The 144179-nt window shown below is 39.2% G+C and overlaps 4 protein-coding genes across 5 annotated transcripts; 2 read left to right on the forward strand and 2 right to left on the reverse strand.

Annotated features, from left to right (window-relative positions):
• Window positions 1-2140: 2140 nt before the first annotated feature.
• Window positions 2141-13819, reverse strand: abracl (ABRA C-terminal like). The gene is made up of 3 exons (XM_061987166.2): window positions 13721-13819; window positions 9880-9945; window positions 2141-3050 (listed from the first exon to the last, which is right to left on the reverse strand). Exons 2-3 carry the CDS (start codon window positions 9938-9940, stop codon window positions 2866-2868), a joined length of 246 nt encoding a protein of 81 aa, XP_061843150.2. The 5' UTR covers window positions 9941-9945; window positions 13721-13819; the 3' UTR covers window positions 2141-2865.
• A 10574-nt stretch (window positions 13820-24393) lies between these two features.
• On the forward strand, window positions 24394-47540 carry reps1 (RALBP1 associated Eps domain containing 1). Of its 2 annotated transcripts, XM_061987163.2 has the most exons (19): window positions 24394-25122; window positions 31704-31827; window positions 33307-33536; window positions 33672-33837; window positions 33933-34063; window positions 34916-35078; window positions 35153-35216; window positions 39034-39188; window positions 39418-39539; window positions 39898-39978; window positions 40418-40505; window positions 40704-40805; window positions 41151-41211; window positions 41436-41634; window positions 41711-41905; window positions 43530-43619; window positions 43729-43883; window positions 45183-45288; window positions 45605-47540. In XM_061987163.2, exons 1-19 carry the CDS (start codon window positions 24970-24972, stop codon window positions 45671-45673), a joined length of 2454 nt encoding a protein of 817 aa, XP_061843147.2. In that variant the 5' UTR covers window positions 24394-24969; the 3' UTR covers window positions 45674-47540. The 2 variants fall into 2 exon arrangements, with proteins under 2 accessions (XP_061843147.2, XP_061843148.2); XM_061987164.2 differs by lacking the exon at window positions 39898-39978.
• Window positions 47541-48056: 516 nt separating this feature from the next.
• On the reverse strand, window positions 48057-71722 carry clu (clusterin). The gene is made up of 10 exons (XM_061987165.2): window positions 71595-71722; window positions 58309-58467; window positions 58086-58234; window positions 57788-57958; window positions 55891-56061; window positions 55584-55800; window positions 53372-53512; window positions 52843-53069; window positions 52568-52755; window positions 48057-48456 (listed from the first exon to the last, which is right to left on the reverse strand). The coding sequence occupies exons 2-10, from the start codon at window positions 58421-58423 to the stop codon at window positions 48444-48446; spliced, it is 1392 nt and encodes a 463-aa protein (XP_061843149.1). The 5' UTR covers window positions 58424-58467; window positions 71595-71722; the 3' UTR covers window positions 48057-48443.
• Window positions 71723-110073: 38351 nt separating this feature from the next.
• scara3 (scavenger receptor class A, member 3) lies at window positions 110074-133886 on the forward strand. Its single transcript, XM_061987162.2, has 11 exons — window positions 110074-110164; window positions 110302-110346; window positions 110419-110538; window positions 123988-124068; window positions 124135-124244; window positions 126991-127235; window positions 127489-127708; window positions 127915-128003; window positions 130817-131009; window positions 131085-131262; window positions 132895-133886. The coding sequence occupies exons 1-11, from the start codon at window positions 110074-110076 to the stop codon at window positions 133383-133385; spliced, it is 1863 nt and encodes a 620-aa protein (XP_061843146.2). The 3' UTR covers window positions 133386-133886.
• Window positions 133887-144179: the final 10293 nt, after the last annotated feature.

The following is a 144179-nucleotide window of genomic DNA, read 5'->3' on the forward strand; positions in this document are numbered from 1 at the left end:
GCCACCTCATCACAGGGCCAACACAGATAGACAGACAACATTCACACTCACATCCACACACTAGGGCCAATTTAGTGTTGCCTATCAACCTATCCCCAGGTGCATCTCTTTGGAGGTGGGAGAAAGCCGGAGTACCCGGAGGGAACCCACGCAGTCACGGGGAGAACATGCAAACTCCACACAGAAAGATCCCGAGCTCGGGATTGAACTCAGGACCTTCGTATTGTGAGGCACATGCACTAACCCTTATTCCACCGTGTTGCCCATATAAATACATATATATATATATATACATGCACAGTACATAATATGGGTGCATACAGACAGCTGCATTCCTGAAAGGCCTTAAGAGAGAGAACAACCAATAAGCATATAAAAGGCTCATCAACCACCCGCATCCCAGTTGTTTCAATCAGGGTTCATTTGGAGACCAGTTTCTCGTACATATCTCAGACAGGCACCCCAGAGTTCTTGAAACCTTGTAGAACTGCCCCTGCATACTTCTTATGCGACCATTGGTGGAAGTTTGGACACTGCTGAGTTATCAGTAACAATTTTGTATTTTTCTTCGTATTGCATTCCAAATTTTTGCTGTTTTAAAAAAAAATTGTTTTATATATATATATTTTTACTATTGTTTTTCTATCCAACAAAACTGTGCTAATATGTTTTTTGCATAGTCAGATAGTTGTAAAGTTTAATGTGCAATTGTATAAAGTACATGTCATTTTTCTGTCAAAATCGAAAAAAAACGAATACATTTGGGGAAGAAAGATAAAATGCTTTATGAATGCTCATTATTTCCAGGCTTCCACGGGCCACATAAAACCATGTGGCGGGCCAGACCTAAAATAAAACATGTAGCAAAGCCAGAGTCAACTGTAAAGATACTATTTATTGGAATGCAGACATGTGTTATTGGCAATACAAAAGACAGTAATGGCACAAATACAGCAAATGCAGGCGTTGCGCACCAGTTCACGGACATGTGACAAAAGTGTAAACAGCTTGAGGTATTTGTGCCGCTCTCGCTCAGTCTGCACACGTCTTGTACGACAAAGTGATCGAAGTTACATTATCAAATGATAACCATCATTTCCTATTATCCACGCTTGTGTTGTTTCTTACTACAATACGATCCATTCACTGAAACAGTTCCAATAAACTGCGCAACTACATCTGTTTTGAAAACTAAATTACAAGGCCGGTAAATGTTTCACACAAAAATAATAATAGATCCACATGGGTTGACATGACAGCAGGAGATGTGCCTCATTGAACTTGCAGACCAGGCATAATCTATTTGTTTTTATGTTTTGTGGTATCTTAGCAAAGCAATCATGTCTGATCTGCAAGTATCATTAGGGGCTACAGTACAAAATAAACAGTGGTAAATTCAACTAATTCATTTAGCAAGTGTGGTCCTGAGAAGAAGTAAGAACTGATTTTGGCACCCCTCCCACTATCTAATAAATACCCTTACTTTACCCAAATATTGCACTACAAACTATGTCCAGTAGAAACGCTTTGTCAGATAAGATACTACAAAGACACGTTTTGGTGTTTGCTTGGCAAGAAAACCAAAAAAAGGTGTATAAAAAGATGGGATTAAAAAAAAAAAATGCATAAAAAGGTGCAAATGTCCTGTTGAACTGCGCTTGTTTTTAGAAATGTTTTGAATTGATCACTAGAAAAGTCGAGAGGTAGTGCATTGGACTCGTAAACTATAAAATAGTCGCTTGAATCCAGGTCTCACCTTGTGTACCTTCGAATAAAAAAGTCAAAGTTGGTGTGATATCATCAACAATGACCTGGGACGTTTGAGCTAGCACACCATGCTAACGCTAAAAAAAGTCACAGTCGCTCAAAAGTGTTTCGATGGAATTCAACCTGAGCGTTTTGTTTATTTTGTCAATTTAAAACTCGGCGCAATTTTGATAGCAAACCTGGCGACAGTTGACGTATTAAAAGCTTGCGAGCGTGTAGGGATGCGGCGATATGAAGATTTCATATCACGGATATCGTGACCAAAATGACCACGGCTTCATTATTACTGCGGTATTGTTGTATTTGTTTCCGAAAAGTACTTACAAACACACTGAAATCTATTGACCAAGTTTTTTATTTAGAAAAGCCACTATTTTGTGTCTTATGCTTCACTGACAGCGTTTTAGTCTTAGTATTTTATCGGTTTTAACGGCTACTCTTTTATTGTTTTGAAAATTGGTTTCAGATTTAATTAAATAAAAAGTGCGTAGCAAATACAATCCATTATTATTATTTCTGGCGGGCGTTGTGGCGTTCTACTCTCTTCAGCGGTCCTTGAATACACCGTAAAAACACCTCGGGTCTGATATTCCTCAGAGTATAGAACCATCACTCTGTCCTAACAAATTGCAGTTTCAGCGTGCACAATGGAATGTCTCAGTTGCTCAGACAGCAATGTGTTTATAAAAGTTGAGGTATGTCGTTTCTTAATGGAGAAAGACGTTAATGCCTCTTGTTTTCATGTTAGCATGTAAGCTACCAACCTGGCGCTAGTCAGTGAATTGCGTTTTTTCGCTAATTTCTATTTAAAACGGTTATCACTAATACCGTTCATTGTTAAATCCTTCAAGTTATGTCAACTAACAGTAGAGTTGGTAGTACCATTAACTCACTTCTATTAAAAACTACAGTGGTTTACTTTTAAACTTGACAGTGTGCTTTGTTCCGAGGAAAATACTTCTCAAAAATAAAACTTGATTTTGTTTGGCACTGAATTTAAACAAATCCATCATAAAGTGAATGGAAATATGACGTTATATGGCGTTAAGCTACAGTTGTTTCTATTCTGCTTGGTCCGGGTCAGCTGTAGAGGTCGCCTCATTCTTTGAGCAGAACGATGTCCACGTCGTCATGAACGCCCTGCAGAAGCAACTCATTCTGGAAGGAGACGACCTTCCTCTTCTTGGCCGCCCTCAGAGTGCCCACCAGCGCCTCAAAGATGTTGGCACAGCGGTCGTCGTTAAATAGCACTCCGAACTTCACGCTTGTTTGACCTGCAGCATCTGGAATGAATACAGAGATTTTTGAGTCGTCTAATATTCGGTTTATGCGGTAGTTATATAACTGGGTGCCTGGTATTCTCTGTAGTGAGTGGAAAACAGTGGAAAAACCTACTGCCGCTATATATGGATATAGGGCTGAAAACTGTATCACGATAATAAGTTTTTTACATTGGTCAATATCGATAATTATTAGAGATGTCCGATAATGGCTTTTTTGCCGATATTCCGATATTGTCCAACTCTTAATTACCGATACCAATATCAACCGATACCGATATATACAGTTGTGGAATTAACACATTATTATGCCTAATTTTGTTGCGATGCCCCGCTGGATGCATTAAACAATGTAACAAGGTTTTCCAAAATAAGAGAACAACTTCAACTCAAGTTATGGAAAAAAGTGCCAACATGGCACAGCCATATTTATTATTTAAGTCACAAAGTGCATTATTTTTTTTAACATGCCTCAAAACAGCAGCTTGGAATTTGGGACATGCTCTCCCTGAGAGAGTATGAGGAGGTTGAGGTGGGCGGGGTTGAGGTGAGGGGGTATGAGGCGGGGGGTGTATATTGTAGCGTCCGGGAAGAGTTAGTGCTGCAAGGGGTTCTGGGTATTTGTTCTGTTGTGTTTATGTTGTGTTACGGTGCGGATGTTCTCCCGAAATGTGTTTGTCATTCTTGTTTGGTGTGGGTTCACAGTGTGGCGCATATTTGTAACAGTGTTAAAGTTGCTTATACGGCCACCCTCAGTGTGACCTGTATGGCTGTTGATCAAGTATGCCTTGCATTCACTTGTGAGTGTGTCAAAAGCCATAAATATTATGTGACTGGGCCGGCACGCAAAGGCAGTGCCTTCAAGGTTTATTGGCGCTCTGTACTTCTTCCTACGTCCGTGTACACAGCGGCGTTTTAAAAAGTCATAAAATTCACTTTTTGAAACCGATACCAATAATTTCCGATATTACATTTTAAAGCATTTATCGACCGATAATATCGGCAGTCCAATATTATCGGACATCCCTAATAATTATTGATATTTTTTGTGACCTATGGAAATAAGGACCAGGAGAAAAATATGATAAAATGTTAACATTTTTACTTAAAATGTAACCTTCCTCTGATTATAATCCCCTCAGCTATCAAGGCAGAAAGTAAATGAAATGTCAATACAAGCATGGAAAACAATGTAACGACAAATTCTAAAATTACAATAAACACTTAACAATAACCTCTTTAAAAGGTAAAATTAAAAAAAAAGGAATTTGTAAGAAATGCCTAATATAATGTAACAAAGAAGTGCCAAGTGTGAAAATATAAACTAAGAGAAACCTGAGAAGACCAAGTATTTGCATGTTTAGTGGCATAAAGTAATGTTATGCAATGTGAAGTGAATTATATTTATATAGCGCTTTTCTCTAGTGACTCAAAGCGCTTTACATAGTGAAACCCATTATCTACCGGTAAGTTACTTTTTTTTTTAAACCAGTGTGGGTGGCACTGGGAGTAAGTGGGTGAAGTGTCTTGCCCAAGGACACAACAGCTGTGACTGGGATGGCAGAAGCGGGGATCGAATGTAGAACCCTCAGGTTGCTGGCAAGGCCGCTCTACCAACCGAGCTACGCTGCCCCAATAAATGTTACTTAAATATTATTGGGACAAATTATTATCATTATTCGTAATATTTTATTTATTATAGTTATACAGCCCTGCACTTTAGTTCCTACCTGTTTCCGTACATCCGAATAGGGAACGGACATGTGTTGATAAAAAAAGATGAGCGCAGCGAAGGACTACGGTCCGTTTGAAAATATCCCCGAAACTGCTATACTGAGGAGGTGACTTTTCCTGTTTTACCCACTATTTCTCCAATCTCTGCAGCACTCTTTTTTTAGTTTATTTTGATCTGTACAGTAAATCGACAGCGGGATGGTGCACCCAAAATTGATTGGCTGTTTAGCGTGTCCCTCCCGTTTCACGACCACTTCCTGTTTGGAAAATGCTAGTGCCTTTCTTCATACAACCAATTTTTTATTCTTTCAGTTTTTTTCAGACCAAAATATTATATACTTATCAAGCGTTTTATCAAAGGCATTTTATATTGATATGATTACATATCAATTATATATAATATAATATATTATATATATACGTATATATATATATATTATATATATATATATATATATATTACATATATATATATATAATAATATATGTATATATATTATATATTATATATATATATAATAATATATATATATATATATATAATATAATATTATATATATATATATATATATATATATATATATATATATATGTATATATATATATATATATACACGTGTGTATATATATATATATATATATATATATATATATACACCTCCTCTCTGAGCTGCCACCTTAACGTGGTAGAGGAGTTTGCGTGTCCCAATGATCCTAGGAGCTATGTTGTCCGGGGGCTTTATGCCCCTGGTAGGGTCTCCCAAGACAAACTGGTCCTAGGTGAGGGATCAGACAAAGAGCAGCTCGAAGACCTTTATGAAGAAAACAAACAAGGAACCCAGATTTCCCTTGCCCGGACGCGGGTCACCGGGGCCCCCCTCTGGAGCCAGGCCCGGAGGTGGGGCACGATGGCGAGCGCCTGGTGGCCGGGCCTGTCCCCATGGGGCCCGGCCGGGCACAGCCCGAAGAGGCAACGTGGGTCCCCCCTCCAATGGGCTCACCACCCATAGCAGGGGTCATAGAGGTCGGGTGCGATGTGAGCTGGGCGGAAGCCGAGGGCAGGGCACTTGGCGGTCCGATCCTCGGCTACAGAAGCTAGCTCTTGGGACGTGGAACGTCACCTCTCTGGGGGGGAAGGAGCCTGAGCTAGTGCGCGAGGTGGAGAAGTTCCGGCTAGATATAGTCGGACTCACTTCGACGCACAGCAAGGGCTCTGGAACCAGTTCTCTCGAGAGGGGCTGGACTCTCTTCCACTCTGGCGTTGCCGGCAGTGAAAGGCGACGGGCTGGGGTGGCAATTCTTGTTTCCCCCCGGCTCAGAGCCTGCATGTTGGAGTTCAACCCGGTGGACGAGAGGGTAGCTTCCCTCCGCCTTCGGGTGGGGGAACGGGTCCTGACTGTGGTTTGCGCTTACGCGCCAAACCGCAGCTCAGAGTACCCACCCTTTTTGGATTCACTCGAGGGAGTACTTGAGAGTGCTCCCCCGGGTGATTCCCTCGTTCTACTGGGGGACTTCAATGCTCATGTTGGCAGCGACAGTGAAACCTGGAGAGGCGTGATTGGGAAGAATGGCTGCCCGGATCTGAACCCGAGCGGTGTTTTGTTATTGGACTTTTGTGCCCGTCACAGATTGTCCATAACGAACACCATGTTCAAACATAAGGGTGTCCATATGTGCACTTGGCACCAGGACACCCTAGGCCGCAGTTCCATGATCGACTTTGTAGTTGTGTCATCGGATTTGCGGCCTCATGTTTTGGACACTCGGGTGAAGAGAGGGGCGGAGCTTTCTACCGATCACCACCTGGTGGTGAGTTGGCTGCGATGGTGGGGGAGGATGCCGGACAGACCTGGCAGGCCCAAACGCATTGTGAGGGTTTGCTGGGAACGTCTGGCAGAGTCTCCTGTCAGAGAGAGTTTCAATTCCCACCTCCGGAAGAACTTTGAACATGTCACGAGGGAGGTGCTGGACATTGAGTCCGAATGGACCATGTTCCGCGCCTCTATTGTCGAGGCGGCTGATTGGAGCTGTGGCCGCAAGGTAGTTGGTGCTTGTCGTGGCGGTAATCCTAGAACCCGTTGGTGGACACCGGCGGTGAGGGATGCCGTCAAGCTGAAGAAGGAGTCCTATCGGGTTCTTTTGGCTCATAGGACTCCTGAGGCAGCGGACAAGTACCGACAGGCCAAGCGGTGTGGGGCTTCAGCGGTCGCAGAGGCAAAAACTCGGACATGGGAGGAGTTCGGTGAGGCTCTGGATGCTGTGGGGCTGTCTTGGTTGACAAGACTCTGCAGCATCGCGTGGACATCGGGGGCGGTACCACTGGATTGGCAGACCGGGGTGGTGGTTCCTCTCTTTAAGAAGGAGGGTGTGTTCTAACTATCGTGGGATCACACTCCTCAGCCTTCCCGGTAAGGTCTATTCAGGTGTACTGGAGAGGAGGCTACGCCGGATAGTCGAACCTCGGATTCAGGAGGAACAGTGTGGTTTTCGTCCTGGTCGTGGAACTGTGGACCAGCTCTATACTCTCGGCAGGGTCCTTGAGGGTGCATGGGAGTTTGCCCAACCAGTCTACATGTGTTTTGTGGACTTGGAGAAGGCATTCGACCGTGTGCCTCGGGAAGTCTTGTGGGGAGTGCTCAGAGAGTACGGGGTATCGGACTGTCTGATTGTGGCAGTCCGCTCCCTGTATGATCAGTGCCAGAGCTTGGTCCGCATTGCCGGTAGTAAGTCGGACACGTTTCCAGTGAGGGTTGGACTCCGCCAAGGCTGCCCTTTGTCACCGATTCTGTTCATAACTTTTATGGACAGAATTTCTAGGCGCAGTCAAGGCGTTGAGGGGATCTGGTTTGGTGGCTGCAGGATTAGGTCTCTGCTTTTTGCAGATGATGTGGTCCTGATGGCTTCATCTGGCCAGGATCTTCAGCTCTCACTAGATCGGTTCGCAGCTGAGTGTGAAGCGACTGGGATGAGAATCAGCACGTCCAAGTCCGAGTCCATGGTTCTCGCCCGGAAAAGGGTGGAGTGCCATCTCCGGGTTGGGGTGGAGATCTTGCCCCAAGTGGAGGAGTTCAAGTACCTCGGAGTCTTGTTCACGAGTGAGGGAAGAGTGGATCGTGAGATCGACAGGCGGATCGGTGCGGCGTCTTCAGTAATGCGGACGCTGTATCGATCCTTTGTGGTGAAGAAGGAGCTGAGCCGGAAGGCAAAGCTCTCAATTTACCGGTCGATCTACGTTCCCATCCTCACCTATGGTCATGAGCTTTGGGTTATGACCGAAAGGACAAGATCACGGGTACAAGCGGCCGAAATGAGTTTCCTCCGCCGGGTGGCGGGGCTCTCCCTTAGAGATAGGGTGAGAAGCTCTGCCATCCTGGAGGAGCTCAAAGTAAAGCCGCTGCTCCTCCACATCGAGAGGAGCCAGATGAGGTGGTTCGGGCATCTGGTCAGGATGCCACCCGAACGCCTCCCTAGGGAGGTGTTTAGGGCACGTCCGACCGGTAGGAGGCCGCGGGGAAGACCCAGGACACGTTGGGAAGACTATGTCTCCCGGCTGGCCTGGGAACGCCTCGGGGTCCCACAGGAAGAGCTGGACGAAGTGGCTGGGGAGAGGGAAGTCTGGGCTTCCCTGCTTAGGCTGCTGCCCCCGCGACCCGACCTCGGATAAGCGGAAGAAGATAAATGGATGGATGGATATATATACACACACGTGTATATATATATATATATATATATATATATATATATATATATATATATATATGTATACATATATATATATATATACATATATATATACATATATACACACACGTGTATATATATATATATATATATATATATATATATATATCATAACAATATATTACAGTCTATCGCAATTTTTATATTTCGATATCGTTTTATCGGCCAAGCACTATAAGGATATGCATATATACGAACACATCTATTTGCTAACTTTTACATTTACAAACGTTTAGATCGAGCCAAATATGCCTCTGTGTGTGAACCATGTCTCTGTGCATTACCGCAGCATTTTTAGAGAGGCGGAGCCCTCGATGGCACTTGCTGCAAAGTACAGTAAGAGTCACTTCTCAGCACTTCAGCGCGCGTGTGCCTTTTCTTCGTTTTCACCTTTTGACAAGTTTTTTCCATTTTGCTAGCTAAGTATGAGCCCCAAAAAGACAACAAAACGGCGTGAAAAAAGGAGGTAATCGCTGTTGAAAAAAAGGACTATATGCAAGGAGTACATTAATGGCGTATGGAAGAATCGTAGAAGCAGGTGTTTTACCACAGCAGGTTTTAAGGAGATGAGCTACTCTCGTTCAGCGGCACTTCTTCCAAAGTACACACACACACACACACACACACACACACACACACACACACACACACACACACACACACACACGGCCCCTCCCCCTGTGCTCTCCCTCTGTCTGTCTGCTCCTTCTTTGCCGATGTTAATGTAAGTAGATTTGACTTCTTCAAATGTTTATTATTGGAGTAATATGGTTGTTAAAGTTAAGGATTCCTGATCGTTTGTGAGGGCACCCAAATGACTTCTATGTGTTGACAGAGCAGCATACAGGACAGTTCGCCTTGTTGTTTTGGCTTGTTGATAAAGAGATTTATAATTCATCACCTCCTTGTTATGTTTGATATACAGTACAATATAGCATCTTATATTGTGTTCAAAGTGTATAAACCTTCACTAAAATATGGAATTTTGTCAAGGCTGGAACCCATTATTCATATTTACATTGTTTCTTTTGGAGACATTTGCTTTACTATACGAACTTTTCCATTTATGAACGCCGTTCAAGAAGATCCGCAAATTTGACAGCTGGAGAGACTAAATTATTTTGAATATTTACTGATTCTCCTGTGGGAATTGGTAAACGTAACAATTGCGGAGTAGTCTGAGCAGGTTTTGTTTATGTTTTCTGTACGAGAGGCCCTTAAAAAATGTTTGGGTTTGTGGGTTATTTCGACTCATGGAATGAACTGACTTGAGAATAGAGCCAAAATGCAAAAGCAAGACCAAAACAAATGTAATCATCTCATAATGCCACAATGCACAATAGGAGACCTGACTCACTTTTGTTGCCAAGTCGCTCAATCTCCTGCACCAGCAATTCTATTTCATGATGCACATTCATTGTTCCTAAGGAAAAAAAGAGAGATCAATATGTTGATATAATTCCCCCATTTTTGTGTGGGCTGCACATTGTTAACAACCCAAGCAAGACTTCATTGGCAATATTTACATTTTAACACAGTGCTGCCTTTTACAGCGCATTAAGTAATATTTTAAGGGTGTACCCCGCCTTCCGCCCGAATGCAGCTGAGATAGGCTCCAGCACCCCCCGCCACCCCAAAAAAAGGGACAAGCGGTAGAAAATGGATGGATGGATGGATCGTGTTCAAACTGGGTTATTGTTGGAGTTTATCCTGGAATGCAGCAACACTTGAAACAAAACCTTCATTTTTCCTTGCTAGTGTCACACTGGACAAATACAAACAACAATATCTCTAATACTGTGGGGGGATCTGAGCCGAGGATGTTGTTGTGGCTTGTGCAGCCCTTTGAGACACTTGTGATTAAGAGCTATATAAATAAACTTTGATCGATTGATTGATACTAGTATTCAGGAAATGTATTATTGTTGGCGGTTTTTGGATGTTTTTTTCAGAGTGTTTCATGGGCGGAGAAGTGTACTCTCATTACCTTCATTGTTAGCCACCTCGTACTTCCCAATTTTTACGAATTAGAATGCATAAAAAAATGTTTTTAAAACATATGTGTTCTTGTCTTTCATAGGGATTGTGAAGGATAGGCAAAATTCCCAAAAATACACTTCCCTTCTAACAATAATTTGCTATCAGGGATAGCATGACAGTGTTACATTATATTATTATTGACATTTATCACAATGATACAAAAACATGGTTGGCTGATTACTATTGAGTTCATGACCAATTTATGTACAGTCGCCCCTCGTTTAGCGCTGTTAATTGGTTACAGACTCACGCAAAGTAGGAATCATTAATTATAAATCAAAAATTTGTATAGCTGGATTCGGGGTCGGGAATCTTTTTGGCTGAGAGAGCCATGAAAGCCAAATATTTTAAATTGTATTTCCGTGAGAGTCATATAATATTTTTTAATACTGAATACAACTAAATGCGTGCATTTTTAAATAAGACCAACATTTTTAGGGTATAGTAAGTCTCTTATTCTTTTTAATAACATTGTTATTCTGAAGCTAACCAATAATAAATAAAATACTTCTTACCATTAATGCGACTTCTTGAACAGGTGCGGTAGAAAACGGATGGATAGATTAAAATGCATGAGAGTGGTTTATATTTTGAACGTTATTTTTACACTGTGATTACCAGCGGAATTATTCATTACTTATCGTGTTAAGCAATGTCAGCTAAGATTTATCTGAGAGCCAGATGCAGTCATCAAAAGAGCCACATTTGGCTCGAGAGCCATAGGTTCCCCACCCCTGAGCTAGAGCATTAAAAACGTATTTACATCCTTCCAAATACATTACACTATTCAGTCATCGTTACACTATTTTAATCCCATATAGTAATGCTGGCAGAAGCTGAGCCAATCAGTGGCCACGATACTGAACAACACGCTCTGATTGGTTTGGTCTCCTCGAGTGGCTAATACTACTGCAGTGTTGATATTTTTAGTTTATATAGCTACCGTATTTTTCGGACTATAAGTCGCACCGGCTGAAAATGCATAATAAAGAAGGAAAAAAACATATATAAGTCGCACTGGAGTATAAGTCGCATTTTTTGGGGAAATGTATTTGATAAAACCCAACACCAAGAATAGACATTTGAAAGGCAATTTAAAATAAATAAAGAATAGTGAACAACAGGCTGAATAAGTGTACGTTATATGAGGCATAAATAACCAACTGAGAACGTGCCTGGTATGTTAACGTAACATATTATGGTAAGAGTCATTCAAATAACTATAACATATAGAACATGCTATACGTTTACCAAACAATCTGTCACTCCTAATCGCTAAATCCCATGAAATCTTATAAGTCTAGTCTCTTACGTGAATGAGCTAAATAATATTGTTTGATATTTTACGGTAATGTGTTAATAATTTCACACATAAGTCGCTCCTGAGTATAAGTCGCACTCCCGGCCAAACTATGAAAAAAACTGCGACTTATAGTCTGAAAAATACGGTATTATTATGCTTTAAAATACTTATTGTGTGTGTTTAACCAGAATGCAGCGCGACTCGGAACAAAACCTTTACCTTTATTTGCTGGTGTACTGGACAAACAAGGTGTTGTGTGGCGAACATGAAGATTACTATGTCGATTGACTGAAAACCGACAAGTGGGTGTTGATAAACTCCACGCCGAATTGTCTAGGACAGTGTTTTTCAACCTTTTCTGAGCCAAGGCACATTTTTTTCATTGAAAAAATCCCGAAGCACACCACCAGCAGAAAACATTAAAAAATGAAACTTAGCAGCCGATAATGACAGTAAAAAGTCGTTCTCACAATTGTTGGATACGAATTCAAACCATAACCAAGCATGCATCACTATAGCTCTTGTCTCAAAGTAGGTTTACTGTCACGACCCGTCACATCACGCCGTGACTTATTTTGAGTTTTTGGGTGTTTTCCTGTGTGTAGTGTTTTAGTTCTTGTCTTGCGCTCATATTTTGATGTTGATTGTCATGGCATGTACGGATGTACTTTGTGGACGCCGTCTGCTTTTTTGATTGATTGAGACTTTTATTTGTAGATTGCGCAGTACAGTACATATTCCGTACAATTGACCACTAAATGGTAACACCCGAATAAGTTTTTCGACTTCTTTAAGTCGGCGTCCACGTTAATCAATTCATAGTAATTCATGGCTCCACACGCTGCAAGTCTTTGCTGTCGTCCAGCATTCTGTTTTTGTTTACTTTGCAGCCAGTCCAGTTTTAGCTTCGTTTTGCATCGCCATCCCTAAGCTTCAAAGCCTTTTCTTAGCGGCACTTGCCTTTTGTTTATATTTGGTTTAAGCGTTAGATACCTTTTTACCTGCAAACCGTCGTCGTTCCCGACATCTACAAAGCAAATAGCTACCTGCTGCCACCTACTGATATGGAAGAGTATTACATGGTTACTCTGCCGAGCTCTAGACAGCACAGACACTCAAAAGCGGCACATTATTTGCGGATTATAATTACTGGTTTGCAATAAATATTTTTAACCTAATTAGGTCAAATTACATAATCTCCCACGGTACACCAAACAATATAATATTTTATAATCTTTTAAAAGAAAGACTTACTTTTATGACATTCATCTTTGTGTTGGGTGTTTAAAGAAGAACATTTAAAATGGCTTGATTGAATAGTGATATCTGGGGGGAAATGTATGTGCTTGGAAGTAAACTCAAATTGTTATAATGAAATAATTTGTATACAGTTAGCAAACTATAAGGGGGGATTTATTTCAAATATATTACATAAATATTTATTAAAGTAACAAGCTCCAACACAAACAGGGCGAACTGCAGTGAATGCGGAAGTAAACAGGGCGGACTGCAGTGAACGCGGAAGTAGGTGATTAGCGCTACCGGCTATTCGTCACCAAGCAAAGATTCTTTATTCTTTTCTCCCTCTGTGGTGAACTTTTACCTTTATTGTGTTTATGCTAATAACCCGTATCTAAAATATGTTTAATTTCGAAAATAGACAACCGCAGACTGATTACAGGGCCGTAGTACCGCGGTCTACTTAAAATGTAACTTGTGATCTGCTTGCAGTGTTAGGGTGGAGCCCTGGCTGTTCAAATGGATGGGAAGTGTGGTGCCAAAATGGTTTTCATACAAACCGATCAACATACTCACAACATGGGTGATATTTACAGAACAACTTTAATTTTCTTACCTGAAATGATGCGATGGCTGGGTTTCCCGACGAGTACAATGCGGCACCGGCAGTGTGCTACTAATAATGCAACATTTGCGGTCGTCGTAATCTGGAAGGACAGCCTATACAACGTCATGCAATGTGGAGTCAGCGATATTGAAAGTCTCTCTGGGAACACAAACAGATAGATTTATACAATCTTGTATATTTTCTTTATTGAAATATACATATTCAAGATTAAATACATGTAGCTTGTATCTATTTCCAATTCAAATTTACATGAGTTTAAGATTTCCTGAAGTTCGGAAGGCAACATCAAGCTCATGTGACGTCACATTCAATGCACTGTCGTAAGGCCTTTTCTTTAAATATAAGAACACTGTACCAATATCATACTGTGTTTAATAAGCAGCAAAATGAAACCAGGCAATGATAAAAAAGATAAAAATAGAATTAAACATTTATTTATGTTTAAATTCCAAGCTTCTTTCCCAGAGCTGTCACCATCTTGAACTCAAACTTGTAATAAATAATTCACCCCTATACCCCCCCCCCCCCATCCTCCACTGTGCAATGTCCTAATACCCTTCTGTGCAATATTATCCTTCTAGTGCAATACGTCCGACACTGATTGTTACTTTCTTAACCTGATACTCTTGTTTTGTTCTGTATATTGTACTGTATTTTGTATATTGTTTTGTATATTGTACAGGATTGTAAATGCTTATTGTTTTATTGTATAATAGTCTGTTTACTTAAATTCTTATTTTTTATCTTTATTACTACTTGTGTGATTTATTTTTATTCCATATTTGTTTCCACTACCGCACCTTAAAACCTCTAAAGGCCTTAGTGGCCACATGCGTGGACATCACCTTTTAGCTCTTATTTCCAAAATTGTGTACACTACTGAATTGGGGTCTTATGGCCGCTTATGTGGACACTTATACTGCCATATGGTGGTGTCAGAAGAGTATAACATACAATGGAATTTGGGAAAAAAAAGTGTAAAAATAAGAATTAGCATGTCACTAACCATGAAGTACATGTTTGTTACTTATGGACTAAGTACATCATATAAAAAGATGATTCTTAGTTTTTATTCTAATTAGTGTCCAATAAGCCCAAATAGCAAAGATAAATAAAAAAGCATGTAAACAAACTGCTTGGGCCTTAAGAGGTTAATTAAATTGGAGTCCTTAATCTCGTGGTATGCAAATATAATGACAATAAAGTCCATTCTATTCTATTCTATTCTATTCAATAGCATTTGTGTGCATACTTATTTTGTGCACCTTGTCATATCATATAGTTGATGTGATGTAATGTTCTTGTTTATTTAAACATAATTTCACCATATTTCCTCATCCATATAAAGAGGCAAATGGGACACATTAAATAATAACTTCTTTTTTTTTAAATACTTAAATGTGTCATTCATCAATTAAACTGCAATTGAAATTAAATACAGACATGGGTTTTTAAATGTAATCGATGTATTTAATGTTAATTAAATAATGTAATAATTTAATTAATTATTGATTGTATTATTCAATTGATTATTGGTTTCATGAGTTCATGATTTAAAGAAGTATGCGTTTGGTTGGTGGTTGTTTATTTTGAACATGTATACAGTTTCAATATGAAAAATCACATATTTTACATATTTTAATTTCTCTGTACAACATGTCCGAAAAGGAATAGGAAGAAGCAAAGCTTATTCAATCCTACTTCTTTTCCACTTTGCAGCAATTCCTAACACATCTGTTCTCCTTTTATAACACAATTTACATCAATGAACTCTAAATACAACAGTTCTCTTGATAAATATTTAAGTCAGTTGTGATTCACTTTATAAGATAAATAATACTTAATAATTGTACTTGATAATACTTTGTAAACACTTGTGATTGGAACACTTACTTAAACTGGATAATTGTACATTATTTGATTTATTTGCTTAATCCATTCCATAACATAATTCCACATACTGATATACTAAAGGTTTTAAATGTTGTACAACAAATATTTTAAGTTAGATTTTTCTCTAAGGTTATATTTTTCCTCTTTTGTTTAGAAGAATTGTTGTACATTCTTGGGTAGCAGGTTAAAGTTTGCTTTGTGCATAATGTTAGCTGTTTGCAAATGCACCACCTCAAAAGAATGTCAATATTTTGGATTTAATAAATAAAGGGTTTGTATGTTCTCTACAGCCAACTTTATGTATTATTTTAACTGATCTTTTTTGTAACACGATTAGCGAATTAATTTAGAATTTTGTAGTTATTCTCACATATTTCCACACAATAACTTAAATATGGTAACATTAGCGAGCAGTAAAGAATGTGTGGTGATTTTTGGTCTACAACATATTTTGCTTTGTTCATTATTGAAATATTTCTACCCACCTTGGGGTTGTTAGTTTTTTGTATGAAATTTACAGTTAATTGTATCTTCTATTATTACTCACAAAAATTTGGTTTCTTTTACCCTTTCAATGTCTATACCGTCTATCTGTATTTGTGTTTGACTTTCTCTTCTACTGTTACCAAATATCAATATTTTAGTTTTACTGAGATTCAAAGATATAGTCTGTTTTTGTCAAACCATCTTTTTAATCCATTAATTTCTTCTGTTATTATTTGTATTAGCTTCTGTTGTCCTCCCATGAACAAAAATCAGTTGTATCATCTGCAAATAATACTAACTTTAGGTCTGTTGTAACTTTACAAATGTTATTATTATACAGATTAGACAATTTTGGTCAAAGTATTGATCCCACAAGATCACCACAAGATATATTTAGCTCTGTAAATGTATGTTCTCTTAGCTTCACGGTATGCTTCCTTTTTGTTATAGCTTCTTGCCTGGTTCAAGACCAACCCTCTGATGCCACGCCTTTCCAATTAATTTGTTAATTAAGATATTATGGTTAATTGTGTCAAATGCTTATTATGTTAGATGCATAAATACTGCTGCTGCACATTGTTTACCATCCATTGCATTACTAATATCTTCTGTTATTTCGATTAATGCCATCGATGATTAGATATTAGCTCTGTATCCGTATTGGTTCTCTGTGAGTGTTCAACTTTTGTTCATGAATTTGTCCAAACTGCTGTTGAATAATTTTCCAAAGATTTCATAACATTGTGGAAGTAAAAAACACAGGTTTGTCATTTGTAAACTGGTGTTTGTCTCCATTCTTATAAATCTGTACGACTTTTGCTGTTTTCATTTTGTCTAGGAATTTGCCTGTTTAAATTGATAAATTGCTGATACACATTAAAGGTTCTGAAATTTCTTCAGTAACTGTTTTTATAGCTTTCATATATATTCCGTGACAGTCAGTCGAGGTTTTGGCTTTGCATTTCTTTACAATTTTCATTATTTCCTATTCGGGCACATTTTTGAGGAACATCGAGTTGAGATTTCCAGCTATGATGTCATTCAAGTCCTCAACTGATTCGGAATCCTTTGCTCTTGATTGGTTGTAATATTTACGAAGTACCGTTTTTTTCGGACTATAAGTCGCAGTTTTTTTCATAGTTTGGCCGGGGGTGCGACTTATTCTCAGGAGCGACTTATGTGTGAAATTATTAACACATTACCGTAAAATATCAAATAATATTATTTAGCTCATTCACGTAAGAGACTAGACTTATAAGATTTCATGGGATTTAGCGATTAGGAGTGACAGATTGTTTGGTAAACGTATAGCATGTTCTATATGTTATAGTTATTTGAATGACTCTTACCATAATACGTTACGTTAACATACCAGGCACGTTCTCAGTTGGTTATTTATGCCTCATATAACGTACACTTATTCAGCCTGTTGTTCACTATTCTTTATTTATTTTAAATTGTCTTTCAAATGTCTATTCTTGGTGTTGGGTTTTATCAAACAAATTTCCCCCAAAAATGCGACTTATTCTCCAGTGTGACTTATATATGTTTTTTTCCTTCTTTATTATGCATTTTCGGCAGGTGCGACTTATACTCCGGTGCGACTTATACTCCGAAAAATACGGTAGTTATTAAAGCATTCACCTACTTCGTTCATAATGTCATTGCTTACATTTCCGTCTAAAAAGTATTGAGGGTAATCCTTCTTAGTACCATTTTTAATAATACTATTGAGGATGCCCCATGTTGCTCTTGTGTTGTTTTTTTTCCTGTCTAATAATTAATTAATAATAATAATAACAATTAATACATATGTATACATACTGTATGTTATGTATATTTATTGATTTAATTAATTAAATGTATTTTTTATTGTATTTTATTCCATTTGGCCCTCCATACATCCCCACCTACTTCCAGCAATTCCTATCACCAGATGTGGAAATAGTTGTAGTCATTTTATTTCAGACCCAGAGGGATCCATCCATCCATCCATCCATTTTCTACCGCTTATTCCCTTCGGGGTCGCTGGAGCCTATCTCAGCTACAATCGGGCGGAAGTCACCCTGGACAAGTCGCCACCTCATTGCAAGGCCAACACAGATATACTAGACAACATTCACACTCACATTCACACACTAGGGCCAATTTTAGTGTTGCCAATCAACCGATCCCCAGGTGCATGTTTTTGGAGGTGGGAAAAAGCTGGAGTTTGTGTATTATTATTTTATTCTGAACTTTTGAAAAGGACCCCAGGAAGACTAGCCTGGCGTTTGTGCGTCGGCTAAATGGGGATCCACAATAAACCCCGCCTTCTGCCCGAATGCAGCTTAGATAGGCTCCAGCACCCCCCGCGACTCCAAGAGGGACAAGCGGTAGAAAAATGGATGGATGGATGGATGGATAGAGTATAGAATAGAATAGAAAGTACTTTATTGATCCCTGGGGGAAATTCAGCACGACAGTTCGCTCACAATAGACAATAAATACTTTAAAGCATTATTCACATGTGAATAATATAAATATATTATACATATATTCTACATTTAAGTGCAGTCAAGAAGGAACATATGCATTATACAGTGTGATGGCTGACGGTATGAAGGACCTCCTGTGTCGTTCCATGTTGCATTTTGGGAGTCTGAGCCTTCCACAGAACGTGCTCATTCTCTCCGCCAGGTCCGAGTGTAGTGGGTGGGATGGATTTGTGTATGTTTTGTAACTGGATTGTATATTATTATTTTTCTTTGAACTTTTGAAAAGGACCCCAGGAAGACTGGCCTGGCGTTTGTGCGTCGGCTAATGGGGATCCTCAATAAACAATAAACAATAAACCCCGCCTTCCGCCCGAATGCAGCTGAGATTGATTGATTGGAACTTTTAATAGTAGATTGCACAGTACAGTACATATTCCGTACAATTGACCACTAAATGGTAACACCCTAATAAGTTTTTCAACTTGCTTAAGTCGGGGTCCACGTTAATCAATTCATGGTACAAATATATACTATCAGCATAATACAGTCATCACACAAGTTAATCATCAGAGTATATACATTGAATTATTTACATTATTTACAATCCGGGGGGTGGGATGTGGAGGGGGTTTGGTTGATATCAGCACTTCAGTCATCAACAATTGCATCATCTGAGAAATGGACATTGAAACAGTGTAGGTCTGACTTGGTAGGATATGTACAGCGAGCAGTGAACATAGTGAGCTCAGAAAGCATAAGAACAAGTATATACATTTGATTATTTACATTTGATTATTTACAATCTGGGGAGGTGGGATGTGGAAGGGGGAGTGTGTTAGTCAAGGGTTGTAGTTCCCTGGAGGTGTTCTTTTAGTGCGGTTTTGAAGGAGGATAGAGATGCACTTTCTTTTACACCTGTTGGGAGTGCATTCCACATTGATGTGGCATAGAAGGAGAATGAGTTAAGACAGACCTGTGCAAATTAAGGCCCGGGGCCCACATGTGGCCCGTTGAACTTTTCAAACTGGCCCGCCGGACATTTCCAAATAATTTCTTTGATCTTTAAGATGTAAAGTGTAGCTGCCATCATGATGTGCAGTGATGTTTTCTAATGACCGTAAGTCTTCAACTATACAAAGTATTTCAATGCTTGGAATCTGCGCTTTGGGATGATATACCACTTACTGCGCAGTGGAAGAGTGGCCGTGCGCAACCCCAAGGTCCCTGGTTCAATCCCCACCTAGTACCAACCTCGTCATGCCCGTTGTGTCCTGAGCAAGACACTTCATCCTTGCTCCTGATGGGTGCTGGTTAGCGCCTTGCATGGCAGCTCCCTCCATCAGTGTGTGAATGTGTGTGTGAATGGGTAAATGTGGAAGTAGTGTCAAAGCGCTTTGAGTACCTTGAAGGTAGAAAAGCGCTATACAAGTACAACCCATTTATCATTTATTTATTTACTATGGTAATCTAATGAGTTACTATGGTCATCTAATTAGTTACTATGGTAATCTAATTAGTTACTATGGTTAAAGTTAAAGTTAAAGTACCAATGATTGTCACACACACACGAGGTGTGGCGAAATTTGTCCTCTGCATTTGACCCATCCCCTTGTTCACCCCCTGGGAGGTGAGGGGAGCAGTGGGCAGCAGCGGTGCTGCGCCCGGGAATCATTTTTGGTGATTTAACCCCCAATTCCAACCCTTGATGCTGAGTGCCAAGCAGGGAGGTAATGGGTCCCATTTTTATAGTCTTTGGTATGACTCGGCCGGGGTTTGAACTCACCACTAGGCCACTGAGTAGGTCATCTAATTAGTTACTATGGTAATCTAATTACCGTAATTTCCGGACTATAAGGCGCACCAGCTAAATTTAGGGGAAAATACAGATTGCTCCATATATAAGCCGCACCCGACTATAAGCCGCAGGCGTTTTGATGTGTAATTACCGTAGTATATAGGGGTTCCTGCTACCACGGAGGGGATTGTCGGGACATAGATGACTGTTTGGGAACGCAAAGCGTCCCATTTATTAACAATAAATCTTTCAATCATTCAATCAAACTTTCACATCTTTGACATGGCGAACAGCATTCGTGCAGAGTACAAATAATACAATGGTGCAAAGTAATACAAAGTGCTCGCCTGTAACACGGCAGTAAAAGTGCAGTCCCGCGGCCGTTTAGGTTATCAAAATAACCAGCCTACTACCGGTATATGAAAAGTCAGTCTTTAATCATTGTGTCATCGTCTTCCTCCTGCGTACTAAAACCACCGAAATCCTCTTTGTCGGTGTCGGAGAAGAACAGGTCCAAAATGTCGTCGTCAGCCACTCCCTCTCCTTTGTTCTCGCTCTCAAAACCTTCCTCTTCATCAGTAGAATCAACGGCTCCGGCTTAGTCAGCCGTTACGCCGTCCTCTTCATCATCACGACGCAGCAGTCCAGCTTTTCGAAAGCCGTTGATGATCGTGGATGTTTTCACACTTTTCCATGCCGTCAGGATCCACTGGCAGACTTGAGCAAAAGTTGCTTTTCGCATGCGACCAGTTAGGGTGAATGATTTCTCACCGTTAGTCATCCATGCCTCCCACTGAACTCGTAGTGCCACTTTAAAAGCACGATTCACACTGATGTCCAGTGGCTGAAAATGCTTCGTTGTGCCCCCAGGAATCACAGCTGGAATATAGTTTGTGCTCTTGATGGCTGCTTTCACAGAATCTGTTATATGGGCCCTCATGCTGTCCAAAACGAGCAGTGCTTTTTTTTTGCGAAAAAATCCCCCAGGTCGCTTGCCATAGCACTCATTCAGCCATTCCTTCATAACGCTTTCCATCATCCACCCTTTCTGGTTGACTTTTACGGAGATGTCTTTCGGGAATTTTTCATTTGGCATAGTAATCCGTTTAAAAATCACCATCGGTGGAAGCTTTAGTCCGGATGCTGTGCAGCCCAGAACACAAGTGAAATGTGTTCTCTCATGGCCAGTTGTTCTCAGTATGATGGACGATTAATCTTTTTTGTTAACAGTCCTTGTGAGAGGCAAGTCAAAGGACAGAGGCACTTCATCCATGTTTATTATCTCGTCCGGTCCGATGGAATATTCGTCTATCTTTCTTTGTGTGAATTCGCGGAAGTTTGTCATTTTCTCCTTGTGGTCGGGAGGAAGTTGCTGACTCAGAGTCGTCCGTGCCCTAATGGATAGTCCTTTTCGTCTCATAAATCTGAGACACCATGATGGTCCACCTCTAAAATCTTCAATATTCATTTCTTTGGCGGTTGTTTGGGCTTTCAGTCGGATCTGCACGGTGGAAACACCCCGGCCGTCTGCTCTCTGTGTGTTCACCCAGTCCTCAAGAAAGTTTTCAAGTTCCGGCCATCTGCTTTTATTACCTCTGAAGGATTTTTTTGTCTTTTTGCATTGAATCAGTTCTTCATGCTGCCGTCTCCAACGTCTCACCATTGATTCATTGATGTCAAGGGTACGTGCAGCAGCTCTATTTCCTTCTTTGACAGCCAGATCGATTGCCTTTAACTTAAAAGCAGCATCATATGCACTTCTCCGTTTGTTTTCCATATTGAGGGTGTTTGCATGAACACTTCCTTCGCGCAAACTGTCGCTGACGCTCTCCTACTCTTTGTTTTGCTCTCTCTCTTACCTGGCGCCAGATGTCTGCCTCGGTCTCGCGCATCCTCGGTAGTGCGCGCCCCTGGTTACCGTAAGCCGCACTGTTGTATAAGCCGCAGGGACCAGAACGAGGGAAAAAAGTAGCGGCTTATAGTCCGGAAATTACGGTAGTTACTATGGTCATCTAATTAGTTACTATGGTAATCTACGTCACAGCAGCTCAGACGAGGCACCAAGCAGTGTGGGCGGGAAGCGTTTCCACAGACGCGGAAGGAGATTTTCACAACAAAGTTCTAAAGCTTAGTGATATATCAGATTGTCGGTGGGTTTATTTTGTACTCTCCGCGTTCATTTTTCACTGTTTGTTGTATTTTTGTTGCGTTCCACTTGATTGTAAAATATGTCGATCGAAAGGGGGTGTGACGTTTATATTTTGTCAATATATATATATATAATAGAAAAATAGAACATTTTACAATTCCATTAAGTTTTTTAAGGCGGTCTGTCATAACGTTTTTAGCATTCAATCAGACATTATTGTGAGGTTTTGTATTAGTGTTCCTAAAAATAGATATACCGGCCCCCAGACACATTTTTTTCTCTAAATGTGGCCCCCCAAGTCAAAATAATTGCCCAGGCCTGAGTTAAGACCTTTGTTAGATCGGAATCTGGGTTTAACGTGGTTTGTGGAGCTCCCCCTGGTGATATGCTCCAGCACCCCCCCCCCCCCCCCCCCCCCCCCGCGACTCCAAAAGGGACAGGCGGTAGTAAAATGGTTGGATGTAACTTAGCGCCACTTGACTAGGTGTCGTCAATCAATTCCTTTATTGTCATTGTCATAATAACACTTAAGTCATACATGAACAACAAGATTTTTTTTTAGCTTTGTCCAGCAGCATAGAAACTGCATTGATGTGCAGATTGACAATAGTTCCCATTTTAGCATTTTAGCATTGTCAGGAAGATCGCGAAAAGAGGGGTGTGGGGGTGGGAACAGTCAGATGTCTGATGAGTGTTACGTTGATGTTGCAGCAATGCAATGTCCAGAGCACAATTATTGAGGTGGTGAAGAGTGAGGTAATAAGATGGTCCGGGGCAGCAAAGGGGCAGGCTGTTCATTTAGCAGTCTCACAGCCTGGGGATACAGACTGTGAGAAATTCTGGTGGTCCTGGCGCGAATCGATCTATACCTCCTTCCAGAGGGTAGCCGGTTGAAGAGGCCATGTGCTGGGTGGTATCTGTCCTTCAGGATGTTGTGTACTCGCTTTAGGCAGCGAGTTGTGTACATGGCACTCATCTCTGGGAGTATCGTCTTTGTAATTTCCCCCGACGCTTTAACCACTCGCTGGAGGGCCTGTTGGTTCGCTTTAGGGCAGCTAGCAAACCACACTAAAAATCCGTAAGTGAGGACACTGCTGATGGCACAGTTGTAAAAGTTGACCATTGATTTCTGCGGAATGTTTGCGCATTTCAGTTTCCTCAAAAAAAAAGACGTTGTTGGGCCTTTCCGACTGTAGAAGCAGTGTTAATGTCCCAGCATAGATCTTCTGTTATGTTCACCCCTAAGAATTTGAAATGCTTGACCCTTTCTACGAGATTGTTATTAATTAAAAGTGGAGGGCGTATGTTCTGCCCTTTCCTGCGGAAGTCTACAATTAGTTATTTGGTTTTGTTAGTGTTAAGAACCAAGTTATTGTTAGCACACCATGAAGCCAGCTGTTGGACCTCTGCATTGTATGCTGTCTCATCATTATTACTGATGAGTCCAAGCACCGTGGTGTCGTCGGCATATTTGACAGTGATATTGGATGTTGAAGAGGCTATGTAGTTATGTGTGAAGAGGGTGAAGAGCACAAGGCTTAATTAGCACACAACCCTGTGGGGCACCGGTGTTGATGGTGAGCGTGGCAGAAATGTGCTCGCCTATTTTCACATACTGTGTGCAATTCGTTAAAAAGTCCAAAATCCAGTTGCAGAGGAAGGTGTTCAGACCAAGGTTGTGAAGCTTAGATCTGAGTCTGTTTAGCCTTATTGTGTTAAATGCTGAGCTGAAATCGACAAAGAGCAGTCTTGCATAAGTGTCCTTAAGCTCAAGATGTTCCAAGAGTCTATGGATTACAATAGCGATGGTGTGCTATTATTGTGAAAATACGTGCGCTCAAATTGTCTCTGTTTTATTTTGAAGTCCTTTCCGGAAAAGCTCCATTTACCGGGGTCGGTTGACAGCGCTAGCAGGAATGGCGGCCATGGTCACCAAAGGAAGGAACCGAAAAAGCCCGAAACTTTACTTCTAACGGGCCCTGCAGAGAGTATTTTTTTTTTTTTTTTTTTTTTTAATCTCTGACGAAACGCAAGAACCTCTTCTTTGTCGTGACCAAAAGGGAGATAACGTGCTTTAACGTGAGATACTTGAGGTCGACTTGCTCGTTAGCCTTTATCCGTAGTGGCCGCCGACTTAGATAGAGGGTAGCTGCTAACTAGCCAGCTGTTGGCTCCTTGGCCCAACAAGTTAACTAAGTGAATAAGTGTGTTAAAGCCTTCATTATTTATCGTCAAACGCCGACCCTTCTCGTTATAAACAGTCAGTGTTCGGCGACTCGCAGGGCAGCAACTTGTCATCGCGACTTGACCACATAATTAGTGCTAATCTTCGACGCTAGCTCCTAGCTAAGTTGCGGTCCTGAACTGTCGCCCATTTTCGGATCCTGCCCCTGCTCGCAGCCCGCTTGTCCGCTCTCGAAGGTGATTTAGCAGTGCGATGGAAAGTCTAACACTCAGCGACGTCGAGCAGAAATATTACTCGGATTTGTTCGTCTACTGCGACACGGACAACACCAAAAAAGTGGCTTCTTATGGGAGAGTTATTGACCTTTTCCGGGCGGCCCAGCTACCTAGCGAAGTTGTCCTACAGGTAAGATATCTGACCCATGTTGTCACTGCTCGAACATGTCTGACAAATGTTAAATATTCGGAATAACTTGAGTGGCCGATAAAGAGGTGTGCTGTCAGAAACGTTAGCTTTAATAGTTAGCAGCGCTGCGCAGTATGAGACACACCTTCTTCTGGCTAATGTTAGCTTTTCTCGGACGGTTAGTGCACGCCAACGCTAAACTTGCTTTGTATTGTACGGCATAAACGTTTTCTGTTATGATAGTGATTGCTCTGCAGATTTGATGATCAAAAATGCACACTGAAATGAATAACTGCCCACTTTTTCCTGTTTGCATAAAGGGGAACTGCAGTTTTTCCCTTGAAATCTAGGTATGTGTGTAATATTTTTAAGAACAAATTAATTTTAATGAAACCAATATCATCAGACAGGTCTTGGTAAGACGATTTCAGTGATGTAAGTATCGTTTTCCTGTGATAAATATTAAGAAAGTTTCGATTTATAATAATTAATGATAATATATAATAATAATATAATGAATACATATGTTATGTATATTTATTGATTTAATTATTTAAATATAATTTTTAAATTTATTTTATTCCATTTGGCCCTCTATACATCCCCAACTACTTCCAGCAATTCCTATCACCAGATGTGGAAATAGCCATGCTTCCACCTACCGTACATACATAAAAGCAGCGATTTCATGTCAGTGTCAGTCCATGATAGCGTTCTCTACCAATGAACGTATAGTTTTTTAAATATTGGTACCGCAAACTGTATTTTTTTAAACGATTAGCGCACGTCAGCGCTAAACTTGCTTTGTATTGTACGTCGTAAAAGTTTTCTGTTATGATAGTGATTGCTCTGCAGATTTGACGATCAAAAATGCACACTGAAATTAATAACTGCCCACTTTTTCCTGTTTGCATAAAGGGGAACTGCAGTTTTTCCCTTGAAATCTAGGTATGTGTGTAATATTTTTAAGAACTAATTTAATTCAACGAAACCAATATCATCAGACAGGTCTTGGTAAGACGATTTCAGTGATGTAAGTATCGTTTTCCTGTGATAAATATTAAGAAAGTTATGATTTATAATCATTAATTAATGATAATATATAATGAATACATATGTATATTTATTGATTTAATTATTTAAATATATTTTTTTACATTTATTTTAGTCCATTTGGCCCTCTATATATCCCCAACTACTTCCAGCAATTCCTATCACCAGATGTGGAAATAGCCATGCTTCCACCTACCGTACATCCATAAAAGCAGCGATTTCATGTCAGTGTCAGTCCATGATAGCGTTCTATAGAAATGAACATATAGTTTTTTAAATGTTGGTACCGCAATCTGTATTTAAAAAAAATAATGTAAAGTAACGATTAGTGTACGCCAACTCTAAACTTGCTTTGTATTGTACGTCGTAAACGTTTTCTGTTATGATAGTGATTGCTCTGCAGATTTGATGATCAAAAATGCACACTGAAATGAATAACTGCCCACTTTTTCCTGTTTGCATAAAGGGGAACTGCAGTTTTTCCCTTGAAATCTAGGTATGTGTGTAATATTTTTAAGAACTAATTTAATTCAACGAAACCAATATCATCAGACAGGTCTTGGTAAGACGATTTTAGTGATGTAAGTATCGTTTTCCTGTGATAAATATTAAGAAAGTTATGATTTATAATCATTAATTAATGATAATATATAATGAATACATATGTATATTTATTGATTTAATTATTTAAATATATTTTTTTACATTTATTTTAGTCCATTTGGCCCTCTATATATCCCCAACTACTTCCAGCAATTCCTATCACCAGATGTGGAAATAGCCATGCTTCCACCTACCGTACATCCATAAAAGCAGCGATTTCATGTCAGTGTCAGTCCATGATAGCGTTCTATAGAAATGAACATATAGTTTTTTAAATGTTGGTACCGCAATCTGTATTTAAAAAAAATAATGTAAAGTAACGATTAGTGTACGCCAACTCTAAACTTGCTTTGTATTGTACGTCGTAAACGTTTTCTGTTATGATAGTGATTGCTCTGCAGATTTGACGATCAAAAATGCACACTGAAATTAATAACTGCCCACTTTTTCCTGTTTGCATAAAGGGGAACTGCAGTTTTTCCTTTGAAATCTAGGTATGTGTGTAATATTTTTAAGAACAAATTAATTTTAATGAAACCAATATCATCAGACAGGTCTTGGTAAGACGATTTCAGTGATGTAAGTATCGTTTTCCTGTGATAAATATTAAGAAAGTTATGATTTATGATAGCTAATTAATGACAATAATATACAATAATAATAACAATGAATACATAAGTTATGTACATTTATTGACTTAATTAATGAAATGTATTTTTTAAATTTATTTTATTCTATTTGGCCCTCTATACATCCCCACCTACTTCCAGCAATTCCTATCACCAGATGTGGAAATAGCCATGCTTCCACCTACCGTACATCCATCAAAGCAGCGATTTCATGTCAGTGTCAGTCCATGATAGCGTTCTGTACCAATGAACGTATCGTTTTTTAAATGTTGGTACCGCAAACTGTACTTTAAAAAAAATAATGTAATGTAATGTAACGGTTAGTGCACGCCAACGCTAAACTTGCTTTGTATTGTACGTCGTAAACGTTTTCTGTTATGATAGTGATTGCTCTGCAGATTTGATGATCAAAAATGCACACTGAAATTCATAACTGCCCACTTTTTCCTGTTTGCAAGGGGGACTGCACTTTTTCTTTGAAATCTAGGTATGTGTGTAATATTTTAAGAACTAATTAATTTATATGAAACCAATATCATCGGACAGGTCTTGGTAAGATGATTTCAGTGATATAAGTATAATTTTCCTGTGATACATATTAAGAAAGTTATGATTTTTTTTACGTGTAATTTAATAATAATAATAAACACCTGCTCAGTGGCCTTGTGGTTGGGGTGTCCGCCCTGAAATTGGTAGGTTGTAAGTTCAAACCCCGGCCGAGTCATACCGAAGACTATACAAATGGGACCCATTACTTCCCTGCTTGGCACTCGACATCAAGGGTTGGAATTGGGGGTTAAATCACCAAAAAGAAATTCAAACTATGAACATAATAAAACAATCACTTACTGTACAATGTCTACTCTCAGTGGGATGCCGACTGATGGTATGTTCATATCTCCTCGTTAGGATGAAGAATTAATCATAATCCTCACACAGGTTAAAAAAAAGTGCCGCAAACAAGCGTCTTTTCGTGTAAGTTGAATGTCAAAGTTGACCAACCTTCCGGTTTATGGCCACGTCCTACTTTCCAGGTGAGAGGCATGATTTATAATCTAGAATTAACTTTCACCAACTCTGAGGCGGTGCAGCAGCTGTAGCTCAGTATGTCAATATGGCAGCATAAGCTATTTAGCTCTCTTCGAATGCAGCGCCGCTAAAATAGTTTGTATGCGTTAATGCTTATAATAACAATATCTGCAATATTTGGTTAATATTCAGGACATGAGATGTAAATAAAGTATTGTTGGCAGTTTTTGGATGTTTTTTTACAGGGCTTTAAGGGCGGAATAGTGTACTCCCATTAGCCGCATTGTTTGCCACCTTGTACTTTCCGTATTTTACAAATTAGAATACATGAAAAAAAAAAGAAAAACCGGGATTGCGAATGATAGGAAAAAATTTAAAAAAAAAGTGCAGTACCCCTTTAAGTGGGGCCGGGCCGTGAGGATTCATAAATAAATAACTATGTCCAATAAATACGCCAAAACTATTTTTCTATTGCCAATTGAACTTAGTTACTCTCAGCGGACCAGTTGGATAGGGACTAGATGGATCACTAACAGACAGATCATCTTGTATCATAAAGGAAGTTGGGTTGAATATGTCTGGTTTAGGTAAACTCCCAAACCAGTTTTTGAAAATGTAATTTCTCAACAGAAAGTACTCTGCAGTATTCAGGAAGCATGTGATATTTACGCAGGCCAGTGCTCCCACAAAAGGCATTAAAGTACTACCTTGGCCAGCAAGAAAATAAGCTTAAAACATGACCCAATCTCCATTGAGTTCTTCCAAAATGTGAGATTTGCAGTATTAGGGAGGCTGTGGTTGCTTCCTTCAACTGACCAAGAGACTGACTCACTGCATTGACAAAAAAGCTCATTGCGGTTGTTCAAAATAAGTTTGGCTTAAATATTTTTCAAATGCTCAATAATGACTTTTTTTTCTTACTTCTTCAAAAAGAAGAATGTTGGGGGAAAACATCAGTTTGTAACTTGGGTGCATAATTCTGCTGACTAATAGTTATTCATAATAGTTGTGCACATTTGGAAAGATAAAGCTCACTTGTCGACTCAGTTTTCCGGCAAAATATTATTTTTGCATTTGCTGACATCAATTGCGACAGCAAGCATAATGTCACACTTGCTTTGCGCTGCTCCTGTTGAACTTTCTCTTCTTAAAAGCCGCCACTGTCCTCTTAATATTTTCACATTATGTAGCTTGCGGTCCACGGGTATATCTGGGATATATTTAAGTTACGTCCACATTGCAAACATGCTGACAACGCACCAGACAATGGCGAGCGTCTTGTTTACATCCGGGTGCGGCAGCACTTTTTGGTAATCAAAGTATTTTTTTGGTAGTCAAGTTTCAGATACATCACTTGTCAATAGTGCGTAAATAGGCTATATATCAATTCATACTGTTAACGACCAGCTGGTGGTAATGTTTTATGTTCCTGTGGTGTGGATGTGATGTCAGTTATTCCCATGTTTGCAAACACACCGTCTGTGCCTGAAAGGTGGGTGGTAGAGAATTAGAAAGTGTTGTTGTGTGTCTGGCGGTGAAGCACGGACTCACGGAGACGAAAGTGTGTGTACGGGAGGTAAAACCTGTTGGAATTGTGCTGTTTGTTATCATAAGATTGGTAATAAAAGTTAAAAAATAGCGTCGGACGGTGTGTAATTTATTTTGGGGGCTACAATATATTATATTATTTTGTTTTCAAGTAAAAAAAACAACTTATTTTCAAGGTGTGGCGGTAATATAAATGCCGTGGCGGTCCGCTACATTCAATTACATTAAAGTAAAACCCTGTACACATAAAGTATATACCTAAGGGCTCGGCGATATAGCTGAAAACTGTACTATGATGTAAATGGTTTATATTGGTCGATATCGATGATTATTGATATTTTTATGACCCATCAGAAATGATAACCATGGGAAAACAATATTAATTTAAATTGTAATATTCCTCATATTATAATCCCCTCAGCAAAGGAAATGTCAACACAACCAAACCATTCTAAAGTCACATAGAACACTTATCAGTTACCTCTTAAAATGAAGGTGCAAAGATAAGGAATATGTAAGAAATGCCTAACAAAATTTAACAAATAGTGCAGAGTGTAAAAATGTGAATTATAGAGAAACCTGACAACTATTTTCTGCAGGTTTAGTGTCAGACAAGGGTGAGCGCGGCTAAGGTTGTGTGGTATTACCGGTCTTGGTGGGGACGAGTGCCTTGCAAGATTTACAGACCACATTGGTCTGACTACGTTCCATTTTTAGAAAATCCAAAAAACTGCCATACTGTCGAGGTGACTTTTTTCCTGTTTTAGCACCAATTTGCTCCCTGAAGCACTCAATTCTACTTTCTTTTGTCACTCCATGCAAAAAAACAAACTTGATAGTTGATACTGTTGATTGGCTGTTAGCCGAGTGTGTCACTTCCACGGATCGGTGATGACTTCCTGCATTGCTCTGTTACCAGAGAGTGAGTGCCTTTGTGCAAACGACCTTGCTTTGCAACTTCCGCTTTCTTCCGACGAAGAAGGGGGAAAAAAATGGTTGAACGTTTCAACGCACTCTGTATTGATATTGTATTGGTATCGTTTTATCGCCCAGTCCTAATATAGCTTACATCTGGTACTTCCTGCAGTTAAGTAAATACCCCACTGGTGCAACTGTATAAAGAAATATTGGTATCTGGATTGTCCTCATAAATTCCTTGCAGCTGTATAGGGATTACTATCAAATAAATCATACTGTATTGCGGTCACATCACATATTATATCATGTGTGTTAAAGCAGCTCATTCTTGTGACTTCTTGGCTCTCAGCGGTGTTTGCACTTTGTCAGTCAGCATCCGCTTCAAGGTCAAACAGCATGGTGGACAAACTGAAGCAGTGTAGCTTTAACATGTCCACTGATTTAAAATCACACTGGCCTATGAGAACTAGAGCAGGTGTCCTGGTTGAACGAACCAACTTCAAATGACTTGTACTGTTTTTCTACACTTGCGTTGAGGAAAAAAAACAAAAACATGGACCAGTCAACTGTGGCAGGCCTGAACACTTAGGGATTCATCTTTATGAGTAAACAATAATGAACAATGAGCTTCATGCACCTGTTTTGTTTATATGTACATATATACATTTTCCTCTTTTCATCAAAACTATCTGCCCATCTGTCTTCAAACGCTCACTGTGGATCTGATCTGATGTTTACTCTGTAATGGTTCAGGTTTCAAGACAATGTTTTCATCCGTCCTTGTCTGCGTTTGTTTTACAGATCACAGAGCTGTGCGGAGCCACTCGCCTGGGTCACTTCGGGCGCAGCCAATTCTACATTGCCCTGAAGCTCATTGCCATCGCCCAGTCGGGCCTGCCTCTTAGAGTGGAAAGTCTCAACTCAGGTACATTTGTTATAGTGGTTGTAGTTTGCAGTGGTGGATGTGTTTCCAATATTTACCTTCTTTAGTTACACCAGGAGGTAGACCAAGCCAGACACTTCTCAGTGCGCTGCAAACTACTGCAACTAAAACGGCCATAAAACATTACTGCTACTACGACAGTGTCAATCCAAACTTTGCATTATCTTTGTTAATGGATGCAGCTCATGTTTTGGATAATATTAACCTTTTGAGTGTATATAGCCTCTGGTTGCAGCAGTCCAACAAGTGACGTGTAACTTAACTCCACAGATGAGCGTTATGTTACACACACATACACAGACAGTTACATCAGTTAAATGTTGAGTTTTTTGTTTGTCGTTGATGTGTCAACTTAAAAGACATTAAGTACTTGCCCTGAAATATTGCAATAGGAACATCCTAAAATGACTTGTGACCTGTGGTTTATTTGATAATGTTTTTTTAAGATACAAAAAAGGCCCAGAGGTGCCTGTATATTATGCAATGTTGCTACAGACTTCATGTGATGATGTTCCTCTTATTGTGCCTAAAGGGGCTAAATTTCACAACAGACAAAAAGAGTTATGAAGGGACTTTCAGAAAGATGCTATGGTACGCATCGTTATTATTGGACCCCTCTAAGATTGTTTTGCCTTGAGCTAAAATAATCCCCTAATTGTTGGTGCTGTAATCGAGGAGAAGGAAATCTAAATCATTCCTTATGTTTTTTTATTATCTTTATAACGTCAGAATTTCTCACATTGGCCCGATGATTATTTGTCCAGTGTTCAATGGTGCACCTCTAACGTTGCTAAACAAATCATAAAAACTGGAAAAAGGAAGGACACCCGTCTGTTTACGAATGAGTGATGGAGATGGTAAAGGAGTCAGCTTTTGGAAGACTGTCTTATAAGCAAGTAGGATGTGATACCACTTTTTAATAAAAATTGAGAAATTATTTTGAATATTTGGGAGCTGCTATTATGGGGTGATGGTAGATAAAAAATAAAAATAAATAAAAAAATCGATTCACACAGGGTTTCCCCAGCTTGCCAATAAACTGTGGCGGTGGGGGTGTGGTCAATATGATGTCAATATACATTTTGCATAATCAGCGTTGATGCATATTTAAAAAAAAAAAAAGGCTAAAAAAACAAATGTTATTTATTAGTATTAATATATTTGTTATCGTTTTGCGCTATTTTTCACATCTTGCTGCTTATTGTGCAATGTACTTTGTTGAGAATTTTTCAAGTTTCGTGAGACTTATCCAATTCTTTTAGTGCCTTTTTTTTGTTTTTAAACGTCTAGCAACAAATCTAGCATCTTTTTCTGGTGGTGTTGGAGACCAGTGGCGGCTGCTGGACTGTCGAGTACAGACATGTGAAATTTCCGCGAAAACGCGGAAATCCTTGAAAGAGCATTAGTGTCTTCTTAATATTTGCATTAAAAAAAGAGAATGACGCATGTGTTTGTTTGCAGTCAAGGACCTCCCACTACCCAGGTTTGTGGTTGGGAAGAACGAGGCAGAGGCGAGACATGTGGCGCTGTATCAAGACCCGGACAGCCAGGGTTTGTACCCTGCCTCTGCCACCGCATTAATACCTCGACCTCCAGGCAGGGGTCACCAAAACAAGAAGGTCCCCCCTTCAGCCAGCACCCATCCTGTGCATGAGACCATTCAGCAGATGGCCCCCAGCATAGAAACACAGGTGTGTTATGTGTAGCAGCTGTTTCGTCATCCTCCGCTTTGATTTTTTTTTTTTAGCCACCTGAAGTAAACAAAAGACAGAGCTACACTAAGGAATACGCTGTAATGATGTCTTCTTGTGACTTGTATCTTTTAGCAGACAGAACCGACATCCCCTGTAGTCTCCCCTCACCAGTCCCCACCTACCTCCCCTCCTTCGTGGAGAAAACACAAGCGGCAGCCCAGTGGTGGAAATGCAGACAGACCACCAGCGGTGGCAACAACAGGAGCTGTGTGGACGCAGTTCCGGGATCCACAAGCTGGTAATACAACCAAAGAATAAAATAACCTTGACAAAAAAAAAAAGGTCTGAGGTATAAATACCCCTTACTATGTGTAATGCAATTGATGTGCCCAGCTCCAGTGTCAGGTGATGGGGTATGGCCGTCAAACTCACCTCCTCTGCCAGGACAGGAAAGTTGGGTCAGTTTCACAGCTGACACGCCGCCATCCAGCACGATCCCGGCAGTGCACCCCTCCTCAGTACAGGTGGGAAAGCATTACCATGGTGTTGTCGGGATCATATAACTATTAACAAGTCAAATACAGTGGTAACTTAGTTTTTGTTAGTAATCTGTTCCAAGGGGTTAGATGAAAACTGAATGCATTTTTCCTATAAAGAATATTGCAAATCCTAGTAACACAAAACACATCTTATAGAGAAGGCAGTAATGCTATTTTATCCGTAGAAAACAATGAAGAATACGTAAAATTGTGTTGGGGAAGACAGGCGATAAACGGAGAGGAGAGAGCCACACAAATAGTCAATAGTGATTCTTATTTTGTTGAGCAAAGTCCGGAACTTGGAACTTGTACGAATGGGGGGGTTATTTTTTATAAAAAAGCACAGAAACTGTCTGAAAGTATTTTCGCTTAAGTTTGTTTGAATGCCTCATCTCAAAGGAGTGCATGGTCAGTGAAGGGAGCACAGTTCTTGTTACACCGTGCTCCAACACCTAGTAACGAGACCGGAGTTGTTCACTTTTTTTTGTGTACGTTCTATGAACAAATTAAACCATACATATACTAAGGATGATTAAACGCTTCCCTTGCCACTATCTGTGTATAATGTCCCAATTCTAAAAGAACCATTATCCATTCTTCACAGAAACTTGATTCACCAACGTGAGGAATTGTTTGTTTGAGTATGCATGAAATAAAAAGCTGACTAGTTTGTTGCGGCAATTTTGGGCCGTACGATAAATGAAATGGGCTTACGAAAACCATATCACACAAAAAATGGCGTTCACGAAAACCGAGGTGCCATTGTAAAAACGTATCACTAGAATCAAAACAAAAAGTCCAAAATGATTAAAAAACGTTTTATGTCGTGTTCTGCAGGAAAGCACAACGGTACGAACAGTGGCCTCAGCAGCAGCGACCAATGAGCTCCAGCGACAGTCAAGCGGTTACGATGATCCATGGAAGATCACGGATGAACAGAGGCAGTATTATATCAACCAGTTCAAAACCATCCAGCCCGATCTCATTGGATTTATACCTGGTAGGGAAAAAAAGGAAAGCACAAACTGCTGTAAAACATTGAAACAATTCCTCTCTGTTCCTATGTTTCCGAAGGTTCAGCAGCGAAAGAGTTCTTCACCAAATCCAAACTGCCCATTTTAGAGTTGTCACACATTTGGTGAGTCTACAATGTTTCACTGCAAATTGATTTGTACTGCCTATAATCACAGCTTACAATTACTACCAAAATAAATGATCTACTGTTCCGGTATAGTAAATAGGGAGTTAGACACGCCGCTGTCTGACAATTTGTTAACAGTGTATCGTCACAGCGAGATTGAATTGGAAAGGACACATGATGTACTTTCCTCAAACAAAGCTTTTCTTGTAGTATACAGAAAAAACTTGTCGGGTGCTCTCCGTTGCTGCAATTTGTTAAGCATATCAGATTCTTTGTTGTGGTAGTAGTCCTACACTTTTTGCTAGTATTATTTCACTCTACGCAGCTAGTGTCATTTTGACGACATATTATGGTACTGTGGAAACAAAAGCCAATAGTGATTTTACGTCATTAGAATACACCCATGTGATTTACCCATTGTTTGGACTACCTAATTGCAATTGTATCAGTAATAAGCATCTTAAAGGGGACCTACACTTTTTTTAAATTAGATGGCACCCCCCCTCTCCTCCGACGACACTGCTCCAGTCCTCAGTCCGCATGAAGTAAGACTCACCTTGCGTAACATCAACTCAAGGAAAGCAGTCGAACCTGATGGCGTTAAGGGCCGTGGGCTTAAACACTGCGCGGATGAACTGACATATGTCTTTGCTTCCATTTTCAATTTGTCACATCCTAGGTCCGTGCCTGCTTTAAAGCAGCCACAATAATTCCCATCCCCAAACGGGGCAACATCTCATGTCTAAATGATTGCAGACCTGGAGCACTCACCTCTATACCTGCCAAATGCATGGAGAGGCTGATAATGAAACACATATAAAAGGCAATACCACCATCACTTGATCTATATCAGTTTGCATACCGGGAGAACCGATCGACCGAAGACACCATTGCTTTAGTACTCCATAGACTCTTGGAACATCTTGAGCTGAAAAACACCTAGACACGGCTGCTCTTTATCGATTTCAGTTCAGCATTTAATACAATAAGGCCAAACAGACTCAGATCTAAGCTTCACAACCTTGGTCTGAACACCATCCTCTGTAACTGGATTTTGGACTTTCTAACTACTGTATTTTTCGGATTATAAATCGCTCCGGAGTATACGTCGCACTGGCCGAAAATGCATAATAAAGAAGGAAAAAAACATATATACGTCGCACTCGAGTATAAGTCGCATTTTTGGGGGAAATTTATTTGATAAAACCCAACACCAAGAATAGACATTTGAAAGGCAATTTAAAATAAATAAAGAATAGTGAACAGGCTGAATAAGTGTACGTCATGTGACGCATAAATAACCAACTGAGAATGTGCCTGTTTTGTTAACGTAACATATTATGGTAAGAGTCATTCAAATAACTATAACATATAGAACATGCTATACGTTTACCAAACAATCTGTCACTCCTGATCGCTAAATCCGATTAAATCTTCTCCCTCGTTGTCGCTCCTGGAATGCGCCGCTAGCGTCCTTTCTTTCTGCTGCTCGATCGCCGTTTTCTGCTGCGTATTTCACTACGTCCAGCTTGTAATCTGCAGTATATGATTTCCTTTTCGGTGCCATTTTTGTTCAGCCTTCTCAGTTTTTTTTTAAATGATCTATTTTAATAGCTACGGCAGTAGCATATAGCAGTTAGCATCCCATGACCCACAATGCACTTCTGCCATGACCCTCCCCCGCCAAATTCTTATTGGTTGACGTGTGTGTGACGATTGCTGACATTTGCTTCGTCTCTTCCGTGAATTAAATAAATAATATTACTTGATATTTTACGGTAATGTGTTAATAATTTCACACATAAGTCGCTCCGGAGTATATGTCGCACCCACGGCCAAACTATGAAAAAAACTGCGACTTATAATCCGAAAAATACGGTAATCGCACATAGTATGTGAAAATGAGCAAGCACATATCTGCCACGCTCACTATCAACGCCAGAGCCCCACAGAGCTGTGTGCTAAGCCCTGTGCTCTTCACCCTCCTCACATATGACTGCATAGCCTCTTCAGCATCCAACCTTACTGTCAAATATGCCGACGACACCACGGTGCTGGGGCTCATCAGCAACAACGCAGTTTCTATGCCGGTAGACTAAGCTCCAACAAAATCGTGTTGACATGTATGACTTGTGTTATTATGGTAATGACAATAAAGGAATTGATTGATTGATGCCTATCGTTTACAATCATTATGAGACATATGACGACAGATGTATTTTTTTTAATGCGTTCTAACTCGTAAATAAAAGTCCAGTTACAACAGAGCCATTGTGAGGTCCTCTATTCCGCTCATAAAACATAATAAACAACCATTCCAAAACCGGCAACAATACTCCATTTAAATTTCGTGACTAGAATATTAACCAAGTATTGGTGATATTGTTTTTATAAGTTTTAATGCACACAAACTATTTATAGCGACGCCTTTATCCCAAGCTTGTGTGCCTATGTGCCTAACAGCTACTTTCTTGCTTCCCTGCTCGTGTAAGTTTATTGTCGATTATAAATCATGCCTCTCGCTTGGATAGTAGAAGGATGATAATGTAATCCGACAACTTGTTGCACTTTGACAGGCAGTTTAGACACGGAAATGGCGAAAAACGACACAAAAAGATGCTTGGTTTCACCCCCCTTTTGCCTGTGATGATTATGAGTCATTCTTCATCTAAATGGGAATATAATAGGATTCTATTGGTATGACAGCAGATATTGTACAGTATGTGATGTTTTACGTACTCAGTGGCCTAGTGGTTAGAGTGTCCGCCCTGAAATCGGTAGGTTGTGAGTTCAAACCCCGGCCGAGTCATACCAAAGACTATAATAAATGATAAATGGGTTGTACTTGTATAGCGCTTTTCTACCTTCAAGGTACTCAATGCGCTTTGACACTACTTCCACATTTACCCATTCACACACACATTCACACACTGATGGCGGGAGCTGCCATGCAAGGCGCTAACCAGCACCCATCAGGAGCAAGGGTGAAGTGTCTTGCTCAGGACACAACGGACATGACAAGGTTGGTACTAGGTGGGGATTGAACCAGGGACCCTCAGGTCGCGCACGGCCACTCTTCCACTGCGCCACGCCAATGGGACCATTACCTCCCTGCTTGGCACTCAGCATCAAGGGTTGGAATTGGGGTTTAAATCACCAAAAATGATTCCTGGGCATGGCCACCGCTGCTGCCCACTGCTCCCCTCACCTCCCAGGGGGTGAACAAGGGGATAGGTCAAATGCAGAGGAAAAATTTCACCACACAGAGTGTGTGTGTGACAATCATTGGTACTTTAACTTTAACTTATCATACGTTTGTTGTGTATCACAAAGTCTGCAGTGAGTTTGAATCAGTGATGTAGTTGGGAAAAAAAAGCAAAAGTTGTGATGCGTTATTTAAATTAGTGCACCGCTTATTCCTATAATGATCAAAATACGAAAATATTAAAGGTTATTTTGAATGTGCTTGTTACTACATTATACATATGTCTACAGCATTTTTTTAAAACCTCAATGGAGGTGCTTGGATGTTATTTTAAGGGCTATATAAGCAGGATAGTGCGGCTCTTATAGACTCCATTGTAAGCTGAGTTTTCATCGCGTTTATTTAGTATTTGCAATGCATCAAAAACAAACATGTGTTCTTCTTTTACACAAAGATTGTGAATGATAGGCAACATTCCAAAAAAAGTGCAGTTCCCTTTTAACTTTTTAGTGAAAAGTCCATCAACACTATAGATTTTGGAATCAACCACTAGGTCAAAGAAACAAAATGTGTGTCAAATAACTTGTTTTTTTCCCGCTGTGTCTTCAGGGAGCTTTCCGACTTTGACAAAGATGGAGCGCTAACTCTTGATGAATTTTGTGCTGCCTTCCACCTGGTGGTAGCCAGGAAGAACGGCTATGACCTCCCCGAGAAGCTGCCGGAGAGCTTGATGCCAAAGCTGATTGACCTAGATGACTCAGCAGGTTGGCAAAATCATGCTTTGTACTTGAATTGTTTTCCCTCTCTTCTCGACACCAAACTTCAACTGTTCAGTTTGTGCTGTACACATTCCATTCTTTAGTATTGGCTATTTTTGATACTAATCACACAGTTATACACGTCCTCTGTGTCAGAGCCTTTTTTGTTGTAAGCTATTTGGAAAACTGATCACAGCTGTATTGAGTTAAGCCGTGTCTTATTTGTGGTCTGCAGAAGTCCCAGAGCCGAGCGATGACGTCAGTTTCTCGGCCTCCCCTGCAGAAGTGACGCCCAACAAATCTCCCTCCATGCCCTCGCTTAACCAGGCCTGGCCAGAGATGAACCAGAGCAATGAGGTTCCTACATTCACACAACACACATGAAGAAGTACATTTGAGTCACCTCATTTTTCCGGGTTCATTTTAACCTTCCATTGATTGGCATTGAATCTGGGTTGTTGGTATGATCTGTGATTATTAGGCGCTTCCTTTTCTGCTATGATTGGTGGTGGCCTGTTGTTTCTCAAAGTCAGTTGTGCCGCTATATGGTTTTGCCTCTATGCCTGCTGATGAGCTCACTTTGTGTCTGGATGACTGATGATGCCACAGCCTTGCTAGTGCCTTGGACTGATGATGATGAATGTGTGATTTCACTGCACTGGCTGACTGACTTTTTTTTTTTTCTTCTTCTCACTGTGCGTCTGTCTCCTTGCAGCAATGGGAGACGTTTAGCGAGCGCTCCTCCAGCTCACAAACTCTGACCCAATTTGACTCTAACATTGCACCAGCTGACCCTGTAAGTCGATCACTTAGCATGCATGATTTCACCATTAATGGAACAGATATTAACCCACCCTGAACATTTCTGCATTGTTCTCTGTCTCCCTTTACTTATCTGCCTATGCCTGGGCATGAGGTTCTTTCAAACGGCACTGAGCAGTGTTCGGATATTAGCTTTTATGGGAAGCCTTTTTTTCCTACTGTCACAGCCATCACTTAAGACTAACCTTTCTATACGTTAGGAATCCCACATGGTTTGGCACAACACAGAGCGAACTTGAACACAGGAAAAGTATGTAATTATATATGAAATTCAATTTAGTTCCAATTTGGAACATCACCGAATTGTATTGATAACCATCTTCTCTGAGAGGTTCATGCATTGACGTAATGATATGCCATGCGCTTCCCCCAACCCCTTTTGACAATTTTGACTCCTCTTCGTTGTACTGCAGGACACGGCTATCGTCCACCCGGTTCCCATCCGGATGACCCCCAGTAAGATCCACATGCAGGAGATGGAACTAAAGAGAACTGGCAGTGGTGAGACACTAGTTGTTAGCATTTATGCAAGATTTTCCATTGATATCTGCCTCTTTGATTCATTTAATGTGGAAAGATGTGATATTATGTCATACATTGATTTGCAACGTCCCCAAAAGGACCATAATAGTGTTTTCTGAATAATACTTGAAGCAAGCAAAATCTATTTGCCTCCATTCCTAATTTCCCAATCCATAGAACACAACCACCCAACCAGTCCACTGTTGGCCAAACCACCAGAAGTATCTGAAGAAGCCAAAGTACCCGCTACCATGAAGTTTGTACCCGCAAATGCTGTAGGTCAGTAAATAACGACATCACAGCATCCCATGATAAATATTATTTGTTGTGCAATAAAAAACATTTAAGCAATTGTGGTTCAGTAGAGTCTCTGTCTGTGGGATTCATGATAGGAGCACAGACTTCCATCCATCCATTTACTACCGCTTGTCCCGTTCGGGGTCGCGGGGGTGCTGGAGCCTATCTCAGCTTGACTATTACAAAAGATGAGGGGGTTCCTATCACAAATTCACATTAATAAAGGGTTATTCTAGTGACATGACATATTAAGTCATATTTAATGGTATGTACTGTAATATAGCCTGACCATTATTATGTGGTAAAGCTGTTTTTATTTCCATAAAGGTGATGGTTACAGCAGTTCGGACTCCTTTGCCTCAGACCAGGAGCCAACTGCAAGACAAAGGTAAATATTACCACTATTCTTTTTATCTCTTTGTCAAATCTCATCAAATCAGCTAGTGGTTTGTTGTGTAGAATACATGTAATACATGTTGTTCCTTTCAGGTCCCAAAGAGATTCTGCCTCAATATGACATTTAGTCTTGTTTCAGTAATTATTTTAATGTTAGTTGTTTAAGTGGTGAAGGTTTGGGCTCTCTGAAGGCTCCTATTTAATGTCCATGTTCAGGTCTCAGTCGAGCGCATCTCCCGAGGCTCTTAAAGTTGTGGCCCCGCCTCCCCCTCCTCCCCGCCCTCACCCCTCGCACTCCCGGTCCTCATCTCTGGACATGAATCGCACCTTCGCCGCGACCTCTGCCGCAGGACAGCAGGCGTCTACTGCTATAGCTTTCCCGCCTGCAGTGCCTCCCCGACCGCTTCCCACACAGGTGAGACAAAAAACAAAATCAGCCCCACTTATTCACACAGAAACACAGACCTTTCACTTGCTTCGTCTCTCCAAAGTCATCATTACCGCACGCGGGTCAGCGCACCGAGGCTGAGGGTGCACCAGGAGCAGGGACGACGCTCACAGCTACGTCTCCCCAGCAGATTCCCCAACAACCCAATTTTGCAGACTTCAGTCATTTTCAGGCCTTTGCTTCATCTGAGCAGCCTTCCAGTCTGCCAGAGGCCGACAAGCACAGTGATCCTGGACAGGTAAGTGCTTGTGTGCCATCCCTAACTGATGCTATGTACTGTATTGATCAGAGTATAAGATTCAGATTATTTTTATTTGAACATATACACAGTTTCAAAATGATGCGTCACATTTTTACATTTTCATTACAACGTGTTCAAAAAGGAGTAGGTCAAGATGACCCTAAATGTAAGACAACTCATTCTCAGGACCTGTTTGTGTGACAGAAAGAAAAGCTCTGACAAGCTTGGGGAGAGGTTCTTTTGTCCCCCACCTGATGGTTTACTTTTATATTGTAAATCTTGAGACCTTCTTTTTTTTCGAGGGAGTGAATATCGCTGTCTAGTTGGGTCAATACAGTAATAAGCATTTTATGTTAAAGGGGAACTGGACTTTTGGGGAATTTCACAATCATTAAAGACATGACGGATGTATTTTTCTTTTAATGCATTCTAACTTGTTAATAAACATAAATAAAAGGGAGGTCCTCAATTCCGCCCATAAAACAAAATAAAATAACATCCAAAAACCGCCAAAATTACTCCATTTACATTTTGTGACTTGAATATTAACCAAGTATTTGTGATATTGTTATTTTAGGCGCTGACACAGACAAATTTTTCAAAGCAGCGCCGTAATTACAAGCTTCCTTGCCAATGTAGACATGATCAACTGATCAGCTGCTTCCTCGTTTCCTTGCTCGTCAAACTTTATGGTAGATTTAAATCATGTCTCTGACCTGGATAGTAGAAGGATGAGGACATATTCCGACAAGTTGGTACACTTTGACAGCCAATTTAGACCCAGGAATGGCGAGAACGACACGAAAAGACGCTTGGTTTCACCCCCGTTTCTTCGCGAGGATTATGAGTCATTCTTCATCTAAACGGGAATATATTAGCATTCTAGCAGTTGGCATCATAATGACAGCAGACATTATACAGTAAGTGATGTTTTATCATGTTTGTTGGCTCAAAAAGTCTGCAGTGAGTAATACAACAAATGTTGCGATGCGTTTTTGAAATTAATGCGCTGCGTATGCTTAAAATGAGCAAAATACTTAAATATAAAATGTTATTCATGTGCCCTTTCTTACATTACACATACACTTACATCATGTATATAAAGGTGTTTGGATGTTTTTTTAAGGCATTTATAGGCAGAATAGAGCGGTTCCCATAGGCTCCATTGTGAGCTTACTTTTGATTGCATTTATTTAATATTTAGAATGCAACTGAACTGTTTGGTTTGTCTTAGAAGATGTTTCGCCTCTCATTCGAGTACCGGTAGGCTTCATCAGTTCATGCTCAAAAATTTAGATTGGTCACATCTAGTCTAGCAGCTGGTGCCAATGCCTCAGTAAGCTTCATCAGTTCATGCTCATAGTATTAGATTGGTCAGATCTAGTCTTAGACTTAGATTGATCAGATCTAGTATAGCGGCTGCTGCCAAAATTTCAAAACCAAAACCCTAAGATTACAATGACCTGGATGAATGAGAGCATTCATAGACAATATTTAGAATGCATTAAAAAAAACACATCCGTCGTCTTGTCTTTCATAATGACTGAACGACAGGCAAAATTCCCAAAAAGTGCAGTTCCCTTTAAGGACTGAGTTTGACATGTTTCTTGGTCTTTTGCAGAGCGACAAGCCATCAGAAGGAGCAGGTCCTTTGCGGACAGTCAAGAGTGACGGCCAGGCTGATGAAAGACCTTCCACCGTCGTCAACTCGGTATGTCACCGCTGTGACATTTTTTTTTTTACTGTGCCAATCCATCATTAACATCCTTTACAGCTTAAAGACACATGTTGTTTGATGTTTGTTTTATTATCACACCCAGACCAAGGGTTCATCCGGCTCGTTTGCCCCTCCCCCTAAGCCTATACGTCGTAGATTGAAGTCTGAGGATGAGTTGCGGCCTGAGGACGAGCAGCCTGGGCCACAGAAGTCAAATGTCATAGCTGCTGTTCTGGCCACTCAGCCGTCGATTCCCAGGTATGGTAATGGTTATGGTCTTAGTTTATTTTAAACATGCATGCAGCATGTCAGAAAAGGAGTAGGAAGAAATGTAAATTGTGAAAGTAAGGAAAAAGGTCTGTAGTCTGTAAACTGGTGCTTGTTTCCAGTTTTATAAATCGGTACAACTTGTGTTATTTTCATTTTGTTTGGGAATTTGCCTGTTTGAAATGATAAGTTGCTGATATACTGTACGTTAAAGGTTCTAAAATCTCTTTGATAACTTGTATTGTTTCCATATAATTTCTGTTGATGTAGTCAAAACCTTTTAAAATACAGTGTATCTGTGGAGTCTTAACAATTCTTAATTCCAATCGGATCTCAATAGGGAACTGCACTTTTTTTTGTTGGAATTTTGTTAATTATTCACAATCTTTTTTGGGGGGGATGTGCACGTGACATAAGGAGGAGGACCAATACGTTTTGCGTACGCAATCTACGTGATGCGAGAGTATATTTCAGTCTTTAGCTAAATATACATATACATAGATACATTCATACACACACGAGTGCATTACTTTTTTAAGTGGCATTTCAAAGGGCATTAAAAAGCGTGTCTATGAATGTTCTCATTCATCCAGGTCATTGTAATCTCAGGGCATTCAATCGATCGCCACTGGACTATTTGGTTTGTCTTAGAAGATGTTTTGCCTCTCATCTGAGCAGGCTTCATCAGTTCATGCTCATAGACTTAGATTGGTCGGATCTAGTCTTAGACTTACATTGGTCGGATCTAGTCTTAGACTTAGACTTAGGTCGGATCTAGTCTAGCGACTGGTGCCAATACCTCAGTATGCTTCATCAGTTCATGACCATAGACTTAAATTGGTCATATCTAGTCTATTGGTCAGCTGATGAAGCCTACTGAAGTATTGGCACCAGCCGCTAGACTATATCTGACCAATCTAAATCTATGAGCAGTGAACTGATGAAGCTTACTCAGATGAGAGGCGAAACGTCTTCTAAGACAAACCAAACAGTCCAGTTGCGATCGATTGAATGCCCTGAGATGTCACTAAAAAGCATTAACTTAGATGTGCTGAAACCTGGAAAAAACCCTGGTGAATAAATTCTTAGACAGTAGTTACAATTAATTCTGGGCCTCTTATTTTCCTTCATGTCTTCGTACTTCTTAGTCAGTATAGATGTAAAATGTAGTCTTAAATTGTATTCAGTATGGTCTTAAAAGCCATAAAGATTGACTCTTTGAAACCTGCATAGACCCTGAAAATGGTTGTGGAATATGTTTGTTTAATGTGTATTTGTGTGTGTTAACAGGTCAGTAGGAAAGGATAAAAAGGCAATACAAGCGTCAATTAGAAGAAACAAGGAGACCAATACTGTGTTGGCACGACTAAACAGTGAACTGCAACAACAGCTGAAGGTACTAGAAACTCTCACACACACTCTAATTTGTGCAACCGCTAATAAATATACTCAAATAGCATACAAGTGCAAACCTTTGATTAAAATCTCATGATAGGCAAAGCCATACTATTCCACTCCGTGTCTTTAGGTCCTTTGCCATCTGTTGTTCGTCACTGCATCACTTGTCTCCAATGCAAGTGGATTTTAACAGCAAAAACATTATTGTATCCATACCTGTATTTTTCTATTTCTTATAAACAGTAGTGTGGTGTTTGTATAATCCTGCTAACAAATCAATAAATGTTGATCTCTCCTGTCCTGTCATTTCCCAGGACCTGCTTGAAGAGAGGATATCGTTGGAGGTGCAGCTGGAGCAGCTCAGACCTTTCTCTCATCTTTAACCGACACCCCTGAGGTGCTTGTAGTTTCTCCAAAGAAAAGGCTGTGTCCATGATGGGACCTTGCCCTGAACCCCCCGTTTACTTTCCCTGCCTCCCATCCGCAGTGTGCACCGTGTTTACAAACCCACCCTTAACCGGTGGGAAGAACCGGCAGCACAGTGTGGACATATTGCGGGACAGGAAAAGACAACATGGCGGGGGCTGTATTCTTCAAGGTGGCACTTTTCGATGTCTAAAGAGAGATGACCGACAGCTTAGAGGGGAGGCAGTGTTGGACATTTGGCTGTGGCTCTGAGTTCAGTCTGAAGACAACTGCTAGTGAATGACTGTGTGTTTGTGTGTTTTTGTGTCGTGACCGGAGGGAAGCACCAGTGTTGTCGGTAACAAAACAAGACCACACCAAACTCTTAAGTCAAATCCCTCTTTTTTGGGAGTTACATAACGTCCTGTAAAAAATGCACAAAACTGGACATATCTAACCACAATCGATAAAAACAAAATCACACCAGGTCCTTGCTTTTACCACTAAAGAGCCGGTCTTGGTCTAATTAGAGTTTGGTGTGGTTAAACAGTCTCTGGAAAAGAGATTGAGCGGAAATGTTGTTTGAAGTGTGTGAGCTCTCCTGTAAGAAGTCGCCTTCCTTGTCGTCATTACCCCCACCAAAAGTGTGTGCGTGTGTGTGTGAGTGGCTTCCGACTAATGCCAAATGACTGAACTATCACTCTGCTGTCTCACTTCTACTTGTTTCCCTTCATACTTCCTTCCCCCGCTATCCAACAGAACGAGATCACCCTTTTCTTTTAAGCCTCTTGAACGCAGCTTTACGCTCCAATCTCCTTTTATGGAAAGGACGTTTTTAAGTGTGTTCCAGCTACAGGTGACGGCACTTATGAAGGAACGTGTTGCCGATCGGCACACACAAACACACACACCTGCGCAGATCCAGAGTTGAACTTTCCAATCACACGTCGGGACTGTGGTCACTATGCAAGTACGGGGGCGATACATCTCCACAGCTGGGCTCTAAAAAGTAGCAACTGTATCTTTTTTTTTGTGTCTTTGATCTTCCAGATACACAATCTACTGTATATGCTTCAAGAGGGTAGCCGTTACACATCAGTGTTTCTTTTCATTAGGACACTTGATCCTAAATCTGTAATCTTAAGAACGTCACCAGAACCGGAATGACCCAACTGCACTTTGAACCTCTCTTTAATTGTCTTTCCGTCAAAAGTAAAAATCCTTCAACATGAACAACTCACCTGGAAAGATTAAGGTCTTTGTGACATCCCAAAACAGCCTCTCTGGTTCGGTTAGTACCTCATTTTATTATTCCTATCTGTTTGTGAATGGCCTTACTCTTAACTCCTCTTCCTGCCTGGAGTTGAGGTTTCCATGGTGACCGACAGACCACCTTCTTGTTGCATCACGGCTCGCCTTCTTTTTGTGTCTTCTTCTGTTGAGGATGATTATGTATTCGGGTCTGTCTCTGTATGTATGTATGTATGTGTGTGTGTTACAATGTTGCCAGGTCTGGATCTAATACCTGTTAGAAACCCACATGGGCTGGATTAGCGTTTGTTCGCTCCCAAATGGCAATCCAGGCAGAAGCAATCCAAACAAACAGAATCTTTGATGGGATTATGAATGCTTTTTTGTGTTGAATATGACACACCCTTTTTTGGACTCGTGTAAATTTGCATTAAATGCTGACTAACAGCGAAATAATATTCTATTTAATTCCTTCTCTCTTGGCTGTGGGATCCTAGATGTTTAAACTGCATGGATGTACTGTATCTCTGCAGAGTCGACTAGCAGCTGTGTGATTTTTACACAAAAATAAAACGGCACAATATTTTAACAAGTGTTCTCCGCTATCTTGACTGTGTGGGCTCATGCTTGCTTTACTTAGCCTTGGAAATGAAATGTGGTATATCTTCCATTTTTGTTTTAGGGCTACTTTTTGTAGAATTTTTTTTTAACTTTGGCAAAAAAATATCCACAAACGTCCACATCAGAGGACGCTGATAAGTGACCTACTATAGTATAATGACGACAATGCTCAGTATTGTTTGACTCTTGCTGACAGTATCAATCAAAACTTGGCATTATTACCGTATCTTATGACACATTTTGTCCTGTTTACTCTCGGAAAAAAAGTGGTTATTATATAACTGGGTCCAAGTGTTATCTTGGACCTAAAATGTCTTGTAACAAAGTCTGTGAGTGATGATTTAAATGTTCATTACTTTAATGTTGAATGTTAATTTTGTAACAATTGTACTATATTTTAAATAGTTGTTTCCAGTTTTTCCAGTTTCCAGTTCAAAGGTAAACACAATTATTTTGTACAAGTAATAACAAGGACAATAACAAACAATATGGTTTTAGGAATGTTTTATTCTCTGCAGTGCTTTATTATTGCTAAGGTGTATCTCAAAGGTGGGCAAAGCAATACAGAACAGTTAATAATTGCCTTCCTCTAAATCTGTCAGTGTTTGCAAGACTATTACAACAAACTGGCATTCGTGTTGTAAGTCAAGCAGGTCTACTTGTAGTGTATACTAGCCATGTCAGCTTAAAGTTGCTGCAGACAATTCTCTACTAAATATTTTCTCTTCCAGCAGGACAATATCTAAATGCGCCTTTTGATGTTAAACTTGGTAGAAGCAGGACGTGAGAGGACATACAGCGGATGGTGAGCTGCAGCGAGATGTGCATCATTTTCAGGTGTGTTTAGATCGAGCAGAATCGTGCACAAATCCACCTTTATTTGGCAATGCTGGGGGAAAAAAATACAGATTTAAGTCAGAAGCCAGTTTTTTAATCCTTTAAAAAAACCCTATTGAAATTGGTACAGCAGCTTGAGGGAAAAAATGCTTAGATCAGTGGTTGTCAAACTTTTTTCACCAACTACCACCTCAATAAATACTGGGTTCTCTAAGTACCACCATAATGACCAAAACTTAAATACAGTAGCGTAGTAGGTCTAAGTATTCATTACAAACAAAACAAGATTAATTAAGTGATCCTTTGGCGTACCACTAGTGGCATAGCCGAGAGTATGGCCAACTAAACGAGAGGCGCCATCTTTGCTAACAATGACATATGCGGCTATGCTCGTAAGCATGCAATTGCAGTCTTTCGACTTTAGTTTTTACATCAACCAAAATAAGTCTAAATAAAGTTCTGAACATAATCCAGTTCATAAATGTACAATAAAACAAAACTTTATTGCAGGGGTCGGGAACCTTTTTGGCTGAGAGAGCCATGAAAGCCAAATATTTTAAAATGTATTTTTGTATATTTTTTAACCCTGAATACAACTAAATGCGTGCATTTTTAAGTAACACCAACATTTTTGGAGTATTATAAGTCATGGATTAAAATGCATGAGAATGTTTTATATTTTTAACGTTATTTTTAACACTGTGATTACCAGCGGAATTATTCATTACTTATCATGTTAACCACTGTCAGCTAAGATTTATATGAGAGCCAGATGCAGTTAACCTGACTCTCGCCAGATCCTTGTAGTTCGCTGAGCTCCACACAAGGATCTGGGCTCGAGGGCATTGCAAACTCCTTCAAGATAGCAAAAAATAATGAACCAATCTGGATCGCCGGGCGGGATTTCATAGAAGTGACGTAGCGCTGAAGCGACTGTTTGATTCAAACAACAATGGCGGCACGCACCAAGGAGTCGTGTGCTGCCCTTGATTCTGCTATTGCAACTGTTTTGCGACATCAATCCTCTACTGACAATGCTGCGTTGTTTCAGTAAAAGTTATCTAACTTTTCGCTCTGTCGTTATCCAATATGTCGGCTGTTTTGTATTGGATTTCCCAGTGTCGCTCTCATCAGCGTCACGGGTTGATTTCGATGTGAGTGGTTGAAGTAGCACGTCATTCAAGATAACGGATAAGTGGTTTATCCAATCACATACAATGATTTTTTTACAAGGCCCCCTATCCTTGTATGTAGCTCAGTGAACTACAAGGATCTGGCGATAGTCAGGTTAAGATGCAGTCATCAAAAGAGCCACAGTTAAAGTACCACTGATTGTCACACACTCACTAGGTGTGGCGAATTTAGCCTCTGCATTTGACCCATCCCCTTGTTCCACCCCCTGGGAGGTGAGGGGAGCAATGAGCAGCAGCGGTGGCCGTGCTCGGGAATCATTTTTGGTGATTTAACCCCTCAATTCCAACCCTTGATGCTGAGTGCCAAGCAGGGAGGTAATGGGCCCATTTTTTTAGTCTTGCCTCTACATTCGTGCAGTGTAAAGTCACCAGCTGGCTCTCTAATATGCCCCCGCCAGCGCAATGTACGTCGGAAAATACACAACAACCAAAAATAAACGTATTACCCTAATTTGGTTAAAATCCTCATCAACTTTGGGCCGACAACTCGACGAGTCTCAAAAATCAATTTGCGAATCGAACAATTTAAAAGATGTTTGGCAGACTCAGATAAATGTACAATTTATACTTTAACATGGATTCCTATTAAGTTTTAATCACAGTCTCAAGACAAGCCACGCCTCAGTGGGCAGCAGCTTTTAAGCTCCCTCCTGCTACAAACTTTTTTTTGGCAAGATTAGATAATCCTCCAAAACTGAAATCAACATGTGTTCGCAAGCCACTCGAGTTCAGTTCTCCATTCCGCAGCCATATGCGTCTTCTGGTCCAATAGTCGCCTGAAATGTTGTCTTCACAACCGTACCAATAGATCATCCGAGGATACAGGAAGGCTGGTACTTTGTTAGCCCCCAAAGCAGCACACAACACGGCATGTTTACACAGCGAAAATCATTGAGGAGATTGCCTGAAACCTCTATACACGGTACCACAGTTTGAAAATCACTGGCATAGATAATGTCATGTTTCAACCAAACGCAACAATAGTGTTGCACTGGAGTCCTACATCCTTTAAAAAAAAAAAAAAAAAACTACAATGAAATGAAGTGAATTATATTCATATAGCGCTTTTTCTCTAGTGACTCAAAGCGCTTTACATAGTGAAACCCAATATCTAAGTTACATTTAAACCAATGTGGGTGGCACTGGGAGCAGGTGGGTAAAGTGTCTTGCCCAAGGACCCAACGGCAGTGACTAGGATGGCGGAAGCGGGGATCGAACCTGCAACCCTCAAGTTGCTGGCACGGCCACTCTACCAACCGAGCTATACCGCCCCAGTGAGGAGGATAGGGTTTCTTGAGCGCCACTGTCCTGTCAGCTGCAAGGTCTGCAGGACTGCAGATTTTTTTTTTTTAACTACATCACTGATTATTGCTCACTGCAAACTTAATGAGAGCCAACAAACATAATAAAACATCACTTACTGTTCAATGTCTGCTGTCATTAAGATGTCGACTGCTAGGATGTTCATATATTGCCATTTAGGTGAATCATAATCAAAAATTAAAATCATAATCCTCGCAAAGAAAAGGGGGGCGGAACCAAGCGTCTTTTAGTGTCGTCCTCGCTATTACCGGGTCTAAATTGGCTGTCAAAGTGTACCAACTGGTCGAAATACGTGCTCGTCCTTCTACTTCCCAGGTGAGAGACATAATTTATGATCTTCAATAAAGTTGGACGAAAAGCAGTAAATCAGTCTATATTGTCAACATTGGCAAGCAAGCTCGAGATCACGGCGCCGCTATAAATACTTGCATATGCGTTAGCGCTTATAATAACAATACCACTAATACTTGGTTAATATTTAAGTCATAAAATGTTTTTGGATGATTATTTATTGGGTTTTATGGGCGGAATAAAGGACCTCCCATTGGCTCTGCTGTAAGCAGACTTTTATTTACGTTTATTTTTTTTTAAATACATCCGTCGTTATGTCTCTCATGATGACAGTGAACAATACGCAAAATTCCAAAAAAGTCCAGTTCCTCTTTAACAATAACCTCTTAAATTAAGGTGCATAAATAAGGAATATGTAAGAATTTAACTAGTTAAAGTGTCACAAAATAGTGCAAAATGTGAAGATGTAAATCTCTAGAAACCTCAGAACACTTTTCTGCAAGTCTAGTGCCAGGAACTTACCAGAACAATAACAATTTCCCTTGTTTGAACAATTTCCCTTGTGGATCAATAAAGTTTGTCTAAGTCTAAGGTGGTGTGGTATTACCGGTTTTGATGGGGACGAGGGCCTTGCATAAATTACAGACCACATTGATCTGACTACGGTCCGTTTGAAAAAATCCCCAAAAACTGCCATACTGTCGAGGTGACTTTTCCTGTTTTGTCCACAATTTATTTGCTCTCTGCAGCACTCATTTTTAGTTTCTCTTCTTACTCCATGCAAAATCAACTGCGAGACAACAAGATGGCGCAACCAAACGTGATAGCTGATACTGTTACCTGATTGGCTGTGAGTGCGTCACTCGCACTGACGAGGGATCGCTTCCTGCATTGCTCGGTTACCAGAGAGCGAGTGCCTTTGCTCATGCAACCAACCTTGCTTTGCGTAACGTTTTGTCGAACACACTTTTTGTAGATATTGATTACAAGTCTATTGCAATATATATTGATTTCACTTTTATCACCCAGCCCTTGCTAATATGAAACTGTCAGCAAGAGCTCGCAAACTGCTTCACAAGTTAAAAAGCTTCATGTTGCATGATTTTCACACAGCCAAAAAAGGGTGTCATGAGTCAGGCAAAGTCAGCCTCATTAGTCATGAGCCCGCCTACATTCACAATTTACGCACTTGTCTCTCCTGTAAGCAGGGTGGGCGTGTCCGCAGTTTTGATGGGAGATTACGAATAAGAGAAACGTGCATAGAAAAACACTTGAGCGCAAACGGGAGATTGGGTCCCATAATGTTTTAGCAAACTTAAGTGGATTCTAATTATGGCGCAGAAATGGGACACTCACACAGTGGTTTCCTTGTAGCGGTCCAAAGCCTCCCGGGCTACCACCTCAGAGAACTTGGGGTCATTCCAAGGGATGTCGCCCGGCACGTTAAATTTAATGGGTGGCGAGTTGAAGAGTTTGACAGACACGCTGGTGTCAGGCTGCTCAAGATCTTCACCGGGCTTTTGTACGGGGGCCCTGCTGTTCACCTACAGTATACAGTATTGTATAGAGTACTCAGTCGTGAACATTTTAAATAAATCAAAGTGCAAAAAACGAAGAGTATGTGTAATTACCGTCTCAACTTGGAAGATGTCGTCCTTGGAGTTGGTGTTGTTGACCAGAGATGACACCCATCCAAACTGCCTGTTGAGCAGGTCCATGATGGAGGATGTGTTGAACATGTGATCTTCAAATCGCTTTAAGAGGCCGTTATAGTGCTGGGTGAATCGCTCGGCCATGGCCAGGGCATTCTCAAGTTCCTCCTTCAGGGGGCCTTCCAGGGGTTTCTTTCCAGAACAATCTGTGACGGCAACAACAGGAAGATCATTGTCATCTTCACTGAAACAGTTAGGTCTGTATTAGATATAAATGCCCTTTTAGGGCAAAACAAGAAATACAACATTATCTAGTGGTGCAGTTCTTGTCTGTTAATCCACAATTAGAATGAAAACACTTGACACACGTGTAATGGTGACCTAAAAAAAGGCTTTTTATAGTTATTGTTAGATTACGTCAAGTTCCTTTTCTTGTTCTATAGTTACCCTTGTGTGGTGGCAACTGTAGTCCAATCATTAGTGTTCACGTCTCAGACAATTATCTCACCAATATGTTCAATCTCCTTGCATTTCTCACACTCGTCACGGAACTTGAGGCAGCCGGCCGAGTTGCGGCGAATCTCCCTGCAGGTCATCATACCGTCTCCGAAAGGTTTGGTGATGACCACGTCTTCATTCACTTTGCCATCTGTAACAGACATCTTAATTATATACCTTAGGACTTCTTCAAAATGTATATACTGTACATATAGTTATAAAAACTACCAGAATAAAAAAAATCAAGAGATGAGGAAAAAGCTACACATTTGGGATTATCATACAGGGGAAAATATTTTGTACTATTTGTATTGAATTGTAGCCTTCAATCTTTGGTATTAGAAATTTAGGGACTATGATTTAGTCAGTCCAACATTCATGTTTTTTTCTGTAAATGTTGACGATTCGAAGCTGAACTGAAATGCTTAAGTTCAAAGTCATTTTTGTTATCAGTCTAGGAAAGAGATTCACATACTGAAATATTAAATGATGCGGGTAGTAATGTTTATAAAAAAAGTTTTTCTTAAAAGTTGTATATATTTATAGATATAGCGTTGTTATTAGTTACTAGTAGGGGTGTGACGATATACTCATCTCACAGACAAGACGATCCATGATATTGGGTTCACGAAAACGAGATGAGAATAACATTATTTTTAATCAGGGGCTCGTGTCGGGTGTCAGCTGAGACAATTCAAAGAGCCACTGACTGGCAGGTTGTTGTTTTTTTTACATGGGCCCCTGGATTCTTTACAACTCCCATGACGAGGTATACAACTGGACAAGGAAACTCTTTAAATTTAACTGAGACACAAAACAATGCAGGTGCATTTCAAAGGATTTTACAATTTTGCTCACATGACCTGAGCATTAGCTTTTTAATTGTTAAACTTGTTTCCACACCTCAAAACTAAAGAAAAGTTCAAAAGTAAATGTTTTTTTGAGAGTTTCGCAGAGAGATTTCTGCATCTTTGATATCGCAGCTGTCAAGAGTATCAAGGACTTACCGGTTTTGTCTTACGTCTGGGTGGATGAGGGTTGCTGTAGTACGTCTTGGTATCCGTGATTGACATGCTTGACTATATGCATGGCGCGGTTGCTGAACTCCGGTGGAAGGGAGCAGTCTTCTACCCACCCCAGTGGCACTGCTAGCGTAAAAAACGCAGAGGCTGGTTCTGTTTGCTAGCTCTCCGTTTGTTATTCTTGCTAGTTTCCATTCACCCCGTTATTTATTAGTACCAACGTTACAGCTTTTGAAAAAAAAAAATGTATGCCTAAAAAAAACTCCAATAGCCCCTTGTCAGAGTTGAGTACGTAACGTTAAGTCAACTCTGCGAGCATCCGCAACTTTCTACTCACAACTATTTAGCTTGTTAGCCACCTTCGTCGGGAACAAATAGTAGTAATTAAAAAATGAAGGGGAGTGTTATTGCAGCTGGAACTAATCGATATGTTACAACAGTCATCTTAAATGTTAATATCAGAAAATTAGAGAAGTAATTTGCGTAGTAAGTCGTATACACACATGAAATAATGGACTACAAGCTAAAAAATTACATCTTTTACAGTCCATGTTGCTGCTGCTCGAGGTAAAATATTTGGAGATGCACATCACGCTATAAAAGTGCAAAGTGGTTGCACTGTAAAAAAAAAAAGTCAGATTACAGTAAAAAGTTGCAGCTCAGTCGCCAACATTTTATTATAAAAATAACAGTGCTATTGTTTTTTAAATTCAGTAATTCAGTGTAAAAAAAAAAAACTCAGTAAATTTCACTGAAAGATTCTGACGACTGAGCCACCAGTTTTTTAATAGTAAAATCAAAACATTTTTTTTTTTTACAGTGTGTTGTACAGATGCCTCTGCACAGTAGCACAATTACATGTTTCAGGCACTTAATTCGAAACTGAAACCAGTGAAATGCAACAAAATTCATACCTCAAGAGCAGCAAAGCATGCAAGTGTATTTATACAGAAATATCAATGTACAAAATTGCGCGTTGGCAGGTCTGTTATCGGAAATTTGGGGAAAAGTGTTCATCCTATCATTTTGAATGACATATATATATATATATACATATATATTTTTTAAGGAAATTGTGGACTTTTTTTTTTTGGAATGTCTAAATAGATAGCCCGCTTGTCCCGAATGAACTAAAAAGGCAAAGTAAAATGAAAGTTTCCCTTCATTTTCAACCCTTAGTGTTAATATAATAGAGCATACCCTCGTCAACAGGGGCGTCTGTATCAAAGTCCATCATGGAGCCGAAGGAGCCGAAAGAGCCGAAGTTGTTCCTGCCGATGTTCATCATGGGGGAAAACAATCCCTGGAAGCTGGGGAAAGACTCGTGGAAGAGGGCGTGAATGCTTCTACGCCAGCGAGATGGGAAGAAATTGGGCAAAATGAATGTGTGAGGGTTGGAGTGCACGTGGTCAGCCACCTGAGAAACATCCCCAACACCCAGAGACGGAATCAATATCCATGTTATTTTTGAAATTGTCTCATACAGTAGTCCTTGGGTATTCTGTACCTTCATACTGTCGGAAAATATGCCGTCCACGCCGTCAGCCATCTCGGAGTATTTGTCTTCCAGGTCCTTGAACTCTTTGTTCTGACGTTGGCCTTCCTGCTCAAGTGTGTCAATCCTCTCCCCGTTGATCCAAATGGAGAAGGGAGACGTTCGGTTCAGCAACTCTTCCAACTACGCAGAAAGAGGCACTGTTAAGTTGCATTCAACACCAGTGATTTAAAAAACATTATTTTGTGAAATGATTCATTTGTCAAGTGTGTTTTGCAATGGAAGTACATGAAAAATGTGATAATGACCATAGAAGCGAAACTAGGACTCTGTCCTGGCTGCTAAGTACAATTACTACAATCACCAGACTTGGAGAATGTCAATTTAATATTGTAGTAAAAAAGCAGATGACACGCATGACACAAAAGTATAATTTCTGCAACTTTCCGGCGTTACAAAACAAAAGAAATCAAGAAAATATTTTTTACATCATTTTAGATCAAGCAGAGTGAAAAAAAAGTATGGAATCACTCAATTCAGAGGAGAGAATGATGGAATCATGGAAAGACAAAAACCAAAAACACGGCAACACAACACTAGTACTCTGTTACACCACCTCTGGCTTTTATACCAGCTTACAGTCTATGAGACATGGATTTAACAAGTAACGAACAGAACTCTTCATCAATCTTGCTCCAACTTTCTCTGATTGCTGTTGTCAAATCCACTTTGCAGGTTGGAGTCTTGTCATGGAACATTTTCTTCAATTTCCACCACAGTTTTTCATTGGATTGAGATCCGGACTATTTGCAGGCCATGACATTAACTTTATGTATCTTTCTTCAAGGAAATGTTTTATATTTTGGTCTCTATAGCACGATAGATTATCATTTTAAAATGATCTCTTCATCCCCATGCATTATTTACGTTGATGGAATAAGAAACGTGTCCGAAATGTCAGAAGTAAACTTGTGCATTAATTGAAGATGTAATGGCAGCCATCTCCCAGTGCCATTACCCAACATGCAGCAACATATCAATGCCTGTGGACATGTGCATGTTTTCTTCAGGCAGTCATTGGAACGACACCAATGCAGATTTGCCATTAATCACTGAATATGACTTTTAATTCCTTCATCCATAGTCCATATTGCTTAGCCCATTGGAACCTGTTTTTTTGTTTAAGTGTTAATGGCTTTCTTTCAGTTTTTCTGTATTTAAATCCATTTCCTTTAAGCAGTTTCTTACAGTTAGGTCACAGAAGGTGACTCCAGTTTCCGCCCATTTGTTCTTTTCTTTTGCTCTGCGTTTTCGGTTTTCAAGACGTATTACTTGAAGTTTTCTGTTTTTAATTTTTTTTTCCCTTTGTCTACCAGTATGCTTTCCTTTTACAACCTTCCCATGTTTGTACGTGGTCCAGATTTTAGACATGGCTGACTGTGAACAATCAACATCTTTTGCAACGTTGCCCGATTATTTACCTTCTTGAAGAAGTTTGATAATCCTCTCCTTTGTTTCAATTGACATCTCTTGTGTTTGTGCCATGATTCATGACAATCCACCTGGTGGAACAGCTCTCCAAGTTGTGAACACTCCTTTTTTAACTGCAGACTAATGAACAGAACGAATCTGATTGAGGTGTTCGCTTTGGAAAGTGAAAATATACAGGTTGATTCCAAACTTTTCCACTCAGAATTGAGGCAGTCCATAATTTATTGGCTCTGCTTGAACAAACTTAATGAACATCCTCCTAGACTGGTGATTCTGTACGTTTTGCCAGGGGTTGTACTTATATGGGATGGGATTAATTTCCAATGTTAAAGGACAAAATAAGAACATGCCCAAAGTCATCTTGAATAGGCTTCAGCTCCTCCGTGACCCTGAACATGGACAAGTGGTTGAAGCTTACCTGGCGGCCCACCATTCCGGATCCACTGCTGCACGTGCGGGAGTAGTACTTGACGCAGTTTCTCTTCAGACAAGGCTTACATTCCTCCCATAGAGCCTTCATGGTGTCGTTACAAACCTGCTCCTCTTCATCCAGCTTGGCCTCCATCTTTTGAGCAGCCACCATGGCCTCCTACGTGAACATGTACCGGTACAGTAACTCCTTACTGCTGTGCTTAAGCCAAAGCGGCCGAGACAAAAACCTAACCAGCTTTCTTTTTGTAGGATTTCAATGACAGAGACAGGAGTCGCTCAAGTACCTCTTTCTGCTTTTTAGTTTTCTCCAGCTCATCCAAAACCCTCTTATGGTCCTCTGACGATTGCTGCATCAAGGTCTTCATCTCCTTGACGCCATTGATGGCATTTTCAATCTGAACATCCAGGTACTTCTCTCCTCGACGTGAGATTTCTGCAAAAAAAATAAACGCCGCTGACTTTTTTTTTCTCTTACATGTGACGTTTGATTAACCCAGAAGCGCTCACGTTGCAGATCTTCTTTAGTCGGTGGTAGGATGCAGTGGACCGAGGCCAGGAAAAGCGCAACCACAGCCAGCAACTTGGACCCCTTCTTTATTTTCATCATCATCATCATTAGCATCCTCTCTGACGCTTCAAAGGCCAGCAGGTAATGATCAGAAAAACCTGCAGAGATAAAAAAAAAAGAAGCAAAAAGCATATCTCATCAAAACGCCCCTGGGAGCTGTTTTAATGTTGTTGTAATGCCATTTTATACACACTAGAGGGCTCTGTACTCCCTGTGCATAAACGTTCCTTTTCATAACAAGATACATATGGATGGTTCAATTTAGATAATTAAATACATTTTATAATGATTAAATATGTTGTTTAATTATTAGTGGAAAAAACAAATGTGTCAATAAATTGTCATTTATTTGTTTAATGTAAAAGTAAATTTGTATTTCAAAATTTAATTAAATAACAGGTTCACACACTTGTTCATTATTGATTAAATAAACCATTACAACCTAAAAGAAAATGAAATAATTAGATCATAAAATATTTTAACCAATAAGAAAATTATTTAAATATTGAAATAATTATTAAATGAATGAATATATGTACTTTTAAATTAATTAAATTAACATTTATGCATTCAATTCCAATTAGAATTAGACACATTTAAGTAGGTATTCATAAAATTACTAAATTTGGTCACATCTGACCCGTAATAGATAAACATCAAGTTAAGCTTTATTTGAATAACACTCTTCATACATAAAAAAGGAACACATTTACAAAAATATTCTAGACTGGACCAAGTTAAAACTATCCATCCATTTTCTACCGCTTGTCCCGTTTGGGGTCGCGGGGGGTGGGGGGTGCTGGAGCCTATCCCAGCTGCATTCGGGCGGAAGGCGGGGTATACCCTGGACAAGTCGCCACCTCATCACAGAGCCAACACAAATAGACAGACAACATTCACACTCACATTCACACACTAGGGCCAATTTAGTGTTGCCAATCAATCTAAGTAAAAAATAAATAAATCAAAAATCATTGTATGGTTATAATAAAGTGAAAATGTCTGCATATGTAACAGAGCTTTACTAAACATATATGTTAACTTTAAAAAGGAAATATAAAAATATTTTTGATTGTATTTAAATTTGAAAATATACAATCACTACAATTGTTAGCAAACATTTATAAGTTGTCTACATTGGCTAAAAATGATTCTAGCTCAAATAGAAAATAAATGAAAACGTAACATTTCTAAAATGTTTTCTAAAGCAACATAAATAATACTGTAGTTAGAAGGCTGTCCTTTCACTGTCTTCTATTAATAGTGGACCTCATTAGATATTTAGTGCCCTCTTCTAAGAGATAAATTGAATGTAACCACAGCACTAAGGACAGTATCCCCACACTGACCTTAGATCAGTGTTTTCTATGATGTTCTGCTTACATAGCAAGAACAAAAAGCTCTTCCTTTTTCTTTTTTCTTTATGCTGATGTCTGATAGGCCTCGGAGCCCGTTTAGTTCCCTCATTCAAAGACACACTTGGGGTAACCTTGTAAAGTGGACACAAACACTGACTGGGAGACTCGCATCATTAAATATTTCTATCTCCAACACAACCCTATTGGCCTGATTATAAGACAACACTTATTTTGCAAATATATATACAGTGGAACCTCAAATTACGAACCCCTCCATTTGCCAACTTTACGGTTTATAAACCTTGAGATCGTGCCAAATATGCCTCTGTGTGCGAACCATGTCGCGGTGTACGAACACTTCATTCATTCATTTTGTGTGCTGCTGGAAGCCTTAAGGCGCTACCATTTTAATGACATCACTTCCTGTGCAATATGGCGTGGCCATTTTGGATAGGGAGAGCCCCCCTACGTCACATCCTGTTTACGCAGTCCATTACCCAGTCGCCACTTATCAGCGTGTTTCTTTTGTCGCCATTCACCAAGTTTTGTCAAGTTCGGTTACTCGGTATGGGCCAAAAAAAGCCAACAAACCAGCCTGGAAAAAAGGAGGAACCTAAACTTAGGCCATGTCCACACAAACACAGATACTTAACCCTTGGATGCACAACCTGCCAATACCTACACTCTACCACAAGTGGAGTAAAAATTACCCCAATTAAAATCAATGCGTGTTTGCAATAGACGTGGTTGTTATTCTTCAAAATCTTTAAAAAGGAGTTATAATGAAAATAATAATAATGGATTAGATTTATATAGCGCTTTTCTATCAACTCGATACTCAAAGTGCTCAGAGAAGTGAGAACCCATTATTCTCATATGCCAGATATTCCTCATAAAACATGTTTGTAAAATGAGACAATTTTTATTTTTATTTTATTTTTCCATTACTTTTAAGAAAATGCAGTTTTTGTATCACAAGTGGGGTCAAAGATGACCCTAAGCAGTTCCTATGGAAATCTTATACGAACCTTTTAATTCAAAGCAACTCTGACTATCCCACTTACACATCTGAAGGCAGCAGTCTCATCACCCAGGTGGTCATTTTTTTAGCAACATGTTGTGGTGGTAATGATTCAAAAAGTGCAATTTCTTTAACTTAATAAAAAAATAAATTGAAATGCAAATGGTCTCATGTTATTACTTATTTGACAACAGATTATCATTTTGTGCGCGTGTAAAATGTGCTCGAGCGACAAAAAAAACAAACCATGTAGCATCCTCCTTGTTAATGAGTACTGATGTAAAATATTGCACATGTAAAATATCATTATATTGATGATTAAATGCATTATTAAATTTCACAAGTTTGCAATGGCACACCCACGTACGTGTGTTTTAGACAGTGTTGGGACTAACGCGTTACAAAGTAACGCGTTACTGTAACGCCGTTAGTTTCGGCGGTAACTAGTAATCTAACGCGTTATTTTTTTATATTCAATAACTCAGTTACCGTTACTACATGATGCGTTACTGCGTTATTTTACGTTACTTTTTATGTAGTATAAAGTGTGTTTTATTGGAGCGCTGCTGTGTCATCGTTCTGATTCTTCTTGTGTCGCAAGCCGGAGAAGAGAGACATGCGCTTTGTGTGTGCGTGTGAGTGTGGGGAGGGAGGAGAGGGGGGCGTGTCTGATCATGGCGGAGCCAGAAGTCGAGTTTCCTAACATGGAGATATTTTCACTACTTTTCTTTTGTCGAGCACAAAGAAAATAACATTTTAGTTAAATGTAAATTGTGCTTTGGATCAAAGATCCCATCTACTGCCCAAAACAGCAATTCAAATCTGCTGAAACAAGCTACATAAGTAACATGCTTCGACAAAGCTAGTAAAGAGAGATAGAGACTCCAATGACACTTCACCTCCACCACCACCACTTAAGGATTAACTCTGACTCTGCTCATCATTCAGCACTGAAGGTACACACACTCTGTCAATCAATGTTCCCTCTAATTGTTCATGTGTGTGAGCAAACGCAAAAACTCCCTGAGCATTCAGTGGAGCCCATGTGCGCAACATCAGACGTGCACACTGTGGCTACACCAGCAGCACACCTGTCCCAAACATGACTAAATAAGTTAAATCTCCATCCATCCATCCATTTTCTACCGCTTGTCTCTTTCGGGGTCGCTGGAGCCTATCTCAGCTGCATTCGGGCAGAAGGCGGGGTACACCCTGGACAAGTCCCCACCCATCGCAGGACCAACACAGATAGACAGACAACATTCTCTTATTATTATAATCAAATGACAATAGTAATTTCCTTATCTAATATAAGTGTTTAGGCCCACTTACAATGACAATAACAAAAAATATTGTTTTTCATGAACTGTGTACTTGTATTGTTTGTCTGGGTGGAGGTCCTGCTTTGGAAATAGTTTGTACCCCTTTCAGACATTGCATTTAGTTCCCATTAAAACATTCACATGTTGCACAATGAGATGTAAGCTGGGGATCATGTGTACATTCCTGCAACTTCCTGTTTGTAAAAAATATATATTTTTATTAGTATGTATTTAATATACTAACAGCATTTAATGATTCATATTTATAAATTAAGATTCCTAATAAATGACACTAGACTAAGCACACATTTGATTGGTAAATCATAGAGTAACGACCTGGAATTACACTTTATGTGTGGTGTTGGAGTTGTCCGACTTTTTGTGTGGCTGTAAACGCATCACTGGCTAAGTGCCATATGTGCATGTGTTGGCGCAAGTGAGAAAGAGCGAGCGGTTGCTGTTGATATAACAGTGATGTGTTTATGGCCGACAATAAAGAGTTTTGCTCAGTAAAGTGATGAATGGAATTCATGTCCTCAAAGCGTCTCGACATACGTATTATTATATTTGAACAATGATGACGAAAACGGTTATCTCTGTCGTGTCCATGTCGTGTCGAAAATTGTTATGCGCTTATTTTTTTATTTGATTTTGTGCGTGGCATAGATTTGCCGTGCGCAGAGGACGCTTGAGCAGTGCACAATTGCACAGACGCGCTCCTTAGAGGGAACGTTGCTGTCAATTCTCTTATATACTCTTTCATTCTAAACTTCTAGAGCAGTGGTTCTCAACCTTTTTTCAGTGATGTACCACCTGTGAAATTATTATTAATTCAAGTACCCCCTAATCAGAGCAAAGCATTTTTGGTTGAAAAAAGAGATAAAGAAGTAAAATACAGCACTATGTCATCAGTTTCTGATTTATTAAATTGTATAACAGTGCAAAATATTGCTCATTTGTAGTGGTCTTTCTTGAACTATTTGGGAAAAAAAGATATAAACATAATTAAAAACTTGTTGAAAAATAAACAAGCGATTCAATTATAAATAAAGATTTCTACACAGAAGTAATCATCAACTTAAAGTGCCCTCTTTGGGGATTGTAATAGAGATCCATCTGGATTCATGAACTTAATTCTAAACATTTCTTCACAAAAAAAGAAATCTTTAACATCAATATTTATGGAACATGTCCACAAAAAATCTAGCTGTCAACACTGAATATTGCATTGTTGCATTCTAATGAATGGAATAGCCTACTTGATTTGATGTTCAGTTTATGAACTTACATTCATATTTTGTTGAAGTATTATTCTATAAATATATTTATAAAGGATTTTTGAATTGTTGCTATTTTTAGAATATTAAAAAAAAATCTCACGTACCCCTTGGCATACCTTCAAGTACCCCCAGGGGTACGCGTACCCCCATTTGAGAACCACTGTTCTAGAGTGTTTGATTATCACATCACCCTAAATGTATAGACTATAAAGTTCACAAACATAAAGGGTGATCCTAGTGGGCCAGGCCAATCTTTCCTTATCTCTAAACTAAAACTGGGGAAATGTGTAGAGTGTTCTGGGCTTCAGACATGATTTTGTGTCAGAATTTCTTGAGGAAAAAATGCCTGGTTAGGCTTTGTGTATGTAGTGTGTGCCTTTCTTGCTTTACAGCTATGCTGTTATTATGCTGTTTGTTACTTATGTATGTTATGTTGCAGCTATTTAAAATAGTTTTGTCTATTTGTTCTGGCCAGAAACAAATTGGCCTTTGTAACATATCTTTGTCTTTGTGTGTTGTATGTAGACCACATTGCTTAGCAGAGTTCAGTGATGCAAATGCATGTCAAGTTGATCAACAGATTGTATTATTCTCCAGTGCAATAACAGTACTGAACTGAAGACTAAACGGGCATTAATGGGAGCTTTAAAAAAAAAAGAAGAAAAAAAGAAGTAACTAAATAGTTACTTTTCACAGTAACGCATTACTTTTTGGTGTAAGTAACTGAGTTAGTAACTGAGTTGCTTTTGAAATGAAGTAACTAGTAACTGTAACTAGTTACTGGTTTTCAGTAACTAACCCAACACTGGTTTTAGACACCTAACTATTCAAGAGGTTTCCTTGGCTCCTTGTTAGTGTGCGCTGATTTTAGAAATACTGTACACTTGACATGTAACATATCGCCATGTTGTTGATTTAACAGGTTATAATTCCACAAGTGTTGGGTTTCAGCAGCACAGTTGTACACCCTTTAAACACAACAAAATATTCATAATATTCCCAGGGCTCTGTGTAAGTGCAGGCTAGTTTTAAAATAATGTACATGTCATTGTATGTCTCATTGCTACTGCTACATTATACTAGACTCAGTACATCCAAATAAACATTACAATAACAGAGGTGTAATGCCACCAAGTCAGCTGTGGCCGCTTTTCCAGGCTTCTGATTGGACAAAATGTGCATGTCAGCTGGTGTATGCGTTTGTGTGTAGACAGAGACCGTTTTGAAACTCCACTCGTGTGGATGGAGATGTTTTTAAAGCCAGATATGCATTTTTGGAACTATTAGTGTTTGTGGGGAAAATGCCGTCCTCTCTGCTTTGGCTAAGCTAGTTAGTGCTCTGTGATTACGGTGCGGCTAAAATTAGTTTGTCTGCTTTAGCGCTTGTAATAACAATTTGTTAACACTTTGTTAATATTCAGGTCACAGATGTGAATGGAGTAATGTCGGTTTTTAGATATATTTTTTTAAAAGGCGCGATAGAGTACTCTTTAGCTGCATTGTTAGCCACCTCGTACTTGCCATATTTTACGAATTAGAATGCTTAAAAAAGAAAAACGTGTGTTCTTGTCTTACATAGGGATTGTGAATGATAGGCAAAATAGTGCAGTTCGTCTTTAACCAAAACTCTTTGACCTGCACGTCGCTGTCTATCTCTGCATCCTGGGGTCACGACAAGCTCAACAATGTGTAACCATGACAACGTATCCCTCTACTGAATGAGCAGAAGGTGTACACCCCCATTCCCAAATCTATAACCTGTCAGAGGCGTTTTGAAGAAAATAAAATAAAAAAGACCAAGAAGCGACAGAGGAAAGTATTGTTGTTTTTTTTGTTCACTTTTTGTCTTTCTCACAGCCTCCTGAAAAATTACATGAACATGCGTCATGACCAATTATGTAAATTAGACTGTGATGGCATCCAGACCGCCAACCCCCTGCTCTAAGTACAGTGCAGTCCTGTGGGAAACTTTTTTTCTGTAGCACAAATCACAGCTGAGACGGAATCAACAGCATCCCTGGTGGTTGCAGACAGGTCTTTTTCAAATTCTATATATCAATGTGTACTATGAGGGGTCCAGTGAGTGATTTTACAATCATTTCACTTCTCGGGCTTGCAGACGAGTCTGTAGTTTCAATGGAAACAAGCATGGCAAGTTTACTGCATAATATTGTCACATATACATGTAATAAATAACACGCATGTCTCTACACATGCAGGTCCCCAAGAAGCAAAGAAACAAGCCTGCGTTCCCGACCATGTGGTGGCGCTATGGAGAACAATGAGGTCAGTATTCTATTCACAGTGATATCAGCCTGCTTCATTACTGCATGCCTGTTGGTCAACAGATGAGTGATTGTCTATGCTGAAATATTCTCAATGAGCTCCAAAAAAAAAGACATTGTGTTGACCAAGAGGCGCAAAGAGAGTGGGGCGGCAGCCAAAGTGTGGGAGAGTCAAACAGAGAAGGACAGAGAGAAAGTTCTACAAACTTTATTAAAAAATAAATAAATAAAAAAGTAGGGGGTAATGATTCACAATTCAGACGCAGAGATGATGGTTACACAACTGTTCAAACACACCAATCTGCGGGTCATTTAAAACGCACACAATCCTTCCTGCCACATACAAAGTATATTTGTGTGTGGATATAACACAGTAATGTAACTTTTTTGCCAGAACAAGCTCATGTGAAATGTCAATTAACGAATGACAGGGCACTTCATATGAAATTTTACTTCATTTATTCCTAGCCCCTTCCTGCTCTGCCACTGAAAGTAATGTAAAGGCAACATTTCCCAAGACATTTTAATTTTCCCCAGTGGCACGCTGTGTTAGTGCTGGGCTGATGAACAGTTGTTTTGGGATCGAGTCCCGGCCCCTGGTGTGTCAGGAAGATATGCAAATTGTTGTTTTAATTACAAAATTGTGTTAATTGCACTAAAAAAAAAGTAATTATTGAACAACTCATTTCCCATGAGTTAATCTTACAAAAAAAAAAAAAAAAATCAAATACAATTTTGCTGAGGGCCCCAATTTCCATACATACCGGTACATGCAGTATATACATACAATGTTAGCTGTTTGTATTGTTAGCGATACATTCCATTAGGACTCTCCTTGAATTAAATTAAGTGACTATTAGGTGCAATGTACTATTTATAGATCCTAGCTGGCATGGTGCTAGCATTTTCAATATCTATTTACATTGAGCACCTAAGCAACTGTCTTTAATGCGAGAAATGTTTTCATGTTATCACAAGGTATCCATGCAGGTAGCTAGCATGCTAGCTATTGGCACTGTTAGCATTTACAATTAGGATTTTCTCAAAATAAAATGGGTGGCTGTTAGATACTAGGTAGTGTATTAAGAGTGCTATCTTGCTCGGTGCTAACTTTCCCTTTTTTTGTTTTCCAGTTTGTATATTATAGACTGACCATACGTCCTCTTTTCCCCGGATATGTCCCCTTTTGCGGGGCTGTCCGGGCGGGGTTTCTTAAATGCCTCAAATGTCCGGTATTTTGAGTCAGGGTTGCGTGTATTTTCAATGTACGTCCAGGGTTAAGAAGGGGTTAAAAACAAAACAAATTGTGAAGGTGTGCGCACGCAGCAGCATTCGTGAGGGAGGGGCAGAGACAGAGAGCGAGAGAGCGAGAGAGCGAGACAGTCGAGAGACAGACAGGATACAAGAGAGAAGTCGAAACGTAAATGCAACTTCACGGATGATTTGCTGGAAAAGTATCTGTGTTTTCGTCCTGGCCGTGACACATGGAATGCAGAATGCACTGCGTGCAAAGCAGTAACGTATATATCTGTGGCAAATAAAGGGTCCAACGATCTACAAGCCCATATCGACATTACAAAACACAAAACAGCTGTGCAGGGCGAGAGCTCGTCTGCTGTTTTTTGTTTAAATTTAATCAACTTGTTTTGAGGCATTATTTATGTTTAGATTATATACAAGAGGTTATTTTGAATATTTCTACCTCTGCACTTTTTTCCATAACTGTGAATGTTACAGAATATAAGTGTGGCTTATTTTGTTGTACTGTCAAGCAGTGTTGGCGTTAACACACTTTTTGTGTCTCTTTAACGCATTAAAATCAGAAAGGACGCAGATTTATTTTTATTTTTTTACCATTTGCGGCCCACAGCTAATGTTTTAAAGGCCCACGGCACATTCTAAAAATACTATTAAAATAAACAAAAACATAACAAAAGTGAAATAAAAAAGCTTCAAGGTGAAATATAATTTAGAAACAGTTGCAATGTTGACTAATAAAACAAAGCTGTTTTTTTTTTTTTTTAAACGGTCATTGCTCAAAACATAATATTGAATCAAAATCAATGTTATTATGAATTATTGACCTATCAAAGGTTCCGATTACTTCACATCAAATATTCCACTTTGAAAAATATTTTTGGTGGAAGATTTTGCATATTTTGTGTGTTTGCCACAAAAAGCATAGTTTTGTTTGACCAAAAATGGCGGAAAACAAACAAACAAAAAAACAACATAAAAAAAACTAAAACATTTTGAAATGAGGGATAGATCTGAAGTTGATGTAGACTCCAGAGATTTAAGCGTTAAATATAAAATGTATGTATGCCCTGGCACACCATTATCATCATTTCATGACCCAAGCAAAACACTTTTTACACTTTTATACTGAAATAAATACACCCACAACTTATTAAATAAAAACATAGAAAAAACTACCAGCAGCGGTAAAGTTTAGATCCATGAAGGAAAGAAGAAAGTGAATGAATGTTTATAACTGAATACATTGACATATGCATACACATTTGTTTTCTTTTGTATTATTTTGTTTTATGAATTAAGTAACGTTTATGACAACCTTTTTCCAAAACACAATATAGAATGTGAGATATAACAGGATAATGCATACATTCATCATTTGTTTTCAAAACGCTTACAAAAAAGTGGGACCCCAAAAATTTACTGTGGGACCCCATTTTTATGACTTGATGGGGTCCCTGGGACCCCATTTTCAAAATTCGTAGCGCCAACACTGCTGTCAACAGAGGAGAAAAAATGCTTTATTTAAATAAATATATTATTTATAAAGCAAGTTCGAGTATCATTGGCAAATTTTCACCTAGTCCCGGCCTTGGCGTGCTGCCCGCCTTGGCACGCATATATGTGTCCTCTTTTTGGGATTTCAGAATATGGTCAGCCTAGCCCTAGTTAGATTGACATTTAACACTTTAGCAAAATCTGTTGCCATGTTATCACAACCATGTTTGCTGGCTTACTAGCTATTGGCATTGTAACTATTTACATTAATTTAAAGTTTCCCAAAATTTAAATAGATAACTGTTAGATACTAGGTATTATAAGAGTGCTATGTTGCTAGGTGCTAGCTTTAGTTTTTGCTAGGTGCAAGCTTTATTTATTTTTTTAGCATGTTGCATATTAAATTAACATTTAACGCTTTAGCAACTGTCCAATGAAGCAATAAATGTTTCCATGTTATCAAAAGGGAACCATATGGGTTGCTAACATGCTAGCTATTGGCATTGTTAGCATTTACATTTTATTAGGATTTTTCCCAAACTAAAATAGGTAGTTGGCAGACACTGTGTACTGTATACAGAGTGCTATCTTGTTAGGTTCTACTGTAGCTTTCAAGCATTTTGAACATCTATTGACATTAAGCACCCATTCTCAACAGTGACTATAAATAGAATAATTTGTCTATAACATTTTTTTTTACAAGTATACCTCTGCATACCACTATCTTTATTAACATTAAAGAAAAAAAGAAATAAATATAGCTTAACTTACAACAATGAATAACTATATTAGCATTGTGCATCAAATTGCCTGAAATAAAACAAATAAAAGGTATCTTTGTTTAAACATGTTTTGACTGACTTGAACCATTTGATACTGAAAAATAAATGCAACACACATGTAATATAAAACACTACAAAACAAAAATGAATTAAACTATTTTTGCTGATTAAAAAAAAAAAAAAATCTAAATGAAGCTAGGATTAATGGCTACAATTAGCACGTTTTGTAGTGCACAACTTTTAGAAGCATGTTCCCTGGGGTCCCCTGGCATTTCCTGGCATTGCACCGCCCCGTCCCACTATTTCAGAAGAACGAGAGGTTAGCAACAGGCCCATTTCAAATTCTCTTGGCTATATTTCTAGTTTTTGTTATTATTTTTCGCAACATGAGGGCACATTTGTATTTACAGTATTATTATTATTAACAACTAGAGGATATTTTAATGTATCATCATTTATTAGTAGTATTATTTGTTTTATTATTTGTAGTATTTATTTGAAAATATAAAATAATTTTACAATCTTTTTTTTAGCATTAGCATAAAAACACTTTGAAGAAATCAATCTACTTAAAAAATACACTTTTTACTTTCTATAATTTTTTTGTACAAGATTTTAAACTACACGGTTGCTGCCCATCCTGCTTCATTTGCACATTATTGCTGCAGACTTTATTTATTTATGCCCACATTTTTGTGTTTGTCATTTTTCAAATGCTCTCATTTACTCTATGTGGCTTGCGTGCCTTGAAAGGTGGCTTATAAAATACATGTATTGTTAACATCTTTAACTGACTTGACATTGTCATTCTTTCAATTAAAAAGGGGTGAAAATAGAATATTCCTTAGTCTTTTTTAAGTCATGCTATAAATGGAACAGGTAGCCTCATTTCATGCGTGTCGGGCTTTTTGCACTCAAAGGACTCACTTTGATATGAACGCTGCAAATACACGCGGATGAACACTCCCCAAAATGAACATGAAACAAGTCAATCAATCAATCAATCAATCAATGTTTATTTATATAGCCCTAAATCACAAAAGTCTCAAAGGGCTGCACAAGCCACAACGACATCCTCGGTACAGAGCCCACATAAGGGACGTCGATGTGAATGACTATGAGAAACCTTGGAGAGGACCGCATATGTGGGTAACCCCCCCTCTCTAGGGGAGACCGAAAGCAATGGATGTCGAGTGACATAATATTGTGAAAGAACAGTCCTTAGTGGATCTAACATAGTAGTGAACAATGATTATAAAGTTAAACAGGATATTGGTATAAGATGTTGCATGCTATTTCTTACTCTTTTGAGTGTGTGTGTGTGTGTGTGTGTGTTCTGGCAATGCTTATTTAATGGGGACATCACTCTGTTTACACAGTCACCTTTAGGGCACCTCTGATGGTATGGGGACAAAAAACAGGTCCCCTAAAGGGAAACCTTTTTAAATGATGGTCAGATCCATTCTGAAGATGCCTAAGTGATTTTTACGCTTTGACCCATAAAACATGTTTACTGGTTACTTTGAGTGTGAGACATTTGCACAGCAGCCCCCTCATCGGGCTGTAGCTGGTACATTTAAGTGGTGAAACTTCTTGTAAGAGGACAGCTGTAGTGCTGTATTCTGAGGATCATGTCATATTTAATTTGAACTTTTTTTTTTTCAATCGTCCTCAGTAGTCACGTACAAATTTGTGGGAATTATGCAAAATTATTTAAATTTGGTCCCCATGAACCATATTAACTCTTCAGTCCCCAGTATGAATGATCAGCACATTATTTCATCAATCCAGAGATTTAAAGAGCTAATTGGGCAGTGGCCATTTTACCAAATGTTTTTTATGCCTCCACAACCTGTAGAAAGGGTGGTCCCCACAAGTGATGATCAAAAACTTGGTCCCCATTCCAAATGATAACCTGTGTGTGTGTGTGTGTGTGTGTGTGTGTGTGTGTGTGTGTGTGTGTGTGTGTGTGTGTGTGTGTGTGTGTGTGTGTGTGTGTGTGTGTGTGTATATATATATATATATATATATATATATATATTTTTTTTTTCAAGATGTATATTTTTCGAAGCATGGAAGTATTATTTACAGTATCATCTTCTTGAACCCACTTGTTATGATCCAGACATAGAGGTCACGCCCATGAGCAAGCAAAACAAACATCCGCCATGAGGTCCACAACCATTCATCATGACACATACAAATGCTTAACAAGATCCAGAACTGCTCATAGAATCAATAAAAGCCCATTGTTTTCTAAAACAGCAAATATGAAACACAGCAGCAGTTTCCACTTTAGTCTAATCATCATCATGATCATCATCATCATAATGCTGATAGTGCTTTTGTTTTGCAGAGAAGAAACAAAGTGTTAATAAACAGTGTGCTGCAGCCTCATCAAAAAAAGCACACTTGTGACTCACCTCAAAGTGTGTCCTGACACTCCAGACCGTCTGAAGCTGCTTCGCATCTTGCTGCGACGCTTATTTATACAGCAGCAGATATCTGGGACATGCAAAACTCATGACTCATCAAACTGGCAACACACTGTCAGACACTAGGAAGAGCTTCCCAAAGATGCCCTTCAAAATAAAAGCGGCATATATCGTGGTCTTCTGTCCAAAACGGAATTTGAAATAATTAATTGTATACAATCTGAGATGACTGTATACGATATGACTGTCCTAAAAAATTCCGATATATATTACAATATTTTAAAATGACATGATTTCAGGTGTGTGTAAATGTTTGACAATAATAACAATAAATATATGTATTTATTATGGCAAATTAAGTTCACATTTAACATGCAATTTAGACTAAGCAAAATGTAAGTATGTTAGTTTAAAATTATTATTAAAAAATTAACATTCCAGTAACTGACTTAGACATTTTTTTTATTTATTTGAAGGACTTTTCTGATATTTACAGTCCACACATTTAATATGCAGTTTTTACTGAGCAAAATGTAAAAATATTTCAGTTTAAAATAAATATTATTTAAAAAATAACTTAATTATACATGCACCTGGGGGTAGGTTGATTGACAACACTAAATTGGCCCTAGTGTGTGAATGTGAGTGTGAATGTTGTCTGTCTATCTGTGTTGGCCCTGTGATGAGGTGGCGACTTGTCCAGGGTGTACGCCCGAATACAGCTGAGATAGGCTCCAGCACCCCCCGCCACCCCGAAAGGGACAAGCGGTAGAAAATGGATTGATGGGTGGATTTTGTAATTATACATAATTAAAAAATGTATAAGTTAAGTAACTTATACATCTTTTTTATTAGACTTCTCAATTATATTGACATTCCACACATTTAATATGCAATTTAAAGTGAACGTTTAAAAGAAAGAAAAAAAATTGTTAGAGAATAATTTAATAATGAATATGTGAATAATTAATTCAGCAGGATCTTATCTATGCCGTTGTATTTCAGTTGCACTGTCTCTTAACGCGTATTTAAGTCGATTGTGTATCTTTAGACTTTGATTTTGAAAATCTTTAGTCAAAGTTATACCACTGTTTGAGGTTGTGTTGACCTCGTGTTGTTTTCAATGATATCATAATATTTCACATTGAATTAGATGGTGTCATATTACCCCGTATTATATTGTGATTTAGATTCAAGATTCAAGATTGTTTATTTCACATTGAATTATATGGTGTCATATTACCCCGTATTATATTGTGATTTAGATTCAAGATTCAAGATTGTTTATTGTCATATGCACAGTTAAACAGACAGTTTGCCGTACAATGAAAATCTTACTTTGCTAGTCCACCCTTCAACAAGTCACACGGTACTTAGCTAAAAATAAAAAATAAAAATAAAAATGTATATACAAGGCACAGTAAGTAACATAACATTATTGCACATTCTGATTGACAGTCAACAGTATAAATATGGAGGTGACATTTGGTCACAGCAGCATTTAAAGTGTCTTTAGTGATTTAGTGTTTCTGGAAGCTTTTATTTTGAAACCCAGCATGTAATTTCCTGCTCTTAGTCTGTTGTTTTTCCGCCTCTTGGCTTTGTGAGGATTTTTCCAGAAAATGTCGCAATTTACTGGCAGCTGCAGAAAGAGCCGTGGACAAACATTGGATCCATGCCTATGATGATGATGATGATGATGATGACTCAACATTTAATCGTTTTTGAACATGCTCCTTTCCTAAAAGTGGAAAACAACAAATCTTCTCTTTCAACTGAAGTAGGAAAGTAAATGAGCTGAAAAGGATAACATTTGTGTTTATATGTTTGTGTTCAAATAAAGTGGAAATGTGAATAAAGCAGTTATTAATCTAATATAAAGAACACTTTAAAATTTGCTAATGGGAATTGAAAATGTGCTAATGCACTGTATCAAAATGTATTAAAAAAACCTGCAGAAAAGAAGTATAATGGAGTTATTGACAACAATACTCCCTTAGAAAAACCTCACTATCAAAACAACAAAATTAACTATGGCATTCCTACAAAATCAATGTTCAACATGCATCCAACAAAAAAAATAAAAAAATACAAATTTGCATAAACACATTTGAGGCTTGTTTGCACAACTTGAACTTTTCACCTTCTCCCAAGAACACATGCTAGTTATTCCCAACTCGAACACTAGATGACAGCAACTCCTGCCTGGATTTTAGATGGAAATCTACTTGACAGGGTTGCGACTTGTCCAGGGTGTACCCCGCCTCCCGCCCGTGTGCAGCTGGGATAGGCTCCGGCACCCCCCTCGACCTCATAAGGAACAAGTGGTAGAAAATTGGATGGATTGATGGGCAATCAACTAAATCAACGTCATTTCCAAAGAGTTATTAAAGCCACTTATTTCAGGATAAAGTTTATTTTATTTTGGAAATCACTACTCATGAATGTATTACATGAATAATCATGTGATTCAAATCCTGACCTTTGACCCGCATGTCTAATCTTGTAAACCTTAGTAAATTGTGGACTCCTTATGCATTGATTGATTGATTAGTAGATTGCACAGTACAGTACATATTCCGCACAATTGACCACTAAATGGTAACACCCCAATAAGTTTTTCAACTTGTTTAAGTCGGGGTCCACGTAAATCAATTCATGGTAAATTCATCAATTCATGCAGGAATACCACGTTTTTAAAAATTAAAATACAATTGCATTGCAAAAGTACACATACAATATGTTTGAAATCGTTTAAATAAACCTAAAAAGTAGAGATGTCCGATAATATCGGCCGATAAATGCGTAAAATGTAATATCGGAAATTATCGGTATCGTTTTTTTTTTTTATTATCGGTATCGTTTTTTTTTGTTTTTTTTAATTAAAGCAAAATACAAAACACAAGATACACTTACAATTAGAGCACCAACCCAAAAAACCTTCCTCCCCCATTTACACTCATTCACACAAAAGGGTTGTTTCTTTCTGTTATTAATATTCTGGTTCCTACATTATATATCAATATATATCAATACAGTCTGCAAGGACAGTCCGTAAGCACACATGATTGTGCGTGCTGCTGGTCCACTAATAGTAGTAACCTTTAACAGTTAATTTTACTAATTTTCATTAATTACTAGTTTCTACATAACTGTTTTTATATTGTTTTACTTTCTTTTTTAGTCAAGAAAATGTTTTTAATTTATTTATCTTATTTTATTTTATAAACATTTTTAAAAGTACCTTATCTTCACCATACCTGGTTGTCCAAATTAGGCATAATAATGTGTTAATACCACGACTGTATATATCGGTTGATATTGGTATCGGTATTTAAAGAGTTGGACAATATCAGAATATCGGATATTGGCAAAAAGCCATTATCCCTACTAAAAAGCTATTGTTGGTGTGAAAAGACAGTTGGTACTTATATATGACCACCAGAGGGCGACAAAAGCGTACTGTCCAAAAAGAAATGTTTTCATTTTATTTACCAAAACATGAATACTACTAATCTCTATTAGGGAATGTTTTATATGTCATTTGCCCCTCAAGTGTAGGTAAACAATCACCAACATATTATCAAGGGCTCTCTAAAAATAAAAAAATAAAAAAAAGGTCTCAGTATGATACAGTGCCATTAAACACCACACTTAAACCATTTAATTACGGCATTATTCTTATTTAATACAAAATGGTCGTGGTTCCTTTGCATATATGCATGCACGAACATTGTAGACTCATGCAAAAAAAAGTATTGTCTTCATATGAAAATATGAAAAAACGTCAGTTCCAAATCTTTTAAAGGAATGCCAACACTGCCATGAGGCAACTTGAACGTCCCCTGGCAGTCTTGTAACGACACGCATGTGTGTGAGCTCAGCTCAGAACACATCTGGCGTTCGCGTTTCGTCGGTGTTGATGTCTTACCGACAACAGAGTCAGTGTGACTAAGCTGCGAATGTGTTGCGTGACACTCTTGCAAAAAAAATGCTCCTTTTTTCTCCATTTTGTGTGCGAAGGAGTCCAGATGGTTGACAGAGCTTGTGCAACTTTTCTGCTATCTACATAGCGCTTCTCGTTAAAGGTAGGCCTCGGGATCGTCAGTAAGTCGGCGTAGAGAACCATAAAGGGATGGAACTGATCTGAAACGTGCTGCGGATGTTTGGCCTGAGCCGATGAGTTTGAACACAAACGGCAAGAGCACTTCCTTAACGAGTCACCTCTGGCACACGCTGCAGCTATCACTAAGCCCAATGGCTCCCACTGCTGATTGGCTCCAGATGCACTTCGCTTCAAGTGCGTTTACACGATTCTGGTTTCAATTTGGCTGCAGGTTCGTGCGCGTGTGCGTCGGAATGTGAGCTGATTTAGAAGACGCACGATGTCGTTCTTTGCCATCAAAGGTGCAGCGGGGAGATGGTTGTCACTGGGCTGCTCTTTGCATAGCCTCAAAACAGGAAGTAGACACTGAAAAACTATTAAAAACACCCCCTGTGTCTGCTTTTTAGTGCTGTGGTGGACCAGCCACAGAGGTGGGTAGAGTAGCCAGAAATTGTACTCAAGTAAGAGTACTGTTACTTTAGAGATTTATTACTCAAGTAAAAGTAAGGAGTAGTCACCCAAATATTTACTTGAGTAAAAGTAAAAAGTATGTTGGGAAAAAACTACTCAAGTACTGAGTAACTGATGAGTAAATTGTTCGTTTAATGATGACGGCAACAAATAATGCACAAAAACATAAAAATAGCAATGAGCAAATTCAGAGCCAGGAATATCTCTTAAGCAACTAAAACAATAATATATATTAAATAATAATACATTAACATAAACAAAATTAAGGCAAATTGAGCCACAATAACTAAACAGCACCATAGGCTCAGTAAGCAGATATTACAAAGGAAAATAACAAGTTAGCCTTTACGCAAACCATAAACTGATAGGTGTGTGCTGCATCTGGGAACACACTGCACTTCTGATTGGTGTTTCTATGCATGCGTGTGTGTGTGTGTGTGTGTGTGTGTGTGTGTGTGTGTGTGTGTGTGTGTGTGTGTGTGTGTGTGTGTGTGTGTGTGTGTGTGTGTGTGTGTGTGTGTGTGTGTGTGTGTGTGTATGTGTCTATGAGGCTGCAGTGCGTTAATAAATATCCCCACACGATGTACATTTGACAGTGATTCATAGCAGGGAAGCTAACATCAACCTACGGTGACAGCCAAAATATCTACTAACGTTACTTACCGCGATATGCTTCCTCAAATTTGATGTTGAGTTCATGTAAGCTTAAGCTTGTTGCCGCTGAAACTTTATGTGCAGTTAATCACGTGACTGCCTGGCTCTGTTTGATTGGTGAAACGGAGTCAAACGTCCCCAGTGACTGCATTTGATTGGTGAAACGCAGACATGCGATAGATCCTACTTTGAAGGTCTGTCTGACAAACCCCAACAAACAAAGCGTGCATTAACAGATCGATAAAAATCAGTAGCGAGTAGCGAGCTGAATGAAGATAAATGGAGCGGAGTAAAAGTAGCGTTTCTTCTCTATAAATATACTCAAAGTAAAAGTAAAAGTATGTTGCATTAAAACTACTCTTAAAAGTACAATTTATCCCAAAAGTTACTCAAGTAGATGTAACGGAGTAAATGTAGCGCGTTACTACCCACCTCTGACCAGCCAAGACATCTCCTGGTGAGTTAATGTTTGACAGTACCTCAGAGATCTGACCCTTGACCTTAGCTGCCCAGGACATGGTTTCGTATAGATGCTTTATTTTGCAGCGTTGTAAAAAATGTGAAGAGACACTAAGTAATAACTGAAAAACACACAAAAAAATGTTTTTGATAGAACACTGGCTTGTATTGGGGCGAGTAGTGTTTCCTGTTTTTGATATTATAATCCTGCACTACTACGGCGGCACAGGGGTTAGTGCGTGTGCCTCACAATAAGATGGTCCTGGGTTCGATCCTGGCTTCGGGATTTTTCTGTGTGGAGTTTGCATATTCTCCCCGTGACCGCGTGGGTTCCCTCCGGGTACTCCGACTTCCTCCCATCTCCAAAATCATGCACCTAAATGGGCCCTAGTGTGTGAATGTTGTCTGTCTATCTGTGTTGGCCCTGCGATGAGGTGGCGACTTGTCCAGGTGTACCCCGCCTCCTGCCCGAATTTAGCTGAGATAGGCTCCAGCACCCCCCGCAACCCAGAAAGGGACAAGTGGTAGAAAATGGATGTATGGATGGAATCCTGCACTACACTTCGTAATATGGTAGAATTGAGGTGGACCAGCCAGGACACCTCCTTTTGAGTTAATTCTCGACAGAACCAAGACAACTGACCCTTGACCTCTTTGACATGTCTTTGCTTAGATTTGACCATGCGGCTTTCTTTTGCAATGTTGTAATAACTGACCAAAAAAACCCCATTCTTAATTTTTTTTTTTGATAGAACACTGGCTTGTAAGGAATGGGGTGAATAGTGTTTCTGTGTTTGATATTATTAATGCTGCACTAATCTTTATAGAATGGTAGAATTGAGTTGGACCAGCCAGGACACCTCCTGTTGAGTTCATGCTTGACAGTACTAAGAGATATGACCCTTGTTGACCTTAGCTGCCTCGCACATGTTTTTGTATAGATCTTCTCACGCAGCTTTATTTTATAGAGTTGTTAAAAATATAAAGAGACACTAAGTAATAACTGACCAAAAATAACCACTTTGATTTTTTTTTGATAGAACACCGGCTTGTAATGGGATAAGTAATGTTTCTGTTTTTTGATATTAAAATCCCGCACGACACTCTGTAGTATGGTAGAATTGAGGTGGACCAGCCAGGACACCTTATGTTGAGTTAATGCTTGACGGTACAAAGAGATCTGACTCTTCAATCAATCTATCAGACGTATGTAAGCGTCAATATATACCTTGATGTTGCAGAAAAAAGACCATATATTTTTTTAACCGATTTTCGAACTCTAAATGGGTGAATTTTGGCGAATTAAACGCCTTTCTATTACTCACTCTCGGAGCGATGACGTCACGTTGTTACGTCACATCGGGAAGCAATCCGCCATTTTCTCAAACACATTACAAACACCGAGTCAAATCAGCTCTGTTATTTTCCATTTTTTTTTACTGTTTTCCGTACCTTGGAGACATCATGCTTCGTCGGTGTGTTGTCGGAGGGTGTAACAACAAGAACAGGACGGATTCAAGTTGCACCAGTGGCCCAAAGATGCGAAAGTGGCAAGAAATTGGACGTTTGTTCCGCACACTTTACCGACGAAAGCTATGCTACGACAGAGATGGCAAGAATGTGTGGATATCCTGCGACACTCAAAGCAGATGCATTTCCAACTGGACTGGACAGATCAGCTTTCAGGAAAAGAGAGCGGATGAGGGTATGTCTACAGAATATATTAATTGATGAAAACTGGGCTGTCTGCACTCTCAAAGTACATGTTATTGCCAAATATATTTCATATGCTGTAAACCTAGTTCATAGTTGTTAGTTTCCTTTAATGCCAAACAAACACATACCAATCGTTGGTTAGAAGGCGATCGCCGAATTCGTCCTCGCTTTCTCCCGTGTCGCTGGCTGTTGTGTCGTTTTCGTCGGTTTCGCTTGCATACGGTTCAAACCGATATGGCTCAATAGCTTCAGTTTCTTCTTCAATTTTGTTTTCGCTACCTGCGTCCACACTACAACCATCCGTTTCAATACATGCGTAATCTGTTGAATCGCTTAAGCCGCTGAAATCCGAGTCTGAATCCGAGGTAATGTTGCTATACCTTGCTGTTCTATCCGCCATGTTTGTTTGTGCTGGCATCACTATTTGACGTCACAGGAAAATGGACGGGTGTATATAACGATGGTTAAAATCAGGCACTTTGAAGCTTTTTTTAGGGATATTGCGTGATGGGTAAAATTTTGAAAAAAACTTCGAAAAATAAAATAAACCACTGGGAACTGATTTTTAATGGTTTTAACCCTTCTGAAATTGTGATAATGTTCCCCTTTAACAGTACCTTGATAGCTGACCCAAAAATGGTTTTACTCTTACTCATCAAGGTTTTTTTTAATCAGCTGACCAAGTTTACCTAATTTAAATTTTGCTTTTTTACACCAATAAAGTGACAATATGATCCAAAAATAATACAAATAGCTTAAAAATCTTGATAATTAGTTTGTAATAGGGAACAATTGAGTTGCTGTCGGTGCTATGCAATAGCTTCTGTGTAGTGGTTGAATTGAGGTGGACCAGCCAGGACGCCTCCTGTGTTAGTGTTTTATCATGTGCAGGTACTATATAGCTCTGACCCTTGTCCTTGGTTGCCCTAAATAAAAAAATAAATAAAAAAATGTTAGACCATAACGTAGCTACATTGAGCTCTTTTTTTTTTTTTTTTAACATCCATCCATCCATCCATCCATCCATCCATCCATCCATCCATCCATCCATTTTCTACCGCTTGTCCCTTTTGGGGTCGCGGTGGGTGCTGGAGCCTATCTCAGCTGCATTCGGGCGGAAGGCGGTGTACATCCTGGACAAGTCGCCACCTCATCGCAGGGCCAACACAGATAGACAGACAACATTCACACTCACATTCACACACTAAGGCCAATTTAGTGTTGCCAATCAACCTATCCCCAGGTGCATGTCTTTGGAGGTGGGAGGAAGCCGGATTACCCGGAAAGCTTGGTAAAAATATAAAGTAACAGTAGGTAACAGCTTTACAATCATTTTGATCTCACACTGACCCGTAACAGAATATGGTGTTTCTGTTTTATAGTGTGGTCTAAGTAGGTGGACCAGCCAACCTCCCACGTTGACTTAGTGCTTTAACATATGCGGGTACAACACCAAGAGATATGACCCTTGACCCTTAGCTACTCATGAAGTTTTAAATTTGGTGACCAAGATAACATTATCATGCCTTTTTAAAAAAAACATTTTTACACCATTAAAATACGAGTAGGTAATAGTTGAGCCCCAAAAATCGGCTTCGAAGTCTTACTTTTGTTACATAAGCGTGTAAAAAGGTGTTTTTGGCATTGCTGTGCATTTCCTATGCAGAGTGATACGGACCAGCCAGGAAACCTGCCATGTTGTGTTTTTACTAAGTTGAATATTTGTATTATTTACAACTATTTCTTATCCCACAACTGTAAAGAAAGCCCGAAGACAAAATATAGACCTACTAATTCAGACTATTGCTTTAAAGTCTGTTCTTCCTAAATCATACATTAACTTAATAATACCCACTGGCAATTCTTTAAAATTCGACAGTTATAACAAACCGTGATGAGCTGACCTTTAACCCCACACACCTGGACACGGTTCCTCATCAGTTCATCCATCACCCCTGAACAATGTATTATAATGCTTGCTCTCTTTGTCTTGTCTTGTCTAAACTTTTTTTGAAGCCTCTTTCTTTGCGCTGTCCTCCAAATTTAAAAATCAGACATGGAATTGATTAGCTGGACTCTTGACTGAATTGACAAAATCTTTTTGACGAGGAAAAGAGGTTCTGGGGAGCCTGGCTGCCCTGATGGAACCATTGCTGCGGGGTACGTGAGAGATTCCTGGGACAAATGGAGAATAATGTGCCTCTCAGTCCTTTCCATCGAGGACGTGGTAGACATCTACCTATTTGGAACCATGATCGCGGGGCACCTGCTGATTGGGCTGGGCATTGCTCTGGTGTATCGTAAAATTCGTAAGACGATGGCAGCCACTCAAGGAGCCCAAAGGCTGTTCGTCGCAATGGAAGGTTTGGGCCGGGTTGTGGGATCACAGTCTGGGGCGATTTCTGAACTGAATCGCAAGATGGATCACATCATGGAGAAGCTTGCTGAAAGGGAAAAATTGGATATGAGAGCCAACATGGACGAATAGAACAGACAAGCCATTGTAAAAAAAATCCTAATCAACGATTTGACTCCCTCGAATGGCCTTGATGCAACAACAAGAGCAGGCTGTTTTGTAAACATCCCCAGAGGACTCTCAAAGATGGACGCTTTTGACCTCCCTCCCTGCTCAACGACATCTGGAAGTCGAACTTTGCTTGCATTGCATGCAGAACGTCCTCGGGCCTATGGACACAACACCACTACACCCAAAGACAATGGGCATGTCCACATACACAAACACACTCCCCACCCCCACCCCACGCCTTCACCACAGCTTGATTCCCCTTCGGGGTGATGGACGGCTGAGTAGCGCTTTATAGCAGCAGGCCAGCCTCCAGGGCCCCAACTCCCCCCCCCCCCCCCTGTTGTGAGTTGTTGTGATTATATGTAACATGCTTATGTGTGCTATGGCAAATTAAGTTTTTTCCCTTGGACTCAGTCTGGACCCCCTCCCGAGGGTCCAGCCTTTGACTGATATTTTTTACTCTTCCCCCCTTTCCCAATATCACCTTTTTCCCACCTTTTTTAAGGAGCGCCATAAGTGGGTAGTCCGTTAGCGGTCCTGTCTTGTCTCCCTGTAACGTATGTCTACTCTTTGTGGGACTGTGCCGAAAATGTAATTTCAGTTCTTATGTGTCTTGTACATGTTAAAGAATGGACAATAATAAAGCATCCTGACATCCTCCTGATGTACTTGCTGCAATGTCACCTGCTGGCAGGTCGAGGGAATGCACCTGTGTAACTGGTGCCAGGTTGGGATTACGGGCCAGCGTGGGCGTTCATGTGCAGGTGTTGGCGTCTATTTGTCTAACGGTGCAAGGACACACGTGCTCAAGGTGCTCGTTACTTGTCACGTCCGCACATTTGTTAGTCGTTAGCCACAAACCCCCCCCCCCTTTTTTTGTTTTACCTCTCGCCTTCCCTTTTCCAGGCCCTCCCTCATTTTCCACTTTCTTTGTTCTCCCTCCCCCTGACAGGACGTTTCTTCTGCAGTGGTTCAGTCTGCTCAGGCGGTGGGTGGGAGAGGATGAGAGTACTGAGCTCTGGTCTGAAAAAACACTTGCAGCTACTTGGGAATATTTCACTCACGTAAAGATCACTCTCACTTATGAGCCTTTTTTTTTTCTCCCATGTTTTTTTGGGCTTCTGCATGCAACTGGAAAATGAGCACCGACGCGTCAACTTGCTGACTCTTCGGCTCGTCCCGTGCACTTGTTGAGCGGCGGGGGCGGTGACATCATCACCATCACAAGAGTCCAGCTGAGCCTCAGGTGTCTGCAGCCATGAAAGGTAGGACACACTTCAGTGCTTGCACTTTTTCACAAACACTAACTGTGTTTCCCATACGTTCATTGTTTTGTGGCGGCCCGTTAACTCCTTATAATGGGACTGTGTGTGAATGTCACTTTTTGTTCCAAACCCATCTTAACTCTGCTTCTTAACACACTTTGGTCTGCGAGAGAACGTGTTGCCCACTTAGCGAAAAAGTAAACAAAAGTGAAAAAACTATACATTTGTTAGATTTGGCGCCCTCGCTCATAAACACATTATAATGGGACTGTGTGCAGCTTGTTGTTCCAGATCTGTACAGTAGATGGCGTATTAATACAGATCAACTGGGGACGGCGTGGCGCAGTTGGGAGAGTGGCCGTGCCAGCAACCTGAGGGTTCCTGGTTCGATCCCCACCTTCTACCAACCTCGTCACGTCCGTTGTGTCCTGGAGCAAGACACTTCACCCTTGCTCCTGATGGGTGGTGGTTAGGGCCTTGCATGGCAGCTCCGGCCATCAGTGTGTGAATGTGTATGGGTGAATGTGGAAATAGTGTCAAAGCGCTTTGAGTACCTTGAAGGTAGAAAAGCGCTATACAAGTATAACCCATTTACCATTTACCATAACTGACAATAAACTTGAACTCCCCTTAGCACACCTAGCTAGGTCTGGTAGAAAACTTGTTGCCCGTGTTGTGAAAAAACTCCCTCAGTTTTCTACACATTTGTTAGATTTTGTGCTTTCTGTTACGCCCTGGCTCATAAACACATTATAACGGGACTGTGCGTGAATGTAGCCTGTGGTTCCAAATCCTTTGTAACTCTGCTTTTTAACAACTAGAGAATATATTGCCCACTTAGCGAAAAAGTGAATAAAAGTGAAAAAACTCCCCTATTTTCCTATACATTTGTTAGATTTGGCACCCTTGCTCATAAACACATCATAATGGGACTGTGTGCAGCTTGTTGTTCCATATCTGTACAGTAGATGGCGTAATAATACATATAAACTGACAATAAACTTGAACTCCCCTTAGCACACCTAGTTAGGTCTGGTAGAAAACGTGTTGCCCACTTAGCGAAAAAGTAAACAAGTGAAAAATCTCCCTCAGTTTTCTACACATTTGTTAGATTTTGTGCTTCCTGTTACGCACTGGCTCATAAACACATTATAAGGGGACTGTGCGTTAATGTAGCCTGTGGTTCCAAATCCTTTGTAACTCTGCTTCTTAACAACTAGAGAATATATTGCCCACTTAGCGAAAAAGTAAAATTGCAAACAGCTAAAAGGATGTACAAAGCAAACTATAACCTGCTACCCAATAATGTACAACAATTCTTCTCAACTAAAGAGGAGAAATATAACCTTAGAGGAAAAAATAATTAAAAACATTTGTATGCACGTACAACACTTAGAACCTTTAGCATATCAGTATGTGGAATTAAATGATGGAATGGATTAAGTAAAGAAGTTAAACATTGTACTGATATGATCCAGTTTGAGAGGTTGTTCAAAATAATAGTGCTTACAAAGTACAAAGAAGAAGAATTATGAGAAATACTTTCAACCTTATTGAAAGTAAGATATTCTTCATCTCAGTATGTTAATAATGACTGAATTAATTAATTACATATTACAAAACTGTTGTGTATACTAATTCACAGATGTTATTTTATTATATAAAAATGTCAGTAAATTATTCTATATATTTGTAAACGCTCTGAAGTGGGAAAGGGGTAGGATTAAATAAGCTTTGCTTCTTCCTACTCCTTTTCGGACATTATGAAAAGGGAAATGATATGAAATTGTGATGTATTATACTGTAAGTGTGTTCATCTTCCAAATAAACTAAAAGAAAGAAAGAAAGAAAGTAAACAAAAGTGAAAAAACATCCCTATTTTCTTATACATTTGTTAGATTTGGCGCCCACGCTCAAACACATTATAATGGGACTGTGTGCAGCTTGGTGTTCCAGATCTGTACAGTAGATGGCGTAATAATACAGATCAACTGACAATAAACTTGAACTCCCCTTAGCACACCTAGCGAGGTCTGGTAGAAAACGTGTTGCCCACTTAGCGAAAAAGTAAACAAGTGAAAAAACTCCCTCAGTTTTCTACACATTTGTTAGATTTTGTGCTTCCTGTTGCGCCCTGGCTCAAAAACGCACAACGGTACTGGCCTGTGGTTCCAAATCCTTTGTAACGCTGCTTCTTAACAACTAGGTCTGCTAGAGAATATATTGCCCACTTAGCGAAAAAGTGAATACAAGTGAAAAGGTTTCATATACATATGTTAGATTTTGCGCTCCCTGTTGGACCCTAGCTCATAAACACTTTATAATGGGACTGTGTGCAGCTTGTCGTTCCAAATTTGTACAGTAGATGGCATCATAATATGGAAAAATGTAGGTATTGAACTCCTTATCTTAACAGACTAAGGTTACAAAAGTGAAACACTCTCCTAGTTTTCTGAACATTTATTAAATTTGATGCGTTTTGTTGCGCCGTAGGTATCACAACATAAGGTATCATAACTCTATTTCTTGACAGGCATAGCACCCGGTCTGCCAGAGAGTAAGAAGACATAGAACGAGGTGTCAATGTTGCCAACTTAGTTGCTATTTTCTCAAAAAGAAAACCATTATTAGCGATAAATCAAGCGTCTTTTCGGATACTTGCTTTTGCGACCTAAAAGAAAACACAAAAAAAGTGAGTTTTGCTTTTCATGTTCGCTCGATTTTTGCCTCCCACAACATCAATAAGATTTTAAAATGGGTCCTGTATTGTATGTAAGCCGTAAAACTGCTGCATCCGATCAAGCAGTTGGAGCTGGTTTTCGTTTTTGTATGCAGCCTTGTGATCAGTTCTTAACAAGCTTCATTAAAAAAAAATATTGTTCAGGAGCAATGCTGACATCTAATTGGTCGACAATGCAGCTTTATGAATATCTGCCCGGCAACAAGCGGCTAGATGCAGAATCCAACAGAAGTGAGCAGACCAATCACATTTCAGCAACCGTTTTATGACAGTACATCTTTTCAAGGCACAATAGTAAAGAAATGAGACATGGTGTAACTTGGAGTAGTCAGTGTGCAGCTTGACCGTTAAGAGCAATACATTTTCATGTAGGATTACCTAAAAGTGTCCAATAAGAGCAGAAAAAGTGGCTGCAGACAATCTTGAGGGGCCTGAATACTCGCTAAATATAGTGACAAAGTGGCTCGGTTAGCAACACTGATCCCTCTTGCCACATCTTCTTTTTCTCTGGCAGAGCAAATGCGTTAGGAAGCAGCGTTACATTGCCATCTACTGTACAGAGTTGGAATGACAAGCTACACACAGTCCCATCATAATGGGTCAAATTGATAACTCGGGACACATTTTGAACAAAAAAGTCCTCAAACAACTTGTCTGTTTCCGCGTCAGCCTTTTTTCTTTAAAGTGTTTATTTAAACTCGATCCCTGAACTTCCCCGAAAGCCCTGACTCTGCGCTTTTTGACACTGATGTGTCAGAGAAACAAAGTGATTTATTTGGGACCCTCTCGGGAATGTCCCGACTAAATGGAGGGTGCCATAAACGTGTGTTCGTTTTAGGCTCACAGCATTTTTGTCATTATGTCATTACTGTCATTATTTTTAGTGACTTCATCACCATCATAGAACTCAGACGTAAAACAACCCACTTGCCAAATGAGACACACAAAAACAGTTTTGAAAAATTATTATATATATTTTTATAATTGTACACATTTTTTTGAAATATTTATAAAAATATCGATATTATTTGGATGGCTCTAAAGAGGCAGGTGAATGTTTTAGGGGTGTCCAACGTGTGGCCCGGGGGCCATTTGTGGGCCACAGCTATTTTTTTTAACAGGCGGCACATAATAAAAATACTTTAAAAAAACAAAAACATGAAAAAGTGGAATAAAAGAGCAAACAGGTGAAATCTAACGAGCGAAAGTTGCAATGTTCACTAATAACACAAAGCTGCCATACAGCCTGTTTTTTTCTTTAAAGCTGTCATTACTCACAAAATAATAATGAATCAAAATCAATGTTGTTATGATTTATTGACATATTCAAGGCTCAAATTAATTCACATAAAAAATTCTACTTTTAAATATTTCTGGGGAAAATATGCATTTTTTTGCGTTTGCCCTAAAAAACAGTTTTCTTTGACAAAGAGTGCATGAAACAAACAAAAAAAAACATGAACAAATGAAAAAAAAAAAGTTTAATCAGCAGGTGGATCTAAAGTTGATCCAGAGATTTAATGAGAAAAGGACAAAAAAAAATGCATGACTTAGTTTGAACACTTTTGTATCCCCAAGAATTTTAGTGGGATTTTTTTTAAACTGTCCTTGCTCCAAAAATAATAATGAATTAAAATCAGTGTTATGAATTATTGAGTTAAGGCTCCAATTATTTCACATCAAATGTTCCACTTTGACATTTTTTGGGGGGGAAATATAGCATGTTTTGTGTTTTTTGCCATAAAAAACAAGGTTTTGACAAAGTGCATTAACAAAAGACATAACTTTATATTTACCGATAGAGCTCAAGTTGATCTAAAGCAGTGATTCTCAAACTGTGGTACGTGCACCACTAGTGGTACACAGACTCCATCGAGTGGTACACGACAAACTCACTTTGGGTAGAGTGTTTTATTTTACTACTTTCAAAGTGTTACCGTTCAACCTGTGTGTAATGTTACAGTGGCCGAAAATATTAATTATACTTTCAGCGTCAAGGGTTGGAATTAGGGGTTAAATCACCAAAAATGATTCCCGGGCGCAGCCACCGCTGCTGCTCACTGCTCTCCTCACCTCTCAGGGGGTGATCAAGGGTGATGGGTCAAATGCAGAGAATAATTTCGCCACACCTAGTGTGTGTGTGACAATCATTGGTACTTTAACTTTAAATAAAACCTCTGCCTTGTTTCTAATGAATATTTAGGCCTACTACGCTGCTGTATTTTAATATTGGTCATTATAGTGGTACTTGGAGAGCCAAGTGTTTTCTGAGGTGGTGCTTGGTGACTAAGTTTGAGAACCACTGACCTATAGATTTAAGCGTTAAATAAAAAAAATAAAAAATAAAAAAAAATACTTATTTTTTACTTTTTCATGACGGGTCTTGAGGGGAGCCCTCATGGTTTAAAAAAATGCATTTAGTATTAGTTTTAATAATTAAAAATATCAAAATGGCCTTCCGCTTTGATCTATAGGCTTCTTGACATGAGAATCTATGGAGCAGGACATCTCTGTTTCCATTTCCTGTTTTTATTGTAGCCATGACAACCCAACCACCTAGTCTCCCAGTCCCGAGCCACATGTTTTGTCTATGCTTCACCAGGACATGTCATCAGGAGAATACCTGGTGATTGTTGTTTCAGTGGTCCAGCACAGGTGCTCATCACAGACTAATTATAGCTGCTTTGGCATGTTTGGATTGGACACAAGCGAACACATACCAATCACACACACGTGGACTCAGCCACATGATGGCCACGCGGCAAAAGAAGGCCAGGAACATGTGCGCTGGGTTTCTAAAGGGCGCTGTCGAATTTGGTCGGTCCAAAACAAAATCCGCTGCCTCATACATTCCTTTCCGGGGGCTTGCATGATGGACAGGTGCACCGTTTTTGCAAGGCATAGGGAAAGAGTGAGCAAAGTACACGACTCAACACAGAACAACCAGAGGCATTTAGTTGCTCAACTGCAGAGAGTAGCAGGTTTCAATAGTGCAATAGTGGTATGGTCTTGGTGAATACGTGATTACAGCTATATTTTGAGTCTGTCTGGGTTAGTAACTTTTACATTTTTGTGGACCTAAACAAGATTTCAGTTTTCAATATTATGTATCATCATCGGCGGATACTCGAACGAGTATGACGATCCTCCTGGTAGGGGTGTATCCCTTTATGGAGGATGCCTGTGCGTGACTTTGTTTAACGTGGGGAGACTGGTGCACAGACAGTCACCACACGATCCTTGACAGAAACGGGTCAGGGTCCAGTGGCATGGAGTCCAAGACGACTGGGGACCCTTTTCTGCTGCAGCCTTCTTCCGCCATCGCAGCCGTTGTGGTAGTTCTTAAATCTACCGTCTTTTGCTGTCTTCACTGTATCCCTGGCTAGGGGGCAGTCAGGTACTAGGCCTTTGCCAAGGGCCAACTGGGGTAACAGTAGTAAAGGGGTTAACCTCCGTGTGCCCCAAGACCCCATAGAGGGGCCTCCACTGCCGGATGCACTTTAACGTCATGCCCAGGACACAATATTATGTAACGAGCTATAGGGCTGACTGCCAGAGAGTATTGTAACGCACTTCAAATTTGCGGCTTATAAAGCAGTGTTATTTTATGTCTAAAGGGCTTTTCTTAATCTTCAAACCCGTATTTAGAAAGTCGCAAACAGGGTTTTTAATGTTTTAGCTATGAAAATATTCAATTCATAATTCATAATTCCTACTTCATACTGGAACCAATTAACAGTGATAAACAAGAGTTGCCTGCTTAGGTGTCAAACTCAAGGTCCAGGCCCGCCACCTCATTATGTGGCCTGCAAAAGCATTAAAAGAAGTGTCGATAAAGTACTTTTTCTTTTCTTACTAAATGTATTCTTTATTTCTGTTTTGACAGAATACAAATACACGCATTCCATGCAATTGCATACATTTTAAACTTTAATTATATCTAATAATGTAACAAATATATTTTATTGAATAATTTAATTAAATGTGTATGAATTCAGGTTGGAAAGTACTTATGTTTGAGTCGGTCATAAGAAGTTTAATTATGTAATGTATGTATGTATGTACATACATACATATGTATGTAAGTTATAATTAGGGATGTCCGATAATATCGGACTGCCGATATTATCGGCCGATAAATACTTTAAAATGTAATATCGGAAATTATCGGTATTTTATATATATATATTTATATATTATTTATATATATTTTTTAATTTATATATGCACCTTATTGCTTTTTTATCCTGCACTACCATGAGCTTATGTAACGAAATTTCGTTCTTATCTGTGCTGTAAAGTTCAAATTTGAATGACAATAAAAAGGAAGTCTATGTCTAAGTCTAAGTATCGGTTTCATAATTATCGGTATCAGTTTCAAAAAGTAAAATTTATGACTTTTTAAAACGCCGCTGTGTACACGGACGTAGGGAAAAGTACAGATCGCCAATAAACCTGAAAGGCACTACCTTTGCGTGCCGGCCCAGTCACATAATATCTACGGCTTTTCACACACACAAGTGAATGCAATTCATACTTGGTCAACTGCCATACAGGTCACACTGAGGGTGGCCGTATAAACAACTTTAACACTGTTACAAATATGCGCCACACTATGAACCCACACCAAACAAGAATGACAAACACATTTCGGGAGAACATCCGCACTGTAACACAACATAAACACAACAGAACAAATGCCCAGAAGCCCTTGCAGCACTAACTCTTCCGGGATGCTACAATATACACCCCCGCTACCGCCAGCCTCCCCACCTCAACCCCGCCCACCTCAACCTCCTCATGCTCTCTCAAGGAGAGCATGTCCCAAATTCCAAGCTGCTGTTTTGAGGCATGTTAAAAAAAATAATGCACTTTGTGACTTCAATAATAAATATGGCAGTGCCATGTTTTTTCCATAACTTGAGTTGATTTATTTTGGAAAACCTTGTTACATTGTTTAATGCATCCAGCGGGGCATCACAACAAAATTAGGCATAATGATGTGTTAATTCCACGACTGTATATATCGGTATCGGTTGATATCGGAATCGGTAATTAAGAGTTGGACAATATCGGAATATCGGATATCGGCAAAAAAGCCATTATCGGACATCTCTAGTTATAATTGTATGAATTTAGGTTGGAATGTAGTTATAATAATGAACTATTACTTTTGTGTTTCCTAATAACGCAACAATTTATCGTCCATTACAATTTTTTTGTTAAAATGAAAATAAATATTGAATTATGATTTCAAAGCGAGTTGTCCATGAAATTGTAAGCAGTAAAAATTACAATAGATTTTATGTAAAAGAAATAAAAACTGTAAAATAATTGTATCGTTAAAAACAAACAAAAAAGTGTTGTACTGTTTTTTCCATATACAGTACAGTCATGGATTGTAAAAACAACCATAGGTTTTACTGTATAAAAGGGCTCCTCAGTCACCAGAATTTTAACGTAAAAAACCCAACATTTTTCCATTTATAGTAATATGCTGTAAAAAACCACACACCGTAAATTATACGATGAAATTCTGGCAACTAAAATGACTGTCTACACAGTAGGCAAAAAACATATAAGGATCAAATGCATATGCAATTGTACATTTTAATATCACGGAGCAAATCTTTATATATTCATTTATTACTCGCTGTTACAAGTAGCAGCCATAACTGCGATCAAAAGGAGTTTGGCAGCCCTGATTTACTGTATTATTCTTGGCAACCAGAAGTGAATTTTATTGTGTGAGTCTGTGTGTGCATGACAAGCAACAAAAATGCAGTTCAAGTACGTTTATAATTAGATATTAAGAAATAATGTAGCATTTTACAAGATATGTAAATAATTGTAATTACTATAAATAATCATATATCAACAATAAAGAAAAAGACTATATTGACAACTACAAATCAGTTTTAAATTATATGTTTAGTAATGTTGTGTTTAAATTCCAATAAAGTTTCTGTATGAAAATGTAATAAATAGGTTGGTAGCTCCAAGGGGGAAAGAAAAGTGTTCCATCGCTCTTACCGCAGCTAAGGCCATTCAAAACTGCTATGCTGCTATGGCATTATTTGAAAAAAATAAATAAAACACAATAAAGGGGCAGAAACAATGAAAAAACAAATGTTCTTTAGACACTCTATCTTCCGGGAAATGGTTAGGCTACAATCTAAACTTAAATAGTACAGTCGTTTCAGAAATACGTCTGTAAATCTGTCATGAGGAAGGCGAGTGAAGCGACGCTAAATGAGCGATTATCTCTATGGGCTTTTGATTGGACGCGGCCGTGTTGCTGCTCAACCAAACTAAAACTATTACAGAGGACATGTTGAGTCACCGCTGAATAAAAGTGTCATAAAATTGTATCCATGAGGTCAGTCAGTCCATCAAAGTAGAAGAAGGAAACACCTGCAGAGCACATGGTCTTCATAATCCTGTGGCCCCCCTAGTGGTTTTGGCTTAAACAACCGCCTTAATGTGTTTATGCCAGGGGCCGGCCCTGCACGCACAGTATCATAAATAATGTCAGGATGCCGTGTGGGATACAATGTGTTGGTCGACTGCCATCCATTAGTGTTTATGTTGTCTTCGCTTTATTTCAAATGTGGGTGAAAAAGTGCACGTTTGCAGAGGATATTGTCCACGCCCTTTGACCTCACGGCGCTTTAAACCGAACCTGGCTTGTTTACGTGCCGCAGACCGCATGCCAGAAAACATGTGGGAGGCTCTTAAAATACAAATCCAATTTCACTGCGCAGCCCCAATAAAAGAGCCTCGCAAATGCTCGTCTAAATAGAGAAACAACTTGTAAACATTTACAGTTGAGAACATTCCAGTCCGAAGGCATCTAAATCATCAACACCTTTGACCTGACAAGTCCAGCAAGTCCTGCTTTAGTTTCCAACTCGGCCTGTCCGAGTTCAGAGTCGTGATTGTGCGTCGTCACGAGTTACTTGAACTGAGCCTGTAACCTCCCAAGAAGAAGAGCCACAAACACCACATCATCCTGTCACTGCTTTGTGCTGCCTTCACAGACACTACACTGTGTCGGACATGCCAGCGCTGAGGAAGTGGAACTTTTAGATGATCTTCGAGTGAGGTTTAAAGTCGTATGGAATGTTCCTCAAGCTGCTTGCACATGCGTCCAACCTTGATATTTTCATAGGTAGGCTCCACGATCGCAGGAACAGCATCTGGACCACATGCCCACTTAAAAAAAAACAGTACAACTTTTTCACGGGACGTCAATGTACGGTAGAAGAAGACAATGTTTGCCGGTAAACTCTCATGAAATATCCTTTTAAGGAACAATATACTTTGAGAAATCCTTTGATACTTTGCAAATACTGATGCATGCAAATTATTGTCCACTTTTCAGAGATGAAACAATGAAAATTACTGTGGACTCCCTGCATTAATTAAGAGAGAGGGACGATATAGTTGGATTTATCTCGAGATATTAATCTAGATCTATCTATTTAACCAGATCTAGCTCTAGACCAGGGGTGTCAAACTAATTTTAGCTCAGGGGCCGCATGGAGAAAAATCTATTCCCACGTGGGCTAGGCTGGTAAAATCATGGCCTAATAACTTAAAAATAAAGACAACTTCAAAATTGTTTTCTTTGTCTTACAAAAATAGAACAAGCACAGTCTGAAAATCTACATATCACAAATAATCTTCTTGGCGTTGAAGTTATGAGGACAAAATTGGTGCCGTTTCAAAAACACCATGAAGAACCCTCTCAGTGTATTTACAAAGCCAATAAACTTTAAGCACTTCCTGTTTGGCATTCTCATGTTGACAGTTCATTAGAGTCGTTTGGAAAACTGCCACATTGGTGACATCCACAACTGCCACAACACATTCATCATTCAAATATTACAATTATATTATAGCAAGGAAGGAATTGTTTCGTTTATAAAATAAAACAATTATCAAAATGACACATCAAAGTAACATGACTACAAACGTAACCAATGTGAACATGTAAGCATACAATAAAATGGAACAAACAAATGAAGAAACACACATTTTTACAACGGAGTTCAGGGTGCGCATCACGCCGTCAACCAATTGCGAGCGCTTTACGGAACTTAAACTACTTCAAAGATGATGGTCAAGTTGACTTAAGTCTTTGCATCCTACCGTGTCGTTATTTTATCGGTTGAGTGGATAATTTACAATGAAAGAAGGTATTGTGCATTATTTTGCCGCCATCTGCTGCCAGCCACAGCAGGAGCAGCTGATTGCTTGCACCTGCGCTGATTGGAGTAGTGGCAGCCAATCCAGAAGACGCTTAAAGTCAGCTGACTTGTCATCTTTAAACAGCGTCATGTGAAAGTGGGTTACACTTGAATTGCTATTGCGACATCCAGGGGACACATTTAGTTCCTTTCATTAAAAAATATCAGCTCATTTTTATATTTGGCAAACTCATTTTGTGGGCCAGAATAAACCCGTTTGTGGGCCGTATACTTTTCACACCCCTTCTCTAGATATAGATATAGCTATACATACAGTACAGGCCAAAAGTTTGGACCCACCTCCTCCTCATTCAATGCATTTTCTTTATCTTCATGACTATTTTCATTGTAGATTGTCATTGAAGGCATCGAAACTATGAATGAACACATGTGGAGTTATGTACTTAACAAAAAAAGGTGAAATAACTGAAAACACGTTTTATATTCTAGTTTCTTCAAAATAGCCACCCTTTGCTCTCCTTAATGCTTTGCGCACTCTTGGCATTCTCTCGATGAGCTTCAAGCACACCTGTGAGGTGAAAACCATTTCAGGTGACTACCTCTTGAAGCTCATCGAGAGAATGCCAAGAGTGTGCGAAAAAGTAATGAGAGCAAAGGGTGGCTATTTTGAAGAAACTAGAATATAAAACATGTTTTCAGTTATTTCACCTTTTTTGTTAAGTACATAACTCCACGTGTGTTCATTCATAGTTTTGATGCCTTCAGTGACAATCTACAATGTAAATAAAGAAAACGCATTGAATGAGAAAGGTGTGTCCAAACTTTTGGCCTGTACTGTGTGTATATATATATATATATATATATATATATATATATATATATATATATATATATATATATATATATATATAGGGGCATATTAACTCCATGTTGAAATAACCGCGGACGGAGTCACGTAATTAGACAACAAAGCACAATCCGCTGATGAACACAAAATAATATCAGGGAACTTGACATAAATGACTGAATTGCTGTTACTGTGAGAAGATGGAACATTTATTAATCAGACCCGAAAGACGTCCTAAACTAAACAATGTCGAGATGGTCATTTGAAACAGCAACTAAACTGCGAAGCTGAAGCTAGCAAGAACAATCCACACGCCCACAACACATCTCATATGCATGTGTTGTTGCCAACGACAACATGGATGTAACACTAATGTACAAACAGGAGGACACCAGCCACAACTTGAGAGTATCACAGTACATATTGGAAGTCATATTTCCCTCAATTAACCACAGATCCGGCAGCACTCATGCATCCAAAGACCACAGTGCATGACTCGTGAAAAGACACAAACATCCTAAAGTAGACAGTAGTAGCTGTACACTGACTACTCTAAAGTTATGTTTGCATAGTATCGTCCCTTGAAAAGATGTAGAGTAATACAATTGGTTGCTGCAATGTACTCACTTTACTAATATTGCAAGTGGATTACAATAATTTGTAATAATTTTGCTATTTGTAATTATTACTCAGAGTGTCCGCCCTGAGATCGGTAGGTCGTGAGCTCAAACCCCCGGCCGAGTCATACCAAAGACTATAAAAATGGGACCCATTACCTCCCTGCTTGGCACTCAGCATCAAGGGTTGGAATTGGGGGTTAAATCTTCAAAAATGATTCCCGGGCGCAGCCACCGCTGCTGCCCACTGCTCCCCTCACCTCCCAGGCGGTTAACAAGGGGATGGGTCAAATGCAGAGGACAAATGTCACCATACCTAGTGTGTGTGTGACAATCATTGGTACTTTAACTTTAACTACAAAGAAAGGTTAGAGGTCATTCAATTCGCCCTCAAATTTGACAGATGTGTTTTCTACCGGTTAAGTCCACAAAAAGACTGATTGAAGGAAATCTTGTCAACGGAGATGCGAGACGATTTGGAATGATTAACACAAAGAGAGCAGTAAAAAATGAACAGCAAAAAAAAAATGTAACGCTTTGATGTGGTTTGTCTCGTTCACGCTTGTTATTCCCATCAGGCTGATTCGGTTTATTCTGGATCTTAGATGTGCAACGAGGCCAAATAGGAAATGTCTTATTTTATTAGGAATTTCAAGCAGACATTTTCCAGCCCTTGTGGTAAACCCTTAAGACACGTTTTACCTCCAAATTATGCACTTGTTTTGCTCACCATCCAGTTTTCCATCAGACTTCTTATATAAGTCCATATTGTAGTCCTGACCTTTGCCTCGGTGCTGCACTGAACATATAGCATTAGTAGGAACAGGGACAGTTGCAAATAAACAACGGAAACGTGAAACATAAGCTCGGAAATCTACACACTTGAATTATGTGGGGGGATCAGAAGAAAGCTGTTGGCTGCCAGAGAGGAGGAAGGTGGGGCTAGTGAAGCTTGCAGCACAGGTGAAACTAATATTCCACCAGGGGTGTCCAAAATGTATCCACCCTGGGCCGCATACTGAAAAGTCCAAAGTATGGAGGGGCCATTTTGATATTTTTGTATTGTGTTAAAAAAAATGCTAAAAACAAATATATATGAATAAAAAACAGACTTTGTGTCAGCTCTGTGTTACAGAGGACAAGGTGTATTATTAATAACATTCCAATTTTTTGCTCTTTTTTTCCTAAATGTTTCTTGTTGTTTTTCCACCTGTATAATATAATAATTAGAATAACAATATTACGATTGTGTAACTGCATAACTTACTGTATCATAAATTCTGGCTGTGCGAAAAATAACAATGTTCAGTTACACATTTACCAGTGTTTATTGTTCATAAATTAATATTTTTATTTCTTAATGAACTAACTAACTTATTTTATTTTTTAATATTTCAGAAATGTCTAAACTTTTTACACTAAGGGCTGCATAATGAAAAGTCAAAAAAGTATGCTGCGGCCATTTTGATATTTTTTCATTAAAAAATATTATTAAAAAATATTATATATATGTGTATATATATATACAAAACTTTGCATCAGCGTTGTTATAGGTGACTATATTATTAATTATTAGTTTGAAAATTGCAGTTTTTTCTATTACCTTCTAAATTATTATTTTTCTTACATTTTTACTGTTTTCCCCCTGTACTAATAGCATAATAATAATATTACAATTGTGTAACTGCATAACCTAGTTTGTCAAAAACTCTGCCTGTACAAAAATATTAATGTTCAGTTGCGCTTTTAACAGTATCTATGCAAGATCTTTTAATATTTTAAATCAGGGGTGTTTAAACTTTTTTAACCATGGGCCGCATTATGAAGAGCTATCCTTTTATTTTGTAAGTTTAAAAACAATGCTAAAAACAGATGTTACATATATTTCAAAACAAAACTTTTTGTCAGCTATGTGTCATAGGTGATTAAGTATATTATGATTAATTATTAGAACATTTTAGCTTTTTATCATTTGCTTTTTTTCTTATATTTCTACTGTCTTTTTTTTTAAAGAACATATTTACGATTGTGTAACTGCATAATCTATCTCGTGTGTCAAAAATTCTGCCTGTACAAAAATGATAATGTTCAGTTACCCAATCAATAGCGTTTATTATTGATGTAATTTTTAATAGTTAATTTATAAATGTGTATTTTAATTGTTTTAATCAACAAACTAAACTTTGTTTGTATTTTTTATTTAACTTGACTTGCTAACCTTTTTCCACTGAGGGCCGCATACTGAAAAGTCAAAGTATGCAGGGGCCAGTTTAATATTATTTTTATTTAAAATTAAAATTAAAATTAAAAACATTTTTTTAATATATTTAAACCCTAAAGGCCTTAGTGGCCACATGCGTGGACAGCACCTTTTAGCTCTTATTTCCAAAATTGTGTACACTACTGAATTGGGGTCTTGAGCCGACATGTGGACACTTATACTGCTATCTGATGGTGTCAGAAGAGTATAACATACAATGGAATTTGGGGAAAAAAAAGTGTAAAAATAAAAATGTGCATGTCACTACACATGAAGTACACACATTTGTGTACTTATGGACTAAGTGCATCATATTAAAAGATGATTTTTAGTTTTTATTGTAATTAGGGTCCAATAAGCCCTGATAGCATAGAGAAATAAAAAAAAGCATGTAAACAAACAGCTTGGGTCTTAAGAGGTTAACGACACATTTTGTGTCACCTTGGTGTCAAAGATGAAGTATATTATTTTTAATACTTTTTTTTTTCAGCTTTTTTCATTACATCCTGATTTTTTGCTGTTTTTGTCTTACATTTTAATAGTTTTTTTCTTTCTTTCTTCGACAAGTTGCTGCGGGCCAACAAAAATAGGTCTGCGGGCCGCACTTTGGACACCCTTGTGTTGGCCAAAGCTGGACACGGACCCTGAAGAAAAATAATAAGGAAAAAAACAAGGAAACTAGACTAAAAAGTACTTGTGAAACATGGTATTGTTTTCTTTGAGGTGTCTCTTTATATTAAAGATGGCCGTGTAACATGAAGCCTATATGTTTATGTTACAATTACAAGCCAATTTGACGTATAAACTATCTGCTGTTTAAAAAGGGCGGAACAGATTTTGAGCGCTTCCACATGCTTTGGCTGTTTAGGTGCGACTCTGCTGCACGGCTGTGTTGTTGTGCTGCTGTCAGCTCTGTTCTCTCTTTCTCTGTGTGTGCGTGTGTGTGTGTGTGTGTGTGTGTGTGTGTGTGTGTGTGTGTGTGTGTGTGTGTGTGTGTGTGTGTTCGTTGGACGGCGCCGCTTCCTCAGTAACGAGTCAGACGAGAGGACTTTTTTTTTTTTCCACGGGGAGAAATGAAAACAAGAGGAGAGCATAAGGAAAGGAGAAAGATGGTGGGAAGGTTTGGACAAGCAGGCAAATATTTGAGGGCGGATACTGATTTGGGGATATTTCATGATACTTTAAATTGGTAGGGAAAGTCCAAAGAATGGTTAGAATTCTGCACCAGGGTCATGGAGGATTTAAACTGGAACCTTGTGAATTCTAGAAGCCACTTTAAGAGCTAATTGTTCGTTGTTAATGAAACAAGGATAACTTCACCAGGCTGATTCAACCGCTTAAGGCCCAAGCTGTTTGTTTACATGCTTTTTTTATTTCTCATTGCTATTTGGGCTTATTGGACCCTAATTAGAATAAAAACTAAAAATCATCTTTTAATATGATGTACTTAGTTCATAAGTACACAAACGTGTACTTTATGTGTAGTTACATGCACATTTTTATTTTTACACTTTTTTTTTCAAAATTCCATTGCATGTTATACTCTTCTGACACCACCAGATAGCAGTATAAGTGTCCATATGTCCGCATAAGACCCCAATTCACTAGTGTACACAATTTTGGAAATAAGAGCTAAAAGGTGCTGTCCACGCATGTGGCCACTAAGGCCTTTAGAGGTTAAAGCAACAACAACACATATTTTAATGCCAATAAGGAGAACAGTGTCTCTATAATTACCATGGCACCCCCAAATAGACTAGACATTATAATATTAGTGGACCAGCCAGGACACAATTTGTACAGCCTACACTATATACCGGTAGTCGTGTATATGCTGTGCTTACCACAAATTGCTACCTACAGTCAACAATGATGTATGGTAATTCATGTTTTCAGAACACAAACGTATAATTTATTAAAGTCAGGGTAAGTGAGAGTGGGTGTTCGTTCCCAAATGACTTTCTCTGTGGTATTTGACTTCAAAAGAGGGCGGTAAATAGAAATAGATAGAAGCTTGTGATTGAGTCTTGTTCGCTATTGGATCATTAACTTGACTTTGACAAGCTGATTCAAAGCACTACTATGCAACTCTTTACCTTACAAATAACATGATGTCATTTAATGGTGCACAGCTTTGTAATAAGGACCATCACCATGGTGACCCAAGAGCAACGTTATGTAACGGACAATCCGGTATGAAATAGATACAATATAGCAGACCACTAATGTGTTACATGAATATATTCACCTACCCGATTTAAAGCAACAATAAGTGACAATAATTTAAAAAAAAAAATTGAAGCAATGATAAAAGATTAACTTTGCTTTTTTGCAAAGTACAACCGGATTTAAAGCTACAACAATAATTAAAAAATAATTTTAAGAATGAAAAGACTTAACTTTGCTTTGTTGCAACCTGATTTAAAGCCACAATAAGTAACTATTTTCCCTAAAGCAAAAAAATATACCCTTTTAATGGCATACTTCTTTTTAATAACTGGACTGACTACTTCTAAGTGTTCTACATTATTAATGGACCAGCCAGGATACCATTTACACTGCATATATTTAATTTTTTATGTTATTGCTCCTTCAAATAAGGTAACGTTAAAGCTAAAAGGATAGTTAAGACGTTTCATTTACTAGCAAACTTGTGTGGTGAATACAAATTGGCAGTGGTAAAAATACTAAAGCGAGTGCTAACACATCATGAGTGGCGTCCTGGCTGGTCCACCAACATGACAGATGACAAGAGTGGTCACTTTGTTCTCTAAATAATACAAGTCAAGGTATCTAATTTATCCACATGACTTTGTAAAGTCATTTGGAAATGACAGGGGAGCTAGTAGGGTGACCATTTCCATGACACCAAAAAGGAGGACATTATGCGGCATATCAATAAATTACTATGGTGTACATAGGACTCTGGTATACCTTATTTATAGTACAATTTTGAGTGGTTTAAAGATGATGTTTGTGTGGCTGAATAGGAAAAAATATTAAAGTCAAGTGTTTGTTAACAGTATTTGTATTTATTCAATACATTGTGGTGTTCAAAAAGTGACCACTGAGATGAATCTTTTCAAGTGCAGAGTGCCACAAAGCATAACATGTGTGGACTTAAATGTAGTTAACATATATAATAAAAAGGAAAAATGCCACAAAAAATTTTCCACATCAACATCAAGGCTGCTTGCTGCATATCTGGTTGCGTTATGCAGAATATGGGCCAAACAGTTTGCAGGGAGCACATCTTTTTGGCTCAGTTTCAGCTTCTGATACACACTGTTATGTTTGCCACAATTGACACTGGCATTGTCTGCTGCATATGCAGACATGTTTTTCACCTCTAAGCCAGACATCTCAAGTTTTGCCAGCAGCTGGTTTGTTATGGCTTCTGACGTTTCGTTGCTGTCACTATAAAAATCCAACAGGACATGTTGGATGCCTTCATCAAAGTGAAAATACCTTACCACAATGGGAAAACACTTGTTTGTTCCTTTATTTGAGGCGTCGGTTGCCACGGAAAAGGGTAGGTTGTTTTCTTTTATGTAGTCGGTATGTTCCTGTACCGAATAGTGAGCGATGACGTTCTCGCACAATGCCTTGGCTTTTGTTCGGCCACAGGCCATCCCTTTAGCTGTGGGATAGTCACTGAAAATCTCCCGGTCCACTTTCATGCCGCAGTCTAAACTTCTGTAGGACTGGTGATGCTTTACAGCAGTGGTTCTCAACCCTTTTTTCAGTGATGTACCCCCTGTGAACATTTTTTAAATTCAAGTACCCCCTAATCAGAGCAAAGCATTTTTGGTTGAAAAAAAGAGATAAAGAAGTAAAATACAGCACTATGTCATCAGTTTCTGATTTATTAAATTGTATAACAGTGCAAAATATTGCTCATTTGTAGTGGTCTTTCTTGAACTATTTGGAAAAAAATATATAAAATAACTAAAAACTTGTTGAAAAATAAACAAGTGATTCAATTATAAATAAAGATTTCTACACATAGAAGTAATCATCAACTTAAAGTGCCCTCTTTGGGGATTGTAATAGAGATCCATCTGGATTCAGGAACTTAATTCTAAACATTTCTTCACAAAAAAAGAAATCTTTAACATCAATATTTATGGAACATGTCTACAAAAAATCTAGCTGTCAACACTGAATATTGCATTGTTGCATTTCTTTTCACAGTTCTTTTTGACAGACATTTTAGTGAGGGTCAAACCATCATGGCATGGGGGAAACTCTGGCTTTATGGTAATGAATGGAATAGCCGACTTGATTTGATGTTCAGTTTATGAACTTACATTACATTACATACCCCCAGGGGTACGTGTACCCCCATTTGAGAACCACTGCTTTACAGCATGGTACACCTTGCACAGCTCCGCAGCAGTTATCTTGTCATCCAGGGGCGACGAAACTTCATGAAAAAATGTCCTCATTGAAGAGGTACCTGCCGCATGTTTATTACTTTTATGTTTATCCGTACCCGCATGCCGTTCAATTGCAGCTTTCCCCTGACTACTTACGTCGACATCACATCGACAAAGTGTGCAGAAGCCATGGACTGAGTCTCGACTGCTTTTCGTTATAAATTCGTGCTCTTTTATCCATTCAGAATTAAACGAGGTCTTGCGTTTTGGCATGATGCTAACTTTCTGTCAATGTTATGCCGCAGCATAACCCTTGTTTACTTTTTTAACCAATGATAAGCAGATTTGTATCCGACACCGCTCTTAGCCAATCATTTGATACGTTACTGCGTTGGGGGCATTTTTTACGGTCTTTGATTGGCTATCGCGCTGCAGCCCAGCAAAGATGAAAAAACTCCGCTCTTCAAGCCTAGTGCCTCAAAAAGGAGGACAAATACGTGTCCGGCTTGAAGCTGTGCCGGACGCCGGACAGGGCATTAAAAATCCGGACTGTCCGGCCTAAATCCGGACACCTGGTCACCCTAGGAGCTAGTGCTAAAACAACATGAGTGGTGTCCTGGCTGGTCCACCAACATGACAGATGACAAGAGTGGTCACTTTGTTCTCTATATTACAAGTCAGGGTCTCTAATTTATCCAAATTACTTTAAAGTTTATGATCCAAAAATACCAATTGGCGGTGGTAAAAATGCTAAAGCTAGTGCTAACACACCATGAGTGGTGTCCTGGCTGGTCCACCAACATGACAGATGACAAGAGTGGTCACTTTGTTCTCCATATTACAAGTCAGGGTCACTAATTTATCCAAATTACTTTAAAGTTTATGGTCCAAAAATACAATTTGGCGGTGGTAAAAATGCTAAAGCTAGTTCTAACACAACATGAGTGGTGTCCTGGCTGGTCCACCAACATGACAGATGACAAGAGTGGTCACTCTGTTCTTCATATTACAAGTCAGGGTCTCTAAATTATCCAAGTTACTTTAAAGTTTATGGTCCAAAAATACAAACTGGCAGTGGTAAAAATGCTAAAGCTAGTGCTAACACACCATGAGTGGTGTCCTGGTTGGTCCAGCAACATGACAGATGACAAGAGTGGTCACTCTGTTCTCCATATTGGTCGAATTTATCCAAATGACTTTAAAGTTTATGGTCCAACATTTACTTACTGTGGCTTTATCTTTCTACTTTTTATTTTATTGATTTTTTCGCATGTTTTTTTATTTTCATCTTTTCTGATGATTATTATTATTATTTCCCAGATGTAACCGCAGCCGCAAGAAACGTTGCATCATTGAATGCAGGTCACGCTGTCCATCATTTTCTTTCTCGTGCAAAGTTGCACGCTGGGAAGAAAAATGAGATGAAAAATGATATTTCCAGGCCAAAAAATCGTCGTCATTATCAGACATTGTTTGCAGCTGGAACCAGTCGGAGCATTTTTCTCTTTTCATCAAGGGGCCAACGTATTTTTCAAATCATCGAGGCTCAACTGTTCCGATGCAGTTTATTACACTGTACACTTTTTGGCTAAGCAAATGGAATAACAGGAAAATATTGTGCTTTAAAGTTTTACTACTTAATATAAAATGAATAAAAGACAACACCAACCCCAAATAATCTATGAGTCAGTGCTCTAAAGATTCTGTGACATCATCTGGGGAGCGTGGAAAAAAGCACGTTTACAACTCTATGACCATATGCACAATTACTAAAGAAAAGTGTTTGCATGCTTTTTAAATACCATATTTATTTGAATATGATACTATATAAATGTATCTCTTTTTAAAAATGGTAGATTACAGTAAATATATATCCTATGTGTTCGCTTGATTTGATGACTGAGCCATTTTTATCTGTTTGCTAACGCGCACTCTCCGAGTCACTGACGTGCGTGAGTGACAGGAAGAGAAGCTCTGACTCACTTGGCCAAAACATTATTTAATGCCTGTAGTTTGCATGTAGAAATCAAGTTTCTCCTGGATTTCCCCGGCTTTGTTGTTTCGTTTGGTGCAGGCTAGAATGCGCTAATATGCGATGCTTTTTGCAAAAGGTTGTCACAAGTTGTGACGTTAGAAGCGGATTTAATTTAATAACATTGCATCAGCTTGTGATTTTATGAATTGTATTTTTTATGTTTTAGGTGGTCTTTGTAACCTTAATCCCCCAAAACAACAAATTAGGAATGCTTTGATCAGGGTTTTAATGCTGCCCATTCCGATATCATCCATGAGTGAGATTGGCCGATACCAATACCAATCACATGTATTAACTATAAAATGTTCTATTTATTTAAGGTGAGTGCTATTGACTGTTTAACTATATCTACACAATATTTAAACTACTTCCTTATTTCTTTTTTATTACATAAAATAGTTTTAGCAAAACAAAAGTACACATTAACTAAACAAAAACTACTATCTACTATTCTTTTTAAATTACCGTATTTTCCGGACTACCGGTATAAGGAGCTCTTAAAATTATTTTTTTCCCCTCAAAACTCGACAGTGCGCCTTATAACCCGGTGCGCCTAATGTAAGGAATAATTCTGGTTTTGCTTACTGACCTCGAAGCTATTTTATTTGGTACATAGTGAAATGATAAGTGGGACCAGTAGATGGCAGTCAAAAATAAGAGATACATGTAGACTGCAATATAATGGCAGTCACACATAAGAGATACGTGTAGACTGCAACAGCAATACTACTGAAGTAAACACCAACATTTTACAAGTTCCATTGAAAATACAGAACATTACACACGGCGCTCAAAAATCTATCAAAATGTTTTAGTAGAAGTAGAAGATGATCTGTAAAACATAATCCATGCAACATTTTGACCAAAGAACCACCATTACATGTTATGTAGACTACAAGGAAGTCTTTTACATTTAGAAAACAATAATAATTAGAGATGTCCGATAAAATCGGACTGCCGATATTATCGGCCGATAAATGCTTTAAATTATAATATCGGAAATGATCTGTATAGGTTTCAAAAAATGTATGACTTTTTAAAACGCCGCTGTACGGAGTGGTACAAGGACGTAGGGAGAAGTACAGAGCAGTTGTGTCTCCCAGTCATACTTGCCAACCCTCCCGATTTTCCCGGGAGACTCCCCAATTTCAGTGCCCCTCCCGAAAATCTCCCAGTGCAACTATTCTCCCGAATTTCTCCTGATTTCCACCCAGACAACAATATAGGGGGCGTGCCTTAAAGGCACTGCTTTTGCGTGCCGGCCCAATCACATAATATCTACGGATTTTCACACACACAAGTGAATGCAAACGCATACTTGGTCAACAGCCATACAAGTCACACTGAGGGTGGCCGTATAAACAACTTTAACACTGTTACAAATATGCGCCACACTGTGAACCATACTTGCCAACCCTCCCGGATTTTCCGGGAGACTCCCGAAATTCAGCGCCTCTCCCGAAAACCTCCCGGGACAAATTTTCTCCCAAAAATCTCCCGAAATTTAGGCGGACCTGAGTGACGTGTCGACAGCCTGTTTTCAGGTCCGCTTTCCCACAATATAAACAGCATGCCTGCCCAATCACGTTATAAATGTAGAATGATCAAGGGCGAGTTCTTGATTTCTTATGTGGGTTTATTGTTAGGCAGTTTCATTAACGTCCTCCCAGCGCGGTAACAACACACAACAACAGCAGTCACGTTTTTGTCTACCGTAAAGCAGTTCGTCTGCCGTAAACAGCAATGTTGTGACACTCTTAAACAGGACAATACTGCCATATACTGTAAATGCATATGTGACAATAACATCTACGGCACAACTGTGCACACAACAAGGAGACGAAGCAGAATGCATCATCAGAGAGGGTGTTCAGCATGGTTAGGAAAATAGTGACAGAGAATAGAACAAGGATGGACAATTATGGACCCTTAACTCAACAATGAGTAGATGAGTGTTATGTGTGTGTATATGTGTAAATAAATGAACACTGAAATTCAAGTATTTCTCTTATATATATAATAAAAAAAATAAAATAAATAAAAAATTAAAAAATAAATAAATATATATATATATATATATATATATATATATATATATATATATATATATACATATATATATATATATATAGCTAGAATTAACTGAAAGACAAGTATTTTCTATATATATATATATATATATATATATATATATACCGTATATATGTATGTGTGGGAAAAAAATCACAAGACTATTTCATCTCTACAGGCCTGTTTCATGAGGGGGGGTACCCTCAATCATCAGGAGATTTTAATGGGAGCATTCGCATACCATGGTTTATATAGGGCACAGAGTGGGTGGGTACAGGCTGGCCTAGGGGCGTGGTGATTGGCTCATGTGTTACCTAGGAGGTGTTTCCGTCTATGGCGGCATGTTGTTACAATTTCGCTGCGCTTGTTGAGGGATGACAGGTCTGGACGGTAAATAATAAACAGTTTCTCTTTCAAGCATAGGTTGCATCTTTTATTACCACTATTGTAAGGTGTGCTGGATGCAAGAATTTGCCATGTTATTGAATATTCAACATTATTGTCTTTGAGGTCCCAAATGTGTTTGCTGAGTTCTGTGGTATTTCGCAGGTTTTTGTTCCTGAAAGAAGCCTTGTGATTGTTCCATCTGGTTTTGAATTCTCCCTCGGTTAATCCTACATATGTGTCGGATGTGTTAATGTCCTTGCGTATTACCTTAGATTGGTAGACAACTGATGTTTGTAAGCACCCCCCGTTGAGGGGGCAATCAGGTTTCTTTCGACAGTTACATCCTTTGTTGGTTTTGGAGTCGCTCTGTCTGGGGGTCGACGGCTCATTTGCAATTGTTTTGTTGTGGTTTGAGATGATTTGTCGTATATTGTTCATGCAGCTGTAGCTCAATTTAATGTTGTTCTTGTTGAATACTTTTCTTAGGGTGTTGTCTTTGGGAAAGTGTTTGTCAATCAGATTGAGGAATTTGTGTCCAATGTTCGTTGAGACGTTTTTGCTGTATGGGGGGTTGTACCAGATGATGTCGTTTCGTTTTATGTTCTTTTTTGGCTGGTTTCCTGGCGTGGGTTCATAGGTGAGGGTGAAATTGTATCCGCTTTCATCAAGGGCTTTTTGGTACGGGGGGGTTGCTTGGTCAAATTCAGCTTTGCTAGATGACAGCATCGATAGCCTTTTATTGATTCCGGTAGGTATTCTTTTCGTGGTGGTAGGTGGGTGGTTGCTGTCATGGTGCACGTATTGGAGTGTTGTGTTGGGTTTCGTGAATGGTTGGTAGCTGTTATTTCTCAGGTTGAAAGTGACGTCAAGGAAGTTGACGGTTTGCTTGTTGGCTTCAATCGTGATCCATAGGCCGTTCTCTTTGAAAATTTGGCATATGCGCTTCTTGGTATTCTCGCTGCTCCTTGGCGAGGCGCGACACACTGCCAGTCCGTCATCACGGTAAATACCAAGGTTCAGATTGAGGCTAGCGAGCTGGGAGAGGAGGAAACTCCCAACGAGTTCACACGTTTCTGCTCCGTCAAAACTTCCCATAGTGACGTCAAATGTTGCATTGTTCTTTTTTTGCCATGGTGTACTGTTGTGGATGAGAATGGAGTTTTTTGCGTGGATGATGATGTTTCTTTCGTTGCCTGTGATTGAGTCGTAGTCTGAGGCGAAGTCTAGTGCTTGAGTCAGTAGGTCTTGCGTGATGGAAGGGTAAAATTCCTCGATATCAAAGGAGATAAAGTTGTGCTGTTGTTTGTCTTGGATGTTGTTGAACCATTTGATTACTGCTGCTGTATTTCTCCATTGGTTGAGTGGTGTTTTGTCCTTGATTTTTGTGTTGACTCTGTCCAGGATTATTTTGCTGATTTTTCCTATTTCAGATTTAGTTGGGTTTATTAGTCGGCATGTTGGGTTATTTGCGAAGTTGGGTTTGTGGTCCTTCAATGTGATGAAGGCTTCCTTGTTGGCTGTGGCGTCCACCCTGTCCTCAATGTCCAGTTCAGCCGCGATCCTTTTATTTTCCAGGTGGATGTTCTGTAAGGTGTTGGGTTGCGTTTTTTTGTATGATTTGGTGATGCTTCTGTCCAGTAAGGTGTGGTGTTCTGGTATGTCCATTCTGTAGAAGTTTGTGGTTTTATCGGCAGCTATGATGAGGTTGTTTACTTTCTTGATGCGATCCTTGTCATTTTTCAGCTTGGTGAGGAGTGGGTTGCGGATTGGCTTGAATTTGACTGATTGTATCATTTTGAGCATGTCGTTCTCAAAATCCTTTAGTTCCTCAACTGTGGGTGGGTTCTTGGTAGATTTGAATCCGTAAGTTTCCTTTTGCATTCCTTTTGTTTCAGGGTGGAGGAAAAAATGTGCTTTCCACCGCATCCTTCTTAGGAAGTGTTCCGTCTTTTCTATGAGCCTTAGCTTGTAGTCATTATATATGTATATGAAATACTTGACTCCTCCCCTCTTAACCACGCCCCCCCCCCCACCCACCCACCTCCCGAAATCGGAGGTCTCAAGGTTGGCAAGTATGCTGTGAACCCACACCAAACAAGAATGACAAACACATTTCGGGAGACCATCCGCACCGTAACACAACATAAACACAACAGAACAAATACCCAGAACCTCTTGCAGCACTAACTCTTCCAGGCGCTACAATATGCACCCCCCGCTACCCCCCACCTCAACCCCGCCCACCCCAACCCCGCCCACCTCAACCTCCTCATAAAATTTATGACTTTTTAAAACACCGCTGTGTACACGGACGTAGGGAGAAGTACAGAGCGCCAATAAACCTTGAAGGCGCTGCCTTTGCGTGCCGGCTCAATCACATAAAATCTACGGCTTTTCACACACACACAATTGAATGCAACGCATACCTGGTCAACAGCCATACAGGTCACACTGAGGGTGGCCGTATAAACAACTTTAACACTGTTACAAATATGCGCCACACTGTGAACCCACACCAAACAAGAATGACAAACACATTTTGGGAGAACATCTGCACCGTAACACAATATAAACACAACAGAACAAATACCCAGAATCCTTTGCAGCACTAACTCTTTCGGGACGCTACAATATACACCCCCCGCTACCCCCTAACTCCCCCACCTCAACCCTGCCCACCTCAACCTCCTCATGCCCTCTCAGGGAGAGCATGTCCCAAATTCCAAGCTGCTGTTTTGAGGCATGTTTAAAAAAATAATGCACTTTGTGACTTCAATAATAAATATGGCAGTGCCATGTTGGCATTTTTTTCCATAACTTGAGTTCATTTATTTTGGAAAACCTTGTTGCATTGTTTAATGCATCCAGCGGGGCATCACAACAAAATTAGGCATAATAATTTGTTAATTCCACGACTGTATATATCGGTATTGGTTGATATTGGAATCTGTAATTAAGAGTTGGACAATATCGGAATATCGGCTATCGGCAAAAAAGCCATTATCGGACATCTCTAATAAAAATAATATAACTCCTTTAATGTGCCCTATAATCCGGTGCGCCTTATATATGAAAACAGATCAAAAATATACCATTCATCGGCTGGATGGCTATTTTAAAGGTTGGCTATTTTGAAGAAACTAGAATATTAAACATGTTTTCAGTTATTTCACCTTTTTTTTTGTTAAGTACATAACTCCACGTGTTCATTCATAGTTTTGATGCCATCCATCCATCCATCCATTTTCTACCGCTTGTCCCTTTTGGGGTCGCGGGAGGTGCTGGAGCCTATCTCAGCTGCATTCGGGCGGAAGGCGGGGTACACCCTGGACATGTCGCCACTTCATCGCAGTAGTTTTGATGCCTTCAGTGACAATCTACAATGTAAATAGTCATGAAAATAAAGAACACGCATTGAATGAGGAGAAGGTGTGTCCAAACTTTTGGCCTGTACTGTACATAGACCCAATTTCCACAATGCCCGCATGCACTACTTGACTGTATTACATAATCATACATTAGCTACATGATGACCACACACAAACATCTCCGCAGGCCTCCCGAGTACTTTTTGTTACCTGAATCATGAGTATGTGTGTGTATTACAGTACATGTGCAGTATAATCCTCCCTGCCTGGACATTCATAGGTATTGCACTACAGAGCAGCTGTTTTATGTGATTTATAGAACTTTTTAATAGTTCTAAAAAAAAAAAGTTATTGATGGCTTCTTTCTTTACAAAAAAACATCTGCATTATGTCTTTCTTTTCTTGGCAGACAATTACGGAGGATATGAGAACCAGCTTTTTAAAGGTAATGGCCCTGCTGTCAACAGTCCAGTCATAAATAGGATACTGTACATACTGTACGTACGGTATGGTAAAGTCAGCAATGGTAACTTTTGCTGACCTTGCTAGCATAGATCACTTTTTTTCACTTGTGTTTTGCAGAGGAGGAGCTCAATGGCGAAGAGGAGGAAATACCGCCGTTCAGAGGTAAACGCACAAAAGCGTCATTTATATTCGCAGTTGCACATTTGCATATTAAAATATGCGGCGTGTGTTTAGGTCGCACGAGAGGTGGCTGCGTGAGGTGCCAGCAGAGCAATTCCCTCCAACTGGCCGTCAAAGTCCTCGCGGCATTTGTTGCATTCCTCGTCATCACTGTCACGGTGCTGGCCTCACTCGGTGAGTTCCTGTATGTACTTCCTAAAATAAAATGGACTGACATCATGTGAGGGGAAAGAAGCTGATGGCTTCAATGTGGATTTTTATTGTAGTCCTTGAGTGCGCTTTCTAACTGGCGCAGATCGACCAAATGTTTCTACCTGACAGCTGCGCTGTACCAGCAGATGTTTTACACATCTCACTCTTTATTGCCTGGGAGAGTTGTGAATCATTCACTATCGCTCAAGCATCTCGGCGAGTGAAGCTTGGAGCTCACAAAGATGGATTCAAGTATACAATTACTAGAGAAAAACATGTTTCTTAATGTAGTAGATACCGCAGGGGTGGCCAAACGTCGGCTCGCGGACCCACGTTCTTAATCTGGCCCCAACATACTATATTGCCAAAAGTATTTGGCCACCTGCCTTTACTCACATATGAACTTGAAGTGCCATCCCATGGAATTGTCCAAAATGTTTTGGTATCCTGGAGCATTCAAAGTTCATTTCACTGGAACTTAGGGGCCAAGCCCAACTCCTGAAAAACCAACCCCACACCATAATTCCTCCTCCACCAAATTTCACACTCGGCACAATGCAGTCCAAAATGTAGCGTTCTCCTGGCAACCTCCAAACCCAGACTGGTCCATCAGATTGCCAGATGGAAAAGTGTGACACATCAGCCCAGAGAAGGCGTCTAGAGTCCAGTGGCGACGTGCTTTACACCACTGCATCCCACGCTTTGCAGTGGACTTGGTGATGTGTGGCTTAGATGCAGCTGCTCGCCCATGGAAACCCAGTCCATGAAGCTCTCTGCGTACTGTACGTGGGCTAATTGGAAGGTCACATGAAGTGTGGAGCTCTGTAGCAACTGACTGTGCAGAAAGTCTTTGCACTATGCGCTTCAGCATCCGCTGACCCCTCTGTGTCAGTTTACATGGCCTACCACTTGGTGGCTGACTTGCTGTTGTTCCCAAACTCTTCACTTTTCTTATAATGAAGTTGACTTTAAAATATTTAGGAGCAAGGAAATTTCACGACTGGATTTGTTGCACAGGTGGCATCCTATGACAGTTCCACGCTGGAAATCATTGAGGGCAGCCCATTTTTTCACAAATGTTTGTAAAAACAGTCTCCATGCCTGAGTGCTTGATTTTATTCACCTGTGGCCGGGCCAAGTGATTAGGACACTTGATTCTCATCATTTGGATGGGTGGCCAAATACTTTTGGCAATATAGTGTATGTTGATAATCTTAAAATGAATCTAAATGACTTTCTTCTTCTGGCCACTGTGACTAATGTCAGCTATGACCATGTGTTTTACATCACTGCGTAACAACACAGCATCTATTTATATGTGGCTAACCAAACAACCTTTCCCTCACATGGTGCAAACACATCAAAACACACAAATAAAGTTGACATAAATCCGCTGAACTATGTGGACTTTATGAAAAAAGTAGCACACACCGTTAAAAATTGCACCCGTCTACAGGCATGTGAAGTGAAATCCGCATTTTTAAACATTAATTTTCCCCTCAAAATGTCACTTCCGAGTTTTTTTTATGAAATATCAATAAAAATACGAACGCTCACCTTCGCCGCGGGTACTTTCTGTTCTTCTTGCCTAAATGTCGCACTGAGTTGCAGGACTGGGAGATGATCAGAAACCCCCAAACAAGTTTGTTAGTTAGCTAACCAGCGAGTTAGCGTGTTGTTGTCTCCGTTCGCTCTCCGAGCCGCAACGCTGACGACTGTCTTACTTTGCTGCTAGTCATATTTGGATGATTGCAATCTGGACACTGTTAGTTTTGAACCAGTTGTAGTTCTAGAGCCGGGGTGTCAAACGTACGGCCCAGGTTTTATCCGGCCCGCGGGATGAGTTTGCTAATTACAAAAATGAGCCGAAATTTTTCCATGAAAGAAACAGCTGTTCTAAATGTGTCCACTAGATGTCACAATAGCCATTTTTTGCAACTTTGTATATCAGTGTTTTTCAACCTTTTTTGAGGCAAGGCACATTTTTCTCATTAAAAAATCCGGATGCACACCACCAGCAGAAAACGTTAAAAAAATGAAACTCCACCAGGTCGTCGTGTCTTATTTTGAGTTTGTTTGTGTTTTCCTGTGTGTAGTGCTTAGTCCTTGTCTTGCGCTTATTTTGGTGGCCCTTCCTGTTTTGTTTTTGTTTTCCCGTAGCAGTTTCATGGCTTCCTTTGAGCGCTATTCCGCACACCTGGTTTGTGTTAGCAAGCAGGGCTATTTACATTGTTGCTATCCTTCTTTGTGTGGACATTGTTGGTTGTCATGTCAAGAACGGACGTACTTTGTGGACGCCGTAAGTTTTTGCTGTCGTCCAGCATTCTGTTTCTGTTTACTTTGTAGCCAGTTCAGTTTTACTTTCGTTTTGCATAGCCATTGCCTTTCCCTTTCCCTTTTGTTAATTTTTGGCTTAAGCATTACATACCTTTTTACCTGCACACATATTGGGATCACAACAAACCGTCCTCGTCTCACCCAACACATTCTGACTTTTACAAAGCAATTAACTACCCGCTGCCACCTACTGACATGGAGTATTACGTGGTTACCCAGCAGAGTTTTACACAGCACATAAATAACATCCTGTAATTTGCTTTTGATATTATTTTTCTATCTTGATAGATTGAAAATTAACACCAATGAGTTGACTGATGAACATTATCACATAATTTATTCAGAAAGTATAAATAACGACAAATAAAGATAGAATACCATTAACCGCAACATGTGTTGCACAAAACAAAAGTACTATTGAGTTTCGGTGTCGATTCCCAGGTACCAGGAGTTGGTACCTTATCGGTGAACGGGACCCATCCCTACGACAACAATCTTCCGCCGTTCTTGATCCATGCTGATCAAGTGTTTACCCAGTAACAACAACAATACTGCGCATATCTGAGGATTAGTACACCAAAGCACTTGATCCAGCAACTACAATGAGAGATTTCACATGATGGCGTAGAATATCCGTAAAAAGCAGGTGGTGTGCACAACACATGTGGATATATTTATTCGGGCTTGCAGAGCCGCGTCCATCCCCCAAGTCAGCAGTTATGATGCGGAAAATGCCTAAAAAAAACCTACACGTAATATAAACTCAAACACTCCCTTGGGAAAGTTGTGGGGGGTTCAGGACGTGAGCAGCTGAATAAACTTTCTCTCATCAGTGATTAAGTGGAATTTGTCAGATAATTGAATTACATTGTCATGTCAGGACTAAAATTACCTTCCTGTAATTCAGTGTTTTCAAATAGTGGGTCGGGATCCCCTGCGTGGTCGTGAGCAGCAGGATCATTTTTCTTTATTTGGGTATACACTCTACTATTCATGTTAGAACGACACAGAAGCCTGCAGCTAGGTGGCAGCAGTGCTCGATCTGATCAACAGACTGCCCGTCCTACCCCTGAGAAGTAGTAAGCAGGGTTCGAATTTAACCACGGCAACTGCGGCAAAAGCCGCGACCGCCCTCGTCACTTATCGTAAGCCCTAAAAAATTGACCAGCATCTGCGGCAAGAACATGCCGTGACCGCCCTTGACTTTTTACTTGTTAATGGATGAGGGATGTAACATGTAAACGGTATAATAATAATTCACAATGAAATTCCAGACGGTTAGTAACACTGTCTAATTTTTTAATTACCGAAAAAACGTCATTTATTAATGCATTTTAGGCAACACAAAGTTAGGCGCATGCGCTCTAGCGTCCTTTGGCTCGATAATCATGGACGTGGACTTTGCTCGGGAGATTTCCCCACGGAGTAAACACGAGCCAAACGCTTGGTTTATCATAATTTTCCCGTTTAAGAGCGCACTGCTGTGTTTAGATGGAGACGGGTGTGGACAATATTGGAGACAGCACTTGTCCCCACACTAAAAGTATACAGTGAAGGAGAAAACTATTTGATGATAGGCAGCAGGCGATGTGTCGTGAACGTTGTCACAACATGTTTATAAAGTCTTTAGTTTGTTTACTGGGATGTTCGCTCGTCCTTTATCTAACTGCAAACTGTATCAGTGTTCAAATAACATTAATACTAGCTAAAATGTTTTGTCATCTCATCGAACTGAACGAAGGCTGTGAAGATTGTGTATTCGATGTGCGAGGTGTCGCTCCTCTTTATTTTTGTTGGCCAAACTGTTGTACTGAACCAAAAGAAGAACAAAGCTTGTTTATTAGACTTCATCTTCATTAGCCAAACTGCTTTGTGTTTTACTTTAATATCAGAAAGTAAACACAAGGTTTTTATACATGTTTTTTTTCATGTCACAAAGGTATCACTTCAAAAAACATTCATGTGACAAAGCATTTTGTTAATGTGTTATTGTGTATAGTTAATTCTTATATGACATATTTCTGCTCAAACTCTTAATGGATTTGTCCTGATACAGCATCTACATGTACATATACATGTACATAACTTAAACAAAATAATAATAATAAAATACCTTACTCTATCAAAATGTAAAAATAGAGATAAAGGCATCATGTAATGACAAAAAGCTGATAAGTTTATATGAATAATGAATAAAAAAAACAGTTATTCATATATATATATATATATATATATATATATATATATATATATATATATATATATATATATATATATATATATGTATATATATATATATATATATATATATATATATATATATATATATGTATATATATATATATATATATATATATATATACACAGGTAAAAGCCAGTAAATTAGAATATTTTGAAAAACTTGATTTATTTCAGTAATTGCATTCAAAAGGTGTAACTTGTACATTATATTTATTCATTGCACACAGACTGATGCATTCAAATGTTTATTTAATTTAATTTTGATGATTTGAAGTGGCAACAAATGAAAATCCAAAATTCCGTGTGTCACAAAATTAGAATATTGTGTAAGGCTGGGTCTGGCATTCTGCATCTTCCTTTTCACAATACCCCACAGATTTTCTATGGGGCTAAGGTCAGGGGAGTTGGCGGGCCAATTTAGAACAGAAATACCATGGTCCGTAAACCAGGCACGGGTAGATTTTGCGCTGTGTGCAGGCGCCAAGTCCTGTTGGAACTTGAAATCTCCATCTCCATAGAGCAGGTCAGCAGCAGGAAGCATGAAGTGCTCTAAAACTTGCTGGTAGACGGCTGCGTTGACCCTGGATCTCAGGAAACAGAGTGGACCAACACCATCTGGACTGCTGCTGAGTGGTCCAAAGTCATGTTTTCTGACGAAAGCAAATTTTGCATTTCCTTTGGAAATCGAGGTCCCAGAGTCTGGAGGAAGACAGGAGAGGCACAGGATCCACGTTGCCTGAAGTCTAGTGTAAAGTTTCCACCATCAGTGATGGTTTGGGGTGCCATGTCATCTGCTGGTGTCGGTCCACTCTGTTTCCTGAGATCCAGGGTCAACGCAGCCGTCTACCAGCAAGTTTTAGAGCACTTCATGCTTCCTGCTGCTGACCTGCTCTATGGAGATGGAGATTTCAAGTTCCAACAGGACTTGGCGCCTGCACACAGCGCAAAATCTACCCGTGCCTGGTTTACGGACCATGGTATTTCTGTTCTAAATTGGCCCGCCAACTCCCCTGACCTTAGCCCCATAGAAAATCTGTGGGGTATTGTGAAAAGGAAGATGCAGAATGCCAGACCCAAAAACGCAGAAGAGTTGAAGGCCACTATCAGAGCAACCTGGGCTCTCATAACACCTGAGCAGTGCCAGAAACTCATCGACTCCATGCCACGCCGCATTAACGCAGTAATTGAGGCAAAAGTATTGAGTATTGTACATGCTCATATTTTTCATTTTCATACTTTTCAGTTGGCCAACATTTCTAAAAATCCCTTTTTTGTATTAGCCTTAAGTAATATCCTAATTTTGTGACACACGGAATTTTGGATTTTCATTTGTTGCCACTTCAAATCATCAAAATTAAATGAAATAAACATTTGAATGCATCAGTCTTTGTGCAATGAATAAATATAATGTACAAGTTACACCTTTTGAATGCAATTACTGAAATAAATCAAGTTTTTCAAAATATTCTAATTTACTGGCTTTTACCTGTGTATATATATATATATATATATATATATATATATATATATATATATATATATATATATATATATATATATATGTATGTATGTATGTATGTATGTATGTATGTATGTATGTATGTATGTATATATATATATATATATATATATATATATATATATATATATATATATATATATATATATATATATATATATATATATATATATATATGCGTGGCGCAGTGGGAGAGTGGCCGTGCGCAACCCGAGGGTCCCTGGTTCAATCCCCACCTAGTACCAACCTCGTCATGTCCGTTGTGTCCTGAGCAAGACACTTCACCCTTGCTCCTGATGGGTGCTGGTTAGCGCCTTGCATGGCAGCTCCCTCCATCAGTGTGTGAATGTGTGTGTGAATGGGTAAATGTGGAAGTAGTGTCAAAGCGCTTTGAGTACCTTGAAGGTAGAAAAGCGCTATACAAGTACAACCCATTTATCATTTATTTATTTATATATATACATATACACACACACACACACACATGCATGCTTTAGAGTCCCTGCCTCGGCAACACTTGTCTTGACCTTAAAAAGTTAAAATTCGAGGCCTGAGTAAGTACACATAGGAACATGTGTACAGAACAAAGAGAAGCAAAGAGATTGAGACGTTTGGGACAGGAATGAAAAGAAAAAATGGAGTCGTCATCAGCGGCAAGAAAAACCAGTGATAAGCAGAATAAAAAGCCTGGAAGTACAGTAAAGTACAGTAGTCTTTGGATTCACTGTAACTACAGTAGGAAATGAGAAAATACCGTTCTACTGCCATTCTACTACCCTTTGCAACTTCCTATCTCTGAAATATTTTTTTTTACTGTTACAAAGCACAGATCCCAGCTTAACATTAAGCAAGAGTTAAAAGTAGCATTTTTGCAGTCCAGATGTGCTGTGCAAAAGGGGCTCACTGCAGCCACTAAACTCGATTAGAATAATTTCATTTTGTTGTTGTAGATTTTCTGTGCCGCTGGCAATTGAAGTTGAGTGGGTTCATATAAAACCGACGCATGCTGTGAAATAAGCTTGAAAGAATTAGTAAAAGTTAAAAGTTTCATTAAAAAATGCGTTAATCCTTCGGAAGAAATCTATTAAAATCCTTGATGAAAAGCCTCTGTCATTCCATCAGTGTACCATTTTGGTAACATATAAAGTCCTTAACTTTGATGTTTGTATTCATTTTAAACACATCTGTTTAATTTATAAAGTCCTTCATGGACTAGCCCCACTCTCCACATACGTTAAAGTGAGGACTGGCAGAGGTTTTGGCACCAGAGTCTTTTCCAGAGGAGACAAACAGTCCAAGGAAGTCATTTCTGGAACGGACTTCCCATTAATATTAGAGAATGTCCCATTTTTTACACTTTTAAAAAGCATCTTAAATTATTTCTTTAAAATTCACAGTCATGTCGTTACTCGGATTCATTTTATTGTTTTTCATCTTCAGTGTCTGGGTTTTTGACATTATAATGTTTTTCTTCTGTGTTTGTGTTTTTTATGTCTTGGCACTACAAATGTAAATGAGCAACTACGCTATCTCATTTACACTCTGTAAATCAGATAGTTCATCAATGTGCATTGTCCTAAATAAACAAATCTCTCACTACCGGATTAAAGCCAACAAACTAATTTTAACAAAAACAAAAGTTAGAGCTCATGTTGAAAAGGAATAGGCTGAAAACGCTGATGAAGTGAGCAATGTTTACACTTTTAAAACATAAAAAGGCCCAACTCAGTGAATCGTTTGCATTTGTTTTCTGTGTATTGAGAATCACACACACTGAAAAGTCATCTTTAAATGTAACAAATTAAGTTAATGATCTTGACATAGAAATTAGGTTAGAGATGTCCGATAATGGCTTTTTTGCCGATATCCGATATTCCAATATTGTCCAACTCTTAATTACCGATTCCGATATCAACCGATACCGATATATACAGTTGTGGAATTAACACATTATTATGCCTAATTTTGTTGTGATGCCCCGCTGGATGCATTAAACAATGTAACAAGGTTTTCCAAAATAAATCAAGTCAAGTTATGGAAAAAAATGCCAACATGGCACTGCCATATTTATTATTGAAGTCACAAAGTGCATTTTTTTTTTATTAACATGCCTCAAAACAGCAGCTTGGAATTTGGGACATGAGGAGGTTGAGATGGGCGGGGTTGAGGTGTTGGGGGGGGAGTAGCGGGGGGTGTATATTGCAGCGTCCCGGAAGAGTTAGTGCTGCAAGGAGTTCTGGGTATTTGTTGTGTTGTGTTTCTGTTGTATTACGGTGCGGTGCGGATGTTCTCCCGAAATGTGTTTGTCATTCTTGTTTGGTGTGGGTTCACAGTGTGGCGCATATTTGTAACAGTGTTAAAGTTGTTTATACGGCCACCCTCAGTGTGACCTGTATGGCTGTTGATCAAGTATGCCTTTCATTTACTTGTGTGAAAAGCCGTAGATATTATGTAATTGGGCCGGCACGCAAAGGCAGTGCCTTTAAGGCACTCCCCCAATATTGTTGTCTGGGTGGAAATCGGGAGTAATTCGGGAGAATGGTTGCCCCGGGAGATTTTCGGGAGGGGCACTGAAATTCGGGAGTCTCCCGGGAAAATCGGGAGGGTTGGCAAGTATGACTGGGAGACGCAGCTGCTCTGTACTTCTCCCCACGTCCGTGTACCACTCCGTACAGCGGCGTTTTAAAAAGTCATACATTTTACTTTTTGAAACCGATGCCGATAATTAAATTTTAAAGCATTTATCGGCCGATAATATCGGCAGTCCGATATTATCGGACATCTCTAGTTTAGGTTGTTGCAGATGTTATCTCAGCACATTTTTTTACTTTAAAAACAAGATAGCTGTATGAACAATGTAACGATTTACAGATAAATAAATATCAAGATGTAATATAAATCGGAGGTGTTGCGGAATTTCTGTTCCCCGGGGGGTTATGACAGAAAATAATTGAATAGTGTATTAATTATTTGAGCAGTTAACCTTCAACACCTTGTTAGAACAAGACAAACCTTGGTAGTGTAGAAATGTGCAAGTACCACTTTCTATTTTTACTCCAGTGTGTTAAAATTTAGTTTTTGTTGTGTTTTTGTGTGTGCAGAACCAAGATAGCAATTGTATTTGGATTATCTCAACAATTTATGATACTAACTTGATAGAGTAGTATCGCAAACATGAGTACAACAACAATAACGGCTTTGTGCGGACTCATTTTCAGCATATAGGACGTTTTCCTGTTATTAGCAGTGCAGTGATTAGTCGACAAAAATCTATATTAAAAAATTGTGGGCGATCATAGTTGTTGATGTCATTGCTCTTGTTTACACACATGTTGTAAGTGGGCCCGAGTGATGACCAGAAAGCAACAGGAATTTAAAAAATGGCTGAGGCTACTGAAACACCACCACAAGCTAAAAAAAATGAAATAACGGGGAAATCTTGCCCTCAACACGTCAAAGTCATGAATAACTTGCTCAATTTGCAAAGCTGGCCTTTTGGTGGCAGTACGTCCGTGATGCAGGAGCGTTTAAAGCGGAGGCATGTCAGACATCTGGGGGTTACGGTCTACGATCGTTAGCTTATCAGCTAGCTAGCGAACAAGGAAGAGACGGAGTTGTGTGGAAAAAGAGCTTTAACTATCTATTTTAGCCGAAGTCCGCCTTTGTTTCCACCAGTGACATGCGGTCACTAGAGGCAGGTGAGGCGGGGCCTCACCTGCCATCATGGAAAGAAAAAAAATGTAAAAAGAAAAAAAATTATTAAATTGTTAAATGTATCCAGTGATTATACTATAAAGTTATTTTCCATTTAACTTCACCAGTTTTAGATTATTTTTATTCAAAATCGCTGAATTTTCACATTTGCCGTTCAAATACTGAGAAGAGACGGTGCGGTGATCAGCAGCCAGTTGAGGCACGTCACTCAGTTGTGCCTCAACATGGATTGCGGACTCGGCTAACTGCTGGCCTGCTGTGCAGTGAGACCGTATTGCTATATGAACTATATTATACATTTCCATAGTTTAGTTAGCTGAGGTATATAATGTACAGTGTATTTTGTCAACAACTGTATGTGTGTAACGTATTTCTTGTGCTGAGCAATCATAAAACTGCTGCGAAGACACACTGTGTGAGGCTCGCGTAATCCCGCCTCCTGGTGCCGGTTATTGCACCTCCGCCGCAGACTGCACCCCCCGACGGGAGCGCCACACCAACCAAAGCCCACACCCAAACCCTCCACGTGCAAGACCGAATCCACCCAAAAAAAGTCACTTAACAAGAAGCCAAAAAGTGCAAAAAAAACATTGCTCGCGCCGGAGGAGCCGTGAACGACTACAGGGACACAACATTAGGTACACCTGCAGACTGCAGCACTGATTTCATATTTCATTCATTCACAACTCCTCCAACACGAACACCACTGTTCCCGCACTTATAAGTAAAGGTAAGACCATAATAACGTTTTTTTTATTAAATGTGCTTTTTTGTGTGCTACAGTTTGTATGTGTAAGTTAAAGTTAAGTACCAATGATTGTCACACACACACTAGGTGTGGTTAAATTTGTCCTCTGCATTTGACCCATCCCCTTGATCACCCCCTGGGATGTGAGGGGAGCAGTGGCCAGCAGCGGCGCCGTGCCCGGCAATAATTGTTGGTGATTTAACCCCCAATTCCAACCCTTGATGCTGAGTGCCAAGCAGGGAAGAATGCTGGTATGAGCTTTTAAACATAACTCGTTAACTGCTGCCAATCAAATGGTGAATAAGATACTCTTTAGGGTTCATATGTTTGTAAATCTGACTGTGATGAAGTCAGTGCCTCACCAGTCATGAACCTCACCGCACGTCACTGGTTTCCACGCAGCATCACAAAATTTACTTTTCTTTTTTAGGGAGCGAGATAGCTTTGTTGTTGTTTTGTTGCTTCGAGTAGGACTTTCCGTTGTTTGCATTAAATATTGGTTGTTTGTGTTTATCAGGACTTTGCAACGTTTAATACAGGGGTGTCCAAACAATTTGACTTGGGGGCCACATTGGGCTAAAATAATTTGGCCGAAAGCTGACTGTATGTAATGTAACAATAGATGTAGTTTTGTAATCAATCAGAAATATCAAGCAGCTAAATTGCGCCAAACATGGATAAGTGTGGAGAGAGTGTTTTGCCTTTTTCCCCCATCATGCATTGCAGGTGATTTGAATGGATGTCATTTTGAAATATATGGGTACTCCGGCTTCCTCCCACCTCCAAAGATATGCACCTGGGGATAGGTTGATTGGCAACACTAAATTGGCCCGAGTGTGTGAATGTGAATGTGAATGTTGTCTGTCTATCTGTGTTGGCCCTGCGATGAGGTGGCGACTTGTCCAGGGTGTACCCCGCCTTCCGCCCGATTGTAGCTGAGATAGGCTCCAGCACCCCGAAGGGAATAAGCGGTAGAAAATTGATGGATGGATGGATGGATGAATGTTGTGATTGGACATTTTGTATAATATCTACAAAAGTCAGTGAGCAGGTTGTGTTATGTGTGACCATGTGTGTTGACTTTTTGTGTTATTTTTTCTTGCGCCACGAGTGGGAACGGTTGTTTGGATTGTGTCATATATGAAATTGCTTTGATATTTCTTGTTTAAAGTGCAATCAATGGTTCTTAGCCCTAATTACTAATTTTACAAGCAAGTCAGTGCCAAACATTCAGTAAATGTACTGTCAATATGTACAATTTTGTTGGAGACACCCAGTGTTGAAACCCATAGAGCGATTAGCTAATTTAGAATCATTTCGAACGCTATCATCATGACAGATTTATTGTTGTATTTTTTAAAACAGCCGTACTTTTTAAGTTTATATTGTTGCCGAACATTTTGCTTAAAGATATATTGTCTAAAAAACATGACTTTTTGTCATATTTTTGCTCATTTATTGTGTTTTGTTTACTTTTTAAATTAGTGCCAAAGCAGCGTAGCAGTTTTGAATTGGATTCACTGCAGTAAGGGATATCCCTTAGGACAGTGGTTCTCAACCTTTTTCAGTGATGTACCCCCTGTGAACATTTTTTTAATTCAAGTACCCCCTAATCAGAGCAAAGCATTTTTGGTTGAAAAAAAAGAGATAAAGAAATAAAATACAGCACTATGTCATCAGTTTCTGATTTATTAAATTGTATAACAGTGCAAAATATTGCTCATTTGTAGTGGTCTTTCTTGAACTATTTGGAAAAAAAGATATAAAAATAACTAAAAACTTGTTGAAAAATAAACAAGTGATTCAATTATAAATAAAGATTTCTACACATAGAAGTAATCATCAACTTAAAGTGCCCTCTTTGGGGATTGTAATAGAGATCCATCTGGATTCATGAACTTAATTCTAAACATTTCTTCACAAAAAAAGGACATCTTTAACATCAATATTTATGGAACATGTCCACAAAAAATCTAGCTGTCAACACTAAATATTGCATTGTTGCATTTCTTTTCACAGTTCTTTTTGACAGACATTTTAGTGACAAACCTGAGCTTGTGCTTCACTGAGTATATGAACTTACATTCATATTTTGTTGAAGTATTATTCAATAAATATATTTATAAAGGATTTTTGAATTGTTGCTATTTTTAGAATATTTAAAAAAAATCTCACGTACCCCTTGGCATACCTTCAAGTACCCCCAAGGGTATGCGTACCCCCATTTGAGAACCACTGCCTTAGGACACCCCTGGTTTATTAGTCACCACAGCTCATAAATAAATATTACTACTATCCATGTTTCATTTTTGTGGTATTGTCCCTTGTAAATATATATTATGTGTGCTGAAATGTTTTTTGTGAGATACTGTATAATAGTATCTTTCTTTCATGTGGCCAACTCATGACATTTTGTCCAATTATTAAAGTTCTGGTCCTCCATTATTTACTGTCACACCCCCGCCCCACCCAGGGGACATAATTATATCTCGTCTAAAATCCTGTTGATTGTATACATGATGTATAAAATCATGTGGATGATTGATGTGTAAAATCCGGTTGATTGTATACATGACGTATAAAATCATGTGGATTATTGATGTATAAAATCATGTGGATTATTGATGAATAAAATCTTATGATTTTAGTCTTACGCTTGCTCTGAATTGAAATTCAATTGTCGTATTCCTTTATCAAACGACTGTATGAGTATTCTGCGTACAATAAAAAAATATTAAAATAGTCGAGTAAAATGAGCTGAGATGACATAAAGTAACCAAACACATTTGGGAATTACTAGGTTAACTGAATTTAGGACATTGGGGTTGTCTGATTTTGAAGCATCTTCAAGACACTGCTCTTGTTTCTCTAGTGTTTAGGAAGGTTGACCATCTTTCCGAGGAGGAGTCAGTCTATGATAAGAAGATCACCAGGGCTCAGCAAGTATTAGAAGGTACCGCAGTTGTTCTACCAGACATTACTCAGACATGAATGCCTCAATTCTGTCTCTATCTTTCAGATCTGAGTAACTGCTCGGGCTGTCTGGATGTCACTCTGTACAGTGAGGAGATCAGCAGACTCAAGCAGGAGTTTGAGGACGTTCAAAAACTGTTACTAGGACAAGAGCAGGTACTGTGCTGTGTATTATTTCCTGGTGCTGGTCCAATATCGGCAAAAAATAACAGGCATCGGATTAGATCGTCTTGCATCTCAACTTACCCATATAAGGCTCTGATACAAACAGTCCTGCAGTGTGTTTAGTCAACAAGCAGCTAACATCTAAATGTCCTCCAATAAGCACACAAGGTTGGTCTTTTCCTGCATTTCAGTCAAGTCATAGAAGGTAGCCTAAAAAGCTGTACTATATGGTAATTTAAGCTATACAGTAGTTTAGCACACAAGCGTAGTAAGTGTCCACAATTGAACAATATTGCAGTCTAAAACACGGCATTTGTCAACATGGATAAAACGACCCGGTATAGTTGCATATTACTTACATATATACATACATTACTTACAAATATATATACATATGTACAAAGTCTCCAAGGCAGAAGCGTATTAAAATGTATCCAGTAACAAATGTGTCCGCATCATTCAACTTACTGCGTCATGAGCTTAACTTAATGAATTATTGTGGCCCTAGGAGTTGCCAAAAAACAATTACCAGTCCACTTTAACTTAAAGACAGTAACGGTCAATTTCAGATGGTTAATAAATAGGTAAGTGTTTTTGTGCCTTCTATTGTTCTCTGTTTGACTATTTTACTTGATCGATCCCTGGTGTGTGAATGTAAGTGTGAATGTTGTCTGTCTGTCTGTCGATGAGATGGCAACTTGTCCAGGGTGTACCCCGCCTTCCGCCCGTTTGCAGCTGAGATCGGATCCAGCACCCAGTACTCTAGGCTCCAAGAGCTGTAATGTCCATCCATCCATCCATTTTCTACTGCTTGTCCCATTCGGGGTCGCGGGGGTGCTGAAGCCTATCTCAGCTGCCTTCCGCCCGAATGCAGCTGAGCTGTAATGTGTTGGAAGTAAAAAAAAGTTGTATCGGGACACCCTGTAATTATTTCCCATCCAAATGTATCTGCTTCTAACCAGGCTTCACACACATACTGTACCTAAACTGTACATACTAGAATGCCCGTATTGGCCTGAATATAAGACAGTAAGTCTTCCCTCAAAAAAAAATGTGGAAAAAGACGTGTCGTTTTATATTGGGAGTCCAGAGCAAGGATTTTTTACCTTTTTGATCTTGTGGCCCAACTATTCCATTAAAGAGGGCCCAGGGCCCACTCAACTATTAACACTGAATTAGTAATCTTACTCTTGATTTTAATCATATTCAATAATTCTATCTACCAGTAACCTACTTACAGTTGAACAGGATAAACCTTGTCAAATGATATTAAAGCACGTTTTAATCACAAAGATTATTTATTATCAAGGCTTAGGTCAGGCTGATTACGAAATAAAATACTAATCGAATATAGTCCAAAAGAAGGGATATTTCTGGGCCTAACAATGGCGGTCTAGAGTGATACATGCACACCGACAGATTGCAGGCGAATCAATAGTTTTTCTTCCTGTCACACGCACGCGTGCGCACACACACACACACACACACACACACACACACACACACACACACACACACACACACACTTTTGTGTATTTGTTACCTTCTTGAGACCTGAGAATAATGCCTCCCTCTTTAGGACCACCCTTTCTAGATATATAAAGATTTGATAATATTATAATAATATATACAAACTATGCAAATATAAAAAAGGCTAGCTTTTAGTTATTTTTTGTTGTTGAATTTTTTGTTTGTAATTGGTTTTTAATCTTCATTATTTACTTCAAGTTATTACAGTATGTCTTTATACACATATATTAATTTTATAAATTTTGGCCAAAGGGGGTGCATTTCAATTTCTTACACACACTTGTTATTACATATGTTGGCCAGAGGGGGAGCACTTACCGTATTTTTCGGACTATAAGTCGCAGTTTTTTTATAGTTTGGTCGGGCTCCAGTGCGACTTATATATGTTTTTTTCCTTCTTTATTATGCATTTTCGGCAGGTGCGACTTATACTCCGGTGCGACTTATACTCCGAAAAATACGGTAAATTGTTTGCACACACTTGTTGTTTCATATGTTGACCAGAGAGGAGCACTTTTAAAACCAACACAAAGTCCATTTGAAAAATCCCTTCTTTTTGGGACCACCCTAATTGGGATAGATTTCACCACCAGGGGTGCAAATGAGACATTCTTTATTAGATGCCCATGGTTTTCCGTATTGGGACCATGATTTATGTCCTAACTTGTTCACCGGTCCTCATATGGAAGGTACGTTTCCTTGTTGATGTCCCAAGAAGGGTAGAAATACAAGAACACACACACACACACACACCTGGTAAAGCAAAAACCAATCACAAAATGTTTCAAAGGTTGGCCAAGGTAGAAAACAACAGAAGTTTAATCCTCATGACTTTTAATCGATCGCAACTTGACTATTCAGTCCATGCTCCTGACGTCTTGTAAGACAAACTGAATAGTCCAGTTGAAGGTCCTAAGAATACAATGACCTGGGTGAATGAAAACATCCATAGATAACACAAGTTTAAGATGATGATGATCGATAAAGTCCTCAAACGGCTACCGTGCATCTAAGAAGTATTTATCTTTGATTTTGTCTTGACACTTCTTGAGGCCGTCTTATATTCGGGTCAATGCGTTATATGGCAGTCTTCCAAGACAAACCAAGCAGTCCAGTTGCGAACGATTAAGCGCCCTGAGATGACAAGGACCTGGATGAATGAGAACCTTCATAGCTATGCCAGTCAATGATAACCACCTCCCCTCAGGTCCTGGACCAATCCTCTCGGACCCAGACCAAGCTAACAGCCACTAGCAACCAGCTGAGTCACGACATGCAGAACCACCTCATGTCCATCAAACTTCTCAACCAACTGTTGGAGAGACACCAAGATCAGGTGGAGGGCTGGAAAGGCGTACTGGAGGAAACGGAAGAGAAGATGAAAACTCTGACGGAGGATCAATATGATGTTAAAGCTACAGCGCAGCAGGTCAACACAACGGTGGCGCTAAGGTGAGTCGCTGTAGCTACAATATGTCCTCTCCACAACTTTTCAAGGATTGCACGTTGTTGCTCGAGTCATGGCTGCCTCCCGTCTGAGACTCACACGGAAATGGTTATGCGTGAAGCCAAACCTCAGTAGGAATAACAAAAGCACTTTGCAAGACCAAAAACTCTTGATTGATGGCATTCGTCATCCATACGGCTGGGAACATCTAAGAACATATGAGCAGGAAATCATGTATCCATGTTGTCTGCTTTCTAGTACTATGTGGATTGACGCCCTGCAGAGGAAATCAGACGAGGAGACTCTGGTGCTCCAGAAGTTGACCAGTGACTGGCAGAACTACAGTCAAGTCCTAGGCATGATCAAATCCAACAGCAGCAGCAATACGCAAACCTTACGCTCCCTCCAAAACGGCATCATAGCAGACCACCAGAGAATCGCCATGTCCTCGGAGATGTACTACGATCTTAGTCAGCAGGTACGTGTGTTTTTTTTTGTAGTGTTTTCCCTAACCTGCAACATAAACAATTCCAGGTAGACATAAAAGGTATAAACTAACTATGGGAAGGTCCATTTTTAGAAATGTGAGGGCGACTGATATCATGCATTACTCAACTACAAGTATAGGAGATTTAAGTCTTTGGGACGGTACTTAAAGAAAAGACTATGAATTGTCATTTTCAGGTGATGAACCTGCAAATGCAACTTGACAATGTCACATCTTTCATGGATGAACATGAGGAGAACATGCATGACCTGCACTACCATTCCAGGTATTTCAAGTTCTCTTGTGACTTCAATGGTCCCATAATGTAGTATTTTTCAACAGTTATAAATATGTCTCAGAGGTTCACTTGGGGCTTTGAAAAGATCAACATATCCGAACGACTACCAGGTAGTTAGGCCCTTGCCAGCCAGCAATGGTCATTAGTAGTCCCTTCAGCTGTAGCCCCTTAAGCCATACTTGCCAACCCTGCCGATTTTCCCGGGAGACTCCCGAATTTCCGTGCCCTTCCCGAAAATCTCTGATTTCCACCCGGACAACAGTATTGGGGGCGTGCCTTAAAGGCACTGCCTTTAGCGTCCTCTACAACCTGTCGTCACGTCCACTTTTCCTCCATACAAACAGCTTGCCAGCCCAGTCACATAATATATGCGGCTTTTACACACACGGAAGTGAATGCAATGCATACTTGATCAACAGCCATACAGGTCACACTGAGAGTGGCCGTATAAACAACTTTAACACTGTTACAAATATGCGCCACACTGTGAACCCACACCAAACAAGAATGACAAACACATTTCGGGAGAACATCCGCACCGTAACACAACATAAACACAACAGAACAAATACCCAGAATTCGTTGCAGCACTAACTCGTCCGGGACGCTACAATATACACCCCCGCTACCACCAAATTCCCCTTCTCCTGAATTCTGAGGTCTCAAGGTTGGCAAATATGCCTTAAGCAATTGTTACAACTGAAGGGAATGGTAACTAGAGCTGTCATGTCCCTACCTAAAATGATTCTTAGTTTGGATCCTGCCTTATCCCCTCAGACCAGGGCTGTCCTATCTCGTTGATGAGCATGAACGGATGACGTCGTAAGCACTCCCCTTAGTTGTAGCACTTAACCATTGTTACATTTGAAGGAAATTGCTAACAGGGGTTGCCATGTCCCTGTCTAAAATGATTAATACATTGGATCTTGCACCATCCTCTCAGACTAGAGCTGCCCTATCTAGTCTCTGAGCATGAACTGACAAAGCCTGCTCGGATTAGAGCCAAAAGGTCCAGTTGCTATTGATTTCAATAACTAGGATGAAGGAGAATATTTTGACAGGCATGTCTCAAAGCTCCCACAATGGTGTATTCGACGTTTTGCCCTGACAGTGGAATTTATACAGTTTAATTATAGTAGGACCTACGGGAAACACAACACTTTGTGTGTCTTCATGCTTATGAAATTGTCCAACAACGTAACATTGAGGAGTGGGAAAGGAGGATACAAACGTTAGCAAGACCCGCATAGGTACATGCCCTGAAGGGTAAACATTACTATCATATTTTATTTTGACCGGTTTGCCTATTCGATTACCTAAAATAATCAAAGTATAGTCCCATGTCTATAGGGACTAAGCAATGTTCCCTCTAAGGTGCACGCCTGTGCAATTGCGCACTGCTCAAGCGTCCTCTGCGCACGGCAAATCTATGCCACACACAAAATCAAATAAAAAGATAAGCGCATAACAATTTTCGACACGACACGGACACGACAGAGAATACAGTTTTCGTCATCATTGTTCAAATATTGTAACGTCTGTCGAGACGCTTTGAGGACATGAATTCCATCGATCACTTTACTGAGCAAAACTCTTTATTGTCGGCCTTAAACACATCACCAAAACATTAGTAAAAAAAATTATATCTAGCAAAACTGGTAATTTTCTGCAGTACAAACCAGACCAAAAGCAACTTTGTTATATCAACAGCAGCCGCTCGCTCTTTCTCACTTGCGCCAACACATGCACATATGGCACTTAGCCAGTGACGCGTTTACAGCCACACAAAAAGTCGGACAACTCCAACACCACACATAAAGTGTAATTCCAGGTCGTTACACTATGATTTACCAATCAAATGTGTGCTTATTCTAGTGTCATTTATTAGGAATCTTAATTTATAAATATTAATCATGAAATGCTGTTAGTATATTAAATAAATACTAATAAAAATATATTTTTTACAAACAGGAAGTTGCAGGAATGTACACATGAAAAAAACATGTGAATGTTTTAATGGGAACTAAATGCAATGTCTGAAAGGGGTACAAATTATTTCCAAAGCAGGACCTCCACCCAGATAAACAATACAAGTACACAGTTCATGAAAAACAATATTTTTTGTTATTGTCATTGTAAGTGGGCCTAAACACGTATATTAGAAAATAACCTCATGGAAATGACTGCTGTCATTTGATTATAATAATAAGAGAATGTTGTCTGTCTATCTGTGTTGGCCCTGCGATGAGGTGGGGACTTGTCCAGGGTGTACCCCGCCTTCCGCCCGAATGCAGCTGAGACAGGCTCCAGCACCCCCGCGACCCCGAAAGGGACAAGCGGTAGAAAATGGATGGATGGATGGAGATTGAACTTGTTATTTAGTCAGGTTTGGGACAGGTGTGCTGCTGGTGCAGCCACAGTGTGCACATCTGATGTTGCTCACATGGGCTCCACTGAATGCTCAGGGAGTTTTTGCGTTTGCTCACACACACAATTAGAGGGAACATTGGGACTGAGGCTTTTTTTTTAATTTGTAGCAAAGCCTGATTATTTACGAAGAACAAATTAGTGGGCGCAAGGGTCTTGGAATTAGTTTAATATCGGGAACACAAATGTGAAAAACAAGTCGATTACTTTTTTTGAATATCATTTTAAAATAGGAAGAAGTTTGGCCAATAAACAAGCTTTGTTCTTCAATAGTGTCAATAGATCATTGAGGTGTTTCTTGCCACACCATGCTGAGTATTTTTGATGACATTTCCAGTTCATCTCTGTAATTCATTCCTTCACATCATCTTTAGGTATTATGAGAACCGGACTGGAGAGCGTTTCTCGGCCTTGGATGGTCGTCTAAACTCCATTGAGATGGAAATTGACACGATATCCTCCAGCATCAATGCCACCGTCTTCCACGTCCAGAGCATGTACAAGTACATCAACATCGAGAGCTCCACCTGCCAGAGTCGCCTGGGCGCACAAACCGAAGATCTCCAGGTTGTGACCGCACACAAACACAAACTGTTTCCTGATAGACCTACATTTAATAGCTTCTTTCTGTACTCTTTGCAGAACGTAAACAGCAGCGTGCTGTTACTTTTCAATGTGGCCGACACAATGAGGCAGCAGAACGTGTTGCTTAATTCGCGCCTGGATGTGGATGTCAGGAACTTGTCATTGGTGATGGAGGAGATGAAGTTGGTGGACACTCACCATACACAACTGATCAACAACTTCACTATATTAAGAGGTAGGGAAGATTACAACTATAGACTATAGAGGGCACCAGTATATAAGCCGCACCCACTTAATTTTAGAAGAAAAAATATATATTTTCTAGGGCTGCGATTCGATTCAGTATCGATTCTTGGAGTCACGATTCGATTCAAAATCGATTTTTTTCGATTCAACACGATTCTCGATTCAAAAACGATTTTTTCCCGATTCAAAAGGATTCTCTATTCATTCAATACATAGGATTTCAGCAGGATCTACCCCAGTCTGCTGACATGCAAGCAGAGTAGTACATTTTTGTAAAAAGCTTTCATAATTGTAAAGGACAATGTTTTATCAACTGATTGCAATAATGTAAATTTGTTTTAACTATTAAATGAACCAAAAATATGACTTATTTTATCTTTGTGAAAATATTGGACACAGTGTGTTGTCAAGCTTATGAGATGCGATGCAAGTGTAAGCCACTGTGACACTATTGTTCTTTTTTTTGTGTTTTTATAAATGTCTAATGATAATGTCAATGAGGGTTTTTTAATCACTGCTATGTTGAAATTGTAACTAATATTGATACTGTTGTTGATAATATTCATTTTTGATTCACTACTTTTGGATTGTTCTGTGTCGTGTTTGTGTCTCCTCTCAATTGCTCTGTTGGATTGGATTGTTATGGTATTGCTGTGTATTTTTTTGTTGGATTTATTAATAAAAAAAAAAAAAAAATAGGAATAAATAAATAAATAAATAGAATAAAAATAAAATCGATTTTTTAAAAATGAGAATCGATTCTGAATCGCACAACGTGAGAATCGCGATTCGAATTGGAATCAATTTTTTCCCACAATCCTAATATTTTCCATATATTAGCTGTTGTGAGATGAGTTATTTACACAAAATATTTTGGATATGTTTATTTACATACCTTAATTGTTTCCAAACGGTGCCTGTAACACAGCAGTAAAACGGCTGATCAAACAAAACAGAAGTCATCGTCATGGACCCAATAGCTGCGGAAGCTAGCGCTCCGATCATCTAAACAGACTCAATAAAACTCCACGGTGACGTTTCGGTGAATTTACTGAGGAATTAGTGAAACTGACACAATACAAAAAGGTAATAAGACTAACACCGACGCTTGTAAACGTGTGAGCATATTAGCTAATGCTAACGACGCAAGCTTGATTACATTACGATAGCACATACAAATATGCATGAAAGGACTATCAAATATGACGGTTTTAGTACCAGTAAGCATGAATTGTTGTAGTTATATTGTAAAACTTACAAACGTTGCTTGGTGTGATGAATGCAGAATTCATATGAGTAGTATTACGCTATGGACGGAACTTGTACTTCTGGTTCACGTCACTACAGAGAAAGAAATACTGTAAACGTTAAACTCGCGGCACCTGCAGTGAGCAAACTTGTCCAAAAGATGGTGCCAAAGCACAAACAATAACACACCTTTTTAGTCTCTGTGAGTGTTTTATGAAAACTATTTGTTGAATACAAAACATTGTGGAAAGATAAATCAATCAAGTAGCCGCACCATTTTATAAGCCGCAGGGTGCAAAGCGTAGGAAAAATGTAGCGGCTTATAGTCTGGAAAATACGGTACAAGTCCTGAATGCCTCCATTTTCTAAACAGGTGCTCCAGGACCACCGGGGCCCAAAGGAACCCGTGGAGAGACCGGCTCAAAAGGACCTTTTGGACTGAGTGGGAGTAAAGGTGATCGCGGCCCAATAGGAAGCCGTGGATCCCAAGGAGAAAAGGGGTCTTCTGGGCCTAAAGGTGCAACTGGTCAATCCGGTCCAAGTGGCAACAGAGGACTGGTAGGCAACGCAGGACCTAAAGGATATCCTGGTCAAGTAGGACCACGGGGTGAGAGAGGCCAAAAGGGCGATATGGGCCCACTTGGTAAAACTGGAGTCCCTGGATCAAGAGGTACACCAGGGTTCCAGGGCCAGGCAGGACTACCTGGTATAATTGGACCACAAGGGCCTAAAGGAAAACCAGGGCCACCCGGGCCACCTGGACCACCAGGGACTCCTGGTCCTCCAGGAGTAGCACAACAGTCCCATGCTCAATCTAATACACAGCAGCAAAGTGAACCTGTTGTTGGACCCAAAAGACAATGAGGTGGATCAGGACTGACCTGATCCAAACAGGACAATAAAGGGCATTCACAAAAAGGTAGAGAGAACTACCTATGGACTGAACTTCGACACTTAGATCAGCCACCTAATGAATATTTTAGAGTAGTAATACTGATCTAAAGGTTTTGAACTTGAATCTATTGAGGATGCAACCAAGCAGTCTCTTATTATCTACATGCTGACACAGCATTCTCTAATGCTTCTTTCATTGTAGATATCTAAGATCGTTTGTCATTTGGCAACATTTCAGAGCCGGTACTCTGAAGACAACATGCATCTTCTGTGTGGAATCAAACTGGTGAGTCTGACTGAACAATGTCAACATCTCGTCATGTTCTTCCTTCCCTCGCAGTCGTCCATTAACTAGGCTGCACATCAAAGACATAGACCCACAACTAGAGAAGCGTAGTATTTTCTAATTCAAGTGATGGTTGTCATGACATGCGACTGGCTTGCATTGAACAATAAAAGTAGACATTTTAAGTGATGGTCTGACAGAACATTGTTATTGTTGCCTCGTGGAGGAAAGGGAGCGGCTTTGTTATTAACACAAAACACATGGCAGGACCCTCCCTTCACATTGCTGTGGTTTTTAGACCGCTGACTCTTAAAAGAGATTCTTAAATTACCTCGCTCTGGCAACCGGCCAAAAATGTACACCTTACATAATGCTGTAATAAAGTAGCGTGCATTTCAAGTGACTAAAGAATAATTGCTTTAAATCGCCTTCATATCACTTACAGTAAATATGCAGCCCTTCATCTTTCAGAGCAGTCAGGCGGCCACAATCAAATTGAGGTTCACTTAAGGAATATGTGGGAACCTCTTAAGTGCTTAGATTGGCCAGAACCTCCCCATAGTTGTATTTTTCAGGTGCATTTGAGCGTTATTGAATTGTAAAAGCTTTTAAAGTAGTGCTTCCGCATGTCTGACCAAAGTTTTTGTGGCACAATGAGGGCTGCCCGCTAAAACGTATTGACACTTGAGGAACTGCATATGGATGGGAAATACAGGAATAAATGTAAGACTATTCAATTAATCACAACGTATCATTGCAAAACAGAACTTATATTTACTCGGGGTGTCCGATACAACTTTAATAGTTTGTCTCATACGATATCAGAACAAATAACACATACTTTTTTTACAGAATGTTAGAAAAGGTTAGGTCAGGTGAAATTACTCAAACAGAACAATTGTAGCTATAACAAAGACTAACCTATTATTGGTTATTGGGGCGGCATAGCTTGGTTGGTAGAGCGGCCGTGTCAGCAACTTGAGGGTTTTGGGTTCGATCCCCGCTTCTGCCATCCTAGTCACAGCTGTTGTGTCCTTGGGCAAGACACTTCACCCATCTGCTCCCAGTGCCACCCGCACTGGTTTAAATGTAACTTAGATAATGTGTTTCACTATGTAAAGCGCTTTGAGTCACTAGAGAAAAACGCTATATAAATATAATTTTCATATTATTAACAGTATGGAACGGAATTGCGACTTATTTTCCAAGTTGAAGAGGAGTGGTATTTTTTTTATTTTTTTTTGGGCGACACTGTTTGGCCACAACAATTAATTAAATTAAGGTGATAACATTTACCTTGAAAACTTTGTAAGAAAGAAGATCCCTCTATGACTATGTGTTGGCTGCCAAATGGACTGCACTCCCACATTATTTATTGATTTAATACTTCAATAATTATACCCCCTTCTTTTTCCCCAGCTGGGGTCTTTTATTTTTCCTTGCCTAGATGTGGGTTTCGAAGCCCTTTTAGACATTTGTGATTAAGGACATTATAAATTATGGATGTCCGATAATGGCTTTTTGCCGATATCCGATATTCCGATATTGTCCAACTCTTTAATTACCGATACCGATATCAACCGATACCGATATCAACCGATATATACAGTCGTGGAATTAACACATTATTATGCCTAATTTGGACAACCAGGTATGGTGAAGATAAGGTACTTTAAAAAAAAATTAATAAAATAAAATAAGATAAATAAATTAAAAACATTTTCTTGAATAAAAAAAGAAAGTAAAACAATATAAAAACAGTTACATTGAAACTAGTAATTAATGAAAATTAGTAAAATTAATAACTGTTAAAGGTTAGTACTATTAGTGGACCAGCAGCACGCACAATCATGTGTGCTTACGGACTGTATCCCTTGCAGACTGTATTGATATATATTGATATATAATGTAGGAACCAGAATATTAATAACAGAAAGAAACAACCCTTTTGTGTGAATGAGTGTGAATGAGTGTAAATGGGGGAGGAAGGTTTTTTGGGTTGGTGCACTAATTGTAAGTGTATCTTTTGTTTTTTATGTTGATTTAATAAAAATAAATACATAAATAAATACCGATAATAAAAAAAACGATACCGATAATTTCCGATATTACATTTTAACGCATTTATCATCTCTAATATAAATACATTTTGATTGTTTTGACCCTACGCAGATCACAGGATGTGCATAGGTCCCTGCGATCAGTGTGCGTAAAGGAGGACTTGTAAAATGTCAATACATGAATGGTTAGGCTATTCTTAGGACATTTTGAACTGTTCTCTGTACTCAGACCTTGTTGGACCTTTTCAACTTATATTCAATTGAATAGACTGCAAAGACAAGATATGAGAAACCAATTTTTTTTTGCAAATAATCATTAACTTAGAATTTAATGGCAGCAACACATTTCATAAAAGTTGGCACAGGGGCATTTTTACCAGGCATGGCATGTTACATGGCCTTTCCTTTTAACAACACTCAGTAAACGTTTGAGAACTGAGACCAATTTTTTAAGCTTGTCAGGTGGAATTATTTCCCATTCTTGCTTGATGTACAGCTTAAGTTGTTCAACAGTCTGGGGGTCTCCGTTGTGGTATTTTAGGCTTCATAATGCGCCACACATTTTCAATGGGAGACAGGTCTGGACTACAGGCAGGCCAGTCTAGTACCCGCACTCTTTTACTATGAAACCACGCTGTTGTAACACGTGCAGAATGTGGCTTGGCATGGTCTTGCTGAAATAAGCAGGGGTGTCCATGATAACGTTGCTTGTATGGCAACATTTGTTGCTCCAAAACCTGTATGTACCTTTCAGCATTAATGGCGCCTTCACAGATGTGTAAGTTACCCATGCCTTGGGCACTAATACACCCCCATACCATCACAGATACTGGCTTTTGAACTTTGCGCCTATACAACCCGGATGGTTCTTTTCCTCTTTGTTCCGAAGGACACGACGTCCACAGTTTCCAAAAACAATTTGAAATATGGACTCGTCAGACCGCAAAACACTTTTCCACTTTGCATCAGTCCATCTTAGATGAGCTCGGGTCCAGCGAAGCCGACGGCGTTTCTGGGTGTTGTTGATAAACGATTTTCGCCTTGCATAGGAGAGTTTTAACTTGCACTTACAGATGTAGCGACCAACTGTAGTAACTGACAGTGGGTTTCTGAAATGTTCCTGAGCCCATGTGGTGATATCCTTTACACACTGATGTCGCTTTTTTGATGCAGTACCGCCTGAGGGATCAAAGGTCCGTAATATCATCGCTTACATGCAGCGGTTTCTCCAGATTCTCTGAACCTTTTGATGGAATCCCTAAATTCCTTGCAATAGCTCGTTGAGAAATGTCGTTCTTAAACTGTGAACAAATGCGTGAGCAAATTGTCGAACAAAGTGGTGACCCTCGCCCCATCCTTGTTTGTGAATGACTGAGCATTTCATGGACGCTGCTTTTATACCCAATCATGGCACCCACCTGTTCCCAATTAGCCCGTTCACCTGTGGGATGTTCCAAATAAGTGTTGGATGAGCATTCCTCAACTTTCTCAGTCTTTTTGCCACTTGTGCCAGCTTTTTATAAACAGGTCGCAGGCATCAAATTCCAAATGAGCTAATATTTGCAAAAAATAACAAAGTTTTCCAGTTTGAACGTTAAGTATCTTGTCTTTGCAGTCTATTCAATTGAATATAGGTTGAAAAGGATTTTCAAATCATTGTATTCCGTTTTTATTTACCATTTACACAACGTGCCAACTTCACTGGTTTTGGGGTTTGTAGCTAGAGCCCGCGTACCACTACCACACTATTCTGAGTGTAAGAAGTTAGAACATCTGCGAAAGACCACCAGATCTGTCAAATGAAGACAAAATGCCGAAAAACCACACCGAAGCTAAAAGTGCAGCACAAAAGCATTTTTCAAATGTAGCTTCTGGGATGCTGCCAGGTTTATCCAGGTGCTATAACGACTACTCCAGCAAGTTGTTTCACACTGCACAGTATGTGTGTTCCTAAGACTATTAACTGGGCCATGTAACACTATTTCCTTTTTAAAACCTAAAAACAAAAACAAGTGCAAAGTGGCTTTGAGCTACTTGATGTAAAAAACCATCAGTTAATAAGAACACCAAAGGAAATTCTTATGAAATTATTTACTATTTTTAATTTTATTTTATCGGTCAGCAGAAAATGAGTAATGAGCTAGCAAAAGTTGTGTGTTTGGGCAGAGACAAACACTTCCACAGTGTCAGACATGAGCTAAGTGCAGACCGGAAAGGTCCCCAAAGAGCTTGGAACAACTCATGCAGTCCAGGTGACTTGTGCTGTTTTGTGTGAACCATGACAGGAATCACACCTGCTGCAGAACAACACCAATCTGAACAATGGACGCCGTGAAAGGTTAGCCAACTATTGGAGACTGGTCCAGATATAATACAGGGCCCGGTGGAGGTGTACGATCACATGACCCTCCCAAAACCAACAGTGGGAGTGTTGGTCTCTTCACTCTTTCCGACTGCCTCAGCCAGTCTGGAGTCTCCACCCTTGTCCTCACTCATTGCTGCTGGATGCAAACCTCTTTTTTATGTTCTGCATTAACTAAGCTTGCAAGACACTTAGTCTGAAAAGTTAGTGTTTTCTTACGGTAAATAGTGATAATAAACACCACTAATCATCACAATATGGATTTAAGAGATTTACCGGGTATGCTTAGTATTGGATTCAAGTCACACACATGCACCAGTCTAAATGTCTTCCTACTGTGTTTTGCATAACTGGGTTCATTTTTTCCAACATACAGTACAGGCCAAAGGTTTGGACACACCTTCTCATTTCAATGTGTTTTCTTTATTTTCATGACTATTCACATTGTAGATGGTCACCGAAGGCATCAAAACTATGACACCTGTGAGGTGAAAACCATTTCATGTGACTACCTCTTGAAGCTCATGGAGAGAATGCCAAGAGTGTGCAAAATGGTAATCAGAGCAAAGGATGGCTATTTTGAAGAAACTAGAATATATAATATGTGTACAGCTCCACTAATGGACATTGGAGTGTTACTTTCAAAGGCAAAATTAAAAGTATTGCTAGAAACATAATTTTATATGGGACTTTATTGTATTAGTACATGTTCCAAAAAGAAAAAATCATAAAACACAGTATATTTAAATATACTAAATGTAAAAAAGGGAATAAATATTCAAAATAATCTAGTTTGGTTACGCCATCATGAGCGCAACGCAAGGTTTTAAAAGTTTCAACTACAATTCTAAATAAGATGTCAAAAGCAAACTGAAATCAAATACACACAGCTTAAAGATGGATCAATACCTATTTATGATGATTTATCAAAATATGAAAGAAATATACCTGAACAGAACGCTCATGATGGTTACACCAAAAAGTAACGCTATAAAACGCGTTTTTCCAAGTTTTTGGGGGCATTTTTATGCTATTTCCAAGCATCTCCTTTTTATTATCGTTGATTTTACATGGTCAAACTAATGCATATTACCGCATTTTTCGGAGTATAAGTCGCACCTACCGAAAATGCATAATAAAGAAGGAAAAAAAACATATATAAGTCGCACTGGAGTATAAGTCGCATTTTTGGGGGACATGTATTTGATAAATCCAACACCAAGAAAAGACATTTGAAAGGCAATTTAAAATAAATAAAGAATAGTGAACAACAGGCTGAATAAGAAGACGTTTTATGACACATAAATAACCAACTGAGAACGTGCCTGGTATGTTAACGTAGCATATTAAGGTAAGAGTCATTCAAATAACTATAACATATAGAACATTCTATACGTTGACCAAACAATCTGTCACTCCTAATCGCTAAATCCCATGAAATCTTATACGTCTAGTCTCTTACGTGAATGAGCTAAATAATATTATTTGATATTTTACGGTAATGTGTAAATAATTTCACACATCAGTCGCTCCTGAGTATAAGTCAGGAAAAAAACTGCGACTTATAGTCCGAAAATACGGTATATATGCATGCCCTAGTAAACAAAAAAAAAGTCATTTTTATTTTGATTGTTACATTTTGAAGTACATTTGTGCAGGTGGGTGCGAATGTATCCTTTACCAGAGCTGTACACATATATATAATTCAGTTATTTAACTTTTTTTTCTTAAGTACATAACTCCACATGTGTTCATTCATAGTTGTGATGCCTTCAGTGACAATCTACAATGTAAATAGTCATGAAAATACAGAAAACACATTAAATGAGAAGGTGTGTCCAAACTTTTGGCCTGTATTGTATATTGCACCCACAAAATATGACTTACCATATAAGTAAACAAAAAAAATCCACCCCTAGAAATTAAGCCACTTTTGCTAATTGTCTATTATATATAGAGATTGGTATCGTTCACATTTGAACTGATACGGTACCTGGGAATCGGTATCGGTACTCAACGATGCCTTTTTTTGGTACTTTAGTGTGTTATGATAAATAATTAGTAATAAGGATGTGTGTGTGTGTGTGTGTGTGTGTGTGTGTGTGTGTGTGTGTGTGTGTGTGTGTGTGTGTGTGTGTGTGTGTGTGTGTGTGTGTGTGTGTGTGTGTGTGTGTGTGTGTGTGTGTGTGTGTGTGTGTGTGTGTGTGTGTGTGTGTGACAGGATAAATGCTCTGACCTTCTTGGAGAAGTTGTTTTGGAACCACTTTTTTTGCATTTACATCTTTCTAGGCCGGTGGTCAGCAACCGCCCTAGTGGCTCCCTGGAGCTTTTTCAAAGATGTGTGCAAATGGAAAAAGATGAAAAATAGATATATATTTTGTTTTACTATGGTTTCTGTAGGAGAACAAACATGACACAGACCTTCTTAATTGTTGGAAATCCCACTTTTTATATTATGTTTACATGTACTACTTTCTCCGATGCTGCCACAGAAAGACGTTTTTTATGCCACTTCTTCTTTGTCTCATTTTGTCCACCACACATTTTATGCTGTGCGTGAATGCACAAAGGTGAGCTTTGTTGATGTTATTGACTTGCTGGAGTGCTAATCAGACATATTTGGTCAATGCATTACAGCAAGATAATCGGTGCTAACATGCTATTTAGGCTAGCTGTATGTACATATTGCATCATTATGCCTCATTTGTAGGTATATTTGAGCTCATTTTATTTCCTTTACTTATGTCCTCTGTGTATTTAATATATATTTGCATGTCTCACGACACATTATCTGTATGTAATATTGGCTGCATTTCTCATAGTTGTCTGTGTGCCATGTTGTTCCAGACCACAGCAAACATTACCCAGCTTGCAAAGATTGTAATAATCTATTAAAAGAAGACAGCCTGTCTTTTCCTTTAACTTGGACACACACATCTATACCTTTGGCCATTATAAGACAGTCATTTCCAGAAGTTATCTCACCCTCTGAGAAGCCTCCATTTTATTAATGGTTTCCAATGTTGCAAAAATGCGTAGAATAAAAATGTAAATATAACATTTCTGTCAACAAAGAGTTGCGTCAGCCTTCGATAGTAGGCTAATATAGACACTTACATCATGTGTTGCCTTTATTATAACACTTATATAAGACTTTTAAAGTCATTTTGATAGTAGGCTAATATAGACACTTACATCATGTGTTGCCTTTATTATAACACTTATATAAGACTTTTAAAGTCATTTTGATAGTAGGCTAATATAGACACTTACATCATGTGTTGCCTTTATTATAACACTTATATAATACTTTTAAAGTAATTTTGATAGTAGGCTAATATAGCCACTTACATCATGTGTTGCCTTCATTGTAACACTTAAAAAAGACTTTTAAAGTCATTTTGATAGAAGGCTAATATAGACACTTACATCATGGGTTGCCTTCATTGTAAGAGTTATATAATAAGACTTTTAAAGTCATTTTGATAGTAGGCTAATATAGTTAATTAGCCACTTACATCATGTGTTGCCTTCATTATAACACTTATATAAGACTTTTAAAGTCATTTTGATAGTAGGCTAATATAGACACATCATGTGTTGCTTTCATTGTAACACTTATATAATAAGGCTTTTAAAGTCATTTTGATAGTAGGCTAATATAGCTAATTAGCCACTTACATCATGTGTTGCCTTCATTATAACACTTATATAAGACTTTTAAAGTCATTTTGATAGTAGGCTAATATAGCCACTTACATCATGTGTTGCCTTCATTGTAACACTTATATAAGACTTTTAAAGTCATTTTGATAGAAGGCTAATATAGACACTTACATCATGGGTTGCCTTCATTGTAACACTTATATAAGACTTTTAAAGTAATTTTGATAGTAGGCTAATATAGTTAATTAGCCACTTACATCATGTGTTGCCTTCATTATAACACTTATATAAGACTTTTAAAGTAATTTTGATAGAAGGCTAATATAGACACTTACATCATGGGTTGCCTTCATTGTAAGAGTTATATAATAAGACTTTTAAAGTCATTTTGATAGTAGGCTAATATAGTTAATTAGCCACTTACATCATGTGTTGCCTTCATTATAACACTTATATAAGACTTTTAAAGTCATTTTGATAGTAGGCTAATATAGACACTTACATCATGTGTTGCCTTCATTGTAACACTTATATAATAAGGGTTTTAAAGTCATTTTGATAGTAGGCTAATATAGCTAATTAGCCACTTTCATCATGTGTTGCCTTCATTATAACACTTATATAAGATTTAAAGTCATTTTGATAGTAGGCTAATATAGACACTTACATCATGTGTTGCCTTCATTGTAACACTTATATAAGACTTTTAAAGTCATTTTGATAGTAGGCTAATATAGACACATCATGTGTTGACTTCATTATAACACTTATATAAGGCTTTTAATTTGTTGTGGCACCAGACAGATTTTTTATTTTTTATTTTTGGTCCAACATGGCTCTTTCAACATGTTGGGTTGCCGACCCCTGCTCTAGGCCCTGAATACGAGACATGTCTTTTCCAGACTTTTTTCTGAGGAAAAAGAATAGTAAAGTAACATTAGGGGAATACAGTCATAACTTCTCCGAACATTACAAGTCTTGTCACCTAGGGATGGGTACCTTTCACATTTGAATCTATACGGTACCAATTCCTGGTATCTGGGAGTTCTGTCAAATTTTGCTGTTTTCTCGAAAAAAGCTCCCAGTAGCGTAACTGGTTTGTGGGGTCTATTGATTTACGCTACCACGTCATGTCTGCTGTCGAATTTTGTTTCACACACGAGTCGGGTACGCCTCGTCATAGTTCGGCGGTGCGAACACGACCTTTTGTTTTCACTGAAATGAATACAGTTAGGCCAAGACTAACACGAAAATGAAAGCTACCTGTCAAGACGTGGACTTTGGGGTGTTTGTTTTCCCGAGATGCAAGTAAAGTTGGAGTGGACATGGCGTGAAGGTAAAGACATGATTTAATATTACTATAAAAAAGGAACAGGAAGCGCGCACAAGGCGGAAGTACAAACTTGGCTAATGAAACAAAAACTTGCACAAAGGCAGAAACTATGAACATGAAGCAAAACTCGCTAACTGTGACATGAAAAAAACAAAACTTACGTGGCATGGCATCAAGCATAACTATGAATAGGCATGAGTATCAGAAGTAAACAGAGTTAATGTCGCCAGACCGACTGCCTGGCAACTACAAGCTTAAATAATAGTGTCTTGGTTACAACAAGTGCGTGAGTCCAAATGCATGACAGGTGAAACCAATGAGTTGCTATGGTGACCAGACAGGAACTAAAAAGAGTCCAAAAACCAAACAGGACATAACTTAAACAAAACATGGTCACAGACATGACACTACCATTGTTTGCGTCAGTGTGAACTTCCTCAAGCTGTAATTGTCTACATGCTTGCTGGTCAGAAGATGCAATGAAAGAAAGTCAGTAATTATTTCTACACGAGGTAGTTGCTTTCAATGGATATTTCGTTCGAAACAAATATTTGAAAAAATTGTGTTTGTGGGCATGCATGCTCAGTAGCAGAGGTTTGCAGACAGAACACAGGCACCACTTTTCGGTACTTTTGTGTGTTGGTAAATGTTAACTTTAGGGCAGTCAAACTTTACGAGCTAACTCATGTGTAATTAATCACAAATTATGGTATTAATGGTGAACACACTTAGATTTATCATCCAATTTTTTTTTGACCGGACAAGCTCTTTTACTCTAAACTCTAAATAAAACCGTTGTCAAGTTTTGTTCAAATAAATAAACATGCATTAAAACTAGGGATGTCCGATAATATTGGATTGCCGATATTATTGCACTGCCGATATTATCGGCCGATAAATGCTTGAAAATGTAATATCAGAAATTATCGGTAGCGGTTTCAAAAAGTAAAATTTATGACTTTTTAAAACGCCGCTGTGTACACGGAGGTAGGGAGAAGTACAGAGCGCCAATACACCTTGAAGGCACTGCCTTTGCGTGCCGGCCCAATCACATAAT

The sequence above is a fragment of the Nerophis lumbriciformis genome, linkage group LG26, assembly GCF_033978685.3.
Source record: "Nerophis lumbriciformis linkage group LG26, RoL_Nlum_v2.1, whole genome shotgun sequence".
NCBI lineage: Eukaryota > Metazoa > Chordata > Actinopteri > Syngnathiformes > Syngnathidae > Nerophis > Nerophis lumbriciformis.

What these genes read in the sequence shown, in the direction of transcription:
- abracl (XM_061987166.2), bottom strand. Translation starts at nt 9,940, where the DNA reads ATGAATGTGCATCATGAAATAGAATTGCTGGTGCAGGAGATTGAGCGA. An exon ending in TGAGCGACTTGGCAACAAAA is followed by an intron (nt 3,051 to 9,879) that starts GTGAGTCAGGTC and finishes TATTCATTCCAG; the next exon opens with ATGCTGCAGGTCAAACAAGC.
- reps1 (XM_061987163.2), top strand. Translation starts at nt 24,970, where the DNA reads ATGGAAAGTCTAACACTCAGCGACGTCGAGCAGAAATATTACTCGGAT. An exon ending in GTTCCGGGATCCACAAGCTG is followed by an intron (nt 33,838 to 33,932) that starts GTAATACAACCA and finishes TGATGTGCCCAG; the next exon opens with CTCCAGTGTCAGGTGATGGG. An exon ending in ACTCAGCCGTCGATTCCCAG is followed by an intron (nt 43,884 to 45,182) that starts GTATGGTAATGG and finishes GTGTGTTAACAG; the next exon opens with GTCAGTAGGAAAGGATAAAA.
- clu (XM_061987165.2), bottom strand. Translation starts at nt 58,423, where the DNA reads ATGCTAATGATGATGATGATGAAAATAAAGAAGGGGTCCAAGTTGCTG. An exon ending in AAACTAAAAAGCAGAAAGAG is followed by an intron (nt 57,959 to 58,085) that starts GTACTTGAGCGA and finishes ATGTTCACGTAG; the next exon opens with GAGGCCATGGTGGCTGCTCA. An exon ending in AGACGCCCCTGTTGACGAGG is followed by an intron (nt 53,513 to 55,583) that starts GTATGCTCTATT and finishes TGTCTGTTACAG; the next exon opens with ATGGCAAAGTGAATGAAGAC.
- scara3 (XM_061987162.2), top strand. Translation starts at nt 110,074, where the DNA reads ATGGCTTCTTTCTTTACAAAAAAACATCTGCATTATGTCTTTCTTTTC. An exon ending in GGAAATACCGCCGTTCAGAG is followed by an intron (nt 110,347 to 110,418) that starts GTAAACGCACAA and finishes GCGTGTGTTTAG; the next exon opens with GTCGCACGAGAGGTGGCTGC. An exon ending in ACTACGATCTTAGTCAGCAG is followed by an intron (nt 127,709 to 127,914) that starts GTACGTGTGTTT and finishes TGTCATTTTCAG; the next exon opens with GTGATGAACCTGCAAATGCA.